This window comes from Somniosus microcephalus, chromosome 7, assembly GCF_052327205.1.
Source record: "Somniosus microcephalus isolate GS21.2 chromosome 7, FLI_Smic_1.0, whole genome shotgun sequence".
In the NCBI taxonomy this organism is placed as follows: domain Eukaryota; kingdom Metazoa; phylum Chordata; class Chondrichthyes; order Squaliformes; family Somniosidae; genus Somniosus; species Somniosus microcephalus.
In genome coordinates this window covers 151238035-151382213 of record NC_140993.1, presented here as the reverse complement: position 1 = coordinate 151382213, position 144179 = coordinate 151238035, and the positions used below count along the sequence as shown (strand labels likewise).

General features: G+C 44.3%; 2 protein-coding genes across 6 annotated transcripts in view; one reads left to right on the top strand and one right to left on the bottom strand.

Annotated features, from left to right (window-relative positions):
* Nucleotides 1-69227, bottom strand: part of cspp1a (centrosome and spindle pole associated protein 1a) — a 284247-nt gene extending 215020 nt beyond the window's left edge. For 3 of the 5 annotated variants that reach the window (XM_085993101.1, XM_085993102.1, XM_085993105.1), the window contains exons 1-12: nt 68952-69227; nt 56867-56979; nt 48821-48938; nt 48120-48223; nt 47058-47138; nt 43870-43968; nt 40367-40572; nt 38905-39000; nt 16815-16916; nt 12283-12374; nt 3498-3594; nt 1253-1310 (exon numbers count right to left, since the gene is read on the bottom strand). In XM_085993101.1, the coding sequence (XP_085849227.1) occupies nt 1253-1310; nt 3498-3594; nt 12283-12374; nt 16815-16916; nt 38905-39000; nt 40367-40572; nt 43870-43968; nt 47058-47138; nt 48120-48223; nt 48821-48938; nt 56867-56965 (1152 nt within the window). In that variant the 5' untranslated portion in view covers nt 56966-56979; nt 68952-69227. The remainder of the gene's footprint in view (nt 1-1252; nt 1311-3497; nt 3595-12282; nt 12375-16814; nt 16917-38904; nt 39001-40366; nt 40573-43869; nt 43969-47057; nt 47139-48119; nt 48224-48820; nt 48939-56866; nt 56980-68951) is intronic. The other 2 variants (XM_085993103.1, XM_085993104.1) reach the window with 2 other exon arrangements.
* Nucleotides 69228-77550: 8323 nt separating this feature from the next.
* cops5 (COP9 signalosome subunit 5) lies at nt 77551-142008 on the top strand. The gene is made up of 8 exons (XM_085993100.1): nt 77551-77846; nt 86046-86280; nt 94393-94521; nt 96430-96495; nt 103725-103810; nt 110236-110347; nt 136804-136952; nt 141534-142008. Exons 1-8 carry the CDS (start codon nt 77704-77706, stop codon nt 141622-141624), a joined length of 1011 nt encoding a protein of 336 aa, XP_085849226.1. The 5' UTR covers nt 77551-77703; the 3' UTR covers nt 141625-142008.
* The last annotated feature ends 2171 nt before the right edge of the window (nt 142009-144179 follow it).

Below are 144179 nucleotides of genomic sequence, written 5' to 3'. Positions count from 1 at the left end.
CCTTGCACAGGCTGCATCTGGAGTACTGCATTCAGGTTTGGGCTCAGAAAAGAGATACTGGCCTTGGAGGGTGTGCAACACAGATTCACAAGAATGATACCGGGGCTTAGTGTGTTAAATTATAAGGACAGGCTGCATAAACTTGGATTTCATTCCTTTAAAGTATAGAAAATTGAGGGATGATCTGATCGAGGTGTTTAAAATGTTAAAAGGATTAGATAGGGTAGATACAAAGAAATTATTTCCTCTGATGGGGGAATCAAGAACGAGGGGACATAATCTTAAAGTTAGAGCTAGGCCATTTAAGAATGAAATCAGGAAGCACTTTTTCACAAAAAGGGTAGTAGAAATCTGAAATTCTCTGACCCAAAAGGATGCTGGGACAACTGGAACTTTCAAGACTGAGATAGATAGAGTTTTGTTAGGTAAGGGCATCAAGGGATATGGAACTACGGCAAGTAAATGGAGTTGAGGTACAGATCATCCATGATCTAACTGAATGGCGGAGCAGGCTCGAGGGTCTGAATGTCCTACCCTTGTTCCTATTATAAATTATGTCCGTATGGAAACTGCATATGTAAACTTTTAAACTTGGCATACTCTAATTGCACCCTCCCAACAGTGGTGGCACCGCAGCACCTCGTTTTGCATCTCGCAGTTCCACTGCCTGATCTGCAAAGAAACTCCTCTGCTCCAACCAACTCTACTTCTCTGCTTCCTGAATTGCCATGTTTTCTACTCAAAGAATGATACAGCACAGGAGACCATTCAGCCCATCATGTCTGTGTCAGCTCTTGAAAGAACGATCCAATTCGTCCCACACCCTTGCTCTTTCCCCATAGCTCTGCATTCTTTTCCTTTACAAGTATATATCCAATTCCCTTTTGTAATTTACTATTTAAAACTCTTACTCTTCCAAATGTAATCCCCAACTGCTATGCAGTATGAATCTACTGTACAGCACGCTTACAATTAGGAGCTGATAAGAGATTAATTGCTGTGCAACCAGAGACAGGATTAATTCTGATTACCTCTCCTGTCTGAAAGATAAGAAGATTAATGGGGCATCGCTAATAGAATAAAATGACTTCAAATTTCCATTGCAAGTGACAAACAGGCCTGTGTTCACAGATCACAATGTATAGCTCGACCCCAAGCAATGGCAAAAGAAGTCATACCCATACTAAAGGTGCAGAAGGATTAAAAAGTGAAGCTCAATGTAACAATGCATACAAAAAGGTTACGTTCTTACTTCCTTCTCTGGGTCTGCAGCTCCTGAAGCAGCAACTCCGAGTTCAAGCTCCTTTTCCCTATGGCAGAACCATAAAAATCAATAGTTTTTCCTCAGATTTTCTACACTTACCCTCCTTCTCCAGAAAGAGCATCCCATGTGGGAGTATAATTCCATGAGTAGCAGTAGCCCTGAGCCAGACACTGAAAATCATCAAGTTACTTAACCATGGTATCCAACATAATGACATTTAACTTGATTCTCACCAACATTTGTACACATACTACTAGCAGAGGTCACTGGATAGCAATCTGAAGTGTGAACCCTAGCCAAGTTTCCATCAACCTAGTCCAGAGATATTGAGCCCAGTTCTAATGCCGCAGTGTCATTCTGGCTGAGATCATATAACTCCGTAAAGACATTCAAGCTAGTATATATGGCTCAGTTTCACACTGCACAGTACATATATCCACGAGTTATATAGAAAAATAAAGACATTTTTATTTGAAAAACACCCTTCAAAAGTAGGGCGGCTTGTCTTTATTTTCAAACAATCTATAATACTTTTCTTCGCCCAATAGTTTACAGCAAACGTGTTTTCTTTAAAGTATATCTCAACCTTCAAAGGTATGATTTTATTTACACACCAAGATCCAAGTCAGCTTCCATCACTAATGGTTAACTACGCCAGCCTTTATCTATATATATATAAAGCGGCTCTTCTGTCTGTCCCGATGTCTGTCCATTCTCTATACATTTGAAAGTTACAGAGCGTACCGACGCGCGCGTCGCCTCAAAAGAAAGCTTGCGATTCCGGACCGGTCATAGGCGTATTTACGTTTCGGCCGGACAAAAATCCCGCCCGCGGTATCCCAAAAACGTTCAGCGTTCCGCTCATTAGCATCTCATTAGCGACCGTGTGACGTCGAGGTCCACCAATCGGACGGCGGGTTCCTTCCTACAGTTGAGTGTCGAGTGACTCGACGATTGACCAATCCTACGCTTCGGTGACCTGACCGGTCGACCAATCGGTGCGTGTGTGGGCGGGCCTTATCCTTCTGAACCGAGGTGAGTGGCCGCCATCTTGATTTTTCACAATTTTTTCCCCCCACACTTTCTGTGTGTTAGGGAACTAAGGTAAGTATTTTAATGATGTGTTAGGGAATTAAATAACAATTTAATGGGGGGGGGGGGGGGAGGGCCTCGGGAAATCGCGCGGGGTGTGGGGGGGGGGGAAAAAGAGCCTCGGGAAATCGGGGGGGGCGCGAGCCTCGGGAAATCGCGGGGCGCATGCGCCGCCCGCACTGACCGCGCATGCGCCACCCGCACTGACGGCACATGCGCCGCCCGCCCGCCCACAGCGGCCGTCCATCAGCCGCGCCATACGCGGGGGACCTCAGCTCCGGACCTCAGGCGCTAGGCAGGGGGAGGGGCCGGAGAGAGGGACAGAGGGGAGTGGGGGTGGGGGTGGGCGAGGGGAGGGAGGGAGGGAGACAGGGGAGGGGAGGGGAGGGAGGGATAGGACAGGGAGAGGACATGACAGGGAGAGGGGGGACACACAGGGGCAGGGAGACCAAGCGCCCCAAAATTGCCCTCGCGCCCCAAAATTTCCCTCGCAACGCGGGGCTCCCCAGCTAGTATATAATAAATAACCAAGCTTTTTGATAAGCAGTAATACTTTATATTGAAAGTATTTGCCCTTTAGAGAATAATTTTCTGCTTCAAATGCTAGAATTTTTGATTGTAACGTTCCTTCATAATAAATCGGTAAACATCTATTTTGAGTAGGAGTCGACTTGCTGGAGTAATGCCAGTTAGGGAATTAAAAATAATTTATTTTAGCATACTTGCTCACTCCTTTCTTTAAAAATTAGAATTCAAGAAAAAAAAAAGAAAAATCAGAAAGCCTAGCTATATACTTTCAATTTTAGTTACCAATCAGTTAGGTCCCTAATAATACATTTGCAGTTATACAAAATACAAAACAAAGTGGAAATTATAAAGTACGGTTCATCAGCATTTCTTCCTCAATATTGAACAGCATCTTAACTTGTTAGTTATGCTGTTCATAATGTATCAGCCCATGTCTGTAAACTAAAGACAACTGAGATTAATTAGTTTATAAGGGAATCAGAAAATCGCAAGTGAATTAAGTATTTAATTACAATTTTAGTTCCAGTACTAATAACTTTTAAGTATTGGTATTGTAGTCTTTGATTGTAAGTTTTAAACATTTATAAAGCAATTTAATTCAACTATGAATTACCGTTTCTTGTTTTTCTGTTTTTCTGATATTTGTTCCAACAATTCCTGTCTGTGCCTTTCCCTTCTTCTCCTTTGTGCACTCTCTCGCTCACTGTTACCTAAAGATTATGATTAATATCAATAAAGTTGCACCACTCATCTTTTTCCAAATTTTACTGAAAAACAAAGATTCTCCAAACATCTCATTACATAACTATGAGCAACCCACTAATTTACAATCATTTCACAACTAACAAGAAACAAAAGAGTGGCCCATTTTGTAGAGAGTGACTTCTATTCAGCAGTGTTTTGTTTGACTTTGGCTTTTGAACCAAATAGTGAACAAAAGGGGGTTAGACTGGTATCTGTGCAATGCAAGCAGAGGTGAGAGGCTCAGTCGTTGAGTCTATTCAAGACAGAGATCGATAGATTTTTGGATATTAAGGGAATCAAGGGATATGGGGATAGTGCAGTTGAGGTAGAAGATCAGCCATGATCTTATTGAATGGCAGAGCAGGCTCGAGGGGCTAAATGGCCTACTCCTGCTTCTAGTTCTTATGTTCTTATGAGAGAACTAAGCTATGTTGCAGTTAGCATCTAGGAGCTCTGCATGCATGTTGCATATATATCATCATTCCTTCATGGTCACTAGATCAAAAATCTTGAACTCCCTATCTAATAGCATTTTGAGATTACCTTAATCACATGGACTACAGCGGTTCACGTGACAGGAGAAAACAAGGTGCGCAGAGAACTGGGAGAGACAAATAGCACTAGTTCAAAAACAGGAGGGATCAGACAGGTGGCAAATGCAAGGCAGTCTAAGATATGCTTGGAGCTCATGTGCATAAATGTACGTAGCATGGTAAATAAGGTTGATGAGCTGCAGGCACAAGACACCACATGGGACTATGACATAGTGGCAATAACAATTTCTAAGCAATTTTTATGCCACAAGAACATGCCCATTAGAATGTCATTTCACGTCATAAAGCCAGAGGGAAGAGATTTGCAACTCATATTTTTAGACTTTAAACCTAGATTCCAGGATATGAACATAGGAACAGGAGTAGGCCATTGAGCCCCTCGAGCCTGTTCCACCATTCAATGAGATCATGGCTGATCTGCGACCTAGCTCCATATACCCGCCGCCTTTGGCCCATAACCCTTAATAGCTTTTAGTTAACAAAAAGTTATCAATCTCCGATTTAAAATTAACAATTGATCTCGCATCAATTGCCGTTTGTGGAACAGTTTTCCAAACTTTTACCACCCTGTGTGTGTAGAAGTGTTTCCTAATTTCACTCCAGAAAGGGCTGGCTCTAATTTTTAGACGATGCCCCCTAGTCCTAGAATCCCCAACCAGCAGAAATAGTTTCTCTCTATCTACCCTATCGGTTCCCCTTAATATCTTGAAAGCTTCAATCAGATCACCCCTTTACCTTCCAAATTAGAGGGAATTACAAACCTAATTTGTTTAATCTCTCCTCGTAACTTAACCCTTGAAGTCCAGGATAAAAGGAAAATGTGCTAACCTAATGAACCACCCAGCCCCCAGGAAAATTTAACAAATCAAAATACTAAGTATTTATTTGCAATTTCCAAGGTATATAATTGCATAATTATAAAACATGAAGAATACAAACAACAATTGTGAGGTATATAACTTTTAGGTGTGGAAGACCTGTACATCAAAGCTCATAGATCTGGCCATATTTCTCAATACAAATATGCATGTTCCTAATTTCAAGAAAGATCCTTTTCTGAATATTAATCTTTATCTGGTTCACTGTTTCACAAAAGACAACTGGAAAATTAAACTTAATAAAAGTAGGCACCTTTCTCCAACAGAACAAGTCCATCCAATCTAGAGCCTTTGTTTTTAATGCATTTACCCTGCATAAATTTGCAATGTGAAAATCATAACATAGGGAAACCAAATCCTCATTTAATCTAGTTGTACTGACTATCTACCAACACGAAGAGCAGTAATCCAATGGTGCAGTAAACTGGGGCAATTTTAAGCCACCCCGTCAGGTGGGAACGGGGCAGTCATGCTGTTAAAATCACCTCCAAAACTGTCCCATCCCCGCATGGTTCCTGCCTGCTGCCGCTTTAACAGCACAATATTTAAAGGGGCACTCGGGTGCAGGCACCAAGATCATAGGGATCTGTGCGCTATTGTTCTTTTGAGCTTAAGAGATTGCTTGCTTCTGATTTTTTTGGCTTTATTCACTCTTGATTCATTGTTTTGGATGGAACAAGAGGAAGGAAAGCAGCAACACCAGCAGCAATAGCCTCAACCAGGAGCAGCAGCAGGTGGGTCTACTAGAAGACAGCAGGTGAGCAAGGCTGCTCGTAGAAGACTGTCCCTGGCCCACAGGGTCTACAGACTAAAAACGAGTTTCCTAGACATCTCTGAGGAACAGCGCATGAGAATGCAGTGCTTCACCAGCCAGGCTGTCGCTGATTTTTTCTTTTTCATTCTCGGGATGTGGGCATCACTGGCATACCAGCATTTTTTGCTCATCCCTAGTTGCCCTGAGGTGGTGGTGGTAGGCTTTCTTGAATCGCTGCAGTCCATGCAGTTAAGATGGTAATGCTGTTATTATTCTTTGTAACGGTTTAATACAACGGAGTGGCTTGCTAGGCCACTTTGGAGGGCAATTAAGGTATGGTATGGGAATCACATATAGGCCAGAGAGGGTAAAGACAGCAGGTTTGTTTATAGAACCAGTTGGGTTTTCATGACAATCTGACAGCTTCATATTTCCTGATATCAGCTTTTTCCAGATTTTTTAAAACTGGAATTTTTGGATCATTAGCCTGGGCCGCTGGATTACTAGTCCAGTAACAACCACTGTTCTGATCTCTGTAGCCTCCTGCAAAAAGCCCTGCTACCTGCTGGTTTAGGTGGCCATGCTTGGCCTTACAGAAAGTCACTGATCTGCACCAAAAGTGTTCTCCACCACAGTGGTAGGAGTGAAATGTGACTGAGCTATGAGAGGGATACTTTGCCAGTTCTGTGAAAGTCACCGCCACCCTTAATTTTTTTTGCCTCAAGCTCCTTCCAGGTTGCTTCAGGGGACATCACCTGCATCCCCCAGGCTGCAGTGCACAATTGCATCAAGCAGATCCCCAGTACCCTATTTGCCAGGGCCAACCAATACATCATCTTTGCCATGAATGCCAACACTCAAAATGAGCGTGTTTTGAAATTTGCAGTAGTGGCTGGCTTCCCTCATATCAAAGGGGTTCTAGACTGCACTCGTGTAGCCATCAAGGCACCAGAAGACCAGCCAGCAGTTTGTGTCAACAGCAAGGGCTTTCACTCCATTGATGCCAAGCTGGTCTGTGCTCAGTGCAAAAGGATCATGCATGTCTGTCCCAGTTTTACAAGCAGCTGTAACAGTAAATCATCTCCCCACTATTCCACCCTATGAGGAGAGATTGAGCAGCACCTTGAAAGCCCCAATCCATGTGGTCCACCAAACTCTCCAAAGTGGAGCACTAATTGGAGCCTGGAGTACAAATGGCAGTCATTTGAGCTTCCAAAGCTACAAAGGCTGGCAACACAGACTCCTGGTGCAGTGTCCCATGAAATGGCCACACGCTCCACGGTGGAGTGCTAATACCCTGTGACAGAATACCGAGACACCACACAAGATGAAACCGATTCATATGCCTTGGTTTCTTTTCCTGCCAAAAGAAAGAAAAATAATTGGGTCCAGAGATGTATGGGCATCACATCCAAGGCCTAGCATCGCACATACAGCATGTAGCTGTGGACCTGATTTTTGTTAAGAAAACAATGAGAAATTTGGTGATTTTTTTCCTCAAAAGTCAGGAGGAAAAATTCACAATCCAAAAAAAATCCAGGAATTTACTGGCAGAAATCGGTAAAAATTGATTTAAAAAAATCTCTAGTTAGACTCCTCTTACTAGATACACTGATTATAACAAACTTACAGTCAGGTTATAGAAGATGAGCACCTCAGCTTCCCCAAATCTCAAAGAACCACTGTGCAAACAATTTTGTGTTGTGCTTTGTATACCTGCACATGCAATGATGTTTTGAGTTCCAAAGGAAGCTAGAGCACCCAGTATCCAAGGTCCATACAACCTCATCAGCATGTGGGATGTAGTTGTATTTGACACTTTGCACTCAATGGCCAGTTTAGCATTATAATGGATAATGACAATACAGTTGAATAACAATTGTCACAAAAATTAGCAGCATAGGACCAATGTGAAGTCATATTTCAAATGCTCCATTTTGTCATCATTTATATAGGTTGACAATTCCAGGCATTGATCCCTTGCAGGGTCCCAAAGACAGAATGTAATTTTAGTATATTTTTGTATGGAAGATATGGAAGTTCTATGCTACTGTATGAAGATCAGCGTCCGGTTAGCATTATAGTGGAGAGGTATCTCCATTTTTACCAGCAGCAGATCAAATTCATCTTGGATTTCAATAGGTTAATTAATGCTGGTGAATTGGACTCTCAGGAAAACCAAATTATCAGTTGACCACTGAAATTCTATTCTCACTCAAGCTCCTCCTAAAGTTTTACATCTTAGCAAGGTTATTTGGAGTTCGAAAGCAAAATGTATTAATAAAAGATTATCAGCATAAACTACCCAGCATGTAAAATGATGGCCCTGGTGGCTAGCAGTATTGAGAGTGCCAAATTCTAACTACATTATAAAAAATGACTCCTGCTGCCACTAGCAATGCTGCAATTCAAACAAAATAGCTTATTTAGCATTCTTTTCTTTCAATTGTAGATATATGGCACATTTAACATATGAACAATGACAGACAGGTAAAGACCCTCTAGTTTATCGAGCCTGTCCCACACAATTGTGATATCTTGTCTATCACAATACTGTATATACTCCACCCCACCCGAAGCCATGTGATCTCCTGGGAGAGGCAAAAAAACCAGAAAAACAGCCCAGGCCAATTTGGGGACAAAATCTGGGAAATTCCTTTCCGACCCATCTAAGCGATCAAAACTAGTAATCCACAACTATACTGTATATATATTATTTTTAAACTCAGACTAAATTGACCTACACTCTTTTTTTGATGAACTAGCTTTGTGAAATGTTACGTATATCCTGTGTGTCTATTTAGTATAGTAAAACTTGCACCTCCACAAACTTTGCCATTTTTTCCTATTTCCTATGTAATTTTGTGATGTTGTAATTAAACTCTACCAGTGGAGCCACTGCAGCATCACAATTGGCAGAAGGGTTCAGTGACAGCATGACTAAGTTACACAGTCAGTTTTCATTATAAATGTGGACATGAAAACTTATACCTGTAATGGAAAAAAGTGAGACAGAATGCAAGACTTCAAAATGTGGACTGAATTATATTTGCACACCCTAATCCAATTAACCCCTCCTTAAATTCCTTTTAGTATTTGTGTGTAGTTTTCATTGCAAATCAAATTTAGGACAGAGGAACAGATGCCACAAATATTTCACATAAGATTAGTGATTTGACAATTAATATTTAAAGTACAACAAATACAGGAATTGTGGGGAGTTAATTTCCAATCTATACATTCCATACAATGAAGTGAATCATGTCTTGGGAGCATACTCAATTAACAGAGTCAGTTTACGTTTCTTTTAAGAATAGTGGCCACTAAAGCCCGTTCTCCTAGAACACACATTCAATTCAATTCAATTCAATTCAAATCGCTTTATTGGCATGACAAGCTACATCTTATGTTGCCAAAGCATCGAAAAAACATTTATGGTTGAACACAAACGCAGATCTATCCATACAGTGTATAAACAGATATATCCCTGAGTGTATAAATATACATTCATATAATTTGTATATACTCTATTCTTAGATTTAATGTTTGCGTGGGTTTCCTCCGGGTGCTCCGGTTTCCTCCCACAGTCCAAAGATGTGCAGGTTAGGTTGATTGGCTATGATAAAAATTGACCCTTAGTGTTAGGGGATTAAATACGTGGGGTTACGGGGATCGGGTGGGATAAGTGTCGGTGCAGGCTCGATGGGCTGAAATGGCCTCTATCTGCACTGTGGGGTTTCTGTGTGATTCTGTGTGTGTGATTCCCTCTGTTTATGGCAAGCTGTAACATAGTGTGCCGCTAAGGTTACACAATTTCTCTGTTCCCCTAATAGGTATGGGAGTTTTTGGTCGTCATTCAAATTTTTGAATTCAGGGCATATTTTTGTGAATTTTGGGTAGAAATTCCCCCTTATGCCCTGATATTTTCCACAAGCTGTGAGGAAGTGCATCTTTGGCTCCACCACACCCTGACTGCAGTGAGAGCATATCCTGTCCTCTCTTGTCAGCCAGGTTTGTCTGTGTCTGCCTTTTTCGATAGACAGGCTATGCTCACTAAGTCTGTACATAGTCAAGGTTTTTCTCAATTTGCTATCTTTTACCGTGGTCAGGTATTCAGCCATGTTGTATTGTCTGTTTAGGGCCAAGTAGCAATTGAGTTTGTTTTGGGTTTTTGTTGTTTCTGCCCAATATGACAGGTATTTTTCCTTTTGCTCAGTGACAATTGTGTTGGGTCGAATTCTCTGTGCTACGATGTCACTGTCCTGGGGCTGGTTATTGTTAGTAGTGTTAGTAGTTACTTCACTGAGTCCCAGGACTAGTTGACTGAGGGTATTCTTCTTTATGATCCTCTCTTGGCATTTCAGGGCTTTGTAATGATAGCAGTGGGGGTTGCTCATTTTTAGGTGTTTCCAAAATTTGGTGGCTCTTTTTTGGATAGTAATTAATAGTGGATATTGGCCTAGTTCTGCCCTGCATGCATTGTTTGTGGTTTTCCTTTGAGTCCGGAGTACATTTTGTGATGTTATAGGCGATCATTCGAGCAGAGTTCATGGGACTGACGTTGAGAAGGGGGTTGGAAGAAAGAGATTAATTTTGGAGAGAAGAATCTGGCACAAAGTAAAATATTTCCAGAATGTGTAGTTTAGAAAACTCAAAGCATTCCACATAGAATTTAATGATAATTGTGAAACAATAGCAAGTTTACAGATTTTACAACATTTGGAAGGTATGAGAAAAATATGAATAAAGGCAACACTCATTTCACCCTGAAGGTTTGTTTGAACAAAACAGCCAATATTTTGATGTAGGCCTGCAAAATTGCAGGTGTGAATATCAGGTGAGGGCAGGATTAGGCTCGACTCTGATGCTCCCGTAGTCAAAGGGGGGAATTTTGCCAGCCCTGGGGAGGCAGGTATGGAGGCGGGACTGGCGGGAAAATGGCAGAAACTGGGAGCGGGTACCGAATCCGCTCACAACCCGCCTCCGTGCCATCGTCCCGGGAGGCGGGTCCCCGACTCGCACAGGGACCCATCTCCTCGAGGTGGGAAGGGGATTAGAGCCAATTAACTGCCTGTTAAACAGGCAGTTTTGAGGCTTATCCCCATTTTACCCCTGCAAGTGTGGGCTTCCCGATGGCTGTGAACCTCGCCAGGGTCAGTGAGGCGAGCAGTGGGTCTGCGGAGGCGAGGGGGATCGAAAACCACTGTAGAGGTGAGTGATGGGTGCAAGTGTGGAGAGGTAAGTATAAATTGTTAGAAAAAGTTTACTTACTTTTGCTTCTTCCTGCAGGCTTCAACCCTTGGGGATCCGGAGGTGCCTCATCTCAACGGCAGAGATGACAGAATGGCTGCTGCATTCTCAGATGCAACAGCCATCCGATTTCTGCTGAGGAAAGAGGTTTGGTGAGCCTTCAGTACAAGGGTTCACCTTAGAACAGAGATTGTCAGTATTTGACAGCTTCTCAAAGCTGTCGAACGCTGACACTTCATCTGTCAAATTTTTGACAGATGAAATGTCATACGCTGACGTCCTCTGTCACCGGCTTTCCCTTAATTGGCCGGCTAAGCCCGCAGGGCGGGCTTAACAAGGTCAATCAAGGGAAAATAGCACGGGTTGGCTGAACGACGTTGGGGGCGGGACTGAAACCCGACAACCAGCAGTGCCACCCACCAACGCGCCCCCACTGACAAAATCTAGCCCAAACAGTCTGCCAATACTTTCCGTCAAAGTGCATAGATAAATAATAGCCTGCTGGATGAAGCATCCATAGAATAATATCCTAGTAACAAATCACAGCCTTTAGGAGAGAAAAGGAGAAGAAAAATTTGATTAAAAAACTATTCAGATTTAATGCTTCCCTTTCCCCCAGCATCGCTGGGGTAAATTATAAATAGTACTGAGCCATTAATATCAGGTTCAGGTTTGATCCCTGATCTTTGCCAAATTATCGTGGTATTACAATTGGCTTCAATAGTCCTGTGCTAAAGAAATACAAAAGAATAAAAAAGTCAGCCAAGGTTCCATCCTGAGAAAAAGTGTGCATGTGTGGAAGACAGGGGATGACAAGACCGATCAAATATCCTGCTAAATTCCACTGTCCAGTTTAACATAATGATGAAGGATGACCATTTGGGTAAGGTACTGGAGAGCTGCCAATACCCAAAGAACGAGACCCCAACATGAGTCAGAAGTTTTGGGAAAGACAAAAGTGGAGAAAATTGGGAAAGGGAGGACCAAAAAAAGAAATTTCAAATTTATTTTTTGTATTTTTCATGCAAATATGTTTTGAAGAGTTATTCCCCCTTACTGGGGAAGAGTGTGATTGTCAGTCAAAAGGATTGACTAAGAACTTGAATGCTCATGCCGAATGTATGTTCAGATCTTGGTTCACGGGAATCTACTTCACTTTCTGGTTGCAAGTAATATACTAATTCATAACATTTAACAAAAGTTGTAGCTTTGACTTACCCAACAACAATCCTGTACCAAACGTATCATCTTTCACTGAAGCAGACTTGGAGCGTTCTCTCTGAGAGTCATGTACTTCATTTATCAAATATCTATTGGTACAGTAAAAGCACAAGACTATGACAGTCAACATATCATTACTATGCAGCAAGACATAACCAAAGATAATAATGGCTTTATAACAACTCCACAGATAAATGCATTAACTTACACTTTCTGGGATGACATGTACATGTGGGGTAGAGAATTTCAAAGATTCACAACCCTTTGAGTGAAGAAATTTCTCCTCATCTCAGTCCTAAATTGCCTACCCCTTATTCTGTGACTGTGACCCCATGTTCTGGATTCCCCAACCAGGGGAAACATTTTCCCAGCATTAACCCTGTCAAGCCCCTTACAAATTTTATATGTTTCAATTCTTCTAAACTCTAAGGAATATAGGCCTAGTCTACTCAATCTCTCCTCATAGGGCAATCCCCTCATCCCAGGAACCAGTCTAGCGAACCTTCGCTGCACTCCCTCTAAGGCAAGTATGTCGTTCCTTAGGCAAGCAGCTCAGAACTGTACACAGTACTCTAAGTGTGCTCTCACCAATGCCCTGTATAATTGTAGCAAGACTTCTTTACTCTTATACTCTAATCCCTTTGTAACAAAAGCTAACATACCATTTGCTTTCCTAATTGTTTTCTGTACCTGCATGTTAACTTTCTGTGATTCATGTATAAGGACACCCAGGTCCCTGAGTGCAAACATTTCCCAGTCTCTCACCATTCAAAAAATATTCTGTGGTTTTGTTTTTCCTACCAAAGTGCATAACTTCACACTTCCCCACATTGTATTCCATTTGCCATGTTCTTGCCCACTCAGTCAACCTGTCTATATCACTCTGCAGCCTCTTTGCATCCTGCTCACAGCTTACTCTCCCACCTAACTTTAGACATATAAATTGGCCAAAAAAAGCAGCAAACCTGAGGATTGGGAGCAGTTTAGGATTCAGCAAAGGAGGACAAAGGGATTAATTAAGAGGGGGAAAATACATTATGAAAGTAAGTTTGCAGGGAACATAAAAACCTGACTGTAAAAGCTTTTATAGATACGTGAAGAGAAAAAGATTGGTGAAGTCAAGCGTAGGTCCCTTACAGTCAGAATCAGGGGAATTTATAATGGGGAACAAAGAAATGGCAGACCAATTAAATACATATTTTGGCTCTATCTTCACAAAGGAGGACACAAATAACCTCCCAAAGATGTCAGGGAGCATAGGGACTAATGAGAGGGAGGAACTGAAAGAAATCAGTATTTGTAGGGAAATGGTGTTGGGGAAGTTGACGGGATTGAAGGCCGATAAATCCCCAGGGCCTGATAATCTACATCCTAGGGTACTTAAGGAAGTGGCCCTGGAGATAGTAGATGCATTGCTGGTCATCTTCCAGAACTCAATAGACTCTGGAACAGTACCCATGGATTGGAGGGTAGCTAATGTTACCCCACTATTCAAAAAAGGTGGTAGAGAGAAAACGGGGAATTATAGACCGGTAAGCCTGACATCGGTAGTGGGGAAATGCTAGAGTCCATTATAAATGATGTAATAGAAGAGCACTTGGAAAGCAGTGACAGGATCGGACAAAGTCAACATGGATTTACAAAAGGTAAATCGTGCTCAACTAATCTACTGGAATTTTTTGAGGATGTAACTGGTAAAATAGATAAGGGAGAACCAGTGGATGTGGTGTATTTGGACTTTCAGAAGGCTTTCGATAAGGTCCCGCATAAGAGATTAGCGTGCAAAATTAAGGCACATGGGATTGGGGGCAAGGTATTGACTTGGATAGAGAACTGGTTGGCAGATAGAAAGCAAAGAGTTGGAATAAACGGGTCGTTTTCCCGAGTGGTAGGCAGTGACTAGTGGGGTACCGCAAGGATCGGTCCTTGGACCCCAGCTGTTCACAATATATATTCATGATCTGGACAAGGGAATTGGATGTAATATCTCCAAATTTGCAGACGACACAAAGCTGGGTGGGAGGGTATGCTGTGAGGAGGATGTCGTGAAACTCCAGTACGATTTGGACAGGTTGGGTGATTGGGCAGAAACATGGCAAATGCACTATAATGTGGATAAATGTGAGGTTGTCCATTTTGGTGGCAAAAACAGGAAGGCAGATTATTATTTGAATGGCAATAGATTGGGAGAAGGGGAAGTGCAAAGAGACCTGGGTGTTCTTGTGCACCAGTCGCTGAAGGTAAGCATGCAGGTGCAGCAGGCGGTTAAAGAAGGCAAATGGTATGTTGGCCTTCGTAGCGAGAGGGTTCGAGTACAGGAACAAGGATGTCTTGCTGCAGTTGTACAGGGCCTTAGTGAGACCACACCTTGAGTATTGTGTGCAGTTTTGGTCGCCTTATCTGAGGAAGGATGTTCTTGCCATGGAAGGAGTGCAGCGAAGATTCACCAGGCTGATACCTGGGATGGCAGGAATGACGTATGAGGAGAGATTGTGTCGATTAAGCTTATACTCACTGGAATTTAGAAGATTGAGAGGAGATCTCATCGAAACCTATAAAATTCTGTCAGGCCTGGACAAACTAGATGCAGGAAGGATGTTCACGATGGCCGGGGAGTCCAGAACCAGGGGTCATAGTCTAAGGATAAGGGGTAAGCCATTTAGGACTGAGGTGAGGAGGAATTTCTTCACCCAGAGAGTGGTGAACCTGTGGAATTCTCTGCCAGAGGGCGGTGGAGGCCAGTTCATTAAATATATTCAAGAAGGAGTTGGATATATTTCTTAAGGCTAAAGGGATCAAGGGATATGGGGAGAAGGCAGGGACAGGGTACTGAATTTGGATGATCAGCCATGATCTCATCGAATGGCGGAGCAGGCTCGAGGGGCCGAATGGCCTACTCCTGCTCCTATCTTCTATGTATCAACAACAAACTTGGATACGTTACATTCAGTCCCTTCATCCAAGTCATTAATATAGATTGTAAATAGCTGAGGCCCAAGCACTGATCCTTGCGGTACCCCGCGGGTTACAGCCTGCCAACCTGAAAAAGTCCCATTTATTCCTACTCTCTGTTTTCTGTCCATTAACCAATCCTCAATCCATGCTAATATATTACCCCCCAATACCATGAGTCCTAATTTTGTGTAATAACCTTGTGTGGCACCTTATCGAAAGCTTTTTGAAAATCCAAATACACTACATCCACTGGTTCCCCCTTATCCATCCTACCAGTTACATCTTCAAAAAACTCCAATAAATTTGTCAAACATGATTTCCCTTTCATAAAACCATGCTGACTCTGCCTAATCATATTATGATTTTCTAAGTGCCCTGTTACCACGTCCCTAATACTAGATTCTAGCATTTTGCCTACTACTGATGTCAGGCTAACTGGCCTATAGTTCCCCATTTTTTTTTCTTCCACCTTTCTTAAATAGCGGGGATATGTTTGCTACCTTCCAATCCTTGGGGACTGTTCTAGAATCTAGGGAATTCTGGAAGATTACTACCAGTGCATCTACTATCTGTGCAGCTACCTCTTTTAAAACCCTAGGATGCAGGTCATCAGGTCCAGGGGATTTGTCGCCACTTAGTCCTATTACACATTGCTTTGTGTGCACCTCACATTAACTCTGCCATGTACCTGAACTGAAAGGGATTCCATTCCCTCAACGTGTAACTGGTGTGTGACCGTAGGCAACGCATTATGCAGGTCAATGCTCAGTTTCCTGGCAGCAGTCACGATGCATTCATTCTACAGCAGTCCGCTGTGCCAGCTGTATTTCAGCCAACATGGCAAACCAAAGGGTAGCTACTGGGAGACAAGGGCAATCCACTGAGGACATGGCTCATGACTCCGGTTCGCAACCGTGCGCAGCATGCATACAATGAGAGCCACGCTGCCACACAAAATCTGATAGAGCAGACCATTGGCGTGCCGACGCAACGATTCCGCTGCCTGGACCGCTCTGCAGTACTCGGCTGAGCGGGTCTCAAGATTTTTTTTTTTTTTTAATTCGTTGCCGGGGTGTGGGCATCGCTGGCAAAGCCTGCATTTATTGCCTATCCCTAATTGCCCTCGAGAAGGTGGTTGTGAGCCGCCTTCTTGAACCGCTGCAGTCCATGTGGTGAAGGTACTCCCACAGTGCTGTTAGGGAGGGAGTTCCAGGATTTTGACCCAGCGACTATGAAGGAACGTAATTTTAAAAATAACTTTTTTTGCTTGTTGTGTGCCATCGAATAGAGATGTCAAACCTTTGTTCTCATGGACTGTATAAGTGCATTCTATGGAGTCTTGAGGACCACCTATGTGAAGTTTAAATCCATGTTCCCATTAATTTGAATAGATCTAAACTTGCTGATACTAACATATCTTTGTGTCCTGATTTACAATGCACATTAAATTCAAACAGGACAAACCGGCAAAGTTGAAACCTAAGTACAAATAGGGCCGGATTGTCTGGGCTCAGGAGCTGTATGCTGGATACTTTTGCCATGGAATATGAAAATGCAAGATTATGGACATTTACCTAGATTTTCCCGCCGCTGAAACAGGTCGTCTTCTGTATTCTTCCTTGTGGTCCTCTTCAATGTATGCTGGTGGTTCTTGATCTCTCCTCTCTTTAGGTAGCCTGTGGTAGAAGGATTAGTCAATTTTATGTCAACAAAATTATAAGTATTTAATGTTTTTTCCACAGTTCTGGTTGAATACACGTTTCAATATAGGAGAAAAATTATTCAGCACCCACATGTGGTGAAATTAACACGAAGAATCGAAAGAGTAGCAACTGAATACCAGCACCAGAGCTGCCAAGCAAGCAGTTTCAGCAGTGCAAATGTTCAGTCATTAGAACTCATCACTGAGTGAATCAAACCAAGTTCAGATTTTCAAGTCAGTTCAACTCCAGTACACATATCTGAACTGGTGAAATTATTTTAGTACACCAGGAGTTCAAGGCACAATCTAGGCAGACACTCCAATGTAGTGCTGAGGAAGTACTGCATGTACCATCATTCAGATGAGACGTTAAACTGAGTTAAACAGGTTGTCTGTCTGTTCCAGTTTTTCAGGTGGCGTTGAAGACCCCACGGCGCTGCTCAAAAAAGGAGTTCTTCCTGACATCCTGTCCAACATTCATCCCTCAACCAGTACCATTACAAAATAGAATAACTGGTCATTTATCTCACTGTCATTTGTGGGACATTACTGATGCAGATTGGTTGCCACTATTGCCTGCATAATAGTCAATGCACTTCGAAAAATAATTCATTTTGTAAATAGCTTTGAAATGTTTCAATGTGTTAAGGCACAATATAAATGCATATACTTATTAATACAAGGGAAAACTTCACTGTAATTTAATGTTTTTGAATACACTGAACACAAAGGATTGCATACTTGCTCTATTGTAGTAATCTGTTTACTTGTCATGAATTGAACTGGTATCAGTAGTTACTCTCTATGCTCAAATACTGTGGAGGGTTAAAATTACCAGACCACTACAGGTATTACACATTTTTTTTGATTCACTCAATTTTTTCTCAACAGAAAAAGAAAGCAGCATATGCAGTATAGGGTTAAACCCACTGTACAGGCAGGCAACAAACAACTTATAGCGCCTTTAACGTAGTAAAACGTCCCATAGCGCTTCACAAGAGTGTTAAAAAAAGCAGGATTTTTTTTCTGGTTTGGAGCTGCCCTGCAGCAGAAGTAATGCACTTACATGAAAACTGACAGCAGGCTCCCCTGATAAATGCCCTACCCAATGCATACTGAGCCATACAAATCAGGAAAGCTTCAGGTTCAATCCCTGGTCTGTGCTGAGTTAGTTGATCTCAGCGAAGGCGCGGTTAGGGTGCTAGAATTGGCCTTAGTGTCCCCTACAGAGGAATTAAAAAAAAAAAAATTAGCTAGGATTCTCTGATATCTAGTGATCCCAGGTGGAAAGAGCCTTTGTTTGGATGTTGAGTGAGGACAGGATTAGGCTTGACTGTGACACATTCCGCAATAGCCTGTCAACCACACCTTCCCCCCCCCCCCCCCCACCGACCCTGAACACGGGGGCCCCCACAAGGTTGTGTGCTGAGCCCCCTCCTCTACTCCCTCTTCACCCACGATTGTGTGGCTGTTCATGGTTCCAACACCATCATCAAGTTTGCGGATGATACCACGGTGGTAAGCCAGATCACCAACAACGATGAGTCAGCCTACAGGGAGGAGGTCCAGCATCTCGTGAAGTGGTGCGCCGATAACAACCTGGCCCTTAGCATCAAGAAAACCAAGGAAATCATTGTGGACTTCAGGAAGTCTAAAGGCGGAAGTCACACCCCCATCCACATCCATGGGGCTGTGGTGGAAAGGGTGGACAGCTTTAAGTTCCTTGGAGTCCACATCACGGAAGACCTCTCCTGGTCCCTCAATACCTCCTCTCTGGTGAAGAAGGCCCAGCAGCACCTATATTTCCTAAGGAGGCTGAAGGGATGTAACCTGTCACCCCTGATCCTCTCTAACTTTTACCGCTGCACAATAGAGAGCATCCTGACGAACTGTATCACAGTATGGTATGGCAGCTGTAGCTCCTATGATCGGAAAGCCCTGCAGCGGGTAGTCAAAACTGCCCAACGCATTACCGGCACCCAGCTACCGACCATAGAGAACATCTACTAGAAACGCTGTTTACGGAGGTCACTGACCATCATCAAAGACCCTACCCACCCCAGCCACAGTCTGTTCGCCCCCCTGCCATCTGGGAGATGCTACAGATGCATTCGCACCCAAACGACCAGATTTAGGAACAGCTTCTTTCCCAGGGCTGTCATCCTACTGAACTCCACAAATAAACTCTTAAAGCCTGCACATCTGCCAATGCACTTTATTATGGTTATGTTTATGTATTACAAGCCAAATGAATGTTGAATGTTAAATGTCTTAATCTAAATGTACACTCTCGGGAGCCGCAAGCCTACATTTCGTTGTACTGCACTTGTGCACTAACAATGACAATAAAGTTGATTATTATTACATTCAATCACACATGAAAATGGTCACTTGTGCAAGTTGATGGAGATCCATGGAATCATAATCCAGCATGGGTCTATACCTTCAAGAGAGGATGGAGGAAAAGCAGAGGTGTAAAAAAAAATACCTACAGTGGGTAACCTAACATTCATAAGAACATAAGAAATAGGAGCAGGAGTAGGCCATTTGGCCCTTCAAGCCTGCTCCGCCATTCAATATGATCATGGCCAATCTTCTACCTCAACTCCACCTTACCACACTATCCCCATATCCCTTGATTCCCTGAGTATCCAAGAATCTATCAATCTCTGTCTTGAATATACTCAACAATTGAGCATCCACAGCTCTCTGGGGCAGAGAATTCCAAAGATTCACAACCCTTCGAGTGAAGAAATGTCTCCTCATCTCAGTCCTAAATGGCTGACCCCTTATTCTGAGACTGTGACCGCTAGTTCTGGACTCCCCAGCCAGGGGAAACAACCACCCAGCATCTACCTGGTCAGGCCCTTTGAGAATTTTATATGTTTCAATGAGATCACCTCTCATTCTTCTAAACTTTAGGGAATATAAGGCTAGTCTACTCAATCTCTCCTCATAGGACAATTCCCTCATCCCAGGAATCAGTCTGGTGAACCTTTGTTGCACTCCTTCTAAGGCAAGTATATCCTTCCTTAGGTAAGGAGACCAAAACTGTACACAATACTCCAGGTGCGGTCTCAGCAAGGTCCTCCTATATAGTTGTAAGTAAGAATTCTTTACTCTTATACTCCAATCCCTTTGTAATAAAGGCCAACATACCATTTGCTTTTCCGAATTGCTTGCTGTACCTCCATGTCATCTTTCTGTGAGTTGTGTACAAGGACACCCAGGTCCCTCTGAATACCAACATTTCCCAGGAGCTTACCATTTAAAAAATATTCTGCGTTTCTATTTTTCCTACCAAAGTGGATAACTTCACATTTCCTAACATTGGCCCAGAAATTCGGGTCTCCACGGGTGAGTACGCACGGGGTACTCACCCGTAAGCCCAATGGAAGTGCCGGTTTCCTGCATGCACTGCACATGCGCGGAAAACCGGCACTTCCGTTCCCCTGAATGAAGAGGTTCAGAGGTCGAACGCGTGCACAGGAGAGGCTGCGCGTGCGCATTGAACTTTGTTTTTTTTTTTTTTTTGCAGGTTTTCCCAGGAGGGTAAGTCTCCAGGAGTTAGACATGTAAAAAGCAGGCGTAAGGTAAGTGGTGAATTAATTAAAATTAAAAAAAAAATTTCCACAGGTTTATTATTTTTAAATACTTTAAAAGCAAGGTAAGTTTATTTTTAGCCCCATTAGAAAATAAAATTATTTTTTTCAAAAATTTAAATTATTGTTTATATAAGTTATTTCATTTAATTTATAGTTTATTTTAAAAATGTGATTTAAAAAAAATTTATTTGAAGATTTAGTGCTGTTTTGGGGCCGTAGTATTTATAACTTTTGACAGGTCTTCCTGTCAATCTTATGAATGGAGCATTCCCTGCTCCGATTGGCTCCCCATGGCCCACGTGATCCCAGGGGACGCATCGAACTAACTGCACCCCGGGATACGCAAGCACTGCGCGCCAGCAGCTGGACCAGGCCCCAGATCAGAATTCCACAGGGGCCCACAGCTCAACGGCCGGCGCGCAAGGTAAGTGCAGGTTGGGGGCTTACACCCGCGGGAAGCCCCCGACCCGAATTTATGGGCCATTATACAGGAAACTTTCGATTTACCGGCACCTAAATAACCGGAAATCTCGGTTAACCGGCAAAATTCAGGAGTAGGTTCAGCTAAGTTTTACTTCATATTACTTGCCTTCCTCGATCTGTTGCTGCGCAATTGGGTGTGGCTGCAGCTGTTGCTAAGCTACAGAGACGCTTGGAACTTGTGGCCATTGTTCTGCACCTGTTGCTAAGCAACAGGGTTTGTTGCTTTATACGGAGCTCTCAGCTCTCCGTATCTTTTACTATAGCTCTCGGTCATCTGGAATTTTTGATGAACCGGCACCACGTCGGTCCCGTCGGTGCCGGATAAAAAAAAGTTTCCTGTATTCTGTTTGCCATGTTATTGCCCACTCACTTAATCTGTCCCTTTGCAGCCTCTTTGCATCCTCCTCACAGCTTACTTTCCCACCTAACTTTGTATCGTCAACAAACTTGGATACATTACACTCAGTCCCTTCATCTAAAGTCATTGATATAGATTGTAAATAGCTGAGGCCCAAGCACTGATCCTTGCGGTACTCCTTTAGTTACAGCCTGCCAACTCAAAAATTAACCATTTATTCCTACTCTCTGCTCTGTCCGCTAACCAATCCTTAATCCATGCCAATATATTACCCCAATTCCATGAGCCATAATTTTGTGCAATAATCTCGTGTGGCACCTTATTGAATGCTTTTTGAAAATCCAAATACACTACATCCACTGGCTCGCCCTTATCTACCCTGCCACTCTTCCCCCCCCCCCCCGCCAAGCTGCATGCGTGCGCAGCCATGCAGCACTCGATTAGGCCACGCAGTTAAATAAGCGGGCCACGCACTCGCGCTCCCACGGCACACTGAAGCTTCGCGCCGGGGATGCTGACTCGAGGCAGACAGCTGCGCGGTAACCACACCTCACAGGCAGCCGTATGATTGGCAGGCCTGTCCAGTCACTGATGTGCGTTTGCAGGCTCTCTCAATCAGGGTTCCCCGGTCAATCAGTGGAAAGAGAAGGTGGGACGTTCCTGACGCACGTCAATGGCTGGTCTGGCCTGCCAATCACACTGGCTTGCCAATCAGACAGCTGTCAGGGCGGGGCGGTAACTGCGCAAATGCCGCCTCCAGTCAGCGTCGCCAGTGCGAAGCTTCAGTGTGCCACGGGAGTGAGAGTGCGGCCCGAGTGGGTTATTAGACAGTCAAAAGAAAGGCAAGTCAGTAAGTACCTCTGCACGCAATCCTGGCCAGTAACAAGCGTAGTGTTAAGTTAAAGAAGCATCATCTGCAGGGCTATTGGCCACACTGGTAAGTCCCCTGGAAGTCCTTTGGAGGCGCCAAAAATTATATCAGGACATGGATCCAACAGGTCTCAGCCCATGTTGGTAGTTTCTGTGGGGACTTGTTTGAGACAGCGCTTCCATCTGCCCCAAAAATGGCCCCTGATGTCCGGAGTTACCTCATTCTCAGCCTGGTTTATGCAAAGCAGCCAGTATGGCTGCATTAACCAGCCAAACAAGCCATTAGTCAGAGGGTCCAGGCATGGGATCTAAGATCCAAAAATCTATCTCAGCCTTGAATATACCCAACAACTGATCATCCACAGCCCTCTGAGGTAGTGAATTCCAAAGATTCACAACCCTCTTAAGTGAAGAAATTCCTCATCTCTGTACTAAATGGCCGACCCCTTATCCTGAGATTATACCCCCTAGTTCTAGACTCTCCAGCCAAGGGAAACAACCTCTCAACATCTACCCGGTCAATCCCCCTCAGAATCTTGTATGTTTTAATAAGATCACCTCATTCTTCTAAACTCCAGAGAGTATAGGCCCAATCTACTCAATCTCTCCTCATAGGACAACCCTCTCATCCCAGGGATCAATCTAGTGAACCTTTGTTGTAATGCCTTTGAGGCAAGTATATCCTTCCTCAGATAAGGAGACCAAAACTGTGCACAGTACTCCAGATGTGGTCTCACCAAAGCCTATACAATCGTAGCAAGACTTCCTTACTTTTAAGAGCAGGGATTAATATTGTGAAGAATGTTTGAGGGCAAAACATCAGAAGTGAAATTTGTAAATTAACATCTTTACATCACCATACTAGTAAACATTTCTGTAGTGTATGTACCCGTCTACCTTTAAGAGAACTATTGTATGTAACCGTCCACCTTTAAGAGAACTACTTTAGGTGTTGCACTACTTTGTTGGCTTCTGTATACTGTAATACCGACAGTGACCACACCGGTATATAAGTGCTGTGTCAGGAAGTATTGGGCAGATTCGCCCTGACCTTCGAATAGTAAAGTCCTGTTTTAAGTTACTCTCGGAGTCTGTGTATTAATTAACTAAACAACCCACAGACTTTACAGTGGCGACGAGTCCGATCGTATCCTGCGGCAACAATAATTCCGAAGCAGTTAACGAGCGTCGAGAAGAGGCAACCGCCCTCATCATTCTGCTGGGAGAAAACTCGAGTCTGCAGAGCTGGAAAGGAGGAAGAATTCAGAGACAAAGACTTCCATCAACAACAGGCACTGACTGTCCCTTCTGCCACGGTGAGGAGTGAGCCGATCAGCACGAGAAGCAAGGCGGCCACGGTGACTGTGAGTAAGGGAAAAGTAAAAAGAATAACCGGAGGATAAGGGCGGTGCACTCAACCACGGTCGAGGGGGAAAGGAGCCGGACAGAAGTCGGGCCCAGAGGCGCTGAGACTGGGGCAGCGTGGAGCAAGGAAGCCGCGGTACAGACAGGCTGGGGACGCAACGGCGTCGTGAGACAGCTAGGCCGCGAGCGGCGAAAAAGGCCGGGCAGCGACCGAAGCCACGAAGCGCTGCGACCGGGAGCGTAGGCGCGGGAAGATATAAAAACTCAGCCGCAGCCGGGGAGGGAAGCACCGGACTGCGAGGGCTGGGAGGCGCGATTGAGAGCCGAGCGAGCGGGAGAGAGACAGAGCCCGAGCAAGGGGAACTGAGCGAGAGCCAGCCCAGCGGCTGAAACTGTTCGCCGTCAACGGGGTGTACCCAGCGCCGGTAGAGCCGAGCGAGCAGGAGAGAGACAGAGCCCGAGCAAGGGAGACTGCGCGAGAGCCAGCCCAGCGGCTGAAACTGTTCGCCGTCAACGGGGTGTACCCAGCGCCGGTTGCCCTGCCGAGAAAAGGGAAAGCACTGAAGCCGACGCGCAGGCTGTGAACCTGAAAGCCAGCGGCCGTCGCCCGTGGGGAAAGTGTACCCCTCCCGCCAGGGGAAGAAACGCGGGAAGCCGCCATTAGGCGGAGAAGAAGACAGAAGCGGGGAACTGCCATTGAAGTGGGCGGGGAGAGAAGATAAGCGCGGGAAACCGCCATTTTCGCGGGAACCGCCATCTTGGAAAAAAAAAAAAATTTAAAGAAATAATTCGTGGTGTTATCAGGAAGAGAGGAAGATGCCCAAGCGTGGTAACATCAACGATTTTAATTCCGAGGTAGAAGACTGGGCCACGTATGTGGAACGCATTGAGATCTATTGTGAGGCCAATAAAATAGAAGAAGATGACAAAGCTATAACCTTGCTAAACTCGATGGGCGCGAAGACATACGAGCTCTTGAAGCATCTACTAGCACCAGCTAAACCGGCGGATCAGACTTTCGATGATATTGTGACTGTTCTGAAGGATCACTTGAACCCCACACCGTTGATGTTGGCGGAACGATTCAAATTCTATGCGAGAACGCAAAGGAAAGACGAAAGCAACGCAGAATACTTGGTCGAACTGCGTAGACTAGCGAAACACTGCCAGTTTGGAGGGAATCTGACAGAGGCGTTGCGAGACAAATTCGTGTGCGGAATGTCGAAGGAAGAAACACAAAAACGACTGCTCGAAGAGAACGATCTTACACTTGAGAAGGCTGTCCTTATTGCTGCATCGAACGAAGCCGCAGCGAAAGGAACGGCGGAAATGCAGCTAAAGGCAGCGGCACTCAGGGTGCAGCAAATTACTTCGGGTACAACGAAATGCTATCGTTGTGGGAAGACAACACACGACCAGAACCAATGCTGGTTTAAAAACCAGGAATGTAGGAAATGTGGCAAGCTCGGTCACATAGCTAAGGTATGCCGGTCAGGAAAGAAGACCAACAATAATGAGTCACCACAAAAGAGGTACAGAAAGGTACATGAGGTGACTAGGAAGAGTCCGGAAGAACAGAATTCGGACTCACTCCAACTGCAAGGAACTGGATAGTCTGAGAATTCACAATGTGAGTAATGAAGCTGACCGACAAGCTATCTGGATCACACTACAGATTGCAAAAGTCCAAGTGAAAATGGAAGTGGACACCGGATCGGCGTTGACGGTCATGAATAAGCATGATTATAAAAAGTTATTCAAGCATATTCCCCTACGGGATACGGAACTAGTATTGAAGACATACACGGGGCACAAAGTATACCCCATCGGAAAGATAGAAGTCAAGGTGAGATACAAGGACAAAGAGCACCAAAGGATGGACCTGTATGTGTTGCCTGAGGGAGGTCCACCACTTCTGGGACGGGAGTGGATCAGGAAAATAAAGATAGACTGGCATTCACTAAACACCATGACGGTAGATTCCGGAAAGGAAGATGTCAAACCTGAACGGTTGTCCAGAATATTAGACGAAGCTAAAGAGGTATTCCAGCAAGGACTGGGAACACTGCGAGGAATTAAAGCAAAGGTTAAGATTGCAGAACATGCAAGCCCAAAATTTTTCAAAGCCAGATCGGTACCTTACGCGATACGACCTGCTGTGGAGGCAGAACTGGAAGAACTTGAACGATCAGGGGCACTGTCAAAAGTGGACTGGAGTGAGTGGGCCACGCCCATTGTTCCCGTCATGAAGTCTTCACCAAGTAACAAGCCAGGGGGACCGGGGAAGGTCCGCATCTGCGGAGACTTCAAGATCACAGTGAATCCGGTGCTTCACACGGTACAATACCCGCTTCCGCGGATTGAAGATATCTTTGCTTCGTTGGCTGGAGGGAAACACTTCACCAAGATAGACCCGGCACAGGCATACTTACAAATGGAAGTCGAGGAAGAGTCGCGTCAGTACCTCACCATCAACACACACAGAGGCTTGTATCGTTATAATAGACTGGTTTTTGGGGTAGCTTCGGCTCCAGCAATTTGGCAGAGGGCCATGGAGCAGGTATTACAAGGAATTCCAAGCACGCAGTGTTACTTAGACGATATCCTGATTACGGGAGAAGACGAGGAAGAACACCTCACAAATTTGAAACTGGTGCTCACTAGGTTGAAGGAATATGGCCTTCGAGTTAATCGCAAGAAATGTGAGTTCTTCCAAAAACGGATCTCGTACTGCGGTCATGTCATTGACCGAGAGGGGCTGCACAAGTCACCTGACAAGATAGAAGCTGTCGTGAAGGCCCCCGCTCCGGAAAACGTATCACAGTTAAGATCATTCTTGGGGTTGATTAATTATTATCACAAGTTTCTGCCGAATCTATCCACGGTGCTGCATCCGCTGAATGCGCTGTTGCGGAAAGAAGTACCATGGAAGTGGAGTGAGGAATGTAAAAAAGGCCTTTCGCAGAAGCAAGGCGTTGATTACCTCTGAAGAAGTGTTGGCTCATTTCAACCCAACGTTACCTCTTCGTCTAGCTTGTGATGCTTCCCCCTATGGAATTGGAGCAGTACTTTCACACAAGTTACCAAATGGCTCGGAAAGGTCAGTGGCATTCGCGTCCCGATCATTGACCTCCGCGGAGCGAAATTATGCTCAAATAGATAGGGAGGCCCTCAGCCTTGTGTGGGGCGTAAGGAAATTCAATCATTATCTGCAGGGCAAGAAGTTCACATTACTGACAGACCACCAGCCGTTGGTGTCCATATTCAACCCTAACAAGGCCGTTTCCACCATGACAGCGCAAAGGTTACAGAGGTGGTCCGTGTTACTTGGGGCACACCAATATGACATCGAATACAAAAGGTCCAAACAGCATGGAAATGCTGATGGGTTATCGCGCTTGCCATTGCCGATAGTAGAAGAAGCGACTACAGTGGACCCGGTAGAGATGTTCCACTCATCCATAGTGGAATGTCTACCAGTAACAAATTCGATGATCGAAAACGAAACAAGAAATGACCTGACTCTCTCACGAGTCTATGATTTAACGGTGGAGGGATGGCCAGCACAGGGCGAACCAACGCTGCCAGCATTTTCGCAGAGAAAAGAACAGCTGTCAGTGTGTCGAGGAACCCTGATGTGTGGATCTAGAGTGGTGATTCCACCCAAACTTCAACAGAAGGTGTTAAAGGAGCTGCACGAGGGACATCTGGGTGGAGTGAAAATGAAGAACCTAGCAAGAGCGTTTGTGTGGTGGCCAGGCATTGATGGGGACATCGAAGAAATCACTAAGAGCTGTCTAGGATGCCAGAAGGTCCAAAACGCGCCACCACAGGCTCCTCTGCATCCATGGGAGTGGCCCTCATCTCCTTGGCAAAGGGTACACATCGACTTTGCTGGTCCATTTATGGACTCAATGTTTCTAATAGCGGTGGATGCACACTCCAAGTGGCCGGAGGTAATAAAGATGTCCACCACCACCACGGAAAAAACCATCACAGTGTTAAGGACCATGTTTGCTAGGAATGGGCTGCCGGAACAGATCTGTTCTGATAATGGACTGCAATTTGTGTCCGAAGAATTCAAGAAATTCTTAAAGAGCAATGGGGTTAAGCACTACACGTCAGCCCCATACCATCCCGCCTCCAATGGATTGGCTGAAAGGTTTGTCCAGACCTTCAAGAAGGCCATAAAGGCCATGGGTAATGAAGCCATTAACTTACAACAGAAGGTGGATAGCTTCTCGTTGGCGTACAGGAATGCAACACATGCGGTCACAAATCAAACTCCCGCCATGATGTTTTTTAATAGACGACTAAGATGCCGGCTGGATTTGCTTAAGCCAAACGTCAGAAGGGACGTAGAGCACCGGCAATTCCAGGGCATGAATGAAAGGCCAACTAGATCTTTTCAGATAGGTCAACAAGTTTTGGCCCGGGACTACCGTACCGAGAAATGGCAGCCTGGAACTATCTGAAAAAGGCTAGGGCCGTTGATGTATACGGTGGACATTGGGGACAGTATAATAAGGCGCCATGTTGACCAGATCATAGGGTCAGCCACAAATGGCCAACCTACTCCACCACCTTACACGGTTAATGTTGAGACAGAGATACCCAGAACACCTACCTCCGATCTGGTAATACTGGAATCAGATGAACCTGACACTGTCCTTCAAGCCGAATCGACCTTGCCAGAAGCACCTACTACCCCGCCGGAAGTTACGTCACCACCGAGGTGTTATCCGGACAGAGTCCGGAAACCTCCAGAGAGACTGAATCTGTGAACTGTCTTGCATAAAGTTGTATATATGTTATAATGTATGTTTAATGGGGAATCAGTATGTTGTAAGCTAAAAAGGGAGGATTGTAGTGTATGTACCCGTCTACCTTTAAGAGAACTATTGTATGTAACCGTCCACCTTTAAGAGAACTACTTTAGGTGTTGCACTACTTTGTTGGCTTCTGTATACTGTAATACCGACGGTGACCACACCGGTATATAAGTGCTGTGTCAGGAAGTATTGGGCAGATTCGCCCTGACCTTCGAATAGTAAAGTCCTGTTTTAAGTTACTCTCGGAGTCTGTGTATTAATTAACTAAACAACCCACAGACTTTACAATTTCCAAGTCAGTCTGATTGGTTCCTTCCTGGACAGAAGAACCAATGTTTATTTCTGTTAAATCATAGCTTTTCCCGCTTGTTGTTTTTAATTCGGTGACACAAATTGTGTATGCATTTTTCTGCACTCGTGAATAAGTGCTGCATTTCTAACATGTTACGTATGGGGGGGGGGGGGGGGGTGCTGGTTCAAGAAGACAACGTTTATTAATGGAAGTGATTGAAGTTGAACATACCCGTTTTTGTTCAATTCTTTTTAATACTGTAAATGAAAGAACTACAGCACTTTATTTGTTGAGTGTCTGGTTGCATTGTGAATAATATTCTAATTACTTATGTGGTCATCCAGCCGTCAGCGCTATAGGAAAGCCGCTGCTCCTGCTGCTTGTGCAGCCATTGCTAGTGACATGAGGGATGAGCTAATACGTTGAAAACTTTAAAATGAATACAAATTGGATGGATATGCCTCTTTCAGCTCACCTTGTGCTTTTGGATTGTTCATCGATGCACAACTGTGTAACTGAGTGGCGTTTCTGAAGTGTTAGTGCATTATTATGCAGTTATTTTATATCCTAGTCATTTCTGACAAGTAATTTTTTTTTTTTTTTATAAATAGAGTTTGTACAAGTTTGTAAAAGCTTTTAATTAATTCTACTGTAAACAAGCTTGCAGAATGAGCATGTAAATAACAAATGAATTTCAATATAGATGTGAGGTGGTGTATTTTGGTAGGAGGAATAAGGAGGCTACCTACTACTTCGAAAATAAGAGTCTAAATGGAGTAGAGGTGCAAAGGGATCTAGGGGTATAGATTCACAAATCATTAAAAGTAGCCATGCAGGTTCAAAAAGCCATAAAAGTGCAAATAAAGCACTGAGGTTCTAGAGGAATGGAATTCAAAAGCAGGGAAGTTGTGTTAAACTTGTATAAAACCTTGTCTGATTGTCTCATGATTTGAGACTGTGGGGTGGCAATATGGCATTACTGTATATATGCTTTTAAGTGGTTTCTGTTGCTGCCGTTGTTGTAAAAGTTGTTATTGTTGTAGTAAAATTTGCCCACAGAAAAAAAGGAGTTAGTGGCCCGCTCAGTACAAAAAAAATTAGAGGGAACATTGTACCCTGCTAGTTACAACCTCAAAAATTTCCACTGTCATTATTTGCACGGTCTTCTGCGTCCTTCTGTGCATGTGTCCGTATGGGGGGTGGGGCCTAAACAATGTCCCGCCCCCACTAAAATGGCACATGCAAAGGAGGACTCGGAAGCCCAGACATCACCAAAGCCCGGGATCAGACCACACCAGTTCGGAAAGGTGGCAGAGCAAGCAGGGCCCCAAGCCCAGACACCACCAAACCTCTGCAAGCGTCCAGGAGCCGCATGTGAACCCCGCACCAAGCCAGAGAATGCAAGAGGCAGTAGAGCGAGCGGCGTCCTGAGCCCAGACACCACCAAACCCTGGGATCCTCACACACACTGTAAGCACCCAGGAGCCGCGCATGAACGTCCCCACCCCTGGGTTTGGTGGTGTCTGGGATCGGGGCACTGCTTGCTCTGCCGCCTCTTGCGCTCTCCGGCCCAGCGCGGGCCTATTCAGGGTTTGGTGATGTCGGGGCCCTGCTCGCTCTGCCACCTCTTGCACTCTCCGGCCCAGCGCGGGCCTATTCGGGGTTTGGTGGTGTCGGGGCCCTGCTCGCTCTGCCACCTCTTGCGCTCACGGCCGAGGGTTCACGTGCGGCTCCTGGGCGCCGCTATTACCAACTACATGTTCGCGAGTGCACCCGCTCAGTGCTCCAGCTGCACCAAACTCCGTTCCCACACAAGGTTGCGGCCTGAATCTGCAGTCCAATCTGCAACAATCCAGAGCTACAAACTCCGGGGAAACCTGAGGAACAGCACTTATGAGCAAAACACCCGCACATCACACACACGGACCCCACACATGTTCCAGTCATGCAGAATTAAAGAATCGTTATCACTCCAGAAGGAAAAAAAAAACTCCAAAGAATTAACAGACCCACTAATTAGAGTATATAGGCCTAGAAATTCGGTGGGCTGCGCCACCAGTTAGCACCTAAAGAGGGCACTCAGTGGTTTTAGCGCCACTGTCCACGCATTCCGCAAAATTTAGCGGGCGCTAATGGCGGCATTAGCCTGTAGCGCTGCGCCGCCACCAATGACATCATCAGTGTGCGCAGCGCCCCGCTACCGCCCCGAACGTGATATTGGGTCACGCCCCCCCCGTAGCGCCGGTCACAATTCGCGACCGGTTCAGGGGGGCCTACCTGTGGCGGTAGTGGCGCTAATTAAAGGGGAGGTGCGGGGCGGGCATTTTTTTCACTGGCTGCCTGCCAGCACCTCCTCGCGCCGCCGTCCCCGGCCTCCTGATCCGCCCCCCCCCGGGCAGTGCCAGCTGTGTCCCAAGAGCCTGGCACTTCTCCTCGGTGCCGGGCTCTTTTGCCGGCACTCGCGATCAGAGATCGCGCTGGTGCAGGCCCCTCCCCTTTAAGAAGGGGAGGAAGGCCTGCAGTACTGCAGTGCGTCGTGCCGCAGTGCTGCGATATTCAGTTTCAGCGCCTCGAGCAGCACCCCGCTTCCATTTGGGGCGCTGAAACTGAATATCGCGCTGGCGCAAGTGGCTCCGACTGGAGCGGAAATTCCGGCGCCCAGGCGAGCTTGGCGCCCCGAATTTCTAGGCCATAGTCTTTTATTTTACCAGCCAAGGACAACTATATAGGATATACAGCACAGAAACAGGCCATTCGGCCCACCTAGTCCGTGCCAGTGTTTATGCTCCACTCGAGCCTCCTCCCGTCTTTCCTCATCTAACCCTATCAGCATATCCCTCCATTCCCTTCTCCCTCATGTGCTTATCTAGCCTCCCGTTAAATGCATCTATACTATTCGCTACAACCACTCCCTGTGGTAGCGAGTTCCACATTCTCACCACTCTCTGGGTAAAGAAGCTTCTTCTGAATTCCCTATTGGATTTCTTGGTGACTATCTTAGATTGCTGGTCTCTAGTTTTGCTCTTCCCCACAAGTGGAAACACTCTGTCTACATAATTTTAAAGACCTCTATTAGGTCACCCACTCAGCCTTCTCTTTTCAAGAGGAAAGAGACCCAGCCTGTTCATCCTTTCCTGATAAGTATACCCTCGCATTTCTGGTATCATCCTTGTAAATCTTCTCTGCACCCTCTCCGGTGCCTCTATATCCTTTTTATAATATGTTGACCAGAACTGTACACAGTACTCCAAGTATGGTCTAACCAAGGTTCGATACAAGTTTAGCATAACTTCTCTATTTTTTAATTCTATCCCTCTAGAAATAAACCCTAGTGCTTGGTTTGCTGCTTTTTTTTTTAAAGTCCTTATTAACCTGCGTCACTACTTTTAGTGATTTGTGTATTTGTACTCAGAGATCCCTTTGCTCTTCTATCCCATTTAGATTCTTAATTTCCAAGTAATATGTGACCCCCTTGTATGTAACAATTCCTTGAAAATGTAATAATTAACATTTACAGGAAACTTTCGATTAACCGGCCCCTAAATAACCGGAACGCTCTATCCACCGGCAAAATTCAGGAGTCGGTTCAGGTAACTTTTTTTTACTTTTAGTTACTTTTTTTACTCCATTTGTTGCTGTGCAAGGGTATAGCTGAAGCTGTTGCTAAGCTACAGAGACGCTTGCAACTTGTGCCGATTGTTTTGAAGCTGTGGGTTTGTTGCTTTATACGGAGCTCTGAGCTCCGTATCTTTTACTATAGCGTTCGGTTATCCGGAATTGTTGATGAACCGGCAACACATCGGTCCCGTCCGTGACGGATACCAGAAAGTTTCCTGTATTTGTGTTGAAATTCATTTGCCAATTATATGCCCGTTCAGCAAGTTTATTAATGTCTTCTTGCAATTTGTTGCAGTCCTCCTCAGAATTGACTATCCCCCCAACCCCGCAAATTAGGTGTCATCTGCAAATTTAGAAATTGTGTTTTTGATTGCAAAATCTTTCCAGATAGTTATAACCGCTCAGTTCTGGAATCATCCTTGTAAATCTTTTCCAGTGCCTCTATATCCTTTTTATAACATGTGGACCAGAACTGTACACAGTATTCCAAGAGTGGTCTATGAAGGTTATATACAAGTTTAACATAATTTCCCTGCTTTTCAATTCTATTCCTCTAGAAATGAACCCCAGTGCTTTGTTTGCATTATTTATGGTCTTGTTAACTTGTGTTGCTACTTGTGAATGTGTATCAATTTGTGAATGCGTATCAATTAAACAACCTTGGTCAACAAGGGAAGTGAGATATAGTATAAAACTAAAAAGGGCTTATATAAAGGCAAAGAAAAGTACAGATCCAGCGGACTGGGAGAGATATAAAGAATGTGGTAAGAGCCGCAAAAAGGGATTACAAGAAAAAGCTTGTGAGAGATATCAAGGGCAACACTAAGGGGCGAAATTGGGTTCCTTTGTGCCTCCAGTTAGCGCCCCTGGGTGGTGCAAATGGCTTTGTGATCAGGCGCGGCACTGACATCGACTCCCGCCATATTCGGCAGGAGTTTTGCAGCAGCGCCACAGCAATGCGCCCCAATCGTCTTTGCCCAGAGATTGTGACGTCATCGCCGTGTGCATCGCCCCGGGCCCGAAACTGATTTCTGCTCCCTGCAGCAGCGCCAGTCGAAAACACATACAGCTGCACGAGGCGTGCATCAGGGGCGATGATTAAAGGCGAGGTGGTTGAGGTAAGTAAAAAAATAACTTACTTTTCTTGTTCCCGTTTTTTTCCGCGGGTTCCTGCCCGCGATCAATCAGCCCAGCACTCTGCATGAGTGCCGGGCTGATCGCACAAGATCGTGGCTGCCTTGGTGGTCCAGATAGGTACTTTTTATTCTTCTTCTTAGGCAGTCCCTCGGAACCGAGGATGACTTGCTTCCACGCTAAAAATGAGTTCTCAGGTGACTGATGAGTCCAATGCAGGACCTACAGTCTCGGTCACAGGTAGGGCAGACGGTGGTTGAAGGGGCGGGTGGGTGGAGTGCTTGGGTTGACGTGCGCTCCTTCCGCTGTTTGCGCTTGGCTTCCACTTGCCCCCGGCGAAGAGACTCGAGGTGTTCGGCGCCTTCCCGGATGCTTCTCCTCCACTTTGAGCGGTCTTGGGTCAAGGATGCCCAGGTGTCGGTGGCGATGTTGCACTTTTTCCAAGGAGGCTTTGAGGGTGTCCTTGAAGCGTTTCCTCTGCCCACCTGGGCCTCTCTTGCCTTGTTGAAGCACCGAGTACAGCGCTTGTTTTGGGAGTCTCGTATCGGACATACGAACGATGTGGCCCGTCCATCGGAGCTAGATCGAGCATGGTCAAAGCTTCGATGCTGGGGATGTTGGCCTGAGCGAGAACACAGACGGTGGTGCGCCTATCCTGCCAATGGATTTGCAGGATCTTGTGGAGGCAGCGTTGGTGGTACCTGCTGTACATGGTCCATGTCTCTGAAGCATACAGGAGGGCGGGAATCACTACTGCTCTGTAGACCATGAGCTTGGTGCCGGGTTTGAGGTCCTGGTCTTCAAACACTCTCTTCCTCAGGTGACTGAAGGCTGCACTGGCACACTGAAGGCGGTATTGGACTTAGTCATCGACGTCTGCCCTTGTTGACAGGAGGCTCCCGAGGTATAGAAAGTGGTCCACGTTGTCCAAGGCCTCGTCATGGACTTTTAAAAATTAGCACCCCAAACGGGGCGATCGTGAATTTCTCCCCCTAAAGGTTTTTATGAATATATTAAGAGAAAGAGTGTAGCTAAAAGTAATGTGGGTTTCTTAATGACAGACGCAGGTGATATTGTAATTGGATATCAGGAAATGGCAGACTTACTAAATAGCTACTTTGTATTGGTCTTCACAGTAGAGGATGAAGATAAAATACCAGAGGTACAAGGAAAACTAAAAATAAATCAAGGAGAGGAACTAACTTGATTCAATATAAGTAAAAACATGGAGATGAAGAAACTAATGTTATTAAAGATAGACAAATCTCCAGGACGCAATGGTTTCCACCCCAGTGTATTAAAATCAGTAGGTGAGGAAATTGTTGATATGTTAGTCTTGATCTTGGATTGGAAAATTGACAATGTCACTCCACTATTTAAGAAAGTTATTAGAGATAAACTAGGAAATTATATGCCTATAATTCTAAAGTCAGTTGTGGGGAATTTACTAGAATCTGTTATTAGGGACAGGGTGAGTGAGCATTTGGACAAAAACGAGCTGATCAGAGAGAACACAAGAACATAAGATGTAGGAGTAGGTCATTTGGCCCCTCGAGCCTGCTCCGCCATTCAATAAGATCATGGCTGATCTGATCTTGGCCTCAACTCCACTTCCCTGTCCGTTCCCCATAACCCTTGACTCCCTTACCATTCAAAAATCTGTCTATCTCCACCTTAAATATATTCAATGACCCAGCCGTCACAGCTCGCTGGGGAAGAGAATTCCAAAGATTCACGACCCTCAGAGAAGAAATTCCTCCTCATTTCCGTTTTAAATGGGTGCCCCCTTATTCTGAAATTATGCCCCCCGAGTTCTAGATTCCCCAAGGGGAAACATCCTCTCTGCATCCACTCTGTCAAGCCCCTTCAGAATCTTACATATTTCAGTAAGATCCCCACTTATTCTTCTAAACTCCAATGAGTGTAGGCCCAACCTGCTCAACCTTTCTTCATAAGACAACCCCTTCATCTTCGGAATCAACCCAGTGAACCTTCTCTGAACTGCCTCCAATGCAAGTATATCCTTCCTTAAATAAGGAGACCAAAACTACGCAGTACTCCAGGTGTGGTCTCACTAACGCCCTATACAGTTGTAACAGGACTTCCCTACTTTTATACTCCATTCCCTTTGCAATAAAGGCCAACATTCCATTAGCCTTCCTAATTACTTGCTGTACCTGCATGCTAACTTATTGTGATTCATGTACAAGGACCCCCAGATCCCTCTGTACCTCAGCATATTGTAATCTCTCCCCATTTAAATAATAATTTGCTTTTTTATCCTTCCTACCAAAAAGTGGATAACCTCGCATTTTCCCACATTATACTGCATCTGCCAGATTTTTGTCCACTCACTTAGCCTATCTATATCCCTTTGGAGATTCTTTGCATCCTCCACACAATTTGCTTTCCCACCTATCTTTATATCATCAGCAATTTGGCTACATTACGCTCGGTCCCTCCATCCATGTCATTAATATAGATTGTAAATAGTTGAGGCCCCAGCACTGATCCCTGCGGCACCCCACTAGTTACAGTTTGCCAACCTGAAAATGACCCATTTATCCTGACTCTCTGTTTTCTGTTAGTTAACCAATCCTCTATCCATGCTAATATATTACCCCCAAACCCGTGAGCTCTTATCTTGTGCAGTAACCTTTTATGTGGCACCTTATCAAATGCCTTCTGGAAATCCAAATACACGATATCTACTGGTTTCCCTTTATCCACCCTGCTCGTTACATCCTTAAAGAACTCTAGCAAATTTGTCAAACATGATTTCCCTTTCATAAAACCTTGCTGACTCTGCTTGACTATATTATGATTTTCTAAATGTCCTGCTACCACTTCCTTTATGATGGACTCCAGCATTTTCCCAGCATGGATTTGTAAAGGGTAAGTCATGTCTAACAAACCTAGTTGAATTTTTTGAGGTCTAACATGGTAGACCTCAAACATGGGGTAGACCTCAAACATGTATAACATGGGGTGTCTATGCATGTTATTTACATGGACTTCCAGAAGGCATTCCATAAGGTGCCATACAAGAGACTGTTAACAAAAATGAGAGTGCATGGAATTGGAGGCAACTTATTGGTCTGGATAGGGAATTGGTTAGGAGGTACGAGACAGAGTAGGGATAATGGGTTTGTACAGGATGTGACTAGTGGTGTCCCCCAGGGATCTGTTCTGGGGCCACAGCTTTTCACTATATTTATAAAATGACTTGGATTAAAGGGATATAGAGCCGTATATCTAAGTTTGCTGACAACACCAAGTTAGGTGGCACAGTAAATAGTGTAGATCGGAGCATAAAGTTGCAACGGGACATTGATAGATTAAATGAGTGGGCAAAACTGTGGCAGATGGAGTTCAACATGCGAAAGTGTGAGGTCATCCACTTTGGACCCAAGATAGATAGATTCAAGTATTTACTAAATGGCAAGAAGCTAGGAACTATGGATGAGCAGAGCATTGACAGGTACAAAAAATAATTTAAAAGGCTAATGGAATGTTAGACTTGATCTCAAGGGGACTGGAATACAGAGAGGTGGAAGTTATGTTATGGCTCTACAGGGTTCTGGTTAGACCACAACTGGAGTACTGCATGCAGTTCTGGGCACCGCACCTCAGGAAGAATATATTGGCCTTGGAAGGGGTGCAGCATAGATTCACCAGAATGATATTGGAGCTAAAAGGGTTCAATTACGTGGACAGGTTGTATACTCTAGGCTTGGATTTCCTTGAATATAGAATATTAAGGGGTGATCTAATTGAAGTGTTTAAGATGATTAAAGGATTTGAGAGGGTAAATAGAGAGAATCTATTTCCTCTAGTGGGAGAGTCCAGAACAAGGGAGTACAACCTTAAAATTAAAGCTAGGCTGTTATGGGGTGATGCCAGAAAGCACACAATGGGTCGTGTAAATCTGGAAATCTCTCCCCAAAATGTTGTTGAGCCTAGGTCAATTGTAAATCTCAAAACTGAGATTGCTAGATTTTTGATAGCTAAGGGTTACAAAACCAAGGCAGGTAGATGGAGTTAAGATACAGATCAGCCATGATCTTGGCAGAACAGGCATGAGGGGCTGAATGACCTACTCCTGTTCCTATATTCCCATGTCCCTCAGGAATGTCTGTGCAAACAGATACTTTTTTTTACAACAAAGGAAAGTTGAGGTTAGGATAAACTTTGAGCAACATCAGTTCCTGAAACAAGTAGCACTCAAACAAAAAAGAAAGATGCAAATTAACTGCTCTATCCACATGCTAAACAGAGGAAAACAAAAAAGAGAACATGCTGGAAATATACAGCAAGTGTGTCACCGTTTATAGAAAGAAAAGAAAGGTTGGTGTTGCAGGCTGAACCCCTCTTCAGATGGGCCTGCTGTATTCATGCTCCAAGATTACGCAGTTTAAAACCAAATACAAGTCTCACAAAAGGATAGCCTGAGAAACAACAATATAGTACTCACTTTCCACACACACTTCATGAACTAAGACAAAAAGTGCTGTTTCTGCACCACAATACCTCTGGGAAATGAAACAGGCAGAAAGCAACAACATGGACTATCGGTGAGCTAGGAAAGTGCGCCTCATCTAACAATATTTTAATTTACAATAAAATTGATCATCTTCTAAATTTATGATGATTAAAAACCACCAGAAAACCAAGTGTTTCTACTTACCCTTGTGAGCTTTCCCTGGAGACCAGCAGTATTGTTACAACTAACTGCTGGAATCCGAGCTCCTCCAAGCCAGCCCCTTCAAGAGCCATGATGTCAAATGAAAATTCTAAAAGGTCACTGTGCCTGATAACTGGGTACGGTCTTCCCTGTACAGGATCTTGATGGGCCAGTCTTTGCTGAATCAGGAAATCCAAAAACCAGATTATTTCAGCCCTTACCGCTCATAAAAAGGATGGACATTTCCACTTCATACAACATAAATGATCTGTGCCATGAGGGAAAACAGGATAAGCCTGCAAGACCCAGAACATGCAGGGCCACTGCACTGACTGCTAAAAGTTACCTCTGAATTGAGGATTCCATTTGTCTGGCAGAAACTTGAACTATATAACAAAGCCAAGCCATTCATTATGCACCAGTAAAATATCTATCTATGGCATCAAGGAAGGTAGCTGGTGGAGCCAAGAACCACGTCTAGTGGTCATTCCCCAGGCTTCTCCAGAGGCAAGGGGCAGACAGCCACCATTGGCAGAGTTGATCACCATTTTTCTGACTGCAATTTTGAGGAAAGTCCATGACTTCCTGAAAACCTTCCACCCCACAATGTAATTGGAAACTTTGGCACATTGCAGGATCACTTCTACTAGAAGCAGTTCTGCAATATTAACAGGGTGTGTGAATCTCAATATGGTAACAATAGCTCTGAACAGTTATTCACCTGTATTCATTTCTCGATCCCTGGAAGTAGTTGCCGGAATCTGGAAAGTTACTTTCATAACACCCTGACCTTCTGTCTGTTTGTGTCTGAACATTTCTGGAAAGGAATAATCCACAGTTCAAATACTTTGCAATACCCTTTAATTGCAGAGACCAATGGCATGTGTACTATTAAAAAGTTAGAAACTGTTTTGTTCCTGTACATTTATATTTGATGTGTGCAACTAACAGTAACAATGAAGTTAGTGACAAACTGAACTATATAACAAAGCAACATTTGCAGCACTGTAGGCAGCATGTATCACCAAAGAAGGTGATTTCATCCCATGCCACAGACAGCACTGCCGCCTCAAGAGCAGCATAGAAAACATACAAAAATAGGAGGAGTAGGCCATTCGGTCCGTCAAGCTTGCTCCGCCATTCAATATGATCATGGCTGATCCTCTATCTCAATACCATATTCCTGCTCTCTCCCCATACCTCTTGGTGCCTTTTTTGACTAGAAATCTACCTATCTCCTTTTTAAATATATTCAGTGACTTAGCCACCACAGCCTTTTTATGGTAGAGAATTCCACAGGTTCACCACCCTCTGAGTGAAGAAATTTCTCCTCATCTCAGTCCTAGATGTCCTACCCCGTATCCTGAGACTGTGACCACTCATTCTAGATGCCCCCCTCCAGCCAAGGAAACATCCTCCCTGCGTCCAGCCCTGTCAGAATTTTATACGTTTCAATGAGATCCCCTCTCATTCTTCTAAACTCTGGTGAATACAGGCCTAGTCGACCCACTCTCTCCTCATACGACAGTCCTGCCATCCCAGGAATCAGTCTGGTGAACCTTCGCTGCACTCCCTCTATGGCAAGTATATCCTTTCTTAGGTAAGGTGACCAAAACTGCACACAGTACTCCAGGTGTGGTCTGAGCAACTGTGGCACTCCTTCCACGTAGGCCAGCAAAACCATTTGGGAATAGTTGTTTGCAACTTTAAATCCATGCGTACCCAAGTGCAGTGGCTTTACGATGCATCATGGCTGCTGTCGATTGGCCAGTTTCTACAGAGTTTTATGAAATGGTTCTACAATAAGAATGTGGGTTTAGAGAGGATTTGAATGACAGAACTGCTCAATAAGCTTGGATAATTTCCTGTGAACCAGTTAGTTGTATCACAGTACTAACCAAGTGAATCCAGCAGTGGGCAATCACAATGCAGGAATAGAATTAACAGATTTTATAAATGTGGTTTAGATAGCAGTGTTCCATCAGCAATTGAGATAGCCTCAAGAGAATATATTTACAAAGCATATCACTGTGAATCAAAATAATTTAAATAGAACTAGTTAAATGGACATTTCATTAGAATATGGTCATGAAAACTAGCTACTGTACATTAAAATCATGCACTTCCCATCAACTTTTTCCATTTTTGCCTAGTTTACAACAATGCTTCATCAATATTATTACCTTCTCTGACCAATCTCAGGATCATCAGATCTGCGATATCTCTCCTCTTCTTGACGCTTTTTATTCAACAATTCCTCGTAAGCCTCCATTGATGTATATGCATCGTTCCTGTAAGAGGCTGGCTCACGTAGTGGTGGATCAGATCTTATGTGAGCTGCACCCTGAAATCTGGTGTCATCTGAAGGATCAATATTCTCCTTATAATACTGGTTACAATTTTGAAAGAAATCAGTTAGTACTCATAACTTGTAAAAATTCAAAAGCATATTACGAACATTTAAAATATTAGCATTAAGTATGTATTTTTCTACACTAGAATATAAATAATAGTAATACATAGGAAATCATTTCATAAAATTTTACAAATGTTAATTTTAAAACAATCCAAACGGCCAGTAATAGAAATTGTCAGACAGCACATGAAGGAGAAAGGAATAGGATATGTTGATAGGGTAAGATGAAGCAAGGTGGGAGGAGGCTTGTGTGGAGCATCAACTCTGACATAGACCTGTTGGGCCAAATGGCCTGTTTCTGTGCTGTAAATACTAAGTGATTAAAAGTTCATTGCCCAAATATGGCAGACAGTAGTAGTGAACGGTTGTTTTTACAGACTGAGGGAAGCATACAGTGGTAAACCCAGGGGTCAGTATTACGACCACTGCTCCTTTTGATATATATTAATAACCTGGAATGGGGTATACAGGGCATAATTTCAACGTTTGCAGATGACACGGAAGTCAGAAATGTAGTAAAACAGTGAGGAAGATAGCAGCAGACTTCAGGAGAACAAACAGACATATTGGTGAACTGGGCAGATAAAATTTAATGCAGAGAAGTGTGAAGTGATGCATTTTGGAAGGACGAATGAGGAGAGGCAATATAAACTAAATGGTACAATTTTAAAGAGAGTGCAGGAACCTGGGGGTTTACATGCACAAATCTTTGAAGCTGGCAGGACAAGTTGAAAAAGCTATTAAAAAAGCATATGGGATCTTTGGCTTTATAAATAGAGGCCTAGAGTACAAAAACAAGGAAGTTATGCTAAACCTTTATAAATCACTGGTTAGGCCTGTTTCTTTTTAAAAATTCGTTCATGGGGTGTGGGCATCACTGGCAAAGCCTTTATTGCCTATCCCTAATTGCCCTCGGTGGTAGAGGTCACGTGTTTGGGAAGTGCTGACAAAGAAGCCTTGGCGAGTTGCTGCAGTGCATCTTGTAGATGGTACACACTGCAGCCACAGTGCGCCGGTGATGCCGGGGGTGAATGTTTAAGGTGGTGGGTGCAGGCTGCTTTGTCCTGGATGGTGTAGATCTTCTTGAGTGTTGTTGGTGCTGCACTCATACAGGCAAGTGGAGAATATTCCATCACACTCCTGACTTGTGCCTTATAGGTGGTGGAAAGGCTTTGGGGAATCAGGAGGTGAGACACTCGCCGCAGAATACCAGCCTCTGAGCTGCTCTTGTAGCCACAGTGTTTATGTGGTTGGTCCAGTTAAGTTTCTAGTCAATGGTGACCCCTCAGGATGTTAATGGTGGGGGGTTGGGCGATGGTAATCCCATTGAATATCAAGGGGAGGTGGCTAGACTCTCTCTTGTTGGAGATGGTCATTGCCTGGCACTTGTGTGGTATGAATGTTAGTTGCCAGTTAGCCCAAGCTTGAATGTTGTGCAGATCTTGCTGCATGCAGGTATGGACTGCTTCATTATCTGAAGTGTTGCAAATGCAACTGAACACTGTGCAATCAGCAAACATCCCCACTTATGTTGGAGGGAAGGTCATCGATGAAGCAGCTGAAGATGGTTGGGCCTAAGACACTGCCCTGAAGAACTCTTGCAGCAATGTCCTGGGGCTGAGATGATTGGCCTCCAACAACCACAACCATCTTCCTTTGTACTAGATATGACTCCAGGCAGTGGAGAGATCCCCCCCCCCTGATTCCCATTGACTTCAATTTTACTAGGGCTCCTTGATGCCACACTCGTTCAAATGCTGCCTTGATGTCAAGGACAGTCACTCTCACCTCACCTCTGGAATCCAGCTCTTTTGTCCATGTTTAGACCAAGGCTGTAATGAGGTCTGGAGTAGAGTGGACCTGGCGGAACCTATACTGAGCATCGGTGAGCAGGTTATTGATAAGTGCCGCTTGATAGCACGGTCAATGGCATCTTTCATCACACTGCTGTATTGTGTTCAATTCTGGGTACCACACTTTAGGAAGGATGTCAAGGCCTTGGAGAAGGTGCAATTGAGATTTACTAGAATGGTAACAGAATTTAGGAACTTCAATTATGTGGAGAGATTAGAGAAGCTAGGATTGTTCTCTTTTGGGGCAGAGACAGTCATGGGGAGATTTAAGAAGGGGTTTTGATAGAGTACATTGGGAGAAACGGTTTCCACTGGCAGGAGAGTCAGTAACCAGAGGACACAGATTTATGGTAATTGGCAAAACAGCCAGAGGGGGGAGGAGGACAATTTTTTTTATGCAGCAAGTTGTAATGATCTGGAATGCATTGCCTGAAAGGGTCGTGCAAGTAGATTCAATAGTACCTTTCAAAGGGAATTAGATAAATATTTGAAGAGTAAAAATTTGCAGGGCTATGGGAAAGAGTAGGGTAGTGGGACTAATTGGATAGCTCTTTCAAAGAGCCGGCACAGGCACGATGGGCCGAATGGTCCCTTTCTATGCTGTATGATTCTACATATTTTTAATTAGGTACCATGAACCATATTTTTTGATTTGATGTTACTGGGCCAGAATTTGCAGTGGCTAATAATGGCAAACCGACAGCGTTTGCCGTTATTACCCCTCTGAAACCGAATGCAGCTTCAGGATGTAGCACATGCCCATCTAAACGCGGAAATCCTGAAGTTGCAGTCAGTCATTCACTGATCCAACACTGGCTGCACTATGCCCCCCCGCCCCACCTACAACAGCCGGCAATCAGTGAAACTGACAAAAACTTGGGCTTTTCCACAGTAATATCACTGTTAAATACCCCATTAAATATGTTAAGCCTTGTTGGGTTAGGTGTAACTAGGGTTTTAACAGCGAATTGACTGCTAAACAAAAGTTATGGCCCTGAAAATCTAATTTTAATTTTGTGGAGTGTCAAATTTCTCCATTCTGATAAAAATTACAATAAAGTTTGTTCATGGTGTTTCAGGTTCTACCTTATCCCCATGTGAAAGCCCCAATCTTTGTTTTGTTCTCTAACATTTTTAAAAAGTCCGGATAAAAGCAGCTTCTCATTTCCTGGTACTCTGAGAATTCTGTAACATGATTGGCTGCTTAGACAGCTTGTTGACATCACAGCAAGTCGCACAAGGGAATTCCCACTACACTGCACTGAAATCAGTTGCATCTTGAAAAAGACAAACTTCTTGTCAGAGATCGCGAAATCTCTGTGGGCAGCTTTCTTTGGGCAAATTCCAGGCCAATGTTAATTCCTGCTAGATTATCATGATTATTTTCTGATCACTCCAGAAAAAAACAAACAGTCACCTTAGGTATCCACCTGCCATTTCTTCTTAATTGCTCATATTTGTCTTGCTCCCTAAGAAACTGATTGTACTCCTGGTTTCTTTCATTTCTCAGTCTGTCCTGAAATAACATTCAAACCATGTATTACTGCATCAGCTAATTCAGAGAGATGAATGACAAGCAGCAGAGCTTGCAAAACACTGCAGATCCACAATCAGCATTTCAAGGTCAATGGGAAAGTATTAGGGTGTATAGCTAGGACAGTTCAATATAATTGTGGAAATCAGGATACTTATAAAAGGCTTTGGTATGGCTGCATTTAGAATATGGTATCCAGTTTTAGTCCTCTGGCATGGCCGGAGATATTGAGGCCCATGATAAGGTCAAAAGTGAGGCAACCAGAATGATACCTAGTCTTAGGGCTCTTAGCTATCAGAATAGGCTCAAGGAACTGGAGCTTTTTCTATTGGAGAAGTGTAAACTTTGAGGAGATATGTTTGACTTTATTAAAATGTTGAAATTAGTAGATTCTGTTTGGTTGAATAGATTATTTGAGATAGATAGGGATGGGAAAACTGAAGAATATCAGTATAAAACACAAAACAAGAGAAAAAAAAGTTAGATTAGACAACAGGAAGTATTTGTTGTCATAGAGTCATCAACCTCTAGAATGTATTAACAAAAAAGCAGTTTACTGGCCTACAGTTTTTCTCTGGTTGTTTTGTTGTTCCCAGGAGATTGCATGACTGAGGTAGGGGTGGAGAGGATTTGATGGTGCAGGTAGGCTGTACCATGTCTGGATGGGCTAGGGTTGATAGACCAATTTATATTTTACTTTTTTGTAAGTTTGTACCTTAGAAATTAAATGCGTTTCCCCCGAGGTGTATGAAATCGGCACTAAAAAAAGAATTTCTGCTATCTGGTGGAGCCTCTTTATAGGATAGTTGACAAAGCAATAGTTGTGGGAAGCTTAATGAACACTGGCCCTGGGCATTTGAAAAAGAGCGGAAGGTCTCGGGAGGGAAATATTATTGGATAGATTTCAAATACAAAATTCATCTGATTGGCAAGCTGATGCTCCATAAGAAAATTTATTTTTTAGTACTATATGCCCTGAGGTTACTAACAAAACAAGGTGAAGCCGAGAAGATTTTCAAAAAAAAAAGCATTTTGTAATTTAATTTCTTTCTTGATAATCATTTTATTGGCAGCTATTTGCTGATGGGTAGTTTTCATACCTCATTGGTATTTGCTTCTTGGTTGGTGTTCAGTTTTGGTTTGATTCAACACTCTGCTCACAGCAAAAAGGCATATTCCATAAACATACTAAATGTTCTATGACCCTAAACCTTATATGTGCTGTCTCTCAGACCCTATGCCCAGGATTAACAATTATCCTATAATTGTTCTATTAACCACTGGAAATCCCACCACATTCCCTGAGCTTTGTTATGCCATCAGACCAAAGCATTCAGGGTAAAATCATGTCAGATTTATTTAAAGGTTGAATAATGCATAGAAGCACTCAGATGCAACAAGGTATCGAGAGTACAATACTCAAACAATAAATATAGAATCAACGCACAAGAAGTTAAAGTGCTCTTTTTAGACTATATTTCTTGCACAGCTTAAACAACAACAGGATTTTTTAATTTAAAAAAGTATTTTGTACACCTTTACACCACAATATCCATGGTTGGCAAAAATTTCCAGACTACCAGTTTGCCAATCCCTGGACAGAACTGAAGCATATGCAGTATTAAACAGACAAACCATGCAAAAGCCTCAGAAGTCAGAGCTGTCAATTATCCTTTATCAATTACACAATGCAAGGAGATATTGCATGTCATGCGAATAAGCAAGTATTCATAAACAGTCCCAGTTTCTCATCTCTGCTAATGTTTTGGGCATCTGTAACAATTAGCATTTAGAACGAAGACCCTGTAGCTTGACTAATTTCAATGTCAACTAACTTGGCCTGGCCCTATAGAGACCTAATTTCCTGTCCTCCATTTTGAAACTTGGGCAAGGGAAGACAGCTTCCATGTTATCTCTGGCTACTTCAAAATAGCATATGAAATAAAAACAGAAATGTCCCATTTGTCACAGGAGAACAACTCTGCTGCTGCTGCCACCACAATAAATTCAGTTGTGATTTGCTACTGAGTGAGAGATTTAAGCCAAACAGATGCAAGTGTGCATGTGTGACAAAAGGGAGATTCCAAAGTGTGACTTTCAGATGCAACATACTCGCAGCAGCCACAAGACATATTAAATATATAAATCTATTTGCACTAGCAGATCTCCATAGTAGCTCTCATAATAAGTCACAACATATACTCTCCCTGATAAGTGTATCATGTAACGTACAATACAGGCAAACTGTTAAAAACCACCCAGGATAAAGATGGATGTTAGTACATTAATATCCTATGAACCATTTGAAGTCTGGGAAGAGTGAGGTTAAGTAAACATATACTACATAAATAGTTAAAGTTTCATTGTTTAATCATAACTTTTTGAAGTTTAAAAAGCATTTATTAGTGTTAATTTTGTTCAAAACTTAGTCTCAGTTGGTATTGTTCAATTCATCAGGGATTTAAACACAAGGATGAGAACTTCAAATTCGAGGCATGGGGGACTGGGAGCCAAGGTGCATCAGCAAGGACAAGGTGCAGAATAGGGTACGGGCAGCAGTTTTGGATGAGTTGAAGTTTGCAGAGGGTTGGTTACAGTCCATGATGCAACACACATTTACATGGTCTGTGCTCAGAAGGAGTGACTGACTGAACAACTGTTCCTCAATATAAACGCGACGTTGTATGCCAATCTCCACTAATGTCATCGGCACTTACAGTTTATCTATTTACAGGAAACTCTCGATTTACCGGCACCTAAATAACCGGAAATCTCTGTTAACCGGCAAAATTCAGGAGTAGGTTCAGGTTAAGTTTTACTTCATATTAGTGGCCGTTCCTGGATCTGTGGCTGTGTAACCGGGGTTGCTGCACCTGTTGCTAAGCAACAGGGAAGCCTGGATTTGTTGCTGTGTACGGAGCTCTCGTACCTTTTACAATACCTCTCTGTAATCCGGACTTTTTGATAAACCGGCACCACGCCGGACAAAAAAAAAAAGTGTTTCCTGTATTCAGTTACTAAGTTAAGCAAGTTTACATTGCATTAAGTACTACCTTGCTTTATGTACTTACCTTTGCTGATTTTCTGTCAGAGATGGGAAGCGAAAGCTTTTCAGTTGTTCGCTCCAGCTCCCTTACAGTCCTGGAATTTTTCTGGAAGAAGAAAGAGGCTTGAAATAATTTTAAAAATACAATTCCTTTCTTTGATTACCCGATTAGGCTAATGACTTTCAAACTTTTTGGAATCCCACCAAAAGTCACAGACTTGTGCACTTAATCAGCTATGGATATTAGCACCAAGTCTAAATAAAAAATGGAAAACTCAAATAGATGGCATTGCCACTCTCCTGCACTTTTGTTTCCAACTTGCTTCACACTCTCTCTAACACTCTCTCACTACTGCCTCTGTCCCTTGCTTTTCCTCCATCTTCACCACCACGTCGCTCCCTCTCAGCTATCCTTTTTCAATCAATCAGTGTCTCTTTTCCTTCTTCACGGTTATGTCTGTCTATCTCTGTGGTCCTTCACCGCACTTCCTAGCAGGTCAAAGTGGCACCCATGAAGGCCTGGAAGCTCTCTCAGGTTTCTTTGCCATAGGATACTGGTGGCAGAGAAGAAGAAACAAAGAATAAAAGGTAAATAACTTCTAGCATTGAATGCTATAGCTTTAAAGAGAGTATAGAAGCTCGCCCAATAGTTCAGTAGAGTAATGGCAGCTGAAGGTTTGAGGGTCTGTGCTTTTAACTGATCTCGTTCTGGGGAAGGGGATGTTGAAAGGGAGAGGGAAAAATAGGAATTTCTGCTCCTGAATTCCAGTAGTCGCTGTTGAAAGTATACACATGGGGATAGGTAAGTAGAGATCAAGCTCAGCTGTGACTATCTTCTTTCTTCCCCACACCCACCCCAATTCTCCCCCCAGTTAGTTAGCCTATCAACACTCAGCATCTAGTTTCTAGAATGGGCAAGAGAAAGATGGGAGTATTAAAATTGCCCATAGGTTTTTTTTTTAAAAACACCAGGAGTTATCAGGTGTTCAAAAGAGGGGAGAAAATGACAAACAGAACCTTATGCCTTTACAGCGTTTTTTTTTTGTTTACATTGGGACTAGCACAACACATCATTGCAACACTCTACCTCTGCCATGTAGCGTCTGTAGTCTTGTCGAAGTTCCTCCTTCAATTTCTGTTTCTTTTGATCATATTCTAATCCAAGTGGCAAGCTCAACCCATAGTTTTCTTCTAAAAATAAGAGTTGTTTTTAAAACATTTATAATTTCAGTGTCTTTTTGTTCCCTACTCATGCTTTTGAGAAAATTTACGTGTATACAACAAGATTTAAAATATTTGTTTAAATCATGCAGAACACACTTCAGGATTGGATTTTGACAAATTCAAATAAAATAAAGCAAAGTAAAAAATTAAAATTTCTATCAAAGCACTTAACATGTTAAAAAAGTGATAACCCCAAAATGTAACAAGGATATTAAATCTAGATGTTCTGTAAAATTAGTGATCTAGAGCGGAATTTTAGTACTATTCACATATGCAGGATAAACACCAGCGTGGAGCTAAACATTACGTTTCCATGTTGTAATTTCAATGCAATGCTATGTAATCATGTACCCAAATTTAACCAGCTGGCATTGAAATAGCCAATCTATGTAGTTTATGTATATAAGGAACAGAAGGATCTCAACAAAGACCAGTGATTCTGCATGGGATCTTCCTGTTTAGAACAGCTCAGTCCAACACCAGAAGCTACATTTACCCACTAAGCCATGGTGGGGAGTTATTTGTATAATGCCAACATGTTGGATGCTACTAACTGCACTGTACCTTTAGATCTGCCAGTTTGTAGATTTTCTTTCATAGACTGAATGCCTGGGAGGATATTTCCTTTAGCTATTGAGTCAGCTGCTTGATAGGTCTTACTAAATGGTTCTGAAGACGTTGTCTGGAAAAAAAGTCAAGTTAAAAAAAATATCAACCGGAATTCTCTCAAAACTATTTATATCAAGACAAGTCACATTCACCTCAACACAGTGGAACCTGCTTAAGGTTTGTATGGCTGTTAATACTTAGCCTAAAAAAAATCTCCCATTGCATTGCACACGATAAGGCAGAGAATATGGTCTCCATCTTACCCATGTTGCTGTTTCTCTGTCTCTTTCTCCAAATATTTTTCATTCTCTCTGCCTTTTTCTTCTTTCCTTTCAGGTGGGAGGTAGCGAGTGGTATGATGTGATGTGGCAGGGAAAAAAGCTACATACAACACAGGTTGCATTCCGAGTGAGGTGGGGGGAAAATATAACTATTAGCAGCTCCCTTCTCTTTCTCTTCCTCCAATCACTCCTCTGCTTCCAAACATTCCCTCATAATATAATGTCCCCGACCCCTTCACTTTTCCAATCCCCCTCCCCCCCCCAGTCACATCACTACCCATTTATACTATCCAAGGTACAGGAACCCTTGTATCCTCCTCCCCTTGCTGTAACTCATCTCACCCTTACGCTGCCAACTACATCCTCTCAATCCCACTCACTTCTTGACGATAGACCAGAGTCCTCCTATACCTTCCTTTTCAATCTGTTCCCCTCAAAAAGGCTTTTTCAACTTTGAAAATTCAGCTTTCTTTTACAAAAAATAAACCTGTGCCTGCCTCGGTGTTTCATAGATGTTAACATATATAATTTCTCACAGGTGTAAGCAATTAGAACATTTACCTATTAACGGTCAACAAAACACAGGTGAAATAATTAGTTGGCCTCGAAGTCCAATTTTTTTTGGCAATTTAAGTAACATTAGCATGAGCAGACACACTCATCTTAATCATCTTAATAACACTTGACGTTTATAGAAGAGGCTGAGGTCTTCAAGTAATTACGATAATGAAGATAATAAAACACACAAGATTCAACTCAATGGATAAATTTAATTTATGTTACTGTGAATTATATATTTTTATTTGGTTTGTTTATACCCAAGTTTTAGACATAGTAATTTCAGCTAGTGATAAAAACTGATGGACAAACTATTTCCCAGAAAGCATTCTGAATGATTTATGGGGAAGCACTATTACAGCATCATATGGTGGTGCTACAGGGAGCTGTGACAGGCCACTGTTCAGATTAACACTAGAAATTATATTAGATGCCACTTAAGAGACATGATAGAGAATTTTGACAGATAAATGTAGACATTTTTACATTGGAATTTCCATAGGAAATGTTTACATAGTTTTCAATGGAGCTTGCACCTCATGTAAGAATTTAAAAATTTTACACCTGGGCTTATCTATAATCACATTTGTCACACTTAGTCAACTTTTTCCATTGTAAATTCCAAGCGCACAACAGTAATTGCAATATCTGGCCACAAGGTGGTGGTGTATTGTTCAAAATACACTGGACAAGGGCAGAGCTGAGCCAGTTTTCACTGGAGAATAGAAGGTTGATAAGGGATGACATCCACATTTATAGGATTGCTGAAACACATGAATATTCCCTCGTGAGATTAGGAAAAGTTCCTACGGCAATAACCTCCATCCTCCAATTCTCTACCCTTCAAATAGCTTCTGGATTTCACTCGCCTGCTACAACTGTCTCCGAACTTGGACAACAGATCGTCGATGCTCCATGCCAACTCCATTCTACCTGCGTCAATTTTTTCCCCCTCCACGGGACCTCTGACTAACTCTGGTCTCCCTACTATTGTCTCCAACCTATTCCCTGCTACTACCAGGAAATATGTATCCCATTAATTGCTACATAACCAGGCCCATGTAACCTGAGTTTTTCCGTGTCCATTCAAGAGCGCATTTTGGCTGCCGCTCCAGACCTGAATCGTTCACTTCTATTTACATTTTTTATCCCCACTTTTCTTTTTGTCTGTATCCCTCCCTGACCGCACTCTCCTGTCATCATGCCTCCTTTCATCTCTCCTCTCTCTGATACACTGCCCTCCCAACTCCCTACCCCAATCCTTCATACGCTTCGACCTTCCTACTCTCCTGCCGCCATCCCAAGCTTGACTCCCTCGTAGATACACCTACAGCTTCCCTCTGTGCCTCTCCTGGCATCCTCCGAAAGGCCCACCGTAACACTCGTCGCAGCCTCCTCACGAGCAGCAACCCCATCCTACTCTTTCTCGCCGACCTTCCCGCCCAGCACATCCGCTGGAGGCTAATCTTGCCAATCTCCTCCTTGTCCAACTCACCCCTGCCAGCGCTAACCCCGTGGATGCTGACAATGGGTCAGTCATCACCGACCTTCTCCACATCTCCCTCCAGAACATCCGTTCACTTGCAAATATCCATGAGCTTATTGTGGATGATTGCATCGACATCATGGCCCTGACGGAAACTTGGCTGAGGTTTAACGACACCTTACCCTTAAATGAAACCTCCCCACCTGGCTATACCTTCCACCACTTGCCCCGTCCAGACCGCCATGGTGGCAGTGTGGCTCTCATCACCCAATCACACCTTGGTCTGTCCCCCTACTCCACTGGCACTTTCTCCTCCTTTGAGCATCTCATCTTATTCCACCCCTCTCACCTCTCATTTAAAATTCTCATTCTCTGCCGCCCACCCAAGTACCATAAAAATTTTATCACTGAGATATCTTCACTGCTTTCCTCCCTCAGCATCTGCAGCGAATGACTTCTTATTCTCGGTGATTTCAACCTCCATCTTAATTTATTATGCTCTCTCTCCTCTGAGTTCACTACCCTTCTATCCTCCCTTAATCTCTTCCTCCATGTAAACTCCCCAACCCATATTCACAGCCAACCCTCGACCTTGCCATCTCTTGTGGCCTCGCTACTCCCATCATGTCAATCGCAGATAAGGCCATCACTTCCTTTTATCGCTCTCCACCCACATCCCCCAACTCTCCCCCAAACCTACTTATTCTGTGTCCGTCCCTGGAAAAAACTCTCTCCCAACTCTCTCATAACTGCACTTGCGAAATCCCAACTGTCTGGCCTTTGGCCCTCCATTCACCACGACATTTCTGCAGCTACCGATCTGCTCAACCACGCCCTCACCACCACCTTTGATGCCCTAATCACTATTAAAACAATTACTCTCTCTCACCCTGGCCGTTCCCCCTGGTACGGCCCTCATCTTTGCTCCATTAAGTCCAAGGGACGCAGATTTGAACGGATATGGTGGACAACTGGTTTAGCAATTCACTGCCAGATCTGGCTGGATCACATAAAGCATCATCGGGTCCTGCTCTCGTCTGCCAAAACTGCTCACTATTCCAGAATCATTCTAGAATGCAAAGATAACCCCCGGCATCTATTCTCTACTGCTAACCGTCTACTTAAACCCTTCTCCCCTGTCTCCTCCAGTTGAGGTCGATGATCCGCCATGACCTTACTGAATGGCGGAGCAGGCTCGAGGGGCCGTATGGCCTACTCCTACTCTTATTTCTTATGTTCACCTCGAACAAGTGCAAGGAGCTCATGCACATCTTTGTCTCTAAGACTGAGACCATCCAATCAGCTGCCTCTGCCACTTCCCTTCCTTCGCCATGCCCCCTGCCCTCGCATCTTTCTCCAGTTTCTCTCCGATCTCGCCTCATGACCTCTCCGCGCTCATCTTGTCCATTAGACTCACTTCCTGCTCCCTTGACCCTATTCTCACTAAATTGCTGACCACCCAACTTTCTTTTCTGGCTCCCATGTTAGCTGACATGTTAGCTGACATTGTTAACGGTTCTCTCTCCTCAGGTACTGTCCCCCTCTCCTTCAAATCTGCCGTCATCACCCCCTCCTCAAAAAAAAACCCTTGATTCCCTTCGTACTTGCAAACTACCACCCCATCTCCAACCTCCCTTTCCTCTCCAAAGTCCTTGAGCGTATTGTCGACTCCAAAATCCGTGCCCATCTTTCCCGGAACTCCATGTTTGAATCCCTCCAATCAGGTTTCAGCCCCGCCACAGTACCGAAACAGCTCTCATCAAAGTCACAAATGACAGCCTTTATGACTGCGACAAAGGTAAACTATCCCTCCTCGTCCTTCTCGACTTGTCTGTAACCTTTGACACAGGTGACCACTCCATCTTCCTCCAACGCCTCTCCACCGTCGTCTAGCTGGGTGGGACTGCACTCACCTGGTTCCATTCTTATCTATCTAATCGTAGCCAGAGAATCACCTGTAATGGCTTCTCTTCATGCTCCCGCATCTTTACCTCTGGTGTCCTCCAAGAATCTATCCTTGGCGTCCTCCTATTTCTCATATACATGCTGCCCCTTGGCGACATCATCCGAAAACACAGCGTCACTTTCCACATGTATGCTGATGACACCCAGCTCTACTTCAGCACCACTTCTCTCAACCCCTCCACAGTCTCTAAATTTTCAGACTACTTGTCCGATACTGGATGAGCAGAAATTTTCTCCAACTAAATATTGGGAAGGCCGAAGCCATGATTTTCAGTCCCCGCCACAAACTCCGTTCCCTAGCCACTGACTCCATCCCTCTCCCTAACATCTGTCTGAGGCTGATCCACACTGTTCGCAACCTTGGTGTCATATCTGACCCTGAAATGAGCTTACGACCCACATCCGCAGCATAACTAAGACCGCCTATTTCTACTTCCGTAACATCGCCCGTCTCCACCACTGCCTCAGCTCATCCGCTGCTGAAACCCTCATCCATGCCTTTGTTACCTCTAGACTTGACAATTCCAACGCACTCCTGGCTGGCCTCCCACATTCTACCCTACGTAAACTTGAGGTCATTCAAAACTCAGCTACCCATGTCCTAACTCTCACCAACTCTGCGTTCCTCCAACTCTGGCCTCTTTCTTCCTTCTCCCCACCATTGGCAAGTGTGCCTTCAGCCGTCTAATCCATAAGCTCTGGAATTCCCTCCCTAAAATTCTTCACCTCTCCACCTCTCTCTCTTGCTTTAAGACACTGCTTAAAATTTACCTCTTTGACCAAGCATTTGGTCACCTGTCCTAATGTCTCAATGTCAATTTTTGTCTGATTATGCACTCGAAGCACCTTGGGATGTTTTGCTACGTTAAAAGCAAGTTGTTGTTGCATTTACATCTGGTGGGGCAGTCAGGATTTTTTTTTAAACTTATGTTAATTGACCTGCCTCGGGATTTAAATAAATATCTTGCATTTATATAGCACCTTATGTCTTCAGGATGCCTCAAAGCACTTTACAACCAATGGATTACTTTTACAGTGAGTCACTGCTGTAGACAAATGCAGCAGCCATTTTAGACAGCATGGTCCCTCAAACAGCAAATGTATGAATGGCCACATAATGTTTTTGGTGCTGTTGGTTTGGGGAGGAATATTGACCAGGACAACAAAAGAACTTTGTGCTCCTCTTCAAATAGTGCCATCAGATCTATTATACTCACATGGCAGCAGATAGGACCTTGAAGTACAACACCTCCAACAATACTGAACTAAAATGTCAGCCTAAATTACGTGCTCAAGTCCATAGTGGGTCTGGAATTCACAGCCTTGACTGACACTCACCTATTAGTAAGGCTTCGAAGCGAAGTTATGCTAGTGGCTGCACGTTATTCTTCCTAGCAGAGCTATGTTTTTCGGCCAGCTGTATTTTAGGGTCGATTCACACTATAATTGCAGTGTCAGTGCAAAGCAGCTTTGCTTCACACCAACGTCTAGTTACAGTGCAAACAGCCTGAACCTGGACTGAGACATACTTGACATTGAAGGAAAGCAGAATGAGACTCCCTGTAGGAAGCAGCATCACTCCACTTTGCTTTGAAGTTAGCTTGAACCTTATCACCCGATTTATACACCAGAATTTTCACATCAGTGTAAAGCTGAAACCACTTTGCACGATGCTACACTTGTGCAAATGCACTGCTACTGTTAAGAGTAAAGAATTGAGCTCATGTACTCTACCAACAACAAAACCATTCAAAATTAAGTTCCACACGATCCAATGAACTTTCTGGATGAAGGCTAGCTTGGTTTTGCTCAGGTCTGAAGTTAATCTGCACTTCATCAGTGTTCTTTTGGTTTTAGTGCAGTCAGATGTCAGGCCTGACTCTCAAATTTCACAGCTATTTTTGCATTAAAGTATATTTGAAATCACATTTCATCAATGCAAAAGTTGTGTTATAACCAACGTTACCATTAAGCTGCACAGCAGTATGGAGGAGCCGCGTAGGCCACTCACAAGCTTTTACATGAGAGAAACTACATATGCGCGCAAATTTGAATGGCTTGCACAGCCAATTATAGGGGGCGCAGGCGAAAAAAAATTACAGGGAACATTGTTTTATAACTCCCCCATAACTGAATTTGGATTTTGTTCATAATGTGCAGTTGTACATGATCCTGCTTTTTAAGTTTATAAAGAATAAAATTAATATAATTTAGAAAAGATAAATGTAATACAGCAGAATTCAGTACAGCAGAATTCAGTAAACATGAGTTTTTTTTTTAAATTGCCTTCACAAATTGATGCATTTACACCAATGTTCCAATGTAAAACTTGTAACAATATTGTTTCTACTTCAGCATGTAAAATTTAAAAGTAGGCTTGAAATTAACACTATCTATGTAGGTAATAGTAGGAAAATGCTTCTAAATTATATGCCTTGGATAATTCTTCTTAAATGTACATTTGTTCTAAATGGAAAGTAAATTCAACATGAATTCTAGGATCAAGTACTTCTGGAGAAATTCATAAACCTATTATTTTCCCCCAACTCAAGTAAACAATTGATTAGTATGTTACACACATCAGCTGCCCATCTAACTTATTAAATACTAGCTGAAGTGCCCGGCGGTGCCGAGGCTTTTTCGAGGGCATGTTGTTGTTGGAAGAGTGAGAGAGCGAGAGCGACTGGGGGGGGGGGGGGGGGGGGGGGGAGAAAGGGAGGGCGGGGGGAAAAAGGGGGGGGGAAGGGAGTGGGGGAAAGGGAGGGCGGGGGGGGGGGAAGGGAGGCGGGGGAAGGCTGGGGACCCCCCCTGAGGGTCGCGGCCCCCCCCCCCCCAACCGAGGGTCGCGCCCCCCCCCCCCGAGGTGAAGACCGCCGATTGCGGCTGTGCGAGACGGCCAGGGTAACCGTTGACGCTCAGCAAGCCCCGCCCCCCGGCCGAGCCAGAGAGAGACGCCGCGTCTCAGCTCCTGCTGCGCGCGCACCCTTTAGTAAGGTAGCGGCGCTGGGCTGAGGCCCGCCCCTGCAGCCTTCGAGTGGGGCCAGGAGGTGCCTAGCTCGGGCATGGGTGCGGAGGAGAAGCCGAGGCTTCGAGGCCTACCTGGAAAAAACGGGGAAAGGTAGGAAAATTAATGAGATTAGATAAGTTAATTCGTTTCTAAATCATTTAAAAAAAAAAAACAGTATGTGTTTTAAAAGCAACGTTTTTTTTAAAGACGCAGAAAGCGGGAAAAAGAAAGGAAAAGTTTGGAATCAAGATGGCGGCGACTCACCTCGGTTCAGAACGATAAGGCCCGGCCACACACGCCAGCAACCCGGCGTACGATTGGTCGAGCTCGAGGTCACTCTGTCGCTAATGAGCGGATAATGAGATGCTAATGAGCGGAATGTTGAAGGTTTTTGGGATACCACGGGCGCGATTTTAGCCCAGCCGAAACGTAAATACGCTTAAAAGCGTCTCGGAAGCGTAAGCTTTCTTTGGAGGTAACGCGCGCGTAGGTACGCCCTGTAACTTTCGAGCCGACAGAACGACAGATTTATATATATATATATACACACACACACACAGATGCTAGATTGTAATCATTACATTTGCTACATTTGAACCTCAATACATACTATAAAGAATCTCCACCTAACTTCACTTTCATTCAAGTAATTTTTCAAATTAATTTGCTGCTTTTAATATAAAGCATTAAAATTATCGACTTACTCTCATCTCCATGTATGGTGGATCTTGGTCCAGCTCGATTTTATCTTGTGCTAACTTGGCCCTCTGTTCTTCAAGGAACCTTTCCAACTCATCTGCCATTGTCAGCAAAGTACCTTTAATAACATTTAAATTTATAAATTAAAATGTTGGCTCTGTGACTAAGCACAGTTCAGCTGAATGGAAACAAAGGGCGCAAAATTCAGATCATAGTGCCCATTTTTTGGGTGCTACGAGTGCCCTTAGAGCTCAAAAATGGCACACGCGGCACGCTCGCACACTTGCGAGGTGAATCGTGTGAGGGAACAGTAGCATAGTGGTAATGTCACTGGGCTAGTAATCCAGAGGCCTGGTCTAATGATCCAGAGATGAGAGTTCAAATCCCACCACGGCAGCTGGAGAATTTAAATTCAGTTCATAAAAAAAAAGGTTGTACCAGTAATGGTAACCATGAAACTATCGGATTGTCGTAAAAACCCATCTGGTTCACTAATGTCCTTTAGGAAATCTGCCATCTTTACCTGGTCTGGCCTATATGTGACTCCAGACCCACAGCAATGTGGTTGACTCTTAACTTCCCTCTGAAATGACCTAGCCAGTTGTAACAAACCGCTACGAAACACAATAATAAGAATGAAACTGGATGGACCACTCGGCACAGACTACGGCAACGACACACCCAGCCCAGTCAACCCTGCAAAGTCCTCCTCACCAATATCTGGGGACTTGTACCAACATTGGGAGAACGGTCACACAGACTAGTCAAGCAACAGCCTGACATTCATACTCACAGAATCATACCTTTCAGCCAATGTCCCAAACTCCTCCATCACCATCCTGTCCGGCAGGACAAATCCACTAGAGGTGGCGGCACTGTGGTATACATTCAGGCAGGAGTGGCCCTTGGAGTCCCCAACATCGACTCCGGACCCCATGAAGTCTCATGGCTTCAAGTCAAGCATGGGCATGGAAACCTCCTGCTGATTACCACCTATCGCTGACCCTCAGCTGATGAATCAGTACTCCTCCATGTTGAACACCACTTGGAAGAAGCACAGAGTAGCAAGGGCACAGAATGTACTCTGGGTGGGGGACTTCAATGTCCATCACCAAGAGTGGCTCGGTAGCACCACTACTGACCGAGCTGGCTGACTCCTGAAGGATATAGCTGCCAGTCTGGGCCTGCAACAGGTGGTGAGAGAATCAACACGAGGGAAAAACCTACTCGGCCTCATCTTCACCAATCTACCGGTCGCAGATGCATCTGTCCATGACAGTATTGGTAGCAGTGACCACCGCACAGTCATTGTGGAGACGAAGTCCCGTCTTCACACCGAGGACACCCTCCATCATTGTGCTATGTGGCACTACCACCGTGCTAAATGGGATAGATTCAGAACAGATCTAGCAGCTCAAAACTCGGCATTCATGAGGCGTTGTGGGCCATCAGCAGCAGTAGAATTGTATTCCACCACAATCTGTAACCTCATGGCCCAGCATATCCCTCACTCTACCATTACCATCAAGCCAGGGACCAACCCTGATTCAATAAGGAGTGAAGAGCATGCCAGGAGCAGCACCAGGCGTACCTAAAAAAGAGGTGCCAACCTAGGGAAGCTGCAAAACAGGACTACATGCATGCAAAAAAGCAGAAACAACATGCTATAGACAGGGCTAAGCGATCACACAATCAACAGATCAGATCAAAGTACTGCAGTCCTGCCACATCCAGTCGTGAATGGTGGTGGACCATTAAACAACTAACGGGAGGAGGAGGCGCCATGAATAGCCCCATTCTCAATGATGGTGGAGTCCAGCAGGTGAGTGCAAAAGACAAGGCTGAAGCATTTGCAACCATATTCAGCCAGAAGAACCAAATGGATGATCCAGATCGGCCTACTCCCCGAGATCCTCACCATCACAGAAGCCAGTCTTCAGCCAATTTGATTCACTCCACGTGATATCAAGAAACGGCTGAGTGCACTGGATGCAGCAAAGGCTATGGGCCCCGACAACATCCCGGATATCATGCTGAAGACTTGTGCTCCAGAACTAGCCAAGCCTCCAGCCAAGCTGTTCCAGTACAGCGACAACACTGGCATCTATCCAACAATGTGGAAAACTGCACAGGTATGTCCTGTCCACAAAAAGCAGGACAAATTCAATCCGGTCAATTACTGCCCCATCAGTCTATTCTCAATCATCAGCAAAGTGATGGAAGGTGTCATCGACAGAGCCATCAAGCGGCACTGACTCAACAATAACCTGCTCACTGATGCCCAGTTTGGGTTCCACCAAGACCACTCGGCTCCCGACCTCATTACAGCCTTGGTCCAAACATGGACAAAGGAGCGGAATTCCACAGGTGAGGAGAGAGTGACTGCCCTTGACATCAAGGCAGCAGTTGACCGAGTGTGGCATCAAGGAGCCCTAGTAAAACTGAAGTCAATGGGAAATCTCTTCACTGGCTGGAGTCATACCTAGCACAAAGGAAGATGGTCAAAGGTCAATCATCACAGCCCCAGGACATCGCTGCAGAAGTTCCTCAGGGCAGTGTCCTAGGCCCAACCATCTTCAGCTACTTCATCAATAACCTTCCCTCCATAAGGTCAAAAATGGGGATATACTGCACAGCGTTCAGTACCATTCACAACTCCTCACATAATGAAGCAGTCCATGCCCGCAAGCAAAAAGACCTGGACGACGTTCAGGCTTGGGCTTATAAGTGGCAGGTAACATTCACACCACAGAAGTGCCAGGCAATGACTATCTCCAACAAGCGAGAGTCTAACCACTGCCCCTTCTCGTTCAACGGCATTACCATCGCCGAATCCCCCACTATCAACATCCTGGGAGTCACCACTGACCAGAAACTTAACTGGACCAGCCACATAAATACTGTGGCAACAAGAGCAGGTCAGAGGCTAGGTATTCTGCAGCGAGTGACTCACCTCCCAACTCCCCAAAGCCTTTCCACCATTTACAAAGCACAAGTAAGGAGTGTGATGGAATACTCTCCACTTGCCTGGATAGGTGCAGTTCCAACAACACTCAAGAAGCTCGACACCATCCATGACAAAGCAACCCACTTGACTGGCACCCCATCCACCACCTTAAACATTCACTCCCTCCACCAGCGGCGTACCATGGCTGCAGTGTGTACCATCTACAAGATGCACTGCAGCAATTCACCAAGGCTTCTTCGGCAGCAGCTCCCAAACCCGCAACCTCTTCCACCTAGAAGGACAAGGGCAGCAGGCATATGGGAACACCACCACCTCCAAGTTCCCCTCAAAGTCACACACCATCCTGGCTTAGAAGTATATCGCCGATCCTTCATCGTCGCTGGGTCAAAATCCTGGAACTCCCTATCTATGATGGGAATACCTTCACCACACGGACTGCAGCGGTTCAAGGCGGCGTCTCACCACCACCTTCTCAAGGGCAATTAGGGATGGGCGATAAATGCTGGCCTTGCCAGCGACGCCCATATCCCATTAAAAAAAAATTGAATAAAAAAGATGCCATGTTCCTGAGTGCGTTAGCGTGCGCAGAGTGAATGCCCGCCAGAAGTAAGCAGAGCAGGCAGATCATGACGTCAATCAGCGTGCAATGCTGATTTGACGCCAACGCTGCCATTTTGGAGCTCAATGCTTTAGCTAAAGCCCTCTCTTAACCTCCCACAACTGAGCAGACGTTCAGCAGCAGGAAGGAGCCCCACCAGCAGTATTTAAAGGGATCATCAACTACTTACTTACAGGTTAATAGCTACAGTTCTACAAGTATTTGGTGCTTTCTATTGTTTAAAGTTTCCAAAAAGTCTACAGGGAGGTGTAGCAGGTGAAGGACTGTTTCCTGCATTCAAGGCTTCTGCACAAACCACTTGCTGCCAGACATGGGTGCACGAGTAGGAATTCACCTTTGAATACAGCAGGACTTGAGAATGAACAGAGGGCACGCAGAGCAGGACAAGGGGTGAGAAAGGCTCTCATCAGGAGGCCATATCCGCCCAGGGTGTTCAGGAAGCAATTCTCCTACCTAAACCTCAGCGAGGAACAATGGCCCAGAAATTCGGGTCGGGGGCTACCCGCGGGTGCAAGCCCCCGACCTGCACTTACCTAGCGCGCCGGCCGTTGAGCTGTGGGCCCGCATGGTATTCCGATCCTAGGCCTGCTCAAACTGCTGGCGTGCAGTGCTTGCGTATCCCAGGGGCGCAGTTAGTTTGATGCGTCCCCTGGGATCACATGGGCCATGGGGAGCCAATCGGAGCTGGGAATGCTTCATTCATAAGTTTGACAGGAAGTGCTGTCAAACTTAGAAATACTACGAGCCCCAAAACATCACTAAATCTTCAAATAATTTTTTTTTTTTTTTTAAATCACATTTTTTAAATAAACTATAAATTACATGAAATAACTATTTTAAACAATAATTTACATTTTTGTAAAAAATAATTTTATTTTCTAATGGGGCTAAAAATAAACTTACCTTTCTTTAAAGTATTTAAAAATAATAAACCTGTGGAAAAAATGTTTTAATTTTAATTAATTCACCACTTACCTTGTAAAAAGCAGGCCTTGCGACTGCTTTTTAAATGTCTAACTTCTGGAGACTTACCTTCCCGGGAAAACCTGCAAAAAAAGCGTAAGTTCGATGCGCACGCGCTGCCTCTCCTGCGCACGCGTTCGACCTCTTAACCCCTGCTTTCAGGGGAACGGAAGTGCCGGTTTCCCGCGCATGCGCAGTGCATGCAGGAAACCGGCACTTCCATTGGGCTTACGGGCGAGTACCCCGTACGTACTCACCCATGGAGACCCGAAGTTCTGGGCCAATGTGTGAGACGTCTGCGCTTCAGTAAGGATGTCCTCACTGAAATCTGCTACCTGCTGCAGCCACAACTGTAACCTCAGGGCAGGGCAAGGACCGCATTGTCAGTGACTGTGAAGGTGACCCTGGTGATGAACTTTTATGCATCGGGCTCCTTCCAGGCTGGAGCTGAAGATATTTGCAACATCTCGCAGTTTGCCATCCACTGTTGCGTAAGGGGAGGTCACTGAGGCTCTCTATTTAAAGAGGTCATTCTCTCTTGCCAGACAGTATCAGGCGGAGCAAGCTCACGGCTTTGCTAGGATTGCAGGCTTCCCCATGGTGCAGGGTGCTATTGACTGCACGTACATCACTTTGCAGGCGCCGCAAGTCAACTCTGCGATGTACTGGAACTGAAAGGTATTCCACTCCCTCAACATCCAGCTGTTGTGCGGCCATAGGCAGTGAATTATGCAGGTCAATGCCCGGCATCCTGGCAGCTGTCATGATGCCTTCATTCTGCAGCAGTCTGCTGTGCTATCTGCATTTGAACTACCACAACATTTTCTAATGTTAAATTTCGCACATGCGCGAAACTGTGAAGGGGCTGCACATCCAAAAAAATTAGGGGAACATTGCTGGTAACCACAACCCCAATTCCCCATTCACCAACCATACCACACCTTACCTTCCCTCAGTCATTGGTCACAATGCAAAAATAAAAGCCAACACAAATAAACATTCCAAACCATACCATATTGCATACAAACGTCAACTAATCATCCTTGTGCATTCCCTTAGTGCCTGCCTTTTGTGTGCCTTTGCCAGGCCAAGTGCTCTTACGCGGTGCTACCCCAGTGGCTGCAGCATGGCTGGTGGAAGGCTGCTGACTTTCAGTGGAGGAGACTGCAGATGGCCTTGGAGGACAACCTCAAGCAGCTTTGGGCCGGACTGCACCATCTTGACATGGACGGCAGCAGTCTGGACTGGCTGGCTGACAGGATGACAGTGCCCTTGCTGTTGCCTGAGAGGACAGCAAGTTCGTGCTCCATGGACCCACTGCCACTCCCCCGGGGCGGCACCTCAGCAATCCTAGTAATCTATTGGAGGAAAGATTGTTGAACTGCTGCGACACCCTGCAAGTTTCTTTAACACTAGAGTCCAGAGCCATGATGGCAGCACTCTGAGCTTCCACCGCAGCACTCAGATGTTGGGTGGCTGCTGCTTGTGCTGCAATGGAAGCTGAGACATCGGTCATCAGGCGCTGCATCATGGTTGGATCCACAAGTGTGCTAATGGAGTTAGCCAGCACTTCCATGCTGGAAAAGGATAGGCTCCAAGCTCTGCGCCAATTTGGTGCCGGACTACTCCATGCTTCTTGACATTGAACACAGGCTTTCTGGCAGGCTATCCAATACATCAAGCATTTCATTGTGCATACCCATCAGCCTTCTTTTGTAGCCTGCCCCATTGAAGTGCTCATCTGATTTTTCTGCAGCAGAACTCGTGTGCAAGCTCCCCCTCCGGGAGGATGGAATCAGTAGCGAGGGTATGGAGCTTGTGGCGGCCTTCCCAGTGTTTAATTGGAGGAAATAGCAGCTAATCCAAGACTGGATATCGGTCAAGCAGTCTGACAATACAGAGGTAGTGGAGAGGTAGATAGCACTGAAGGAATTTTCCCCTTTAAAAATCCCATATCAATTACATGCGATCCCTCACAAGCTTCCCTATGTCAGCATATTAAATATTAGATTTTTAAATTAGGCAAGATTCTTAAGAAAGCATAGTCAAAATCCCGCCACCACCTACAAGGCACAAGTCAGGAGTGCGATGGAATACTCTCCACTTGCCTGGAAGGGTGAAACTGCAACAATACTCAACACCATCCAGGACAAAGCAGTTCGCTTGATCATCACACCATCCACCAGCTTAAACATTCATTCCCTCCACCACCAGCATACTGCAGTGTGTACTATTTACAGGATGCACTGCAGCAACTCGCCAAGGCTTCTTTGGCAGCACCTCCCAAACCTGTGACCTCCATCACCTAGAAGGACAAGGGCAGCAAATGCATAGGAACACCACCACCTCCAAGTCCCCCTCCAAGTCACACACCATGCCAACTTAGATATATTGTTCATTCATCGTCACTAGGTCAAAATCCTGGAACTCCCTCCCTAACAGTGTTCTGGGAGTACCTTCACCACGTGGACTGAAGCAATTCAAAAAGGCCCACCACCTTCTCAAGGGCAACTCGCAATAAATTTTGGCCTTGCCAGCGACGTCGATATCCCAAGAATGAATTTTAAAAATGGCCTGAATTTTGCGGTGGGTAGGATGGCGTACTCTTGAGTACGCCATAATACCACCTTTGAAATCAACCGCAAGTTCAGAATTTCTGCATGCATGCGCTAAATCCCGAACTTGCGGTCTATTAACGTACGCATTGACAGGCCATCCACTCCACCACCAAAAACCTAATTGTTGGTGCAGAGTTGGCTATTTGCCCACCAACTGCCCAGCAATTACATACGGAAATTTTACAGAAACGGGGAAGTTTTCATCAGTTCGAGTGATTTCAGTGATTGCCTGCTCTGGGGAGTTCCACAGCGCAGTCTGTGCCAAAGCAGGGAATGACTGACCGTAACTTCAGGATTTCCATGTTTATCTGTGCATGCACTAGATCCTGAAGTTACGGCCAGTTTCAGAGGGGTAATGACGGCAAACGCTGGCAGTTTCACTGTCATTACCACTGCAAAAATCAGGCCATTGTTTCATTCGAAAGACATCACCCCCCCCCTCCAACAGTGCTGTACGCCCTCAAGTACTGCTTCAGTCTAGATTATGTGCTTAAGTCTCTGGAGTGGAGCTTAAATCCATGACCTTCTGATACAGAGGCAAGAATATCAACACCGAGCCAAACTGATAACTGTACCCAAAACATTGACTATCCTTCTCACTTTACAGTACTGTCCGACCGGTGTACAGGAAACTCTCGTTTAAACGGCACCTAAATATCCGGAATTCTCTATTAACCAGCAAAATTCTCGCGCCAAAAACACCTCAATAACCGGCAATGTTGCCGAATCTGAGTCCGAGTCTCCCGCGGTGGCCGATTTAGTCAGTGGGGGTAGTTCTCCAAACTGCCACTACTCGGCTTCTTGGCGCTGTCGGAAGTCGGAGCACCTCAAAAACCCTGTATCAGGAGTCTGACTCTCCCGCGTTGCCGGTAGTCTCTTCCAATCCGCCATTTTACAGGGGGACTGTGTATCTCCCACGCTGCTGGTAGTCATTGCATCGCATTATGGAAATCCCAAAAGTTGGTCCAAGCAAAAGAGAGTGGTGTTAACTTTAAAACAGAAAATCGACATATGCCAATTACTAGAAAGGGGAGAGAAGCGTATCAACATTATGAATGAATTCAAAATCGGTTCGTCAACAATCTACGACATCAAATCGCAGAAGGATAAGCTGCTCAAGTTTTATTCAAGCTCGGAGACATCTAAGAGTGTAGAGAAACGGCGTATGCTTCGTAAGCCTAAGCTTGAAGAGCTGGATACCGTGATTTATGAGTGGTTTTCTCTTAAGCGTTCGGAGGGTGTTCCGATTTCTGGACCTATGCTAATCGAAAAAGCGAAGGATTTCTACGCAAAGATGGAGCTCACTGACAAGTGTGCTTTCTCCGAGGGATGGCTAACGTGCTTCAAGGTACGGCACGGGATATGACGACTCGATATTTCCGGGGAGAAGAAATCAGCTGATCATGACGCCGCAGAAGAATACTGCGATTATTTCAACTGGATTGTGCAACATGATTTGTCGCCAGCACAGCTATACAATGCCAATGAAACTGGCTTATTTTGGAGGTTTTTGCCAGAATCAACGCTTGCTGGGGTTACTGAGTCTAATGCTTCAGGTTACAAGAAAAATAAAGATCGTGTAACCGTGCTAACATGTGCGAACACTGCTGGATCACACTGGGTTAAACTTCTCATCATTGGGAAGTATAAAAATCCCCATGCATTTAAAAATGTGAGGCACTTACCTGTTGAGTACAAAGCTCAAAGAAATGCTTGGATGGATAAGGAAATCTTTTCGAATTGGTTGCATTGTGGCGGTACCACCGGTTGTCCCTTACATTGGGATATACAGAATTCCCTTTAACTTACCTTTAAATGTATCTGTTACTGCACTCAGGCTTCATTCCTGTACTCTGCGTTATGACATCAGAGCTCGGAACCTTCCAACAGTAGAGCTCGGAACCTGCTGGCAGTTGAGCTGGGAAACTTCTAGTCAGTCCTCGTGGCGTCCCCGCTGGGGAAAGACCTACACCATGGTGCTCCTACAGTCAGCCATCTTACCTGCTACCTTACCTATTGTATTTAACCTGTTCCTGTAAATAAACAACTTATTTAGAGTTCGTCGAAGTCGAACTCGATTATTTAGTGGCGATGCACACAAATCGCTACACTATCATATTTTTGTTCCATCTGTGAGGGAACATTTCCGTAGAATAGGGAAACCTGAAGATAGCAAATGCATTTTATTGCTTGATAATTGTAGAGCCCATCCGCATGAATCCGAGTTGGTTTCAGGAAATATTTTCACCATTTATTTGCCACCAAATGTAACTTCTCTCATACAACCCATGGACCAGGGCGTTATCCAAAATCTCAAGTGTCATTACAAGAAAGACTTCCTACGTAAACTGATAAGCTAAGATGACAATATTCACGCATTTCAGAAGGAATACAATCTTAAAGATGCCATCTTTAATGCTGCATGTTCCTGGAACTTGGTGAACGGTCACACTTTGAGACAAGCCTGGTGCAAATTGTGGCCTTCTGTAATGTTTGCTGAAGGTTCTTCTTCAGGAGGAATTTCATGGGTTCAATGCTCATCCCAAGAGGAGTACAGTAATGGAAATGGCTGGCATAATGAAAAATGTAGGCCCAGCAAACCCTCTATGTAACCTCAGTGAAAGTGATATTGAGCAGTGGGTTGATGCAGATAGAGAAGTTGCTGTTGTGCATATGCTAAGTGATGATGAAATAATGGAGAATGTTTTGAATCCAAAGAAAGAAAAGGAAAGTGAGATGGAAAGTGAAGAGGATGAGATTTCTGAAGAGAACAAGATTCCTTGGGCTAAAGCTGCAGAAGGATTTGCTTCATTCCTCAAATTTGCTGAAAGGCAGCCTTGCTATTCTGCCCAAGAAGTTATGCAACACCATATTCTGCATTCCACCTTTCTACAAAAAAGGCAAGAGTCCACTAAGCAAGCAGACATCCGGGACATGTTTAGGAAAGCTTCCAAAAGAGTTGAAGCAGTGGAAGTGCCTGAAGAATCTGTTGAAGTGCATGATCCTGATGACCCAGCTGGCATGGATATTCCTGATGAACCAGCTGACTTGGAATAAGTGTACAGTCAACTACAGTACTGTATACAGTCGTTTACTGTATAAGTTTTGTTTTACGGTTAAGTAATTAAAGAGTTATGGATTACCTTCAACTGGCAGTACTGTACTTAAGCATCTTCCACCATCCATTTAACCCAACATTCTGCAGGTGAGTACCCAATTACTGTATACTGCACATTTCTTGATTTTTTTATTTTTCTTTGTTAAAAATAGCCTCGATAGATAACCCTCTCCATCATCCGGAAATTTTGATAAACCGGCAACACGCCGGTCCCGGATAAAAAAATGTTTCCTGTATTTGCAGCATTTTCTGCTTTTTGTTACAATAGATCAATCACATGGCTGATAGAAAATAAAAATATGACACTTCAATACCTGTTTAAGATGCAAGTAACTCCCTCCCCCAAAATCTTATTTCTAGTTTTAACAACATTATTAGAGCAAAAAGAGTCTTCCACAGCAGATTTGCAGACAGCATAATCCATATAGATGACATGTATTGATATCCACACTAAAGATCAACTGTTTGTTAATCATTAGATTTATAAGCCAATAAGCAAATGCTGATTACTAGGAAATAAGTTAGTATAAGTAATAAGGCTGGAAAAATGTGAGACTTGACAAACAGGAACAATTCTGTATATTATATATTTTCTATATCTTATCCATCACCAATCACCCCACATTCTATCCATCACCAAGACTGTTTTCTTCCACCGATTGCCCACCTATGCCCTACCTCAGCCCCACTGACACCGAAACCCTTATCCATGCTTTTGTCACCTCAAGTCAATTTCTCCAACATCCTCCTTGCTAACTTCCCATTCTCCAAAAACTCAGCCATCTGTATAAGCTGCCCGACACCAAGTCCAGCTTGCGCATCAATTCCTGTCCTTGCTGACCTGCATTGGCTCTCTGGCATCTGGAATTCTCTCCCCAAATAAGCTGTGGATGCTGGGACAATTGGCGCTTTCAAAACTAATTTGTTAGGAAAGGGTATCAAAGGATATGGAGCGAAGGCGGGTAATTAGAATTGACGTACAGATCAGCCATGATCTAACTGATAGCAGAACAGGCTCAAGGAGCTGAGTGGCCTACTCCTGTTCCAATGTTCCTACAGCCCCCAATCCTTCCATGGTCTTGCCTCACTTCATCTCATCTCTGTAACCTCCTCCAGCAATTATATCCCTTCTCTTCATTCTCTAACTGTGACCTTTTTGTGCATCTCACCCTCATTTCACCACCTTGACCCCAAAGAAGTCCCTTCTTCAACCCCTCTACTCTCCCTGCACCTTTAGAAACTTTTTTCAACCAAGCTTTCAATCATCTCTCCTAACACTCACTCCATGGAACACACTTTCCTTTATCTCATTTAATAATTCTTTATTATTTTGTTCCGCCCCACACCACCGCCACCTCCCTCTCCAACTTGCAAAACACTTAGTAACATTTTTTACATCAAAGCACTATATAAAGGCAAATACATCTCTATATCAAGATCTAAAAATAGATAGGTTATTTTCCATCAGGAAAGGGCAAGAGATGGAAAAATAACCTGGCTCCACAGAATGGCGCACTCGTTGTCAGGCAACTTTAGTACACAAACCTCATCGGCACTGAAACCAATCCCCGGACGACTTGCAGTCAGTCAGCGGGATGGTACTACAAAATGTAATTAACGCTGAAGGAAATTATTTTTTAAGCAGCCGTTCACCAACGAAGCGAAATATAAACATGCAGCACGACAGCTGTCAAGACGATGAAACGCGTATCGAAGGGACTCGCCGCTCCGGGCTGAAGCCGAGCAGTCAAGCAAAGCGGCTCGGCGCCACCTCTCCACAACACCGACAGACAGCGGCGCTCACCTTCCAAACGGCCTGCCCGTCAACACGGGGCCGTGAACAAAGTCACCACCCGGAGAGAAACGGTGAAAATGGGGAAAGCGTGGAGCAGAAACGGACAGGACAACGGGCTCACGTCCTGCTCATTTTGGCAAAGCTCTTGAGCAGAATATCAGCTTGAAAAGCAGAGGCGGGTTTGCCGCCGCCGCCCGCCCCTCGCGCTCTTCACTGAGGATTTAAATCAGGCTGCTCGAGAGCACTGCCACCAACATTCCATCCACATCGCTCACTCCTCCTACCCTCACTCTCCAGGCCCATCATGCATCGCAACCGTTCGGAACCAAGGAGCCTTTATTTTTTTGGTACAATAACAGCGGCTTTGGCAAAGGGAGAGCCAAGAGTGAACTGTGGAGCTGACTTGCCTCCGTGTCTGCGGGTGCTTCCCTGCTGGGCTGGATGATTAATGCTGAAGAAGCTTCCCATTGAAGAGCTCGATCTCTCGTCATTTATTTTTATTCAGTCATTTCTCATTCATTTTTATACTTAGCCATTTTTCTTTATTTTCCGCAGCAATGTTATGTTTATTTTGTTCGAGTTTATTGTTTATTTTCCCCAGTCACGTTTTGTTTATTTTTAATGTTTCCAATTGTTTACTTTTATTTAGTTTATTTCCCCCCAGCGATCTTTTGAAAGTGACAGCACTCAACGATCTTTAGATTCCAAGACTTGAGCACATAACCTAGGCTGGCTTAAGTGCAGTATTGAGGGAGTGCTGCACTGTTCGATGTGTATCATTCGGATGAAACGTTAAACTGAGGCCCAATCCACTACTTCTCAGATATAAGTAAAAGATCCCATAGCTTTAGTCGAAGAACAGTGCAGTTTTCTCAGTATCCTATCCAACATTTATTCCTCAACCAATACCATATAAAACACATTATCTGGTCATTTATCTCATTGCTCTTTGTGGCACTTTGCTGTGTGCAAATTTGATGCACATTTGCCTATATTGCAACAGTACTTTGTTGGTTGTGAAGCACGATGGGACATATTGTGGATGTGAAAGGTGCAGTATAAATTCAAGTTCTTTCTGTATTTTGAGGCAGACCACACTGTAAATCACAATATCACCAAAAAATATTCCAAATGATACTAAATTCTGTTCCATTTCATACTTGAATGTGCATTCTTATGTTATAACTTTGTATACTACACAGAGGTGTTAGAAGAAGAAATGTTTGAAATAAATAATTTATTGCATTAAAAAGAACCTTTTTTATATTTTAGAAAAAAAACTTCATTGCCTATACGTGAGAAATTAGAAGATCCTATTTTTAATGAACACAGCAAGGTCCCACAAACAACCAGATAATCTGTTTTGGATGTTGTTTGGGGGCTAAATGTTGGTCAGGACACCTGGACCCCAAGAGAACAGGCTCAAGGGGTTAAATGTCCTACTCCTGTTCCTATATTCCTAGACCTCTGCTGCTCTTCCGTGGGATCTTTTACATCCACCTGAGAGGGAAGATGCTGTCTCAGTTTAACATCTCATCCGACGCAGAGATTGTCAGTCAAAGGCTAACTCAGGTCATGCATTATGAGGGGGTTTGCTAGAGCAAGTGGGAGAAACTGTTTCCTCTGGCAAGTTGGTCGATAACCAGGGGTCATAGTTTTAAAATAATTGGCAGAAGAAGTAGCGGGGAAATGAGGAGAACTTATTTTCACACAGAGGGTTGTTGCGATCTGGAATGCACTACCTGAAAGAGTGGTGAAAGCAGATTCCATAGGAAATTTCAAAAGGCAATTGGGCATGTACTTGAAGAGGACTAATTGACAGGGTTATAAGGAAAAGGCTGGGTTGTGGGACTAAATTGGACAGTTCTTTCAAAGAGGCACGATGGGCCAAATGACCTTCTCCCAACCCCACTTCCTTCTGTGTCCTCCCCTTGAAAAAACTCTCCTCAAGTCACTTACAACTGCACTTTGAAATTCCCAACTGTCTAGCCTTTGGCCTTCCATTCACCATGACATTTCTGCAGCTATCGATCTGTTCAATCACACCCTCACCTCGACCTTTAATGCCCTAGTCCCCATTAAAACATTACTAACTCTCACCTTGGTCATTTCCCCGGTATGGCTCTCAAATCCATTCCCTTAAGTCCAAGGGACGCAGACTTGAATGTTTATGGCAGACAACTGGGTTAGCCATTCATCGTCAGATCTGGCTGAACCACATAAAGCACTATCGGGCCCTGCTCTCCTCTGCCAAAACTGCTCACTATTCCAGGATCATCCTGGAATGCAAAGTTAACCCCCGGCTTCTCTTCACTACAAACCGTCTTCTTAAACCCCTCTCACCTGTCTCCTCCACCCTCACCTCCAACAACAAGTACGTGGAGCTCATGGATTTCTTTGTCACTAAGATTGAGACTATACGTTCAGCTGCCTCTGCTGCTTCCTTGCCTCCTCCTAGTCCATCGGGCCAATGGTACCCCCGTGCCCTAGCCCTGAACTCGCATTTTTCTCTAGTTTCTCTCCTATCTCCCCTCATGCCCTCTCCTAGCTCATCTTGTCCATGAGACCCACCTCCTGCTCCCTGACCCTATTCCCATTAAACTACTTCCCTTCCTGCCCCCATGGTAGCTGATATTGTTAACGGTTCTCTCTCCTCAGGTACTGCCCCCCTCGCCTTCAAATCTGCTGTCCTCACCCCCTTTCTCAAAAAACCCACCCTTGACCCCTCTGTCCTTGCAAACTACCGCCCCATCGCCAACCTCCCTTTCCTCTCCAAAGTTATTGAATTTGGTGTCACCTCCCAAATGCCTATCTTTCCCGAATTTGTGAGTTTGAATCCCTCCAATCAGTTTTCCGCCCTTCCACTGTACTAAAACAGTCATTATCAAATGACATCCTATGTGACTGTGACCATGGTAAACTATCCCTCTTCGTCCTTCTCTACCCATCTGCAGCATTTGTCACGCCATCGTCCTCCAACGCCTCTCCTCCATTGTCCAGCTGGGTGAGACTGTACTTGCCTTGTTCCATTCTTATCTATTATATATGTATATATAAAAATTCATTAGAATAGGAATAGTGCCAGAGGACTGGTGGACAGCTAATGTAAAAAAAGGAGATAGAACAATCCCAGGAAACTATAGACCAATTAGCTTAATGTTAGTGGTAGGAAAGGTAATGGAATCCTTAATCAAAGAGGTAATAGAAAAACATCTAGAAACTGAAAATATAATAAAGTGTAGTCAGCTCAGATTCCAAAAGGTCATGCTTAACCAACCTTATTGAATTCTTTGAAGAAGTAACAGAAAGGGTAGATAAGGGTAATGCAGCTGATGTAATATATTTGGATTTCCAAAAAGCCTTTGATAAGATACTGCATGGTAAACTCACGACTAAGGTCAGAACAGGTGGAGTTAGGGGACAAGTAGCAGAATGGATAGCAAGCTGGCTACAAAACAGAAAACAGAGATGGGGTTAAAGGTAATTACTCAGATTGGCAAATGGTAAGAAGTGGTGTTTCACAAGGATTGGTGCTGGAACCACTGTTGTTCACTATTTACATAAACTATTTGGACATGGGAATCAGAAGTACAATTTCAAAATTTGCGGAAGACACCAAAATTGATGATGTAGTTATTACAGAGGAGGACAACGACGAATACAAGACATTAATAAACTTGTAGAATGGGCGTGTAATTGGCAAATGAACTTCAAGATAGATAAGTGCGAGGTAATACATTTTGGTAGGTAGAATAAGTAGGCAACATACACCTTGGAAAATAAGTGTCTAACTGGGGTAGAGGAACAGAGGGATCATGGGGTAAAGATACACAGATCACTAAAAGTAGCGATGCAGGTTAATAAGGCCATAAAAAAAGCAAACAAAGCACTCAGATTTATTTCTAGAGGGATAGAATTGAAAAGCAGAGAAGTTAAGTTAAACTTGTATGGAACTTTGGTTAGACCACTCTTGGAGTACTGTGAACAGTTCTGGTCTCCATATTATAAAAAGGACATCGAGGCACCGGAGAAGGTGCAAAACAGATTGACTAGAATGATACTAGAACTGAGAGGTTATACCTATCAGGAAAGATTGAACAGGTTGGGTCTCTTTTCTCTTGAAAAGAGAAGGTGGAGGGGTGACCTAATAGAGGTCTTTAAAATAATGAAAGTTTTTGATAGAGTGGATACAGAGAGAGTGTTTCCACTTGTGGGGAAGAGCAAAACTAGGAGCCATCAATATAAGATAGTCAACAAGAAATCCAATAGGTAATTCAGAAGAAATTTCTTTACCCAGAGAGTGTTTAGAATGTGGAACTCGCTACCACAGGGAGTAGTTGAGGGGAATAGCATAGATGCATTCAAGGGGAAGCTAGATAAGCACATGAGGGAGAAAGGAATAGAAGGATATGTTAATGGGGTTAGATGAAGAGGGGTGGAAGGAGGCTCGTGTGGATCATAAACATCGGCATGGACCTGTCGGGTCGAATGGCCTATTTCTGTGCTGTAAATACTTGTAATACTTTGTAATCTATCCAGTCGTAGCCAGAGAATCATCTGCCATGGCTTCTTTCCCACTCCCGCACCGTTATCTCTGTGTCCCCTCTTATTTCTCATCTACATGTTGCCCCTCGGCAACAGCATCGAAAACATGTCAGATTCCACATGTACACTGACGACACCCAGCTCTACCTCACCGCCACCTCTCTCAACCCCTCTACTGGCTCTAATTTGTCATACTGCTTGTCCGACATCCAGTGCTGGATGACAGAAATTGACTCCAACTAAATATTGGGAAGACCAAAGCCATTGTCTTCGGTCCCCACCACAAACTCCGTTCCCTAGCCACCGACTCCATCCCCCTCCCTGGCAAATGTCTGAGGCGGAATCAACTGTTCGCAACCTTGGTGTTGTATTTGACCCCGAGATGAGCTTCCGACCACATAGCTGCTCCATCACCAAGATCGCCGACTTCCACCTCCATAACATCGCCCGTCTCCGCCCTTGCCTCAGCTCATCTGCTGCTGAAACCCTCATTCGTCCCTTTGTTACCTCTAGACTTGACTCTTCCAACACTCTCCTGGCCAGCCTCCCATATTCCACCCTCCATAAACTTGAGCTCATCCAAAACTTGCACCAAGTCCTGTTCACCTATCACCCCTGTGCTCGCTGACCTACATTGGCTCTCAGTCCAGCAACACCTCAATTTTAAAGTTCCCATCCTTGTTTTCAAATCCCTCCATAGCCGTGCCCGTACCTATCTTTGTAACCTCCTCCAGCCCTACAACCCTCCAAAATCTCTGCGTTCTTCCAAACTGGCCTCTTGCGCATCCACGATCTTAATCGCTCCACCATTGGCAGCCGTGCCTTCAGCTGTCTCGGCCCTAAGCTCTGGAATTCCCTCCCTAAATCTCTCCGCCTCTCTTTCCTCCTTTAAGACACTCCTTAAAACCTATCATCTGTCCGAATATCTTCTTATGTGGCTCGGTGTCAAATTTTGTTTGCTAACGCTCCTGTTAAGCACCTTGGGATGTTTTACTATGTTAAAGGTGGTATATAAATGTAAGTTGTTGTTCTGTGCTGTAAGATTCTATGATTGTTTTATAAAAGCAAGATCACAATTGTTGCCCTGTGCATAACCTGCAACAATTTTTATTATCCTATCATTATAATGGAGCCACAACAATAAACATAGGCAGGCTGAAATTCTTGGATAGTTTGTGACATTACACTTCTATTACTAAACAGGAAATCTAGCCACTCACTATGAGCAATGTTACTGGAGATTTGCTGCTTCTTGATTACATTTAATAGAGACAATAGGGGCAAGTTATTTTTCTATTGATTGGTCGAGCAGGGTGACCCACCAGTCACCAATGAAAATCAAATGAAACAATAAAATCCAAATTATAAATAAAACCAAAGGAAACCTTAACAAATTCGAGTTACTTTTTCTGCTTCCCTAAATTCTTTGTGTTCTTTATTGTGTAAATTAATGGTCACAGTCACATTTACTCTTGGAGCAACACGACGATTTGGCCATTCAAAATGGGGACACATGGGTAAACCACTTTGAAAAATTATACCAGAAAAACACACTAAGACCAGAGCAACACCAAATATGCAAAAAACTGGAAAAGCTAGAAATGGCCATAAAAGATAACCAAAACCCGCTGGACGCCATAATAACAGAAAAAGAACTTCTTGAAAAACTCAAGGACCTGCGACCAGGAAAAGCCTGCGGGACAGACGGCATACTAAACGAGATGATTAAACACACAGACAACAAAATGAAACTGGCTATCCTAAAACTCTTCAACTTGGTTCTGAGTGTCGGTTATTTCCCTGATATCTGGAACAAAGGACTCATAACGCCCATATACAAAAGTGGGGACAAAATCGACCCAAACAACTATCGAGGCATCTGTGTAAACAGTAACCTGGGGAAGGTATTCTGTAGCATCATAAACAAAAGTCTTATAAACTTCCTTGAGGAGCACAATGTCTTGAGTAAAAGCCAAATTGGATTCCTGCCAAACTATAGAACATCCGATCATATCTTCACCCTACAGACCCTAATTGACAAACACGTTCACCATAACAAAAGCAAAATCTACGCATGCTTTGTAGATTTCCAGAAGGCTTTCGACTCCATCTGGCATGACGGTTTATTCCTGAAACTTATCGAAAGCGGGGTAGGAGGGAAAACATATGATGTAATTAAATCAATGTATACAAACAACAAATGTGCAGTTAAAATTGGAGACAAACAAACAAAATACTTCCCACAGGGGCGGGGGGTGACGCAGGGCTCGCCAATCTCACCGACACTCTTTAATATTTACATAAATGGATTGGCAAAACTACTTGAACAATCTACAGCACCCGGCCTCACCCTATATGAATCCAAGGTTAAATTCCTCCTCTATGCAGACGACCTGGTTCTGCTGTCACCTACTAAAGAGGGGCTACAGCAAAACCTGGACCTGCTGGAGTCGTACTGCCAGACATGGGCCCTGACAATAAATCCCCAAAAAACCAAAGTCCTTGTGTTCCAGCAAAGATCCAAACATCAGGGACCCAAAATAAATTTCACAGTAGGAACAACCAAAATTGAACAAACCACTAACTACACATACTTGGGCTTAAAAATCAGTTCTACGGGAAACTTCAAACTGGCTGTGAATGAACTGAAAGAGAAAGCAAGAAGGGCTTTCTATGCCATCAAAAAATCAATCCAAATTAGCATTTGGCTCAAAATTTTCAAATCAGTAATTGAACCAATTGCACTCTATGGCAGTGAGGTATGGGGACCGCTAACTCAACAAGAATTTGCAAAATGGGACAAACACCCAATTGAGATCCTACAATCAGAATTCTGTAAAAGTATCCTCCGGACTCAAAGGAAAACAGTAAACAATGCATGCAGGGCGGAACTAGGCCAATATCCATTAATAATCACTATCCAAAAAAGAGCCACCAAATTTTGGAATCACCTACAAATGAGCAATCCCCAATGCTATCACTACGACGCCCTGAAATGCCAAGAGCTGACCATAAAGAAGAATACCCTCAGTCAACTAGTCCTGGGACTCAGCGAAGTAACTACTAACAATACTAACAATAACCAGCCCCAGGACAGTGACAGGGTAACACAAAGAATTCGACCCAACACAATCGTCGCTAAGCAAAAGGAAAAATATCTGACATATTGGGCAGAAACAACAAAAACCCAAAGCAAACTCAATTGCTATTTGGCCCTAAACAGACAATACAACATAGCTGATTACCTGACCATGGTAAAGGATAACAAACTGAGAAGAACCTAGACAAGGTACAGACTTAGCGAACGAAAAAGGCAGACACAGGCAGACCAGGCTACCAAGAGAAGACAGGATATGCTCTCACTGCAGTCAGGGAGTAGTGGAGATAGAGATGCACTTCCTCACAGCCTGCGGAAAATATCAGGGCATCAGGGAGAATTTCTACCAAAAATTCTCACAAATATGCCCTGATTTCAGAAATCTGAATGACAACCAAAAACTCCCATTCCTACTGGGAGAGGAGAGAAGCTGTATAACACTGGCGGCACACTATGTTACAGCTTGCCACGAACAGAGGGACAACCAGTAAACTAAGAAAAGAATATATATAAACAATGCGAATGTATATTTATACACTCAGGGATATACCTGTTTATACGCTGTATGAATAGAACTGCGTTTATGTGCTAAACCATAAATGTATTTTGATGCTTTGGCAACATAAGATGTAACTTATCATGCCAATAAAGCGATTTGAATTGAATTGAATTGAGTAATGGGCTCCAACTATGGTGAAGGCCCCCTAGCTCCGGCTGCCCGGTTACTCCACTCGCTTCCTCTAGAGGGCGCCGTCACTCCTCGAGATTAATCGTTAACGGCCCCAAAGGCCTCACAATAAGACTTTTCCATTATATTCCGTTGTGTTAAATTAAATAAACACAAATAAAAGAGAACACAATACTTTGAGAATCTATTGTTAATGGGAATTATAATTTACCTCGAATGATATGGTCAGTGTTTGTTTATATCTTGTGTGTGAATGATTCTGCTTCCCCCGGCCGCCCCCGCGCGGTGGAGTGGGCGGTTCCAGTCCGCTGTCCTCGGGGTGTTTTTGACGGCTGGGCCGTGCTCGCATTGTTTTATTTTAATATTAATACTGGTGAGGAGGTGGGAAGAAGACGGCGTGGTGTGGGGGTGAAGGTGATAATTGGGAGAAGATGGCTGGTGCGAGTAGTAACGTCGCCCAGAAGACCTGGGAGCTGGCGAACAACATGCAGGAAGTTCAGAGCATCGATGAAATTTACAAATACGACAAGAAGCAGCAGCAAGAGATCCTCGCGGCCAAACCCTGGACTAAAGAGTAAGTGGGAAAGTTTGAATTGTCGCCGTCACTCCTGGTAGGATTAATATTTCAAGAGGAGCCGTTATCGAGACCTTTAGTAGGCCAGACCTTTGTTACATGATTATTAAAGACTTGCATACGGGGGTACGGTGGCATAGTGGTTATGTTACTGGACCAGTAATCCAGAGGCCTGGACTAATGATCTGGAGGCGTGAGTGCAAATCTCACCACGGCAGCTGGGGAATTTATATTCAGTTAATTAAATAAATTTGGAATATGGTCAGTAATCATAGGAATTTACAGCACAGAAGGAGGCCATTCGACCCAATGTGTCTGTGCTGGCCGAAAAAAGAACTAATCCCCACTTTCCAGCTCTTGGTCCGTAGCCCTGTAGCTTACGGCACTTCAGGTGCATCTCCATGTACTTTTTAAACATGATGAGGGTTTCTGCCTCTACCACCCTTTCAGGCAGTGAGTTCCAGACCCCTGCCACCCTCTGCGTGAAAAAAGTTGTTCTCAACTCAAGAACAGCAACTTGTATTTATATAGCGCCTTTAACATAGTAAAACGTCCCAAGGCGCTTCACAGGAGTATTATAAGACAACAAATTTGACACTGAGCCACATAAGGAGAAATTAGGGCAGGTGACCAAAAGCTTGGTCAAAGAGGTAGATTTTAAGGAGTGTCTTAAAAGAGGAAAGAGAGGTAGTGAGGCGGAGAGGTTTAGGCAGGGAATTCCAGAGCTTAGGGCCTAGGCAACAAGGAATAGCCACCAATGGTTGAGCGATTATAATCGGGGATGCTCGAGGGCAGAATTAGAGGAGCTCCCTTCTAATCCTTCTACCAATTACTTTAAATCTATGCCCCCTGGTTATTGACCTCTCTGCTAGGGTGAATAGGTCCTTCCTATCCACTCTGTCTAGGCCCCTCATAATTTTATACACCTCAATCAAGTCTTCCAAAGAAAACAACCCTAGCCTATCCAATCTTCCCTCATAGCTAAAATTCTCCAGCCCAGGCAACATCCTTGTAAATCTCTGTACCCTCTCTAGTGCAATCACATGTTCCCTGTAATATGGTGACCAGAACTGTATGCAGTACTCTAGCTGTGGCCTAACTAGTGTTTTATACAGTTAAAGCATAACTTCCCTGCTCTTATATCCCTCGGCTAATAAAGGAAAGTATTGCGTATGCCACCTTAATTACCTTATCTACCTGTCCTGCTACCTACAGGGATCTATGGATATGCACTCCAAGGTCCCTCTGTTCCTCTATATTTCTCGGTATCCTACCATTTATTGTGCATTCTCTTGCCTTGTTAGTCCTCCCCAAATGCATTTACCTCACACTTCTCTGGATTGAATTCCATTTGCTGCTTTTCTGCCCACCTGACCAGTCCATTGATATCTTCCTTCAGTCCACAGCTTTCTTCCTCACTATCAACCACATGGCCAATTTTTATATCATCTGCAAACTCCTTTAATCATGTCCCCTACATTGAAGTCTAAAGCATTGATGTATGCCACAAAAAGCAAGGGACCTATTACTGAGCCCTATTAGTCAGACACGACCTTCCCTTTACAAATCCATACTGACTCTCCTTGATTTATCCGCGCCTTTCTAAATGACGATTAATACTGTCCCTCAGAATTTTTTCCAACAATTTGCCCACCACTGAGGTTCGGCTGACTGGCCTGTAATTATTCGGTCTATATCTTTCTCCCTTTTTAAGCAACGGTACAATGTTAGCAGTCCTCTGGCACCACACCTGTAGCCAGAGAGGATTGAAAAATGATGGTCAGAGCCTCTGCTGTTTCCTCCCTTCTCTTAACAGCCTGGGATACATTTCATCCGGGCCTGGGGATTTATCTACTTTCAAAGAAGCTAAACTATCTCCCACTATGTTTATCTCATCTAATATTTCACACTCCTCCTACTTAACTACAATGTCTGCACCATCTCTCACTTTGTGAAGACAGGCACAAAGTATTCGTTAAGAACCATGCCCGCATCTTCTGCCTCCACACACAACGCTTCCTTTTTGGTCTCTAATAGGCCCCACTCTTTCTTTAGTTATCCTCTTGCTCTTTATGTATTTATAAAACATCTTTGGGTTTTCGTTGATTTTTACTTGCCAATGTATTTTCATGCCCTCTTTGCTTTCCCAATTTCCTTTTTTAATTTCACCCCTACACTTTCTATACTCCTCTAGGCTTTTTTGCCTTATCCTACCCTGTATGCCCCTTGACATCCAGGGGGCTCTAGATTTGGGAGTCCCACCCTTTTCCTTTGTGCAAACGTATTTGCACTGAACCCTCACTCTCTCCTCCTTGAATGCCTCCCACTGCTCTGACACTGATTTACCTTCAACTACCTGTTTCCAGTCCACTTTTGCGAAATCACATCTTGGCTTATTAAAATTGGCCTTTCCCCAATCGAGAACTTTTACTCCTGATCTCTTTGTCCTTTTCCATAACTACACTCAATCTAACTGATTTATGATCGCTACCACCAAAATGCTCTCCCACTTTTGCCCCTTCCACCTGCCCAGCTTCATTCCCTTAAAAAGTCCAGAATCGCCCCCTCTCTTGGGCTTGCTACGTACTGGCTAAAAAAGTTCTCCTGAATGCAGTTTAAGAATTCTGCACCCTCCATACCTTTTACACTGGTTCTATCCCAGTTAATGTTAGGTTTGTTGAAATCCCCTACTATTACTGCCCTATTGTTTTTGCACTTCTCAGAAATTTGTGCACATATTTGCTCTTCTATCTCCCTCTAACTATTTGGGGGTCTATTGTACACTCCAGTGTAATTGTCCCTTTTTTGTTCTTCACTTCAACCCATATGGCCTCATTTGTTGATCCTTCTAAGATATCATCCCTCCTCACAGCTGTAATTGTTTCTTTAACCAATATTGCGACCCCACCTCCTTTTTTTTATCCCCCTCTCTATCTCATCTGAAAACCCTGTACCCAGGAATGTTGAGCTGCCATTCCTGCCCTTCTTTCAGCCATGTTTCAGTAATAGCTATGATCTCATACTTCCACATGTCTATCTGTGCCCTCAGCTCATCTGTCTTATTCACTAGACTCCTTGCATTGAAGTACATACGGTTAAGCACTGCCAAACCCCTTTGTTGTCTATTTTCTAGCCTTTGTTTCCTCTGCCTTCTAAACTCACTTACTAATTTACTTCCTTCCATTTCCAGCTTTGCTTCTCTTCCTTCTGAATCTATGCTCCGGTTCCCATCCCCCCTGCCAAGCTAATTTAAACCCTCCCTAACAGCACTAGCAAACCCCACCCTCCCTAACAGCACTAGCAAACCCCACCCTCCCTAACAGCACTAGCAAACCCCACCCTCCCTAACAGCACTAGCAAACCCCACCCTCCCTAACAGCACTAGCAAACCCCGCCCAACGAGAATATTGGTTCTGGTCCTGTTGAGGTGTAACCCATCTGGCTTATACAGCTCCCCCAGAACCGGTCCCAATGCCTTAGGAATCTAAAGCCCTCCCTCTTGCACCATCTCTCCAGCCACTCATTCATCTGCTCTATCCTCCTATTTCTGTACTCACTAGCGTGTGGCACCAGGAGGAATCTGGAGATTACTACCTTTTGAAGTCCTGCTTATTAATCTCTTTCCTAGCCCCCTAATGGTGACCATGAAACTACTGGATTCTTGTAAAGACCCATCTGGTTCACGAGGGAAGTGCTTTAGGGAAGGAAATCTGCTGTCCTTGTCTGGTCTGGCCTATGTGACTCCAGATCCACAGCAATGTGGTTGACTCTTAATTTAGCAAGTCACTCAATTATACCAAACCACTACAAAGAAGTATACCAAGAATAAAACCGGACGGACCATCTGGCGTCGACCTAGGCACTAAACATGACAAAGGCAAACCCTGCAAAGTCCTCCTCACTATCATCTGGGGACTTGTGCCAAAATTCAGAGCTGTCCCGCAGACTAGTCAAGCAACAACCTGACATAGTCATACTCTCAGAATCATACCTTTCAGCCAATGGCCCAGACTCCTCCATCACCATCCCTGGGTATGTCCTGTCCCACCGACAGAATAGACCCACCAGAGATGATGGCACAGTGGTATACAGTCAGGAGGGAGTGGCCCTGTCCTACCTATGTTGTTGGTTCCTACATGGACCACAATAACTGGATCCTCCTACCTCCTTCTCCAAGTTCTTCTCCAGCTGTGAAGAGATGTCCTTAACCCTGGGACCGGCAGGGACTCCCAGTCGTGGCTGCAGAGAACAGTATCCCCCTGACCTCTACTATCCCCTACCACTACCACATTCCTCCTTGCTCCCCTGACTTGAGTGGCCTCCTGTACCACGGCGCTGAGGACCATTTGTTCTCCTGCACACCAGTAGCATGTAATGTTCCTCCTAATTTTACATTTGGGTGTGCGGTCCCTTTAACGGGGTGCGCGACCATTCAAATTTTTGCGCATGTGTGAAATTTCACATTGGAAAAGCCGGTCCTGCGCAGCTTGGAGGGAACGTTGGTAGCAAGTACCTTGTACCTGTTGGACAATGGCAAAGGCTGAGGCTCCTCCACCACTGCCTCTGCGGTCCCCTTACCTGCCTGAGTTGCAGTCACATCTTCCTGCCTCTGACCACTAACCAAATCTAAACCACTACCTATCCTGCCTCCTGCGTCAAAATGTCCAGGTGTCCCTTCCACCACCACCCCACCACCCCCCCCCCCCCCAACCACCACATGCATGGCAATATCTGCACCTCAGACTCCAGCTCAGTAACTCTGAGCCGAAGTTCCTCGAGTTGCTGACATTTACTACAATGTGGTTGCCCGAGATCAAGCTGCTCTCCACAAATTCCCACATGCAGCAGATGCGACACACCTCCTGCATGGCCAGCTCGGTCTAACCTTGTTTTATATGTTTAATCAATTAAAGTTTTATGTCATTAATTCACTTGGATTATTTTTAGTTTTTTTAAACTAATTTAACTAGTTTAAATAATCAGGTTTACTAAAGTGTTAGCTATAGGTTCCTAGTTTTAATTACTTATTGCCTCAAACTTATACAAACCACAAGTTTTAAAAGGCAAAAAGGAGCACCTCCTGCCCTCCTCTGCACCAAATTCCCACTCTCTCCAATTTCTCAACTTCCCACTCTGTTTACGATGCACTCAGTTAATGTTGCCATTTGTGGTTACACTCTGTGCCTATTTGAAACTTTTCCACAATATGTGAATGAACGTAGAAGGTAGAAGCCTAACAAGAAAATAGGTTTGCCTTTTAGTAACTTACTGATGGTTAAGCGTGAAAATTTACATATATTTGTATGGGAAAGATCTATAGTAGGTGTGTCCAAGGCCCGACAATCTGGCACACACAAATCAGTCCTCTTTGTACTTCTTCTTTAGCTTGTTTTTGAATGTTGCAGTTTAGAAAGGACAGTTCTTAGCATTTTTGCCTCCTTGGACAAATCCTAAATCAGTACACCAACATTTGCGTTAGTATCAGCAACTTTAGATATATGCAGAATAAGTTAGTGTTATATGTGGCTCCATGATGTGTACCTAAGTGTCCCACAAAGACAAGAAGCTTGGACACACTTAATCCAGATACAAAGCAGATAGTGTTTTCTTACCGTTTATTTGAAGACAACTGAATTCGCAAATTGCAACAGTGACCCAGTACAATAGTATTCCTTTTTCACAAACTTTGGCTGTCTATTTTCCACAGTAAGACATAGGCTGCAAATTTAATTCTGGAGGCGGGATGGGGGTGGGTCAGCTGGATTCTTTAAAGGGACCATGCACAATTTTATTTTGACAGTTGCTCTGTCAATGTTTGACAGCATTGAGGTGCTGCAAACACTGACGATCACTGCACAAATGTGAACACTTGCACCCAGGTTTTCCAATGACTCCCTCCATATGCTTATGAAGGGAGTCACAGCACGCAGGGAGGTTCTCTTCCCTTCCAAGGGCTGAAGAGATCTCCCAGGACACCAACTTACCTTGCACCTCCGCCCAACTCTCTCTCTACTTTATCACTACCCATCTCACTAGCCACCCTTCACACTCGCCCTCATCCTACTGCAAGTATACCAACTAACAACACACAAGGGTAGACACTTCTGCGGTTTAGCTTTCTGTTGCACATCGTTTCCCAGCCAAGGAAATTACACTGTTCTAGCCATGTGGACTAATTTTAGTAGAAAATGTCTTGCATGCACTCAATACAGGTAAATGTGCTTAACGTGTATATTTACACAACAAATATTAACCACCATTCAGTAACCAAGTAAGTAAATCACTCAACAATCATAGAAGACTTGCATACGCTGCTTTTCGTCTTGACAGTTTACTAATAAAAGTACAGAGGTTAAAGTACACATATAAACGCTGTATGAATTTGAGCATTGAAATCATGTGCCTGATTGCATTTCTGATTTTATAAATTTAAAAAAATTAAAAGGAAAGAACTTGCATTCATTTGGTGTCTGTCATTACCTCAGGACATCCCAACATACTTTACCACCAATGAAGTACTTTTGAAGTGTCGTTACTGTTGTAATGCAGGAAATGCGGCAGCCAATTTGTGCATATCAAGGTCACACAAACAGCAATGTGATAAATGACCAGATAATGGGCCGGATATTCTGATTCCTACGGGTGGGTACGCACTGTGTAGGGACATCGGAAATGCCGGTTTCAGGCATGCACTGTGCATGCGCTGGAAAGCTCTTGACAGATCCTCCGGCTGCCCAGGAGAAGATCCTCTGCGGGGGGAGAGTTCTGCTTTTTGGAGAATCTCTGCCCACAGAAAACCCTTACAATTCTTGCGCCTAGTAAAAGCAGGCGTAAGACTTGCTTTTACCAGGCTAAGAGTTTGAAAAAAGTAAAAAAAAAAAAAAAAAAAATTCCACTGATTTATCCTTTAAATATACTTTTTTTTTAAAAAGGTAAGTTTATTTTTAGCCCCGTAAAAAAACTTTAATTTTTTTCAAAAATTTAAAGTTTTGTTTAAAATAGTTAATTTATGGGACTTTCAAGTTATTTTAAAAATGTGATTTTTTTTTTTTTAAATTTATTTAATTTTACTGTTTTGGGAGTGAACTCCATTCATATATTTGACAGGCCTTCCTGTCAAATGTATGAAGGGCGATTCCCTTCTTTGATTGATTGGCTCCCCATGGCCCACGTGATCCCAGGGACGCTGCGAACTACCTGCGCCTCTAGGATACGTGCACCGACAGTTTGGAGAGGCCCAGCGTTGGAATTGTGCGCGTCCCGGGAGCCCTCGGGTGAGGGCGCAGATTTTTCCAGATCGCAGGCTTGCGATCAGAATATCTGGGCCAGTCTGTTTTCATGTTGGTTGAGGGATAAATATTAGGAGAATTTCCATGCTCTTCAAATACATCCACTTGAGAGGGCAGACGGGCCTCAGTTTAACGTCTCATCTGAAAGACCGTGTCTCCAACAACGTGGCACTCCCTTAGTGCTGCACTGAAGTGTCCGCCTGGATTATGTGCTCAAGTATTTGGAGTGGGACTTGAACCCACAACCTTCTGACTGAGTTGGCAAAAGTGCTACTGCTGAGCCACGGCTGACGCATCTGGATTCCTAATTAGCCACTATTGGCTAACATATTGGATAACACTGTTGTAGGCGCACGCCCCCATATAGACTTGAGCACAGAATCTCAGCTGATACTACGGTGCAGCAGGGAGTGATGCATTTTTAGAGTTGGTATCTTTCGGATGAGAAGTTAACTGCTACCCTATCTGTTGCTTAGGTGGATGTAAAAGATCTCAAAGAACTATGAAGGAAGAGCAGTGAGTTCTCCTAATTTGTGGTTCACATTCTTCCCTCAACCAGCACCACAAAAACTGACTTGGTCATTTGCTGTTTGTGGGATCTTGCTGTGTGCAAATTGGTTGCCATGTTTACCTACATAATGAGTGGATGCAGTTTGTCATTTCCGCTCTGGTGTTTAACTTTTATTTTGGCATTGATCTTTATAAATTTAATACACTGAGTAATATTGATAACCATTGTATATATTTGTGTGATCAAGATTTAGTGGTTATTTTCTATTCGTAGACATTTGCGTTTTTGTAACTAGTACTAAGCACTATTTTGTAAGATTTTAGTAAGAAATGTAGTCGTGTATCTTTGTCAGCAAAATGAAACACTGCCTTCTAATTGTTGTAATTGTATTTCTTACAGTCATCATTACTTCAAGTATTGTAAAATCTCAGCTCTTGCCCTTTTGAAGATGGTGATGCATGCCAGGTCAGGTGGAAACCTGGAAGTGATGGGCTTAATGCTAGGTAAAGTGGATGGAGAAACAATGATCATAATGGACAGTTTTGCTCTCCCAGTGGAAGGGACAGAGACCAGAGTCAATGCTCAAGCTGCTGCTTATGAATACATGGCTGCTTACATAGAGAATGCTAAACAGGTATGGTTAATATAATTTTACAGATTTTTCCACTTTCTGAAATTTATGCAGTTTAATAAAAAGTACTGGTACTCAAATGTTAAATTTCTGATTTGTAAATGCAGTTTAAAGCTTTGAATAGTATACAAGTTTTATTTCCAGGTCTTTGTAAACTACTTTTTATAACACAAATATCTATCTGTCTTAGTATAAATCTTACACCTGTCTGCGCAACTTTCTATTGTCACATCTTTGTCACAATATTTATCTCAACTTTTTCCCATTCTAAATTCTTCTGTCCACATTTCCTTTGTCTACATTTATAATGGGATTTCCCCCTTATTCATTCAAAGGATGTGGGTGTCGCTGGCAAGGCCAGCATTTATTGCCCTTGAGAAAGTGGTGGTGAGCTGCCTTCCTGCAGTCCATGTGGTGAAAGTACGCCCATAGTGCAGCTAGGGAGGGAGTTGCAGGATTTTGACCCAGCGACTATGAAGGAACGGTGATATACTTCCAAGTCAGGATGGTGTGTGACTTGGAGGTGGTGGTGGTCCCATGCTCCTGCTGCCCTTGTCCTCCTAGATGGTAGAGGTCACGGGTTTGGGAGGTGCTGTCGAAGAAGCCTTGGCGAGTTGTTCCATTGCATCTTGTAGATGGTACACACTGCAGCCACAATGTGCCGGTGGTGGAGGGAGTGAATATTTAAGGTGGTGGATGGGGTGCCAATCAAGCGGGCTGCTTTGTCCTGGATGGTGTCGAGCTTCTTGCGTTGTTGGAGCTGCACTCATCCAGGCAAGTGGAGAATATTCCATCACACTCCTGACTTGTGCCTTGTAGATGGTGGAAAGGCTTTGGAGAGTCAGGAGGTGAGTCACTCGTCGCTCCCTTTCCACCATCTACAAGGCACAAGTCAGGAGTGTGATGGAATACTCTCCACTTGCCTGGATGAGTGCAGCTCCAACAACGCAAGAAGCTCGACACCATCCAGGACAAAGCAGCTCGCTTGATTGGCACCCCATCCGCCACCTTAAATATTCACTCCCTCCACCACTGGCGCATCGTGGCTGCAGTGTGTACCATCTACAAGATGCACTGCAGCAACTCGCCAAGGCTTCTTCGACAACACCTCCCAAACCCGTGACCTCTCCCACCTAGAAGGACAAGGGCAGCAGGCTCATGGGAACACCACCACCTCCAAGTCACACACCATCCTGACTTGGAAACCCTTCAGTTTCAACCTGAAACGTTGACTCTATTTCTCTCTCCACGGATGTTGCCTGGCCTGCTGAGTTTTTCCAGCATTTTCTGTTGTTGTTTTGGATTTCCAGCATCCGCAGTATTTTGCTATCAGAATAGATAGCAACCTGGCTACAAAACAGAAAACGGAGTAGAGGTTAAGGGCAGCTACTCAGACTGGCAAAGGGTGGGAAGTGGTGTTCTACAGGGATTGGTGCTGGGACCACTGTTGTTCACAATTTACATCAATGATTTGGACTCTGGAATTGGAATTACAATTTCTAAATTTGCAGACAACACTAAATTGGGGGTGTAGTTAAAAGAAAGGACGATTATGACAAAATACACAGTTCTGATCACCATATTCTAAAAAGGATATAGAGGCACTGGAAAAGGTGCAAAAAAGATTTATAAGGATGAAAAAAGAAAAGGCTGAGGGATGTGATAGAGGTCTTTAAAATGATGAAGGGTTCGATAGGGTAGACATAGAGAAGTTGTTTCCATGTGTAGGGGATTCAAAAACTAGGGTCACAAATATAAGGTAGTCACTAATAAATCCAATAGGGAATTCAGGAGAGACTTCTTTACCCAAAGTGGTAAGAGTGTGGAACGTGCTGCCACAAGGAGCAGTTGAGGCAAATCGCGTAGATGCATTTCAGGGGAAGCTAGATAATCGCTTGAGGGAGAAATGAATAGACAGTTATGCTCATAGGGTTAGATGGGGATGTGAGGAGACTCGTGTGGAGCATAAATGCCGGCTTAGACCAGTTGAGCTGAATGGCCTGTTTCTGTGCTGTAGACTTGATCTATAAATGCCATCTATCCCTGGGAATTTTTGATTTGACCCCTTTAACCATTCTCTGACTTAATTCTCCGTTATATTGAAATCATTAATTTTGCTTAGGTTTTCTCTGTTTTAGGAGGGGATGTTGCTTATATCTTCCTGAGTGAATAGTTGGAGGAAGTAATCATTCAGAATATTTACTGTATTGTGTTCATTCTCCGTTTCAAGCCTGTTTCCATCCTTTATGGTACTTGCCTCTTCTATGACTGTCCTTATTATTATCGTACATTCCCCACACTTCTAGTGGGTGGATTGGTGATAATGCAGTTTACACGCTATACGAAGTGAAGGTAAAACTAAAAAGGTAAGTAACAAACATTTTTTTTTAAATTGAAAATCTCAATTAGCACCTGCCTGTCCTAATTGTATGCAGTTGCATCCAGAATCTCATCACTAAGGTAATCCCATTTTAACAAGGTATGAACAGCTGATTGAAACTGCTTGAGGACCCAACTTTACCTAATATCAGGATAACCTTTTAAATTGGGAAGTACAGGGTAAGTACTTATTGAACTGCCCAAAATAGTCAGTGTGCTTAATGCATTATAAGCGGCGCCTTTGTAATTACACCTGTGATAATGTCATGGTTAGCACCATTTGCCCGATATAGGCGGCTGCTTGTGCTAAACATGGAAGATGTAAATGGTGGGGACTGTACTGAAAAATGTTTCTACTGTTACAGCTATACTTTTTCTGATTACCCTTTTAACTTGATTCTGCATATTTGTCCCAAATGAGTCCTTCCTCCTTTCTCCTTGCAGGATTTGTAGAGGGAATTTTGCATCTTTATTTCACTTTTAAGTTGTTCCTTAATCCAATTAGGGCCACACTTGTTTAGTCTAAGCTTGCTGATTCTAGGTATGTATTTATCTTGCATTATTCCTGTAAAGGCATTCCACTTGTCTTCTGCTGAAGAGTTGTTAAACATCCTCCGCTTCATTCATTTGCTGTAGTTCCTTCATTTCATTGAATTTGACCCTTTTAAGCCCTGGTCTTTGATATATCTTAATCTCAGATCATTATTCTGTGGTTGCTGTCTCCCACGAGTGCTACAACTTCCATTTCCTGTATGTAGTCAGAGTCACATACTAGTCAAGATGAGCACTCTCTCTTGTGTCTTTCTTGAGACACGGGGTCATGAAGCAGTCATGCATTGCATTTACCAACTTTGATTTTTAAACATTTATTTTGCGATTTCCTAGTTTAAATATGATTGGTTGAAGTCTCTCATTTAAAATAACTTTCCTACTCCTTTGTTCCTGTTTCAACTAAATGGAAATGTATTTTACATGATGGCTCCAGAAATGTATCGATGGTCAGCAGAGGCAGAAGGAAAAGTAAATTGAGTAAATAGACAGAAAATAGTTATATCTAATAGAAAAATACAGGTGAGAAAGTAGGTAAGGAAGAAAATACAGGTAATATTGATTTATAAAATTACAAATCTTATGTACGCGTGCACTTCCTGTCCAGCATTATGATTTTTGGTCATGCTTTTATGCCAACATTAACACTGTCCATGTAAGTAAACATTTAGAATGGAAATCCTGAAGTTGCCTGTCACAATGTAGTTGCAGCCTCTGGCCAGTAGATGTGGTGCTGTAGAGTAAGTTTCTGAAGTCTCACAACTCTGTTGCCATCTTTAATAACGTGTTTTTTTTAAATACATCAATCAACTAACAATGGGCAATGCCATAGGCAATTTATTAGTAAGTAATGGCCTGGCTTTTGCGGTAAAAATAACAGTGAGGCTAGCAGCGTGCTCCACTATTAAAGTGTAAATCGGACAGTAACTTCCAGCGACCGCACATGCGCAGTTAAACGTGGCAATCGGGAAGATGCTGTCCGAGGTGCCCTGCTCCTCCAGAAGTTTCACTATACCGGTTTCTTGTCCAGAGACTGGGCATTCAAATACATGAAACGCATGAAGTTGCGGTACTTACCCACTGAACACGCCAAAAAAAATGGGGCTGTCCATTCAAGTGTAAGTGGAGTTTTAGTGGCGTGATAAGTTTTAATTACTGCCAAACAAGCTCTCTGGTAATGAAAATTTACTTTTACAAGTATGGAGTCTTATTCTTTCAGATTTTAATTATTATTGGTGATTTTTTAAAAATATATTTTTCTTTGTCTCTCTCATCTCTCTTTCTATTAATCTCTTATCTCTTTCTTTCTGTTAATCTCATCTTTCCCTCCTTATTTTGCTTTCTGTACATGATTTGGCATTGAATTAAATATTCTAACTTGCACTTCCTGGTTCAATCTCTTCCTGACTCAGTAAGAATTCTTCAATCTGATTGGTTAAGGAGATACAGTTGATTGCCCTGTTCACACAGGTCCTAAATCCCCTGTAGAGGGCGCTGTCCTAAAATGGATTTCTAATCCCACAACTCCCAGTGCAAAAGCCCATAGAAAATCTGGCAAGTGTAATGAATGGCTGGCGCCGTTCATTTGCTGCTGATAGTAACATCCGGGCCATGATCTTTATAATCAAATGTAATGTCTCTATAGTGAACATTTAGTCTGTCACTTTCTCATTGATTTTTCTCTGATTTTCTCCTAATTGGTTATTTTCTGCTTTACTTATGCACCAACCATATTATGCAAAACCTTTCTCAATTTCAATTTTCTACCCAGCGTAAATCGTTTTGGGGGGTGAAAATGATCCAATGCTTGTGGAAATCCCTTTAATCAAGGTTAAAATTAGGCAGAATGGTTATCTAGGTATAGAATCGGAGAAATGAGAGAGGTATACGCGACAGTCCAGATTCTCTCACTTCTCCCCAGCCCTTCTAACACGTGATGGTGATATTCCTAAGTACTGAGGTGCTGGTCATACATATGATGTAAGAATAGATATTCATCCATCAGTTAGACATGATCAGATTTGGATTTTAATAGCTAGATCAGTTTTTACTTCAATATAGGTTTTATTTTGTCTCAAGCCAGAAACAAAAAATGCTATAGTAAGCCAGCAGGTGGTGCTGTTTAGTTCTGCTAATAGCTGATGTGCTAAAGTGACTTTGTTTTAAGGCATGTTTTGTCAACTTGTGAAGTCTCATTGGGACCAACTTTTAAAATAAATTACAAAGAATTATGACTAATAACACTTAGTTTTTCCTTGTCTATTTTTTTAATCAATGTGTGCTGTTATATCATTTAGGGTTAATAACAACTGAAAATGCTGGAAAAACTCAGCAGGCCAGGCAACATCCGTGGAGAGAGAAATAGAGTCAACATTTCGGGTTGAAACCCTTCTTCAGAACTGAGAGAAAAGGCAGGAAATGAAACAAAAGGCAGTTTGGGGGCTGGGAAATGGGGGAGGGGATGAAAGCAGAGACATTAAGAGATATTCAAGGTGAGACGAGATAGTAATAGGACAGGTAAAGAAACAGACAATGGCTCTAAATGAAGTGTGAAATGTGCTGGCAGAGTGAAAGACAGCTGCCGTGTGGGAGAGAAAAAAAAAGAAAAGTCACAAACCAAAAGTGTGGATAAAAAATATAATAAGGGCCGAGGTTATGATCTGAAATTGTTGAACTCGATATTGAGTCCGGAAGGCTGTAAAGTGCCTAATCGGAAGATGAGGCGCGGTTCCTCGAGTTTACAGTGAGCTTCTGTGGAACAGTGCAAGAGGCCGCAGACGGTGAGGTCTGAGTGGGAATGGAATGGTGAATTGAAATGACAGGCGACCGGAAGCTCGGGGTCACCCTTACAGACTGAACAGAGGTGTTCCGCAAAGCGGTCACCCAATCTGCGTTTGGTCTCCTCAATGTAGAGGAGACCACATCGTGAGCAGCGAATACAGTATACTAGATTGCAAGAAGTACAAGTAAATCGGTGTTTCACCTGGAAGGGGTGTTTGGGGCCCTGGACAGTGGGCAAGGGGGGAGGTATATGGGCAGGTGTTGCATCTCCTGCACTTGCACGGGAAGGTGCCGGGCGAAGGGGAGGGGGTGCTGGGGGTGATAGAGGAGTGGACTAGGGTGTCGCAGAGGGAGCAGTCCCTACGGAATGCTGAAAGGGGAGGGGAATATGCGTTTGGTGGTGGGATCACGTTGGAGGTGGCGGAAATGGCGGAGGATGATCCGTTGAATGTGGAGGCTGGTGGGGTGAAAGGTGAGGACAAGGGGAACCCTATCGTGGTTCCGGGAGGGAGGGGCAGGGGTGAGGGCTGAAGTCCGGGAGATAGAACGGACCCGGTCGAGGACCGTGTCAACCACGGTAGAGGGGAATCCTCGGTTGTGGAAAAAGGAAGCACTGGTGTGGAAGGTGGCATCGTCGGAGCAGATGTCTTCCTTTTTCCTCAACCGAGGATTCCCCTCTACCGTGGTTAACACGGCCCTCAACCGGGTCCATTCTATCTCCCGCACTTCAGCCCTCACCCCTGCCCTTCCCTCCCGGAACCACGATAGGGTTCCCCTTGTCCTCACCTTGCACCCCACCAGCCTCCACAGTCAACGGATCAGCCTCCGCCATTTCCGCCACCTCCAACGTGATCCCACCACCAAACGCATCTTCCCCTCCCCTCCCCTTTCAACATTCCGTAGGGACCGCTCCCTCTGAGACACCCTAGTTCACTCCTCTATCACCCCCAGCACCCCTTCCCCTTCGCCCGGCACCTTCCTGTGCAAGGGCAGGAGATGCAACACCTGCCCATATACCTCCCCCCTTCCCACTGTTCAGGGCCCCAAACACCCCTTCCAAGTGAAACAGCGATTTACTTGTACTTCTTGCAATCTAGTATACTGTATTCACTGCTCACGATGCGGTCTCCTCTACATTGGGGAGACCAAACGCAGATTGGGTGACCGCTTTGCGGGACACCTCCGTTCAGTCCGTAAGGGTGACCCCGAGCTTCCGGTCGCCTGTCATTTCAATTCACCGCTCCATTCCCACTCAGACCTCACCGTCCTCGGCCTCTTGTATTGTTCCACGGAAGCTCATCGTAAACTCGAGGAACAGCACCTCCTCTTCCGATTAGGCACTTTGCAGTCTTCTGAACTCAATATCTAGTTCAACAACTTCAGATCATAACCTTGGCCCCCATTATATTTTTATATTTTTTTTTATCCACACTTTTTTGGTTTGTGACTTTTCCTCTTTCTCTCTTCCACATGACAGCTGTCTCTCACTCTGCCAGCGCATTTCACACTTCATCTAGAGCCATTGTCTGTTTCTTTACCTGTCCTATTACTATCTCGTCTCACCTTGAATATCTCTTAATGTCTCTTCTTTCATCCCCTCCCCCATTTCCCAGCCCCCAAACTGCCTTTTGTTTCATTTCCTGCCTCTTTTCTCAGTTCTGTGGAAGGGTTTTGACCCGAAACGTTGACTCTATTTTTCTCTTCACGGATGTTGCCTGGCCTGAGTTTTTCCAGTATTTTCTGTTGTTATTTCGGATTTCCAGCATCCGCAGTATTTTGCTATCATTTAGGGTTACTGGTTTGAAGCAATTGCTGAACCTGACTATCGGGAAGTTGAGCGAACCCAAGTAGAGAAACGGTCAGAAATCCAAGAATAATTTGGCATCCACTGTACATGTTAATTAAGCTCGATCACTCAATTAGACTCGATACCTGCTTCAAGCCTGCTGTCAACAGCATTTACTGTTTAAAATATTGAAAAAGACAGAAATGGATCGAACAGAAGCATTTTATGTCACATTAGAGCTTAGTTTGATATTTAAGAAGTTAGTCAGCATCTGTGGAGAGAATTGATGAGTTCACATTTCAGCTGTACACCATCAGTTCGAATGAAGGTCTACACCTGAAATGTTAACGCATCTTTTCTCACCGCTGATGCCGACTGACCTGAAGTGTTTCCAGCATTTTCTGTTTTTGTTCCAAATTTCCGGCATCTGCAGTTTTTGGGTTTTGAATGATAGCTAGCTTCTCTACAAGTCCTCACAGCAGTTTTGCTTACACTGTCATGAGGCATATTTGATTTAAAACAAAACCTATGGTGGGGTTTTTTTGTGGTTGAAGAATGCAATTTAAACTTATTTCTCTTTTCATATGTCTGTATCTAACTTTATTTTCCAATTACCCTAGGTTGGACGTCTTGAAAATGCAATTGGCTGGTATCACAGTCATCCAGGTTATGGATGCTGGCTTTCAGGAATAGATGTTAGTACTCAGATGCTGAATCAACAGTTCCAGGAACCATTTGTAGCAGTTGTGGTATGTACCCCATTATATTTGTATCTGATCTGACATATATTAATTAATATATTAAAAATATTACATCTGTATGCACTTCCTGTTAACTTTTCCCATTATAAATTCCTGTGAGCATTTAAAATGGAAACTACCAATGTGAAGCATGTCCTCGAAGATGTTGCAGTTTCCATTATAAATATTCACACAGGATTTGTTTTTAAAGGATCAAAATGTATGATTTCAAAGTGAGGACGGAATTATACATCACACTCACTCTGTCTCCAGGTTGAATCAGCTTTAATGATCTATAGTTCACATTCATCAGTTACAAAACTGTAACTAGATTTTTGCATGTTCAGTTTAACTTATTAGCTTTGCATTATCCAAAATGTTATTTGTCTTTAACTATTTAAAATTGTAAAATTTTCAGCACAGATGGAGGTTGTTTAGCCCATTGCGCCTGCTCTCAGAGCTATCTACTTGGTCCTATCCCCTGTCCTTTCCTCATCCCCTTTAAATTTTCCTTTTTCAAATTTTTTTTTCCTCCCTACTCTATCCCTCCTGAATATTTTGTAACCAGGAATATTTAGTTCTCAGCCGCTGCTCTAACCTAAACCATGCCTCTGTTAACTATACTGCACCAAAGCAATTTATGCCTCTGGCTAACCAATTTTATTCATAATACTTTGCTAGTAGTCTCACTCATTTTAATTCCTTCTTCCTCTGCTGTTTTTCTTTTTCCTTATCCTGTTTACTTTCTTTCTGCTTCTTCATTGTTTTCCCCCTTCCTCTACCATATTACTGTAGTTTTAAATAAGTTGAACCTTTCTCCACAACACTATTTACTCTGGCAGTGAAGACACTGGTTCCACCCTTTGCTCAGGTGAGGCTTATCCATCCAGGACAGTTCTGCCCCAGATCTAATCCCAATGACTCAGGAATCTCAAACTCTCCCTCCTGCACTTTCATTCTAACTATGCATTTAGCTATCTTCTTTCACTGTTCCTATATTGACCAGCACATGGCACTAGGAATAATCCTGAGATTGCTACCCTTGATGTTTGGCTCATTAATCTACCTCTTAATTGCTGAAACTCCCTTTACAAAACCCCAATTCTATTTCTTCTTGTCATTGATTCCAACATGAACCACAGCTTATGGCTTTCCAATTCCTTCTCCAAAATCTTTTGCACCACTCTGTATATTCCTTACCCTGGCATCTGCGTGGGAGGCAACATATCATTTGGTGCCTGCAGTTGGAACTGTTTTATTGCCTTGGCAATGGAATCTCCAATTACTACTGAGTTTCTGCATTTCACTTCCACCTTCTTTGGCAAATTTGTTAAATGCGTGTCCTTTAAATCTTCAAATCAAAAGAGGAAATGGGAAGTAAAGTAGAAAAATATTGAATAGTTGAAACTCGCCCGTGTTGCTCAATTTTTTAAAAAAAATATATGCTTTTAAGTTACTTAAATTCCCAAACTACACAAGCATTCTCGTTTTCAGATAAAGACAGGAATTTCAGTATATCCTGCTGTAATTTTTCTGAAAATCTACTTTTGCTGGGTTTTCACAACACATAATTTGTCATGTTATGATCTTTATAAATCCTTGTATCTTTTTATATAGTATGTCATATTACCAAATTAGTTTTCAGTGTACTACTTTTGAACTCTCTTCAATTCAGTCTTTCAGAATTAGCATAACTGCATTTATTTCAATTGTCAAAAAGTAGCTTCATTTAATGAGTATGCTGATGGAGTAAATTGAAAGGTTTACAATGTAGTGTACCAAAACTATCTTCACACATGAACTATTTATATGTTAACATTTCAGTTGCCTTTTTTTTTTAAAAAGGTAATTGCTGTTGATTTTTAGTGCCATATTAAGAATTTAGAAACAGTTGTTGATCAAAGCTTAATTTTTCAGATTGACCCTACAAGAACTATATCTGCTGGGAAAGTAAACCTTGGGGCTTTCAGAACATATCCAAAGGTAAATTTTACTTCATCTCTTTTTTTTCTGCTAATTTTCCTTCCTTGCTTCCTTTCCTGAAGGCATAGGCTCCAACCAGTACCTTATGCATAAGAATTAGGAGCTGGAGTAGGCCATACAGCCCCTCGAGTCTGCTCTGCCATTCAATAAAATCATGGCTGATCTTTGACCTCAACTCCACTTTCTTACTCGATCCCCATATCCCTTGATTCCCCTAGAGTCCAAAAATCTATCTACCTCAGCCTTGAATATACTCAGCATCCACAGCCCTTTGGGGTAGAGAATTCCAAAGATTCACAACCCTCTAAGTGAAGAAATTCCTCCTCATCTCAGTCTTAAATGGCTGACCCCTTATTCTGCGACTGTGACCCCTGGTTCTAGACTCCCCAACCAAGGGAAATATCCTCCCTGCATCTACCCTGTCGAGCCCTGTAAGAATTTTGTATGTTTCAATGAGATCACACCTCATTCTTCTAAACCCTAGAGAATGTAGGCCTAGTCTACTCAATCTCTCCTCATAGGACAATCCCCCCATCCCAGGAACCAGTCTGGTGAACCTTCGTTGCACTCCCTCTATGGCAAGTATATCCTTCCTTTGGTAAGGAGACCAAAACTGTGCACAATACTCCAGGTGTGGTCTCACCAGGGCCCTATATAATTGCAGCAAGACATCTTTACTCTTATACTCAAATCCTCTTGTAATAAAGGCCAACATACCATTTGCTTTCTTAATTGCTTGCTGTACCTGCATGTTAACCTTCAGTGATTCGTGTACAAGGACCCCCAGGTCCCTCTGAACACCGACATTTCCCAATCTCTCACCATTTAAAAAATACCCTGCTTTTCTATTTTTCCTACCAAAGTGGATAACTTCACATTTCTCCACATTATATTCCATTTGCCATGTTCTTGCCCACTCACTTAACCTGTCTATATCCCCTTGAAGCCTCCTTGCATCCTCCTCACAACTTCCATTCCCACCCAGCTTTGTATCAACAGCAAACTTGCATATATTACATTTGGTCCCCTCATCCAAATCATTGATGTAGATTGTGAATAGCTGAGGTACGCCACTAGTTACAGCCTGCCAACCTGAAAATGACCCGTTCATTCCAACTCTCTCTTTTCTGTCTGTTAACCAATTCTCAATCCATTATAGTATTTTACCCCCAATCCCGTGAGCCCTAATTTTGCTCAATAACCTCTTGTGTGGCACCTTATCGAACGCCTTCTGAAAATCCAAATACACTACATCCACTGGTTCCCCCTTATCTATTCCGCTAGTTAGAACCTCAAAAAAAAAAAAAAAAAAAAAAAAAAAATTCCCAACAGATTTGTCAAATATTATTTCCTTTTCATAAATCCGTGTTGACTCTGCCCAATCCTATTATTATTTTCTAAGTGCCCTGTTACCACGTCCTTAATAATAGATTCTAGCATTTTCCCTACTACTGATGTCAGGCTATAACTGGTCTGTAGTTCCCCGTTTTCTCGCTCCCTCCGTTCTCAAATAGTGGGGTCACATTTGCTACCTTCCAATCCGCAGGAACCGTTTCGGAATCTATGGAATTTTGGAAAATGACAACCAATGCATCCACTATCTCTGTAGCCACCTCTTTCAAAATCCTAGGATGTAGGCCATCCGGTCCAGGGGATTTATTGGTTTTCAGTCTCATTAATTTCTCCAGTACTATTTGTTTTTACTAATACTAATTTCTTTCAGTTCCTCATTCTCGCTGGAGCCTTGGTTCTCCACTATTTCCAGGAAGTTTTGTGTCTTCTGCGAAGACAGACACAAAGTGTTTGTTTAATTTATCTGCCATTTCCTTATTCCCCATTATAATTTCTCCTGTCTCAGCCTGTAAGGGACCCACATTTACTTTCGCGAATCTTTCTTTTTACATACCTATAGAAGCTTTTACAGTCTATTTTTATGTCTCTTGCTAGTTTTACTCTCATTCTATTTTCCCTTTCTTTATCGATTATTTGGCCCTCCTTTGCTGAATTCTAAACTCCTCCCAATCCTCAGGCTTACTACTCTGTTTGGCAACATTATAAGCCTCTTTGATCTAATACTATCTTTATCTTCTCTTGTTAGCCACGGTTGGGCCACTTTTCCTATGGGGGTTTTTGTGCCTTAAAGGAATGTATATTTGTTGTAAATTATGTATTAATTCTTTAAATGCTAGCCATTGCTTGTCTACCGTCGTACCTTTTTAATGTAGTTTCCCAATCTAGCTTGACCAACTCGCCCCTCATACCTATGTAGTTTGCTTTGTTCAGATTTAAGACCCCAGTTTCGGATTTAACTAAATCACTTTCAAACTCAATATAAAATTCTGTCATATTATGGTCACTCTTCCCTAAAAGCCCCTTTACTACAAGGTTATTAATGAACCTTTTCTCATTGCACAATACTAGATCTACTAAAATAGCCTGTTCCCTAGTTGGTTCCTTATGTGGCACCTTATCGAATGCCTTTTGGAAATCCAAATATACTACATTCACTGGTTCCCCTTTATCTACCCTGCTATCTACATCCTCAAAAAACTCTAAAGTTTGTCAAACACGATTTCCCTTTCATAAAATCGTGTTGACTCTGGCTAATCATATTCTGATTTTGTAAGTAACCTGTTAGGGAAATTCTAATAATGGATTCCAGCATTTTCCTGACGACTGATGTCAGGCTAACAGGTCTGTAGTTCCTTGTTTTCTGTTTTCCCTCCTTTTGGATAGCAGAGTTACATTTGCTACCTTCCAATCTGTTGGGACTGTTCCAGAATCTTGGAAATTTTGGAAGATCACAAACTCTGCAGCCACTTCTTTTAGAACCCTAGGATGTAGGCCATCAGTTCCAGGGAATTTGTTGGCTTTTAGTCCCATTAGTTTCTCAAGTACTTTTTCTCTACTGAGATTAATTACTTTAAGTTCATTAATTACTTTTAAGTTCCTCACTCTCAATAGCCCCTTGGTTCCCCACTCTTTGTTATGCTTTTTGTGTCTTCTATTGTGAAAACAGATACAAAACATTTGCCTAAAGTCTCTGCCATTTCCTTGTTCCCCAATATAATTTCTCCTGTCTCAGTCTTTAAGGGACCAACGCTTACTTTTGGTACTCTCTTCCTTTGTACATACCTGTAGAAGCTCTTACAATCTGTTTTTATATTTCTTGCTAGTTTACTCTCATTCTATTTTCTTCCTTTTTTATCAATTTTTTTGGTCATCCTTTGCTGGTTTCTAAAGCTCTTCCAATCCTCAGGCTTACTACTATTCAATATTATAAGCCTCTTTTAATCTAATACTATTCTTAACTTCTTTAGTTAGTCACAGATGAATCAGTTTTAAGAACATAACATAAGAAATAGGAGCAGGAGTAGGCCAATCGGCCCCTCGAGCCTGCTCCGCCATTCAATAAGATCATGGCTGATTTGATCCTAACCGCCAATCCACTATCACAGAACCATCTCCTGAATCTAACAGAATTAGACACACGAAATAGGAGCAGGATCAGGCTACACAGCCCCTGGGCCCGCTCCGCTACCCACAGGGCCATGTCCGATCCGAACCTAGACTCATGTCCAAATTCCTGCCCGCTCCCCGTAACCCTTAATTCCCTTTACTTCTAGGAAACTGTCTATTTCTGTTTTAAATTTATGTAATGATGTAGCTTCTACAGCTTTTTGGGGCAGCATATTCCATGGACCTACCACCCTCTGAGTGAAGTAGTTCCTCCTCATCTCAGTTTTGAAAGAGCAGCCCCTTATTCTAAGACTATGCCCCCTAGTTCTAGTTTCACCCATCATCGGGAACATCTTCCCCGCATCCACCCGATCCAACCCCTTCACAATCTTATATGTTTCAATAAGATCGCCTCTCATTCTTCTGAACTCCAATGAGTAGAGTTCCAATCTACTCAACCTCTCCTCATATGCTCATCCCCGGGATTAACCGAGTGAACCTTCTTTGTACTGACTCGAGAGCAAGTATGTCCTTTCTTAAGTATGGACACCAAAACTGTACGCAGTATTCCAGGTGCGGTCTCACCAATACCTTGTACAACTGAAGCAATACCTCCTTATTTTTATATTCTATCCCCCTAGCAATGAAAGCCAACATTCCATTGGCCTTCTTAATCTCTTGCTGCACCTGCATACTAACCTTTTGAGTTTCGTGCACCAGGACCCCCAGATCCCTTTGTCCTTCAGTACTTTCCAGTTTCTTGCCATTAAGATAATAACTTGCTCTACGATTTTTCCTGCCAAAGTGCATAACCTCACACTTTCCAGTATTGTATTCCATCTGCCAAATCTCTGCCCACTTACTTAGCCTGTCTATGTCCCTTTGCAGGTTTTTTATGTCCTCCTCACTCACTACTTTCCCTCCCATCTTAGTATCATCTGCAAACTTTGATATGTTACACTCGGTCCCCTCCTCCAAATCGTTAATATAGATTGTAAAGAGTTGGGGACCCAGCACTGACCCCTGCGGAACACCACTACTTACTGATTGCCAGTCTGAGAATGAACCATTTATCCCAACTCTCTGCCTTCTGTTAGATGGCCAATCCTCTATCCATGCCAGAATATTACCCCCAATCCTGTGATTTTTTATCTTAAGCAATAATCTTTTGTGTGGCACCTTGTCAAATGCCTTTTGGAAGTCTAAATACACTACGTCCACTGGTTTCCCCTTTATCCACCCTATATGTTACTTCCTCAAAGAACTCCAGCAAATTTGTCAAACATGACTTCCCCTTCATAAAACCATGCTGACTTTGTCCTATTAAATTATGATTATCCAAATGTCCTGTTACTGTCTCCTTTAATAATGGACTCCAATATTTTACCTACCACAGATGTTAGGCTAACCGGTCTATAGTTTCCAGCCTTCTGCCTACTGGTCTATAGTTTTCCCGTGGATTTTTTATTTCTCAATGGAATGTATGTTCGTTTAGAATTTTGGAGTATTTCTTTAAATATTTGCCACTGCTTATCTACTGTCGTACCTTTTAATCTAATTTACCAATTACTTTAGCTAACTCGCCCTTCGTACCTATGCAATTAGCTTTGTTTAAGTTTAAGACTCTTGTTTCGGACTTCGAATTTCACATCGAGTTTGAGAGTGATATTCTTATTATATTATGATGATCACTGTTCAGCAGAGGATCCTTTACTATAAGATTACTAATTAACCCTGTCTCATTACACAATACAAGATCTAAAATTGCTTGTTCCCTGGTTGGTTCCATGACACTGTTCTAGGAAACTGACTCGAATGCATTCCATGAACTCGTCCTCCAGACTACCTTTGCCAATTTGATTTCCCCGTATATATGAAGATTAAAGTCCCCCACGATTGTTGCATCATCTATCCTATCTGGCTGTGTTTCATAAAGGAACCTAACCAATGAGTAGGCCGATGGGAGGGGGGACCCTTCTTTCCCCACCGCCCCCCCCCCCCCCCCCCCCCCCCGGCCTTGTTGACAATGAGACAAATTGTAGTGCCTTTACTGCCATTCTGCCTGTGATTAGGAAATTCTGCACAAAGATTAAATGTCGGACCTTCCTAATGCATATGGCTCAACTACTCGCCACTTCAAACATTGGGAGAGAACCTAAGATAAATGTAACTTGGATAGTTGGAATCTTCTGCTTAGTGGCTTTTTTTTAATCTTGTATTGGAAGCACACGTTCAGTCCACAAACATTTCCCATTAAATTTTGCTATGCCAACTATCACAATGCAATTGTAGCCCTCCCACTACTAGTGGCACTGTAGTTTCTGCTACTACCAATGCACAGATATACTAACCATATAGCCATACCTCTGAACTTGTGATCATCTGCAGCTTTTACTTCTGCAATTCGCTTTTAAGTATCTTTAATTTTAATTTTTGCTTACCTTCTTGCTGCCTTCTGAATTGCTTGCTTCGACTTTGGCGCTCCCTCCTACCTCGCTGTTTGAGCCCTTCTCTCTGTGCTTCGACTGCCCACTTGGACTTTAGCCCTCCACTGGCCTTAGCCACATCAGCACTTTTGGTGGCTTCTCCTGGCTGCCCTACTGATATTTGCAGTCTCTGCTAGCTGGCCTGCTGCTCTTGGTCTCTCAACAATGACAACAACACTTGCATTTATGTAGCATCTTTTAATGTAGTAAAATGTCCCACGGTGCTTCACATAAGTGTTATCAAACAACATTTGACACTGAGCCACATTAGATATTGGGACAGATGACTAAAAAACTTAGCCAAAGAGGTACGTTTTAATGAGCATCTTAATGGAGGAGAGAGATATGCCGCGGTTTCTGGAGGTAATTTTCAGAGCTTGGGTCCTAGGAAGCTGCAGGCATGGCTGCCAGTGGTGGAGCGACTATAATAGGGGATGCGCAAGAGGCCAGAATTAGAGGAGTGCAGAGTTCTCAGAGCTGGAGGAGGTTACACAGATAGGGAGGGGCGAGGCCATGGAGGGATTTCACAACAAGGATGAGGATTTTAAAATTGAGGCCTTGCCGGACCGGGATCTATGGGGTGATGGGTGAATGGGACTTAGTGCGAGTTAGGATATGGGCAGCAGAGTTTTGGATGAGCTCAGTTTATGGGGGGTGGAAGCTGGTAGGCTGGCCAGGAGAGCGTTGGATTAGTCGAGTCTAGAGTTAACCAAGGCATGGATGAGCTGCCTTGGCATCCTCTGCTGTCCGTCCTGCTGCTCTTTTTGGCTCTTCTGCGCTTCTCTTTAACTGGCAAAAAAAAATTTTTGCAGGTGACTGGCTCCATGTTAATTTCACTGATTGTGACTGACCGACACAGATTGTACCAATGGAGAGATCTAGGGTGTGAGACAGACATCGGGAACTTCCGAGAGAAGGAAAATAGAGAGAGAGGGAGAAAGAATTGGGATGGACATGGGGCAGCAGCTCCAATGACAAAGATTGTTAGCAGAGACAAATAGTTAAAGGAGATATGGGAGTCAGGTCAGAAAGATGGAATGAAAGATAAGAATCAGGGAGGCAGAGAAATCACTGAGCAACTTCTCAAAAGATTTACTGGTAGATGTGTGTTAATTATTATAGTTGCTAGATTTTAATTAAATGAAACAGTAAATTTGTGTTCAATTTCTTTTGTATAAAAAGATGAAAAAAACATTGATCAGAAAATAGGTAAAACTGACAAATTTAAGACCACTTTCCTTTTAAAATATTTCAAAAATTCTATTACATACTTTATTTTCTTAGGGTTATAAACCACCTGATGAAGGTCCTTCAGAATACCAGACTATTCCACTTAATAAAATAGAAGATTTTGGGGTACACTGCAAACAGTAAGTAACCACCTAGGAAGTTTTTGTCACACCCCCTTCAATAATATATTAACCTTGTATCATGTGCATTTCCTGTAAAAGTTGCACTTCAGAGTATTCTCTGACTCTCCGTGATCAACTTCATGCAGAATATATTGTATAATATATATTGGCAGATCTTCTGTGGCAATGCTCATGATGTCAGAGGATACACTGATGAAATAGAGGTGCTTATGTCATACAGGGGATGGCATTAGGGCACCGATTTACAGGAGCAGAATAAGTCACATACCATTTTTATTAAAAGATATTCTAGAATTTTTACTGATGCTTTGGATTGAATTCAGTAACTGTGATAATTTTGTGAAAATTGTAAATATGTAATCTTTCTGTGGTATCTTGAGGTGGCCATAGATGGAGACAGGCACAGGTTAACTCCGTAACATGGTTTAATCAACACTTGCACATAAAAGCTTCTGCCATGAGGCAGCAAAAACAGAGAGTACAACCAGTACAGATCACACTTAACTCAGGAGACCAATTGCCACAGCACCACCTGGTGGATCAGGTTACTACACTCCTCCCCCCTTAAGATTGCCGTATGCAATTCTTAAACAATAACCCTTACTAGGTACAGGTACTGTGTTTTAATTAACCAGTATGCTCTAACCATGGTTAACCCCTGACTAATTTAACAGGTTTGTATAAGTCTGGTTGCTTGCGAATCCTTTGTGAACGTCTTAATTCCACTTGTGGTGGATTCTCAGATTCATTCGCACTTGAGATTGGAGTAGTCTCTGTTGGTTTTACTCTGTCCCGCTGTGGCCTGGCAGTACCAGTGTCCACTGGCACCTTATAAGCTGTGCTGGGTCCTGGAACAGCCTCCTCTACTGCCCTTTGTTCCATCTGAGGCAGTTCCCCCTGCTGCCGGCTGAAAAGCTGATCCACATGCCGACAAACCCCTCGACCATCCCCTAGTAACACGGAGTATGACACAGGTCCTGGATTAGTCCTGGTATCCATTTAGGTCCATAACCGAAGTTCCGGGTGTACACAGAGTCCCCTGTGGCGAAATGGCGAGCTTTAGTATGTTTGTCATGGTATGCTTTTTGGTTTGTTTGTTTTGTCTCAACCTTGCTTTTGAGATCTGGGTGTATCAGGTCTAACGTGCACCGCAACTTTCTCCCCATCATCAACTCAGCCAGAGAAAGCCCCATGGTAGCTTGGGGTGTTATACGATAACTAAACAAGGCTCTATTGAGCTTGGTCTCCAGGGTATCACCTGAGCTCTTCCTCATGAGCTCCTTAAAAGTCTGCATGGCTCGCTCGGCTAACCCATTTGAGGCTGGGTGATATGGAGCCGAGGTGACGTGATTCCATTCCTTACCATGAATTCTTTGCTCCCTTCACTAACAAAACGCTGTGCATTGTCGGATACAATCATTTCTGGAATACCATGCGTGCTGAAGCTGTTCCTGAGACAATTCAGTGTGGCATCAGTCGTTGCAGAGCTCACTGGATAAACGTCGATCCACTTTGAGTGAGCGTCAACCAGCACCAAAAACATTTTGCCCATAAAAGGTCCCGCATAGTCTATGTGAATTCTCCTCCAGGGTTTGCTGGGCCACGCCCAGGGATGGAGTGGTGACCCGGCAGGTGCTTTCCTCTGTTCCTGACATATAGTGCATGACTTTACCTTTGACTTAATTTCAGCATCCAAGTTAGGCCACCACAGGTAGCTCCTAGCCAGTCCTTTCACTCTAGTCATTCCTGGGTGCGATTGATGCAACTGTTCCATCAAAGTAGAGCATCCCCGCTCTGGGACTATGATGCGTGCTCCCCATAGCACACATCCATCTTGGATACTGAGCTCGTGCTGTCTCTGTCTGTACGGCGCGAACTCCGGTCCCTCACGGTGATCTGGCCAGCCTTTCAACACATACTCACGGACCCTTGACAGAACGGGGTCCTTGGCTGTCCAGCCCTAGATTTGCGCTGAAGTCATCAGGGGACTGATCTCCTGATCCAGCATCAGGACGTGCTCCTCAGGGGAAGTACTGCGAGGAGATTTTGAGAGGGGCAGGCGGCTGAGAGCATCCGCGTTCCCGTTTTCCTTGCCGGCTCTGTACGTGATCACATATTCATAGGCTCTCAGTATTACTGCCCATCTCATTATTCTCTGTGATGCCATTTGAGGCACCGCTTTCATCTCATTCAGTAAGCTAATAAGAGGCTTGTGGTCAGTACTGATTACAAACTTCCTCCCATATATGTACTTATGGAATTTCTATACTCCAAATATAATGGCCAACCCCTCTTTATCAAGCTGTGAATAGTTCTTTTCCGCAGCTGTGAGCGTGCGTGAAACAAACCCGATGGGCCTTTCCGCTCCATCTGGCATGCGGTGGGCCAACACTGCCCCCACTCCATAGGGTGATGCGTCGCAGGACATTATCAGCTCCTCCTTCTCGTCGTAATGCACTAACACCCTGCTGGACTGAAGTAGCTCCTTTGACTGCTGAAACGCTTTCGCTTGCTCTGGCCCCCAACGCCATGGCTCCTCCTTTCTCAGCAGTTTGTGCAGGGGTGCCAGCAGCATCGATAAGTTTGGAAGAAACCGGTTATAATAATTCAGGAGCCCTAGATAGGCTTTCAGTTCAGTCACTGAGGTGGGTGCTGGTGCATCTTTCACTGCCCGCACTTTCCCTGGTAATGGATGGAGGCCTGTGGCATCCACCCGATGTCCCAGGAATGTAACTTCCTTCTCCATGAAACTACACTTACTCCGTTTTGGGTGTAGCTCCGCCTCTTCCAGCCGCTGTAGCACTTTGTCCAGTGTTTTTAAGTGATCCTGATCGTCACTTCCTGTTAGCAGAATATCATCTAAGTACACGGCCACCTTTGGCATGCCCTGCAGAATGCCCTCCATAGTCTGTTGGAATATTGCTGGGCTAGAACTGACACCAAATGGTAACCTGGCATACGTGAACAGCCCCTTGTGCGTGTTCACCGTGACAAACTTTTTTGATTCTTCATCTAGCAATATCTGCTGATACACATGACTCATGTCCTGTTTGCTGAATCTTTCTCCCCCAGTGAGTGATGTTAACATGTCCTCCATTCTTGGAATGGGGTACTGTTCCAGTGATGATACTCTGTTCACTGTTAACTTATAGTCACCACACACCCTTACGTTACCGTCGGGCTTCAATACTGGGACTATTGGTGCCGCCCAGTCTGAAAATTTCACTGGTTCTATTACTTTGTCCTTTAGCAGGCGATCTAGTTCCGCCTCAACCTTGGTTTTCATTGCAAAAGGTACCGACCTTGGTTTAAAGAAACGAGGCGTGGCATCACTGGCTACATGAGTCTTGGCTGTGGCTCCCCTTAAGGTGCCCAGTTCGTCCTTGAACACTAACTCATGCTTCATCAGCACTTCTTGCAGTGCCTCTGTACTGTCCTCCATTTTATTCATTGCCTGCCAGTCCACACTCAACTCACTGATCCAGCCTCGCCCTAACAGGTTTGGCCCTGACCCTGCTACCACTACCACCGTAAGCTCTTTGGTGACTCCTTTGTGTTCCACTTGTACTTCGGCCGCCCCCAAAATGTCCACCTTCTGTCCTGTGTAGGTTTTGAGACTAATGGGGCATGTACCTAGCTCTGGTACTTTTGCTTCCCCCCATAGCTTGGCGTACTCAGTCTGCGACATTATGGTTACACTACATCCGGTGTCAATCTCAAACTTTACTTGACCTCCGTTCACTATCAAATACTGAGTGAGAGGGGGTACGTTGGGCCTTGAAGTGTCTATACTGTATACAGTGAAAACCTCCTCACTAGACTCTTCCTCCTCTTGTATGTAATTTGCCCGCTTTGTGTACTTCTCCCTCCCCCCTTTTGCATGCTTTGCCCCTTTAGCACTGCTTCTCTCACTCACTGCCCTTTTACAGACTTTCTTTAAGTGCCCTATTTTCCACAATTGTGGCACTTTGCCTTTGCAAACCTGCAGTCCTTTGCATAATGGCTCGTCCCGCCACATCGGTAGCAATCCCCAACCTCGACTGGTGGACTTTTCGCGCCAGCTTCCATCTTGAAAACAGCTCCTCCCACTGGTTTACTCCATTTCTCCTTGCTCATACTGTTTAAGTCCTTAATGTCCTTGTTAGCCGTCTCCATGGCTTGTGCTTTTTTAAGTGCCGTCTCAAACGTTAATCCTTCTTCTCACAGCAACCTTTGCTGTATACTGTCGTCGTTAACTCCGCATACTAGTCTGTCCCTTAACATGACTGTGAGCGCATTTCCAAAATTACAGTCCTGTGCGAGCTTCCGAAGCTCCTCCACATACTCAGTAACGCTTTCTCCCGGCCTCCTAATCCTCGAATTGAATTTCCATCTCTGTACTATTTCACTAGGTTTCGGATTGAAATGTCTTTAGTAGACTCACCAACTCGTCAAAAGATTATTCTCCTGGCCACTCCGGGCTCAGCAGATTCCTCATCTGTGTATAGGTTTGCGCTCCCACACCACTCCGTAAAATGGCCCTTTTCTTTTCAGCACTGTCCACCTCGTTTGCCATAAAGAAATGGCTCAGTATTTCACAATACTCCTCCCAAGACTGCGACTTGCTGTCAAAAGGTGCCACGGAGCCTACCGTTCCTGCCATCCTTGGAGTCCGGTCACTTCAGCCAAAAAATCAAACTCCGTTTCGACTCCCGCGGCCTAGCCTCATGCTTTTCCGACTAGTTTGCTAACCAACCCGAGCACCTCTTCCGAATACTCCCAAAACTCTTCCGTCCTTTATTCTCGTCACCATATGTGGTATCTTGAGGTGGCCATAGATGGAGACAGACACCGGTTAACTCCTTAACATGGTTTAATCAACACTTGCACATAAAAGCTTCTGCCATGAGGCAGCAAAAACAAAGAGTACCACCAGTACAGATCAGACTTAACTCAGGAGACCAATCGCCACAGCACCACCTGGTGGATCAGGTTACTCATAACCTCCCAGGTTACTACACTTTCTCTGGTGGGATTGCACATGGAGATGATTGAACCAGGGCACAGAGATGTAATCTAATTTAATCCTATCTGTCCCTCATTAAAACATTTTTTTAAAACTTTGCTCTTTAACGAGCGTTATGATGTCAACAAAAGTAAACTTAGCAGCCATTGGCCCAGAAATTCCGTTCGCAGCCCTCCCGCGATTCAGAAAAATCTGTGCCTGGACCGGAGGGCTCCCGGGAGGCGCAGAATCCGTTGCTGTGCCTCTTCAAACTGCCGGTGTGCAGGGCCTGCGTATCCCAGGGGCGCAGGTAGTTCGCAGCGTCCCTGGGATCACGTGGGCCATGGGGAGCCAATCAAAGCAGAGAATCTCCATTCATAGATTTGACAGGAAGACCTGTCAAATCTATGAATAGAGATCAGCCCCAAAACATAAGTAAAACTTCAAATAAATGTTTAAAAAAAAAGTCATTTTAAAAATGTGATTATCAAATTACATAAATTAACTATTAAACAAAAATTTAAATTAAAAAAAATTAAAGTTTTTAACTGGGCTAAAAATAAACTTGCCTTCCTTTTTAAAGTATTTTAAAATGATAAATCAGTGGAAAAAAATATATTTTTTTTTACTTCAACTGTTAGCTTGGTAAAAGCAGGCCTTGCGCCTGCTTTTCTAGGCGCAGCAGTTTCTGACTTACCTGGACTGCAGCAACTATGGAAAAAACGGAAGTTCCAGCCGGACGCGCTGCCTATCCGGCGCAGGCGTCTGAGCTGTGACGTCCTTTGTTCAGAGAACGGAAGTTCCGGTTTCCAGCAGTTAAAACCGGCACTTCCGTTGGCCCTACAGGTGAGTACACAGTGCGTACACACCCGGAGGGAATGGAATTTACAGGCCATTATGCGGCAGAAGTATTCCACAGCAATAAGAATGGTTAATCTGTTTTTTGGTTGAGGGAGAAATGTTTTGCAGGACACTAAAAAGTCTCCCCTGTTCATCAAAAAGATCTTTGACACACACCTACCTGAACCATTCAAACAGCAACAGATGAGGCCTTCATTTAATGTCTTATCGAAGAATGGCATCTCTGATGCATTGGTGTGTTGCCTATATTATGAGCTCAAATCCTGGTGTAGGTCTTTGCTGGACCAAGATGAAGTGATTTTCTTTGCAGAAGGGGGTTCTGCTAAATGTTCACCGGTATATTTTACCTTACAATCGTGTCCAATACAAAGCCGTTTTGATGGAGGTTGCAGCAAAGTCAATTGCCTAGCTGCTTCTAGCTAAAGGAGGGCATTGTGAATGCTAATAGACAACAGAAGAAGATTGAATTATAATGAACAGTATTTCAAATCCTAGTGAGCACAATATTACAAATAATATACAATCAGAAAATGTTTTGGTTAGATGTTGTGTTCTGAAGGATTTTTTTTTTCTTTAGGTATTATGCTCTTGAGGTTACTTATTTTAAATCATCTCTGGATCGTAAACTACTTGAACTTCTGTGGAACAAATATTGGGTGAACACACTCAGTTCTTCAAGCCTGCTCACGGTGAGTTATCTACACTTCTGAATTGATTGAATTTGAGGTGGTGATGAAGGTAATGAGAAAAAGTTATTCTGCTTCTTTGCCAGTACAACATTTCCTGTCTTGTTCACCATTTGCAGGAATTTTTTTCACTGAGTGCTTGCAGCCCACATGCAAATCAAAAACTGTACACTTGGGCAGCACGGTGGCATAGTGGTTAGCACTGTTGCCTCACAGCGCCAGGGACCCGGGTTCAAATCCGGCCTCGGGTGACTGTGCAAACTCCACACAGACATTCTCCCCGTGTTTGCGTGGGTTTTCTCCGGGTGCTCCGGTTTCCTCCCACAGTCCAAAGATGTGCGGGTTAGGTTGATTGGCCATGATAAAAATTGGCCCTTAGTGTTAGGGGGGATTAAATACGTGGGGTTACGGGGATAGGGTTTGGGTGGGATGGCTGTCGATGTAGGGACCGGGTGCTAGGGTTTGGATGATCAACCATGATCTCGTTGAATGGCGGAGCAGGCTCGAATGGCCTACTCCTGCTCCTATCTTCTATGTTTCTATATTTGGTGTGCATTTACATTACAACTGCATTGTGGCAATGTGGTTTTGCTTTGTGCTGAGACTGCTGACGCTAAGATTATAATATAAATGCTGCCAAAAAAATAAGAGTCCGGTTCCAACCTAACGTTCGAGTGAAGTAGAGTGAGACTGCTTGGAGTCTTGCTCCTCTGCTCCAATTAGATCAGTCCTAACGCATAGAACAGTTGTCATACCTACAGACTGGGTCTAGCTGATGGTCATAAATTGGGCGGGGGGGGGTGGCGGTGAGGAAAGGAGGGGGGAAACCCCTACGAACACTTGTAACTATGCATTTCCTTTTACCTTTTGAGGTATGAATAATCTTTTATAGGAAAATAAATTAGCTTGAATTAGTAAAATAACTTGATTAACAGTAGAAAAATAAATAGGGGGAATACCTCCTCCATAAAATATTATTCATTCTCTCCCCACACAATCACCTCAAAAAGGGTGGGGGGGGGGGTAGGTAGAACTTCATAACTGGCAGTTAGTAATAGTCTTCCCTTTTTTTCCTCTTACCACCCCCCCAGTTCAATCTTCAGGCTGTTTCAAATGGTCAGCTGATTAAAATTGATGTTGCAGTTTGTGGATGTGACCTCCCTTCAACACAAGATTAAGCATATCCTCTGAAAATAAAGATATTTAGTAAACAATAAATATATATCTAATGTTATATTTTTCTCAGTAAGAGGGAGAAATTGTAGTGGGGGGTGAGGGGAAACTACTTTGTACAGCAAAGATTTCCCCAACCCACATCTAAAAGCTCTCTAGAAGTCTGGCCTCCTCTTTCCTCAGTGTCCATGCTTCAGCACCATACTCCATATCAAACTCTTCACAAATCTTTTTTTCAGTTCTCTGTTCAGTTGTCCAGCCAATATCCTTTTATTAAAACACAACTTTTCCCATTGTAATCCTAACCCTCAACCCCTTGAAGATTGCAGGTATGTGAGTCATTATACTTCCCAGAGATTTAAATTGTCTAAGTTGATCCAACCGTTCCATGTTTATTAAAATGCTCACTCATTCACCTGCATTTTTAGAAACCTTCATAACTTTGGTCTTACCCACATTGATGATCTTGCCATAATCCATTACTGCCAGCATTCAGGCTATCTGTAGTCCATTCATGGTACTTGCTACTTGGACTTTGTCATCAGCAAATCTGACAGCTTTCTGTAGTTAACTCCAAGTTTCACTCTTTCCTCTACCCGATTAAGCATTTTTCTTACCATTGCTTCTGGAAACGCGTTGAACAACACAGGTGACCAGCAGTATCCTCTTCCAATCACTCCTGGTTCTGGCTCTCTATCTGCTACCCTAACACATGCAGTTTGTCCCATATACAAAGCCTTTACTGGGTGCCTATCTCTCTAATCTGTGCCAATATTCTTTAGTACCTCATTTAGTTCATTCTTGATATACCTATCAATTCATCCAATGAAAAGCGACGAGTTAAGAAAGTAACTATAGGTTTTTATTGGCTAAATAACAGAGCCCACCCTCGTGGGTGATCGGATCCAACAAGGAGGAATACCAGCCAGTCGACCACCTTTATACCTGGGCAGGTAGGTGGAGCCATGGGCGGAGTTAGCAGTGGTCAGCCCAGGTATAACAGCGTGACAAGAGGCGACCTCGTATAGTGATACAACAGTGTGAACAGTGATAACGATATAACAGTGATAACTATAGTGTAACGATAGTGAACGATAAAAGTGGTTTACCACATTCACCCCTTGTTTAGATTTGAGTCCGGCGGGGTGAAGTGTACTACCAGTTCTGGTAAGTCAGTCTGTCCGGAGGCCTCGTAAGCCTTTCTGATCGTCGCAGCGGCGGTGTTGCATTCTCCGGTGTTGATGCTGGTGTCTGCGTGGTCGGCGAAGGCTCGTGGGGTTCCGGCATGCCGTCTACCTGAGCTGGAATTGGGGGGTGGGGGGTGGTAAAGGTGGTGTCTCCGGAATGCCCGAGGGTGCGAGGTAGGAGACTGTGTCCTCCCGCCCGTCCGGGTAAGCCACATAGGCGTACTGGGGGTTGGCGTGCAGGAGGTTCACCTTCTCGACCAGGGGGTCCGTTTTATGGGTCCTCACGTGCTTTTGCAGCAGGACGGGCCCCGGGGAGGTCAGCCAGGTTGGTAGTGTGGTTCCCGTAGTCGACTTCCTGGGGAAAACAAACATTCGTTCATGGGGGTGGCGTTAATGGCAGTGCAAAGTAGTGACCGGATGGAGTGCAGGGCTGCCGGGAGGACTTCCTGCCAGCGGGAGGCCCTTAGACTTTAAGGCTAAGAGGACGGCCTTCCATACCATCGCGTTCTCTCTTTCTACCTGGCCGTTCCCTCGGGGGTTGTAGCTGGTGGTCCTGCTTGCAGCAATACCTCTCGCTAGTAGGAACTGACGGAGTTCCTCGCTCATGAAGGAGGAGCCCCGGTCACTATGTATATAGTTTGGGAACCCGAACAAGGCGAAGAGGTCGTTCAGGCATTTGATGACCGTGGTACTGGTCATGTCTGGGCAGGGGAAGGCAAAGGGGAAAAGGGAGTGCTCATCAACAATGTTGAGGAAGTACACATTACGGTCAGAGGACGGGAGGGGCCCCTTAAAGTCGATGCTCCGGCGCTCGAAGGGGCGGGTGGCCTTGATCAGGCTTGCTCTGTCCGGCCTAAAGAAGTGCGGTTTGCACTCGGCACAGGTCTGGCAGTTCCTGGTCATGGTCCTGACCTCCTCGATGGAGTATGGCAGGTTGCGGGCCTTAATGAAGTGGTAAAGTCTGGTGACCCCGGGGTGGCAGAGGTCGTTGTGGAGGGTCTGAAGTCTATCACTTTGCGCGCTGGCGCATGTAATTCGTGACAGAGCATCAGGAGGATCGTTCAGCTTACCTGGCCGGTACAAGATATCATAATCATAGGTGGATAGTTCGATTCTCCACCTCAATATCTTGTCATTCTTGATTTTGCCCCTCAGCTTGTTATTAAACATAAAAGCGACCGAACGCTGGTCGGTGAGGAGGGTAAATCGTTTGCCTGCCAGGTAATGCCTCCAGCGTCGTACCGCCTCCACAATCGCTTGGGCCTCCTTCTCGACCGACGAGTGTCGGATCTCAGGGCCCTGTCGGGTCCTTGAGAAGAAGGCCACTGGTCTCCCCTCCTGGTTAAGGGTAGCGGCTAGGGCGAAGTCGGATGCATCGCTCTCCACTTGGAAGGGGATGGACTCGTCCACTGCGTGCATTGTGGCCTTGGCTATGTCTCCCTTAATGAGGGAGAAGGCTGCACACGCTTCCTCCGTAAGGGGGAAGGATGTGGACTTCATGAGGGGTCTGGCTTTGTCCGCATAATTGGGTACCCATTGGGCATAGTAGGCGAAGAGCCCCAGGGTTCTCTTCAGAGCCTTTGGACAGTGGGGGAGGGGTAGCTCCATGAGGGGACGCATTCTTTCGGGGTCGGGGCCGATGACTCCGTTCTCTACTACACAGTCGAGGATGGCAAGGCGCGAGGTGTTAAACACACATTTCTCCTTATTGTAGGTGAGGTTCAGCCGTTGGGCCGTACGGAGGAATCTCTCCAGATTAACGTCATGGTCCTGCCGGTCGCGGCCGCAGATGGTGACGTTATCTAGGTAGGGGAACGTGGCATGCAGCCCGTTCTGGTCAACCATCCGGTCCATCTCCCTTTGGAAGACCGAAACCCCGTTGGTGACGCCGAAGGGAACCCTAAGGAAGTGGTAGAGGCGGCCGTTCGCCTCGAAGGCTGTATACTGGCGGTCCTCGGGGCGGATGGGGAGTTGGCGATAGGCCGACTTAAGGTCGATGGTGGAGAATACCCGGTACTGCGCAATCTGATTGACCATATCAGATATGCGGGGAAGGGGGTATGCGTCCAGCTGGGTGTACCTGTTTATGGTCTGGCTGTAGTCGATGACCAGGCGGTTTTTATTGCCGGTCTTAACGACCACGACCTGGGCACGCCAGGGGCTGGTGCTCCCCTCGATGATGCCCTCCTTCAGGAGACGCTGCACCTCAGAGCTAATGAAAGCTCTGTCCCCGGCGCTGTACCGCCTGCTCTTGGTCGCGACGGGTTTGCAGTCGGGGGTGAGGTTGGCGAACAGGGAAGGTGGCGGGACCTTGAGGGTGGATAGGCCGCAGGTGTTACGCGGTGGGCGGTTTAAAATCTGTTGGTTGTCGACTGCCTGTATCAAAGATGGCCGCCCCCATGAGTCACATGTGGGGATGCTGGCCTCTGTTGCCTTGAAGGAAGATGGCCGCCCCCACAGCTCGCATGAGGCACTGCTGGCCTCTGATGATCCACCTCTGCAGGCCTTAGCGAAGTGGCCTTTCTTCATACAGTTTGAGCAGGTAGAGTTCCTGGCTGGGCAGCGCGACCTCGGGTGTTTCGCCTGGCCACAGAAGAAGCAGCCGGCGGCCCGATCGCGGGGGTCCGATGTCGGAGCCGGTACCGGGGGTGGCGGTCTCGATCGGGTCCGGGACGCCGACGCTGAGGTAGGTCCCAGGGGGGGTGCTGCGGGGGGTATCGCGGTCGGGGTCGGTCCCAAGTCCCAGGGTCGCGAGTTACAGTACCTTGAGTAGGCCTCGAGGTCCCAATGGGCCACTTCTAGAGAGAGAGCGAGGGCTGCAGCTTTGTCCAGGTCGAGGTCCCTTGCTTCCAGTAGTCTTTGCCGTGAGTAGTCAGACCGCAGGCCTTTCACGAAGGCATCGCGGACATTGTCTTCAGTATTTTCTGCCGTCGTTACCGCTTTAAAGTTACAGTCTCTGCCGAGTACTTGTAGCACCCGTAAAAATTCCTCCACGGGCTCTCCTGGCTGTTGCGGGCGGGATCTTAGGAGGTGTCTGGCATACATGGAATTTACCGGGGTTTGGTACTGTCTTTTCAGCCGGTTGATGGCGTCCTCGTATGTTTTGAGGTCCCGGATGAGTGCGAATACTTTAGGGTTCACTTGGGCGTTCAGAACTCTTAGCATGGATTTCTGAGGCACGCCGGATTCTCCCAGGTAGGCTTTGAAGCAGCTCAGCCAGTGTTCAAAGTCGAGGGCTGAGTTTGCTGCCTGTGGATTTAGATCCAGGTACGGTGGTCTGAGGGCTCGCAGCCAGGCAGGCTGCTGTGGCTGTTGTAGCTGGTCGCATGGCTGGTCGTTTGACTGTCCAGGTGTCGACATTTTAAAATTTAGCCAATAAAATTGATATACCTATCAATTCATCCAATGAAAAGCGACGAGTTAAGAAAGTAACTATAGGTTTTTATTGTCTAAATAACAGAGCCCACCCTCGTGGGTGATCGGATCCAACAAGGAGGAATACCAGCCAGTCGACCACCTTTATACCTGGGCAGGTAGGTGGAGCCATGGGCGGAGTCAGCAGTGGTCAGCCCAGGTATAACAGCGTGACAAGAGGCGACCTCGTATAGTGATACAACAGTGTGAACAGTGATAACGATATAACAGTGATAACTATAGTGTAACGATAGTGAACGATAAAAGTGGTTTACCACAATTCTGTTGAAGGCTTTTTTATAAATCCACGAAACAAATGTACACCTCTTGATTATGTATTGTACTCTTGCACAGAACTCTTGTTCCACATCCTCTGCGAAACTCAAATTAATCTTTGCCAAACTATTGCTTCACTTTTCCTCTTAACCTTCTTGTAACTAATCTGAGCATAATCTTTGAGGCATGTGGAATCAAATTGATGAAATGAAACTTGTTATTTGCTAGTATTTAGCTTTTTCTTCGAGGTACAATGATTATTTTCATTAAATCTTCTGGCCATTCCCCTTTTAACTACATGATTTTACAGAAATCAACAAGTTCATTTGTTGCAAAAGCAAAATACCGCTGACGCTGGAAATCGGAATTCATTTGTTGCCTCCTCTCCATGTTTTTAATTAATTCTGCTGGAATCTCACCAACGTCTGCGGCCTTTTCATTCTTGAGCTAATTTTTTGCAACCCTCACTTCACACTCGGACTTCAGGACCCAATCAATTTCCACCTCCTTCCTTCCATATTTCAATGTCAATTGGCTTTTCCTCTTTGGCATACAGTTCTTCAGCATATTCTTGCCGCCTCTTTCTTCAATTGGGTCAGTGAATAGTTGACCATATTTATTTTTAATTGCTTTCACTCTCATTCCTTGTCTATTTTTAAATAGGTATCTTATTACAAATATTAAGTCTGCAAAGACAGACAATTTGATTTCATGTCAGATTTTTGTCACTCTTCCAATATCCACACTTAGAATGAGTTTTGCTTATGTAAATTTTATGTAAATTTGTCACTCTGCGATGCTTCCAAACTCCAGCAACCCCACTGCATTAGTGTAAAACTCCAGGAGAGTATGCCTGGTTCTGTCCAAGCCCAGAACTGCTCCCATTTCTACTAAAGTGCAGGACTTCTCCAAGTACAACTAATCCCAGTTTCCCCTGTCCACTACTGCTAAATACCATGTTTTGGTGCAACTTGCATACCACCTTACTATGTGTTTCAGCTTTGAAATGAAAAGTGTTAAAATTGAAATACACAGATAAAGGAAAATTATATATAGTGAGTCCTCAAAGCACCAGTAAAAATCCAGATTTTTTTTTTTTTAATGGAATTTGACCTATTCAGTCACTGTATAGCCAGAGGCCTTTACATGACACAAACACCGCTATTGCAAAACAGTGAATTCTCTGACTCACTGAGAATTGCCACGGGAGATCTACTAGTAATATATTCAAAATCTAGTGTCTGTATGCCTTTTTTGTCATACTTGCCCATGTCTGCATTGAAATTGGGCAGAAATTCCGATCCCTACAGGTGTGTACGCACTGCGTACTCACCCTTAGGGACATCGGAAATGCCGGTTTCAGGCATGTGCATGCGCTGGAAACCGGCATTTCCGATCTGTCAAGAAAGCTCTTGGCAGATCCTCTGGCTGCCCGGGAGAAGGGCCTCTGCGGGCAGAGAGTTCCGCTTTTTGGAGACCCTCTGCCCGCACAAACACTTACACCTGCTTTTACCTGGCGCAAGAATGGTAAGGCCTGCTTTTACCAGGATAAGAGTTGAAAAAAGTAAAAGAAAAAAATCTCCCACTGATTTATTTAAAAATACTTTAAAGAAAGGTGAGTTTATTTTTAGCCCGTTAAAAACATTAATTTTTTTTCAGAAATTTAAATTTTTGTTTAAAATAGTTAATTTATATAATTTCAAGTCATTTTAAAAATGTGATAGTTTTTTAAAATTTATTTGAAGTTTTACTATGTTTTTGGGGGTGATCGCCATTCATATATTTGACAGGTCTTCCTGTCAAATGTATGAAGAGAGATTCCCTTCTCTGATTGGCTCCCCATGGCCCACGTGATCCCAGGGACACTGCGAACTACCTGCGCCTCTGGGATACGTGGGCCCTGCGCACCGGCAGTTTGGAGAGGCCCAGCAGCGGAACTCTGCGCCTCCTCAGGTAAGGGTGCAGATTTTTCCAGATCGTAGCCCTCCGCCCGCAGGAGGCCTGCGATCGGAAAATCTGGGCCATTGGGAACTGCCAATGTAAACTGGTCATGCTGTAATGATGTCCTTCTGCCAGTGGAGCTGCTACAGCACCACTTCTGGAGAAGGGGTGTATTTACAGTTATGTAGGCAGTTTTCATTATTACAATTTCCTATGTCCATAGTTATAATGTAAATATAAAACTGAGGACAGAATCTATGACTTTAAAATGGGGACTAAATTAAGTCTGCATGCCCTGGGACAATTATCCCCTGCCTTCTAGCCCCACTTCATCTGAAAACTACACTTGGTCTTGACTCTCCATGTACAATGCAACAGGATATCAACATGTATTAATAAAACTACAAAAATATTAGGAGTATCTTTATTGCTCATTAATCTACATAAATAAACAAAAACATTGCCCTTCCCCATTCTTCTATGCACGGTGGCATAGTGGTTAGCACTGTTGCCTCACAGCGCCAGGGACCCGGGTTCGAATCCAGCCTCGGGTGACTGTCTGTGTGGAGTTTGCACATTCTCCCCGTGTTTGCGTGGGTTTCCTCCCACAAGTCCAAAGATGTGCGGGTTAGGTTGATTGGCAATGATAAATTGACCCTTAGTGTTAGGGGGATTAAATACGTGGGGTTACGGGGATAGGGTGGGATATGTGTTGGTGCAGGCTCGATGGGCCGAAATGGCCTCTCTGCACTGTGGGGTTTCTGGGTTTCTGTGTGATTCCCTTCTAACTTTTTTATTATTTTAGTTTTACTTTTATTTCTATAAAAAGGAGCTTATTTAAATCCTATCCAATGTTCTTTAAAGTAATACTTGTATAATTACCCAGTGTCTTCTGGGTCCCATTAGCCTTAGGGTTGTGCAACCATGTTTTTAAAAATAAATTATAATTTTGGTGATTTGGTGAAAACTATTTCCAAATTCAAAGACCGGTCAATCCTTGTGATTTTTCTAGTGTAATTAAAGCACAACTGCTGAACATGTTCTCTCATCTGCTACAGTAGCAGCCCAGTTGGGCACAAACAAGGTCCGTGCACAATTAAAAAAATTATATATAAAACTGGTAAAGCAAAAAGGCTTGCAATCCGATCATAGCAGGTCTAGGTTACCTTTGTAATAATCTAGATACATTTGACTCCCAAACCATTCAAATTGTAAGACTCTGTTCAGACTTAATAGATTACTATGCAATAGCTCTTAATTAGCATTACTGTTTTTTTAACAAAAAAAGTATCTCCCATAATCTTATTCATAGGCTCAAACGAGCTGCCAATTGATCTTTCATCTACAACCCCTGTGTTTGGCAGAAAAAGTGACATGGACCAAGATTATCAGAGACAAAAAAGTACCTCAATTTCACAGCAAATCTTTGATCCATGACAAACCTAGATAGTATTACAATGATATTTCAGACCATCTATAGAAAGGCTTGAAAGCCTAAATAAACCTTTATTGTTGGAATGCACCTGGCAGTCTGCTATTTTGCAGAGGCTTGTTTAATACCTAAAGACAAAACAAATAATGTCATTGCTGATTAAATAAAGACAGATTATCTGTTTATACATGGTCTACAGCAGGCAGTGGGATTTAAAGGTGGCCATCTTTAAATGAGATGATGCCAGTGTCAATAAGTAGTTTAGAACAATAACTTGAGGTTGGAGTGAATTTCTTGTTTCATTGTGATTGTTCTTGAGCTGGAATGATATACTCCTGCTGCTTATTAGCTGGTATGATATTGAAAGAAACAGAAATCATTTCATGTCTTTATCACACTACCATATGAATTCTCTTAGAAATTATGTGTTGAATTAGAAAAATAGATATTTTTGAGTGTAAACGATGCTTTTTCCATCTTATCAACAAATTTGCCAGTTAAGTTCCCTCTCCAGATTTCTCCCAGAAAACTGAAAAAAAATAAGTTTTGCGGCACATTATTTGTAGAGGCATTGCACAAAGTATATAAGCATAATTATGGACATCTATATCACCTGAGATTGTTAGACACTGAATATATGTAATGACTTTGTATAATTTACGTGATTTAATCAGATATAGAGACTGGGACAGAGCCTGTTTTCCAATACTGTACTTGGCCCCTGCAATTATCTGAGTCATTTCTCTGGACAAAACGCGTGTATTGATCCAGCAATTTTTTGGCGATTTAGTCCAAATTCTTATCTGACACAAACATTGTAAACCTTTTTACATTTTAAAAACTGCCAGTTAGAGAAGGAATGCTCTTGTACATTGTTATGTTCCTATGAAGTGCAGCTCTTACTGTGGTTAACGGTAAGAACTACCTGACATTTTTCTAATTTTGCAAAAATAGTCTGATCTCGAATCTGTGACCGTTGTTACATGATCATTATTGATGAGTAAGAGTGGATCCCAGTGAGGACAGCCCAAAGTGCTTCCCGTCCAAATAATTTTTGAAGTGCAGTATTTACTTGAGTAAATACGACAAGTCAGTTTGCACACAGCAAGGTTGCACAAACCAATGACGAGAATAACTATTAATCTGTTGTTGGTTGAAAGAGGAAATATCACCAAAAAGAAGAGAGCTTCATGCTCCTTTTTGAATAGTGTTCTGGATCTTTTATATTTACCCAAACTAACTGAACAAGCAGAATGGGGCCTCAATTGAACATGGAATCAAAAATAATACTGCACAGAAACAGGTCATTTGGTCCATCACGTTTGCACTGGTGTTTTCCCCACATAAGCCACCGAGTCTAATTTAATTCTCTTGCTTATTCCCCAACCACCCCCCAAATTTTCTTCTTTTCATAGAGCTCTCTAATACCCTTTTAAAAGTACATAGATTCTGCATCAACAATGTTTTGTGGCATAGAATGCCATATTAAAACAGTCTAAGTTTTTTTCTAACCTCCACTTTAATTCTTTTTCTGATGTATCTTAAATTTGTGCACACTTGTTACCATCTCATTGACCAATGAAAGCAATGCATTTACCCTGTCATAACCTTTCAGGATCTTGAACTTTTATCAGGTCACCATTAACCTTCTTGGTCCTTTCCTTTGTGCAGGTTTTTGAAAATTATGGTCTGAGTCGACACTATTTCTTTTCTAGCTTCCCTCAGGATCTTCAGATGTTAATCACGAGGTCTCTGTGATCTGTCTACCTTAAGTTTGATTTAACAGTTTGAGCACCATTTCTCTTAATAATAACCTTCCATTGTTCTTCACTCGCATTCAGTATTTCTACAATCCCAATATCCATCTACTTCATGAAAACTTAGGCAAAGCACTTACTGGTATCTCTGCAATTGCCTCTCTCTTAGTCATATCCCTACCTTCACTATCCTTATTTTATGTTTTTTGTTGTTTTTCTGTCTAGTAGTGCAAGATTCCCTTAGTACTGGTCTTAGCCTAAATTATGTTCAAAAGTCCTGGAGTGGCCAACCTTCTGACTCAGATGCAGAAGTCATGGCTGTGGTACTAAATAAGTCATTTGCATCTACTTTTTAAAGAAGAGGATGCTGCCAATGTCGCAGCAAAGGAGTAGGTATTAGAGAAATGGGATAGGATAAAATAAATAGAGGAAGTACTTGGCAGCAATCAAAGTACAAAAGTCACCCGGTCCAGATGGGATGCATCCTAGGTTGGCGGAGGGAAAGAAGGGTGGAAAATGTGGCTCTGGCCACAATCTTCCAATCCTCCTCAGATATTGGAGTAGTGCCAGAGGACTGGAAGATTGCAAATGTTACACCCCTATTCAAAAAAGGAGAGCGGGATAAACCCGGCAACTACAGGCCAATCGGGAAACTTTTTTTAGAGAAATTAATCCGGGACAAAATTAATTGGCACTTGAAAAACTATGGATTAATAAATGAAAGCCATTGTTGGGACCATTACTGTTTCTCATTTAACATAACATAAGAAATAGGAGCAGGAGTAGGCCATACGGCCCCTTGGACCTGCGCCGCCATTCAATAGGATCATGGCTGATCCGAACTTAGACTCATGTCCACTTCCCTGCCCTCTCCCCGTAACCCCTTATTCCCTGATCAGCTAGGAAACTGTCTATCTCCGTTTTAAATTTATTTAATGTCGCAGCTTCCACAGCTCTCTGAGGTAGAAAATTCCATAGATTTACTACCCTCCGAGTGAAGAAGTTTCTCCTCATCTCAGTTTTGAAAGGGCAGCCCCTTATTCTAAGATTATGCCCCCTAGTTCTAGTCTCACCCATCAGTGGAAACATCCCTCACCACATCCACCCGATCAAGCCCCCTCACAATCTTATGTTTCGATAAGATCGCCTCTCATTCTTCTGAATTCCAATGAGTAGAGGTCCAACCTACTCAACCTTTCCTCATAAGTCAACCCCCTCGTCTCCGGAATCAACCGAGTGAACCTTCTCTGAACTGCCTCGAGAGCAAGTACATCTTTTCTTAAATATGGAAACCAAAACTGTACACAGTATTCCAGGTGTGGCCTCACCAGTACCCTGTATAACTGCAGCAAGACTTCCCTGCTTTTATACTCCATCCCCCTTGCAATAAAAGCCAAGATTCCATTGGCCTTCCTGATCACCTGCTGTACCTGCATACTAACCTTCTGTGTTTCATGCACCAGGACCCCCAGATCCCTTTGTACTGTAGCACTTTGCAGTTTCTCTCCATTTAAATAATAACTTGCTCTTTGATTTTTTCTGCCAAAGTGCATAACCTCACACTTTCCAACATTATATTCCATCTGCCAAATTTTTGCCCACTCACTTAGCCTGTTATGTCCTTTTGCAGGTTTTTTATGTCCTCCTCACTCACTGCTTTCCCTCCCATCTTTGTATCGTTGGCAAACTTGGATACGTTGCACTCGGTCCCTTCCTCCAAATCGTTAATAGATCGTAAAGAGTTGGGGTCCCAGCACTGACCCCTGCGGAACACCACTAGTTACTGATTGCCAACCCGAGAATGAACCATTTATCCCAACTCTATGTTTTCTGTTAGATAGCCAATCTTCCACCCATGCCAGTATATTGCCCCCAATCCTGTGATTTTTTATCTTGTGCAGTAATCTTTTGTGTGGCACGTTGTCAAATGCCTTTTGGAAGTCCAAATACACCACATCCACTGGTTCCCCTTTATCCACCCTGTTTGTTACGTCCTCAAAGAATTCGAGCAAATTTGTCAAACATGACTTCCCCTTCGTAAAACCATGCTGACTTTGTCCGATTAAATTATGCCTATCCAAATGTCCTGTTACTGCTTCCTTAATAATGGACTCCAACATTTTACCAACCACAGATGTTAGGCTAACTGGTCTATAGTTTCCAGCCTTTTGTCTGCCTCCCTTTTTAAATAAGGGCGTTACATTAGCAGTTTTCCAATCTGCTGGGACCTTTCCTGAATCCAGGGAGTTTTGGAAAATTACCACCAATGCATCCACAATCCCTACCGCTACTTCTCTCAAGACCCTAGGATGCAAGCCATCAGGTCCAGGGGATTTATCCGCCTTTAGTCCCATTATCTTACCGAGTACCACGTCCTTAGTAATTTAAATCATGTTTAGCTCCTCCTCCCCCCCCCCCCCCCCCGCCCCCCCATAGCCCCCTGTTTGTCCAGTGTTGGGATATTTTTAGTGTCCTCTACTGTAAAGACTGATACAAAATATTTGTTCAGCGTTTTTGCCATCTCCATGTTCCCCACCACTAGTTTCCCGGTCTCGTCCTCTAAGGGACCAACGTTCACTTTAGCCACCCTTTTTCTTTTTATATAACTGTAGAAACTCTTGCTATCTGTTTTTATATTTTTTGCTAGTTTACTTTCATAATCTATCTTCCCTTTCTTAATTAATCTTTTAGTTATTCTTTGCTGGCTTTTAAATGCTTCCCAATCTTCTATCCTCCCACTAGATTTGGCTACTTTATATGCCCTTGTTTTTAGTCAGATACTATCCTTTATTACTTTACTTAGCCATGGATGGCTGTCTTTTGTTTTACGCCCCTTTTTCCTCACTGGAATATATTTTTCTTAAGTTGTGAAATATCTCCTTGAATGTACACCACTGCTCATGTACCGTCTTACACTTTAATCTATTTTCCCAGTCCACTTTAGTCAACTCTGCTCTCATACCTTCATAGTCTCCTTTATTTAAGCTTAGTACGCTGGTTTGAGATCCAACTCTCTCACCCTCCAAATGAATTTGGAATTCAACCATGTTATGGTCACTCATTCCAAGTGGATCCTTTACTAGGACATTTTTTATTAATCCTATCTCATTACACAGGACCAGATCTAAGATTTCCTGCCCCCTGGTTGGTTCAGTTACATACTGCTCAAGGAATCCGTCCCTAATACACTCTATGAACTCTTCCTCAAGGCTGCCCTGCCCAATTTGATTTGTCCAGTCAATATGAAAGTTAAAATCCCCCATGATTATAGCTGTTCCCTTATTACAAGCCCCAACTATTTCCTGATTTATATTCCGACCAACAGAGTTGCAACTGTTAAGAGGCCTATAGACTACGCCCACTAGTGACTTTTTTCCCCTTTTATTATTCCTTATCTCCACCCAAACTGTTTCACTATCCTGATCCTTTGAACCAATATCATTTCTCACTATTGCAGTGATTCCATCCTTTATTAACATAGCCACCCCACCTCCCTTTCCTTCCTGTCTGTCCTTCCTAATTGTCAAATACCCCTGGATGTTTAGTTCCTAGTCATGGTCACCTTGCAGCCATGTTTCTGTAATGGCCACCAGATCATACTCGTGTAGTTATTTGTACCGTCAACTCGTCTATTTTGTTACGAATGCTGCGTGCATTCAGATAAAGAACTTTTAAATATGTTTTGTGACAATTTATTCCTGCTTTTACCCCCTTTACTACTCTACCTTTATCTTTATACATTCTGTCCCTTCCTGACACACTCTGGTTTTTAATTCCCCCACTGCTACCTTGCTCTATTGCCTTCTCCGCTGACATTTTTATTTTTCGTTCTCTTGAAAACTCCCCCCCACTAATTAGTTTAAAGCCCTCTCTACAGCCCTAGTCATTCAATTCGCCAGGATTCTAGTCCCAGCACTGGCCAAGTGAAGTCCGTCCCAACGGAACAGCTCTCTCCCGTCCCAGTGCTGGTGCCAGTGTCCCAAGAAGCAAAACCCATTTCTCCCACACCAGTCTTTGAGCCACTCATTTAACTCTGATTTTATTTACCCTAGCCAAATTTGCTCGTGGCTCAGGTAGTAATCCAGAGATTATTACCCTTGTGTTTCGGCTTTTTAATTTGGCCCCTAGCTGCTCATACTCCCTCAACAGAACCTCTTTCCTTGTCCTATCTATGTCGTTGGTACCAACATGGACCATGACAACTGGATCCTCCCCCTCCCACTCCAAGTTTCTCTCCAGCCCAGAGGAGATGTCCTTAACCCTGGCACCGGGCAGGCAACACAGCCTTCGGTACTCTCGCTCTCGTCTGCAAAGAACCCTATCTATCCCCCTAATGATACTATCCCCTACCACTACAACATTTCTTTTTACTCCCCCCCCCACTTGAATGGCGCCTCGTTCCACAGTGCTGTGGCCAGGTTGCTTATCCTCCCTGCAGTCCCTGTTCCTGTCCTCACAGGGAGTAAGAGCCTCGAACCTGTTGGGCAAGAGCAAGGGCTGCGGCTCCTCCAACACTACCTCCTGGATCCCCGTACCTGCGTCACTCATAGTCACACCCTCCTGTCCCTGACCACGGAATACATCTGAATTAGTTAATCTAATTGCTGTGACTACTTCCCGGAACACAGAGTCCAGGTAACTCTTCCCCCCTCCCTGGTGAGAGAGTTGGATCTCAAACCAGTGTACTGAGCTTAAATAAAGGAGACTATGAAGGTACGAGAGTAGAATTGACTAAAGTGGACTGGGAAAACAGATTAAAGTGTAAGATGGTACAAGAGCAGTGGTCTACATTCAAGGAGAAATTTCACATCTTTCAAGATAAATATATTCCACTGAGGAAAAAGGGGAGTAAAAGAAAAGACAGCCATCCGTGGCTTAGTAAAGTAATAAAGGATAGTATCCGACTGAAAACAAGGGCATATAAAGTAGCCAAATCTAGTGGGAGGATAGAAGATTGGGAAGCATTTAAAAGCCAGCAAACAATAACTACAAGATTAATTAAGAAAGGGAAGATAGATTATGAAAGTAAACTAGCAAAAAATATAAAAACAGATAGCAAGAGTTTCTACAGCTATATAAAAAGAAAAAGGGTGGCTAAAGTGAACGTTGGTCCCTTAGAGGACGAGACCGGGAAACTAGTGGTGGGGAACATGGAGATGGCAAAGACGCTGAACAAATATTTTGTATCAGTCTTTACAGTAGAGGACACTAAAAATATCCCAACACTGGACAAACAGGGGGCAATGGGGGGAGGAGCTAAACATGATTAAAATCACTAAGGAGATGGTACTCGATAAAATAATGGGACTTAAGGCGGATAAATCCCCCGGACCTGATGGCCTACATCCTAGGGTTTTGAGAGAAGTGGCGGTAGGGATTGTGGATGCATTGGTGATTACTTTCCAAAACTCCCTGGACTCAGGAAATGTCCCGGCAGATTGGAAAACTGCTAATGTAACACCCTTATTTAAGAAGGGAAGTAGACAAAAAGCTGGAAACTATAGACCAGTTAGCCTAACATCTGTGGTTGGCAAAATGTTGGAGTCCATTATTAAGGAAACCGTAACAGAGCATTTGGATAAACATAATTTAATAGGACAGAGTCAGCATGGTTTTATGAAGGGGGAAGTCATGTTTGACAAATTTGCTCGAATTCTTTGAGGACGTAACATACAGGGTGGATAAAGGGGAACCAGTGGATGTGGTGTATTTGGACTTCCAAAAGGCATTTGACAAGGTTCCACACGCAAGATTACTGATCAAGATAAAAAAATCATGGGATTGGGGGTAATATACTGGCATGGGTGGAAGATTGGCTATCTAACAGAAAACGAAGAATTGGGATAAATGGTTCATTCTCAGGATGGCAATCAGTAACTAGTGGTGTTCCGCAGGGGTCAGTGCTGGGACCCCAACTCTTTACAATCTATATTAACGATTTGGAGGAAGGGACCGAGTGCATCGTATCCAAGTTTGCCAACGATACAAAGATGGGAGGGAAAGCAGTGAGTGAGGAGGACATAAAAAACCTGCAAAAGGACATAGACAGGCTAAGTGAGTGGGCAGAGATTTGGCAGATGGAATATAACGTTGGAAAGTGTGAGGTTATGCACTTTGGCAGAAAAAATCAAAGAGCAAGTTATTATCTAAATGGAGAGAAATTGCAAAGTGCTACATTACAAAGGGATCTGGGGGTCCTGGTGCATGAAACACAAAAAGTTAGTATGCAGGTGCAGCAGGTGATCAGGAAGGCCAATGGAATCTTGGCTTTTATTGCAAGGGGGGTGGAGTATAAAAACAGGGAGGTCTTGCTGCAGTTATACAGGGTATTGGTGAAGCCACACCTGGAATACTGCGTACAGTTTTGGTTTCCATATTTAAGGAAAGATATACTTGCTCGCGAGGCGGTTCAGAGAAGGTTCACTTGGTTGATTCTGGAGATGAGGGTGTTGACTTATGAGGAAAGGTTGAGTAGGTTGGACCTCTACTCATTGGAATTCAGAAGAATGAGAGGCGATCTTATCAAAACATATAAGATTGTGAGGGGGCTTGATCGGGTGGATGCAGTGAGGATGTTTCCACTGATGGGTGAGACTAGAACTAGGGGGCATAATCTTAGAATAAGGGGCTGCCCTTTCAAAACTGAGATGAGGAGAAACTTCTTCACTCGGAGGGTGGTGAATCTATGGAATTTTCTACCTCAGAGAGCTGTGGAAGCTGCGACATTAAATAAATTTAAAACAGAGATAGACAGTTTCCTAGCAGACAAGGGAATTAGGGGTTATGGGGAGAGGGCAGGGAAGTGGACATGAGTCTAGATTCGGATCAGCCATGATCCTATTGAATGGCGGAGCAGGCCCGAGGGGCTGTATGACCTACTCCTACTACTTATGTTCTTATGTGTCGCAGTGTTTGAAGCTCGGACTCCAGCTCATCAACATGGAGCCGGAGTTCCTCGAGCAGCCAACACTTACTGCAAATGTGATCACTGTGAGCATCAATGGTGTCCACCAGCTCCCACATATTGCAGCAGTAACACATCACCTGCTCTCCCATTCTATGTAATTAATTAAATTTATTATTATTATTTTTAAATACCCTCTGCCCCAATTCTAGATGATGAATATCACCCCTCTATTTAATTGAACTTACCAACTTATAAAGGTTTAAAAGGGAAGGAAAAGTACTCACCAACCAGCCAATCACCTACCAGCTTGGCTGTGATGTCACTTTTGAATTCTGGCCTCCCTTTGGAATGTTGTCTGTGGAGCCTGTTTAGGCTGCCTCGCCTCGCTGCTCCGACTCGACACCCGCTGCTGCTCCCGGCTGCCTCGACTGGGCCTCACCTCGCTGCTCCGCCTCCACGATGTCTGCTAATCCTGAGACCAAACTCTCAAAAGGCACTCTCTGCTGCTAGCACTTATGAATGAATTTACATGAATGACGTACTCAAACTCAGTGCAAAGTGATGAAATCCAATACTAAACTGGGAGGATTAGTGAACCAGAAGAAGCAGCTCAACTTGGAATGAGTTAGACATAATAACTACATGGGTAGAACAATGGCAAATTAAATTTAATGCAAACGAGCAAAGTATTGTACGTAGGAAAGAAAAATGTGCAACACACATACTTCATGAATTGTGTTAAATTAGCCAAGAAACATAGAAGCCCCAGTAGACTTAATACTAAACATGCCCAAACAATGTGGAATTGCAATCAATAAAGCCAATAAAATGTTGAACTCCATTGCCAACACAGTAGAATAAGTCAGAGGGAACAGCAAAGGAGGACCAAGAAATTGATAAAGAAAGGGAAAATAGAATGAGAGTAATCTAGCAAGAGACATAAAAAGAGACTGTAAAAGCTTCTATAGGTATGTAAAAAGGAAAAGATTATAAATGTGGGTCCCTTACAGGCTGACGGAGGAGAAATTATAATGGGGATGAAGGAAATGGCAGAGAAATTAAACAAATACTTTGTGTCTGTCTTCACGGAAAAAGATGCAAAAAACTTCCTGGAAATAGTGGAGAACCCAGAGTCTAGCGAGAATGAGGAACTGAAAAAAATTAGTATTAGTAAAAAAAAAAAAGCCGATAAATCCCCTGGACCTGATGGCCTACATCCTAGGGTTTTGAAAGAGGTGGTTATAGAGATAGTGGATGCATTGGTTGTCATTTTCCAAAATTCTACAGATTCTGGAACGGTTCCCATGGATTGGAAGGTAGCAAATGTAACCCCACTATTTAAGAAAGGAGGGAGAGAGAACAGTGGGAACTACAGACCAGTTAGCCCGACATCAGTCATAGGGAAAATGCTAGAATCTATTATTAAGGACGTGGTAACGGGGCACTTAAAAAAAAAAAAATTAAAAAAAAATAAAAAAAAAAATTAAAAAAAAATAAAAAATAAATAGGATTGGGCAGAGTCAACACAGATTAATGGAAGGGAAATCGTGCTTGACGAATCTGTTGGAGTTTTTTGAGGTTCTAACTAGCAGAATAGATAAGGGGGAACCAGTGGATGTAGTGTATTTGGATTTTCAGAAGGGATTCGATAAGGTGCCACACAAGAGGTTATTGAACAAAATTAGGGCTCATGGGATTGGGGGTAAAATACTAGCATGGATTGAGAATTGGTTAATGGACAGAAAAGAGAAAGTAGGAATAAACGGGTCATTTTCGGGTTGGCAGGCTGTAACTAGTGGCGTACCGCAAGGATCAGTGCTTGGGCCTCAGTTATTCACAATCTACATCAATGATTTGGATGAGGGGACCAAATGTAATATATGCAAGTTTGCTGTTGATACAAAGCTGGGTGGGAATGCAAGTTGTGAGGAGGCTGCAAGGAGGCTTCAAGGGGATATAGACAGGCTAAGTGAGTGGGCAAGAATATGGCAAATGGAATATAATGTGGAGGAATGTGAAGTTATCCACTTTGGTAGGAAAAATAGAAAAGCAGAGTATGTTTTAATTGGTGAATGATTGGGAAATGTTGGTGTTCAGAGGGACCTGGGTGTCCTTGTATACGAATCACTGAAAGTTAACATGCAGGTACAGCAAGCAATTAGGAAAGCAAATGGTATTTTGGCCTTTATTACAAGAGGATTTGAGTATAGAGTAAGGACATATTACTGCAATTATATAGGGCCCTGGTGAGACCACACCTGGAGTATTGTGTACAGTTTTGGTCTCCTTACCTAAGGAAGGATATACTTGCCATAGAGGGAGTGCAACGAAGGTTCACCAGACTGGTTCCTGGGATGAGTGGGATTGTCCTCTGCTTCCTGGGATTTGGGGATTGTCCTATGAGGAGAGATTGAGTAGACTAGACCTATATGCTCTGGAGTTTAGAAGAATGGTTGATAATGAAGAAGAAAGCTGCAGACTGCAGGAAGATATCGATGGACTGGTCAGGTGGGCAGAACAGTGGCAAATGGAATTCAATCTGGAGAAGTGTGAGGTAATGCATTTGGGGAGGGCTAACAAGGCAAGGGAATACACAATAAATGGTAGGATACTGAGAAGTGCAGAAGATCAGAGGGACCTTTGAGTACATGTCCACAGATCCCTGAAGGTAGCAGCACAGGTAGATAAAGTAGTTAAGAAGGCATATGGGATACTTGCCTTTATTAGCCAAGGCATAGAATAGAAGAGCAGGGAGGTTATGCTTGACTGTATAAAACACTAGTTAGGCCGCAGCTAGAATACTGCGTGCAGTTCTGGTCACCACATTACAGGAAGGATGTGATTGCACTCGAGTGGGTGCAGAGGAGATTTACGAGGATGTTGCCTGGGCTGGGGAATTTTAGCTATGAGGAAAGATTGGATAGGCTGGGGTTATTTTCTTTGGAACAGAGGAGGCTAAGGGGAGACCTAATTGAGGTGTATAAAATTATGAGGGGCCTACATAGAGTGGATAGGAAGGACCTATTTCCATTAGCAGAAGGGTCAATAGCCAGGGGGCATAGATTTAAAGTAATTGGTCAGAGGTTTAGAGGGGATTTGAGGAGAAATGTTTTCACCCAGAGGGTGGAGGGGGTCTGGAACACTGCCTGAAAGGGTGGTAGAGGCAGAGACCCTCATCACATATTTTAAAAGTACTTGGATATGCACTTGATGTGCCATAACCTCCAAGGCTACGGACCAAGTGCTAGAAAGTGGGATTAGGGTGGATAGCTCTTTGTCGGCCGGCTCTGTGTCGTAAATTTCTATGATTCTATGAATGAGAGGTGATCTCATTGAAACGTACAAAATTCTTACAGGGCTTGACAGGGTAGATGCAGGGAGGATGTTTCCCCTGCCTGGGGAGTCTAGAACCAGGGGTCACAGTCTCCGAATAAGGGGTTGGCCATTTGGGACTGAGATGAGGAGAAATTTCTTCACTCAGAGGGTGGTGAATCTTTGGAATTCTCTACCCCAGAGGGCTGTGGAGGCTCAGTCGTTGAGTATATTCAAGACAGAGATCGATAGATTTTTGGATATTAAGGGAATCAAGGGATATGGGGACGAGGTAGAAGATCAGCCATGATATTGAATAGCGGAGCAGGCTCAACGGGCCAAATGGCCTACTCCTGCTCCTATTTTCTATGTTCTCATGAACTTCTTATCAAACTACACAGTGGACTGGTCAGACTTTGGTACTACATCCAGTTCTGATCACTGAGACACAAGGGTGATAATTGACCACAAGGGAGATCTTCCCTTCCTCCTTAGGCAGTCCCTCGGAACCGAGGATGACTTGCTTCCACATTAAAAATGAGTTCGCAGGTGACTGATGAGTCCAATGCGGGACCTACAGTCTCTGTCACAGGTGGGGCAGACGGTGGTTGAAGGGGCGGGTGGGTGGGGTGCCTGGGTTGACGTGCGCTGCCTGTGCTTGGCTGCCTGCGCTTGGCTTCCGCTTGCTCCCGGCGAAGAGACTCGGTGTTCGGCGCCTTCCCGGATGCTTCTCCTCCACTTTGTGCGGTCTTGGGCCAGGGATTCCCAGGTGTCAGTGGGGATGTTACACTTTTTCAAGGAGGCTTTGAGGGTGTTTTGAAGTGCTTCCTCTGCCCACCTGGGGCTCTCTTGCTGTGCCAGAGCTCCTGGTAGAGCGCTTGTTTTTGGAGTCTCTTATCGGGCATGCGGACAATGTGACCCATCGATCGGAGCTGATCTAGTGTGCTCAAAGTTTCGATGCTGGGGATGTTGGCCTGAGCAAGAACACTGACGTTGGTGCGCCTATCCTGCCAATGGATTTGCAGGATCTTGCGGAGGCAGCATTGGTGGTACCTCTCCAGTGCTTTGAGGTGCCTGCGGTACATGGTCCATGTCTCTGAGGCATACAGCAGGCCGGGGATCACTGCTGCTCTGTAGACCATGAGCTTAGTGCCGGGTTTGAGGTCCTGGTCTTCAAATACACTCTTCCTCAGGCGACCGAAGGCTACACTGGCACACTGAAGGCGGTGTTGGACTTCGTTGTCGACGTCTGCCCTTGTTGACAGTAGGCTCCGAGGTATGGAAAGCGGTCCACGTTGTCCAAGGCCTTGTCGTGGATTTTGATAATCGGGGGGCAGTACTGTGTGGTGGGGGCAGGTTGGTAGAGGACCTTTGTCTTACGGATGTTTAGTGTAAGGCCCATGCTCTCGTACGCTTCGGTGAAGGTGTTGACGATGGTTTGGAGTTCGACCTCCGAGTGAGCGCAGACGCAAGCGTCGTCTGCATACTGTAATTCGACAACGGAGGATGGGACGACTTTGGATCTGGACTGGAGGCGACTAAGGTTGAGCAGTTTCCCGTTTGTTCTGTAAATTAGCTCCACTCCAGTGGGGAGCTTACTGAGGGTGAGATGGAGCATTGCAGCAAGGAAGATCGAGAAGAGAGTTGGTGCGATGACACAGCCTTGCTTGACCCCGGTTCGTACGTTAATTGGGTCTGTGCTGGAACCGTTGGTCAGGATCACGGCTTGCATGTCGTCGTGAAGCAGGCAGAAGATGGTGACAAACTTTTGAGGGCAGCCAAATTTGAGGAGGACACCCCATAATCCCTCACGGTTGATAGTGCCGAAGGCATTTGTGAGATCAAATAAGGCCATGTACAGCAATTGGTGCTGTTCCCTGCATTTCTCTTGTAATTGACGTGTGGTGAAGATCATGTCCATTGTGCCCCTTAGTGGGCGGAATCCGCATTGTGACTCTGGGAGGAGCTCTTCGGCCACTGGGAGAAGGCGATTGAGGAGGATTCTTGCGATGACTTTCCCTGTGGCAGACAGCAGGGAAACTCCTCTAATTACCGCAGTCGGACTTGTCACCTTTTTTGAAGATGGTCACAATTACGGTGTCTCTGAGATCCCCTGGCATGCTCTCCTCCTTCCAGATAAGAGAAATGAGTTCATGAATACGCGCCAGTAGTGCTTCTCCACCGTGCTTTAGTGCCTCAGCGGGGATTCCATCTGCTCCTGAGGCCTTGTTGTTCTTCAGTTGTCGGATGGCCTTTTCAACCTCATGCCGGGCTGGGGTTGTGCTGAGATGGTGGCGGGTAGCTGCTGCGGGATGGAGTTGAGGACACTTGCGTCGAAGACAGAGTTGCGGTTAAGGAGATCTTCGAAGTGCTCCTTCCAGCGGGCACTGGCTGCCTCTCTGTCCTTGATGAGTACCTCTCCGTTCTTGGCCCGCAGAGTGCTGATAATTGAGTGCTGATGGTCGTGCAGCGAAAAAACACAAGATCCCTAGTGTTAGAAGTTTGAATAATGAGGAAAAACTGAAGCAGCTTGGGCATTTCAACCTGCAACGGAGTTACCCGAGTGGTGATCTAATAGAGGTATACAAAATGATTAAGAGAATGGAAAAGAAAGTAATAAATTATGAAAGTAGGACAAGTTTAAATTGTAAAAGTCACATTTATGATTGATGACAGGAAATTCTTCTTTACAAAGAGTAATCAATGCATGGAACAGACTCCCAGATAATAATGGAGGTGAAATCCATGTAATCATTCAGGAAACAATTGGATCCTGCAGTGGGTGAAATGTAGAGTGCTTTGGAATGGATGAATCAAATTTGGTCGAATGGTCTTCCTCATCTATAATCTTGAACTTCAGAAACATACTTAACAAAGGGACACACGCACACACAGTATCTTTCCCATCCTAATTCAATTTTATTTGTCATATATGCAGCAAACGTGTGTACTGCACAATGAAATGTTGATTTTTTACAAGTCCTCCCAACATTGGAATAAATATGGCATAGCAATGATAAAAATACTAATAGAAATACAGTAATAATAAATAAAACAACAGTAATAAATAATAAATTATTCGTTCATGAGTCTTATGGCGTGGGGGTAGAAGCTGTTTCAAAACCTGCTGGTACGAGACCGTATGCTTTGATATCTCTTACCGGACGGGAGCAGGGCGAAGAGGTTGTGGCTGGGGTGGCTCGCGTCTTTGATTCTCAGGGCCTTCCCCCGGCACCTCTCTGGATAGATATCCTGCACAGCACACCTAATTGAAGTTCCTGTTTTAACCAAATAAAGCCTCTAATGAAATAAAAACAGAAAATACTGGAAATACTCAGCAGGTCAGGCAGCATCTGTAGAGAGAGAAACAGTTACCGTTTCAGGTCGATGACCCTTCGTCAGAACTGGAAAAAGTTGGAGATGTAACAGAGTTTTAAGCAAGTGTAGGGGCAGGGAAAGGGGGAGGGGGAGGAAAGAACAAAGGGGGAAGGTCTGTGATAGGATGTAAGGCAGGAGAGATTAAAAGACAAAAAGGATGATGGTGCAAGGCAAAAGGAGATGGTAATGAGACAAGTTGATAAACAAATGATGACTCTAAAAGCCTCTAATGACCTGTTTTGTTATTTAGAAAGAAAGACTTGCATTTATATAGTGTCTTTCACGACCTCAGGATATCCCAAAGTGCTTTACAGCCAATGAAGTACTTTTGAAGTGTAGTTGCTGTTGTAATGTAGGAAATGCGGCAGTCTATTTGCGCACAACAAGCTCCCACAAACAACAATGTAATAATGACCAGATAATCTGTTTTTATTGATGTTGATTGAGGGATAAATATTGGCTAGGACACTGGGGATTACTCCCCTGCTCCTCTTCGAAATAGTGCCGTGGGATTTTTTGTGTCCACCTGAGGCAGCAGACAGGATCTTGGTTTTAACGTTTCATCCAAAAGACGGCACCTCCAACAGTGCAGCACTCAGTACTGCACTGGAGTGTCAGCCTAGATTTTTGTGCTGGAGTCGGACTTGAACCCACAGCCTACTGATTCAGAGGTGGGAGTGCTACCAACTGAGCCATGGCTGACTCTAATTAATGGCACCTGAGAGTCCGAGAAGGAGACACTGATACAGAAAGAACTACACAGCAAGAAAGAGGCACAGGCAGAGAAACAGACATCAATGCTATTCAATAAAACAGTCACAGAACATCAAATTTAATGTTTGCAGGGATTGCTTAAACTACAAACCAGTGCTGCCAGACTTGGGAACTCCTCCATCAGTGCCTTCCATCTCCCCCTCCTCTCACTACTGACAGACACCATGAATCTACCAGTGAGCCAAACCCCACATTTGGTTGACAATTCTGCCAAATCACCGGTTACCCCCTCCACAATAATGCTAGAATCCCCCAATGCTACCAAACTCCAGCAACCCCTCTGCAGTGCTGCAAATTTCAGGGCCCCCACCTCGGAGCTGCCAAAGACCAGGACTATCTCCTAGTCCTACCTAAATACAGGACCATCCTTAGTGAAGCCAAAACTCACTCCTCCACCCAGTACTGATAAATACTAGATAAATATCCCCATATTACATATACATATCATATGATATCACCTTGCTGTGTATTCTCAACTTTAAAACTGGCAAGTTAAATTAAATACATAGGTAAATTAATATATATAATAAAACAGAAAAACTTGACCGGGTAAATACAGATGTAAGATGTTTTATATATTGAATGACCTCATTTAATGTTGCATACAGAAATTTAAGGTCAAATGTAGACTTCAGGTGAAACGGGGTGAGATGATGGGGTGTATGTTTGGACCAGGCTGCACGGATGATATGGCCCTCATTTTGAAGTCATACATGCTTTTATTACCGCTATACGTTTCCATTATAAATTCTCTTGTTCACATTTATAATAGAAACTGCCTATATAAAATTGCCACATTGTTATTACACTCTCCCATCAGTGGAGACACTGTAGCAGATAATTTGAGTCTCCCATCCCCCCAGCTTTATTGTAGAGAAATATCTTTTTGCCTGCATTTTTCATTGCAGAATGCTGATTACACAACAGGGCAAGTCTTTGACTTGTCTGAAAAGTTGGAACAGTCAGAAGCCCAGCTTGGTCGAGGCAGTTTTATGCTTGGTTTGGACACCCATGACAGAAAATCTGAGGACAAATTGGCCAAAGCTACACGAGACAGGTAAGGGTGTACACATCTTAAAATCTCACATCTGAACCCATTAAACTATTTTTTTTATATTGTACATGTACCCAAGAGTTAGTTCAAAAGTTACTGTGATTAAAGCTGCAGTGTTCCACAGCTCAATTTCTCTGTTTTTAGAATTAAAGTTTACTATCTATTGGACAAAGTGGAACAATAGGTGCTAGTAGGTGAGCACTTTGGTGACAGTGACCATAATATGGTAAGATTTAAGGTGGTCATGGAAAAGGACAGGGATGGGCCGGAAATAAAGGTTCTAAATTGGGGGAAGGCTGATTTTAATAGGATAAGACAGGATCTGGCCAAAATGGACTGGGATCAGCTACTTGTAGGAAAATCCGCATCAGAGCAATGGGAGGTTTTCAGAAGGGAGATTGAGATCATACAATGGCAACATGTTCCCGTAAAGGTCAAGGGTGGTTCCAAAAACCACAGGGAACCTTGGATGTCAGGGGATATATGAGAATGGATTAGGAAAAAAAGGAGGGCTTTTGGCAGATACAAAAGGCTAAAGACGGAGGAAGCCCTAGAGGAGTACAAAAAGTGCAGGGGGATACTTAAAAAAAGAAATTAGGAGATCAAGGAGGGGCCATGAAATAACACTGGCGAGCAAAATAAAGGAAAATCCTAAGATGTTTTATAAGTATACTAGCTGGGGAGCCCCGCGTTGGGAGGGCAATTTTGGGGCGCTTGGTCTCCCTGCCCCTGTGTCCCCCCCCCTCTCCCTGTCATGTCCTATCCCTCCCTCCCCTCCCCTGTCTCCCTCCCTCCCCTCGCCCACCCCCACCCCTCCCCTCCCCCACTCCCCTCTGTCCCTCTCTCCGGCCCCTGCCTAGCGCCTGAGGTCCGGAGCTGAGGTCCCCCGCGTATCGCGTGGCTGATGGACGGCCGCTGCGGGCGGGCGGCGCGAGGCGGCCCGCGGGGAGCAGCAAGACCGCCGGCGTGCCCCGTTGCCGGGGTAACGGGGGCCGTGCGAATGCGTGCCGTCGTCAAGGCGGCCGTGCAACTGGCGGCCTCTTTTTTTAAACTCATCAGCTCCCCCCCCCCACCCCCCCGCGATTTCCCGAGGCTCTTCCCCCCCCCCCACCCTATTAAATTGTTATTTAATTCCCTAACACATCATTAAAATATTTACCTTACTTCCCTAACACACAAAGTGTGGGGAAAAAATAGTGAAAAATCAAGATGGCGGCCACTCACCTCGGTTCAGAAGGATAAGGCCCGCCCACACACGCACCGATTGGTCGACCGGTCAGGTCACCGAAGCGTAGGATTGGTCAATCGTCGAGTCACTCGACACTCAACTGTAGGAAGGAACCCGCCGTCCGATTGGTCGACCTCGACGTCACACGGTCGCTAATGAGATGCTAATGAGCGGAAGGCTGAACGTTTTTCGGATACCGCGGGTGCGGTTTTTGTCCGGCCGAAACGTAAATACGCCTATGACCGGTCCGGAATCGCAAGCTTTCTTTTGAGGCGACGCGCGCATCGGTACGCTCTGTAACTTTCAAACGTATAGAGAACGGACAGACATCGGGACAGACAGAAGAGCCGCTTTATATATATAGATTAAGGGTAAGAGGATAACTAGGGAAAAAATAGGGCCCATTAGGGACAAAAGTGGCAATCTGTGTGTGGAGCCGGAAGATGTAGGAGGGGTTCTAAATGAATTTTTTGCATCTGTTTTCACTATGGAGAAGGACGATGTAGACATAGAAATAGGGCGGGGGGACTGTGATATGCTTGAACATATTCACATCGAGAGGGAGGAGGTATTGGCGGTTTTAGCTGGCCTAAAAATGGATAAATCCCCAGGCCCGGATGAAATGTATCCCAGGCTGCTGTGTGAGGCAAAGGAAGAGATTGCGGGGGCTCTAACACATATATTCAGGACCTCTCTGGCCACAGGGGATGTGCCAGAGGACTGGAGAACCGCTAATGTAGTACCATTATTCAAGAAGGGAAGTAGGGAAAAACCGGGGAACTACAGGCCAGTGAGCCTAACATCAGTGGTAGGAAAATTATTGGAAAAAATTCTGAGGGACAAAATTTGTCTCCACTTGGAGAGGCAAGGATTAATCAGGGATAGTCAACATGGCTTTGTCAAGGGAAGATCATGTCTGACTAATTTGATTGAATTTTTTGAGGGGGTGACTAGGTGTGTGGATGAGGGTAACGCAGTGGATGTGGTATATATGGATTTCAGTAAGGCCTTCGATAAAGTCCCGCACAGGAGACTGGTCAAGAAGGTAAGAGCCCATGGAATCCAGGGTGCCTTGGCACATTGGATACAAAACTGGCTTAGTGACAGAAGGCAGAGGGTGATGGTCGAAGGTTGTTTTTGTGACTGGAAGCCTGTGGCCAGTGGGGTACCACAGGGATCGGTGCTGGGTCCCTTGCTGTTTGTGGTCTACATTAATGACTTGGATATGAATGTAAAAGGTATGATCAGTAAGTTCGCGGATGATACAAAAATTGGTTGGGTGGTAAATAGCGAGGAGGGTAGCCTCAGTCTGCAGGACGATATAGATGGGTTGGTCAGATGGGCGGAACAGTGGCAAATGGAATTTAACCCGGAAAAGTGCGAGGTGATGCACTTTGGGGGGACTAACAAGGCAAGGGAATACACAATGAATGGTAAGACCCTAGGCAAGACGGAGGGTCGGAGGGATCTGGGTGTGCAAGTACACAGATCCCTGAAGGCGGCGGAACAGGTGGATAAGGTGGTAAAAAAGGCATATGGGATACTTGCCTTCATTAGCCGAGGCATTGAATATAAGAGCAAGGAGGTTATGATGGAGCTGTATAAAACACTGGTTAGGCCACAGCTGGAATACTGTGTGCAGTTCTGGTTGCCACACTACAGGAAGGATGTGATCGCGTTGGAGAGGGTGCAGAGGAGGTTCACCAGGATGTTACCAGGGCTGGAGCGCTTCAGCTATGAAGAGAGACTGGGCAGATTGGGTTTGTTTTCCTTGGAGCAGAGGAGGCTGAGGGGGGACATGATTGAGGTGTACAAAATTATGAGGGGCATAGATAGGATGGATGCTGAGGAGCTTTTTCCCTTAGTAGAGGGGTCAATAACTAGGGGGCATAGATTCAAGGTAAAGGGCGGGAGGTTTAGAGGGGATTTGAGAGAGAACTTTTTCACCCAGAGGGTGGTTGGAGTCTGGAACTCACTGCCTGAAAGGGTTGTGGAGGCAGGAACCCTCACAACATTTAAGAAGCATTTGGATGAGCACTTGAAATGCCATAGCATACAAGGCTACGGACCAAATGCTGGAATATGGGATTAGATCAGACAGGGCTTGATGGCCGGCGCGGACACGATGGGCCGAAGGGCCTCTATCCGTGCTGTATAACTCTGACTCCAATATAAATTTAAACACATTGGCCTAGAAATTCAGTTGTTTGCGCCAGCCGCTAGCGCCTTAGGAGGAGGAGATGTTGGGCGGTTAGCGGCCGGGCGCAGCGCGATCTGCGCCTCTCCCCAACTTCAGTAAAGATTTAGCGGCGGCGCAAAGCCGCTGCGCGCGCAGATCCTGACGTCATTTCATCATGCAATGCCCTTTGTTCGCCCCAAACCGGAAATTCAGTGGCGCCGCCCTATTGTGCGCCTGGCGCCCCTAGCGACTGGTAGAGGGGAGCAGTTCTCAGTCGATGCGGGGCGTGGGGGGCGCAAATTAAAGGGCACTCCTCCTGCAGTAGAAAAGGCAGCCTTTTTGCAACACTCCTTCTTTGTGAGAGACGGATCTTTGCAGAGAGACAAAGGTAGAGAGCTTTCTGCTTTGGCTCAACACTCGCACAGGTACTTGTGGCTTCAGGCCACAGCTTTGCACTTGTCTTTAACTTCAGAGCCATAGCATTGATTGGAAACATATAATGGGGGCTGCAATGGGTGAAAACGTTGGCCTTCTCCATAGTCCTGGGCGTTGTACAGATGAAGCAGCAGTGGTCAGGCCTTGCTTCAGGGCTGCAGTGTGCAGGGCGTGGCAGGCAAACAAATCCACCCTCCCCCTTTAAGAGCTCACCGGCGCCAGAGTGTCTGCCGTCAATCAGCAACTCGCCGCACCTGCGCTGCGCCCGCCCTCGGGGGTATCGCCCCGGGCCGCCGGCTTAGCGCCTAATGATAGTCGTGCATCGCCTGTTTTAGCGCAGCAGCAACCTCTTGGGGTGATGCGACTGAATATCGGCGAAGGTGGCGCGAACTTGCGCCGGGCACAAACTTTAGCGGCCGCCCGACTGTAGCGCCCCAAATGTGGCTATACTGAATTTCTAGGCCATTATTTTGCAAATGTAAACTTTTTGATTTTTGTCAGGGCTGTTGGAGGAAGGAGAAGGAAGAGATAATAATGGAGAAGGCATATTGCTATGTGTAGTGATTTTTCAAAAGCAAGTCCTCTCTGGCACTGTAGCATGGGATTACTTTGTCTTTTCGCTCCTCCAGAAAGCACCTGGCCTACACTTGGTGCCTACCCTGAGATCATTCACTGGTGAAAACAAACTAGATTTTAGCAGACTCTGATTTAGTCATTTTTATTTGTACTGTTTGTTTTCCAGCTGCAAGACTACCATAGAAGCAATACATGGTTTGATGTCTCAAGTTATTAAGGATAAACTGTTCAACCAGATCAATATACCTTCTGCTTAATGTACGGCGTCTCAGCAAAGGAAACTCCTTGTAGAATATGCTTGTTATGCATGAAGAGACTCCTTACAATTTCAACTTCTTTAAACAGACAGCATCTGTAGTTATTTCTCCAGGATGCTGGTGACCCATCTATTATCAGAACTATTGGCTGTTTTTCTTAGTTTTCATTATCTTGACTATTAATTTTAGACAATATTGCCAAAAATTTATAAAATGGCAATTGTCGGACCATCTCCCTTTTATTATGGGTAAACCCTTTCCTTTACTGGGGCATCAGGAGTCCAGAATAACACAAATTCCACTATGGAGCTTCTTAAAAAAAAATAGAAAAGTGTGAACAGTGTGTGCTTCAGTGTGTTATTAAAACAAGTTAATATACCAGAAGTTGTACTTCATTACTACTTTGTACCAAAGACACACAGTGATGACATCTTCCAAATATAGTTTATTTATGTGATAAATCCGTGTAGGGAAACAAGGAACTCGAAGAGGCGAAATATTAGAATTAGTCCGTGTACTTTATTAAACAACTGCGTAACAAACATACAGGCCTGCATCCTCTCATTCCACCTCCGCAGACCTTAATCAGTAGCAGCACTGGCTACAGCACCACCTGGTGGATAACCTTAATCATAACATCCCAGATTACTATATTCTTCCACCCTTAAGATTTCAGTATGAATTTCTTAACAAACAACTATTCCTAAGGGTCACATAAGAAGTCTCCATTCACTATGTTCAATACTTGACGAATCTAACAGGTCAGTACCAATCTCTTTGGTAGCTTGCGAGCCCTTTGTGAACATCTAACAGTAAAGTCCCTGCTTGTTTGTGGTGAAGCCACCAGCTGCTCCTGAGCAGTGCTCAGAGTATCTGACTCTGCAACGATGGTTTCCTCTTGACGAATGGGTTCCTGTGGAATTGTCTCTCTCCATGGTGGTGGCACCACAAATGCACTTGGATAACTGGGGGCAAACCTGTCCTCAGCCATTGCATCTGGAACCTCAATTTCAATTTCCCCTTGTCTGGTAAGTGTGGTAAACCACTGTTATTGTATATTGTTACCTCTGGGTGGTGCTGTGTACCAAGGCATGCCTCAGCTGACTCCGCCCACATGACCAGGTATAAAGGTGGGGGTTTCGCCGACTCACTTCCTTCTTGGAACCAGCCACCCACGAGAGGCATGTTCTGTTCTCTAGTTAATAAAAGCCTTTTCATCACCTTCCTGATTCATCGTCTTTTATGGAGTAATTGATAAGCGTATCAATTTTATTAACTAGAAGTAAAATGGCGACACCTGAACAGCAACAACAGGCGTTGCTGCGAGCCCTCAGACCGGCATGCCTGGACCTCGACCCTCAAGCAGCGGGTTCATCAACCAATTTCGAACACTGGCTGAGCTGCTTTGAATCCTTCCTAGGAGCCTCCGCCGTGACATCGGAGGAGAACAAACTAAAAGTTTTGACCGCCCAGGTGAGCCCTCAAGTATATACGCTCATCCGGGACGCTACTACGTACACGGCGGCCCTCGAACTACTAAAAGGGCAATACACGCGCCGAGTGAACACGATTTACGCCAGACACCTCTTGGGATCCCGCAGGCAGCAACCGGGGGAATCGGTAGAGGCATTTTTACGGGCGTTACAGACACTCTGCAGAGACTGCGACTGTAAGGAGGTAACGGCTGCGGGGCACGCGGAGGGACTTGTGATGCCTTCGTCAGGGGCCTCCAGTCCGACTACTCCCGGCAGAGACTGCTCGAAAGCAAGGAGCTCGACCTGAAGACGGCCGTAGCCCTTGCGCTCTCGCTAGATGCGGCCCACCGAAACCTCGAAGCATACTCACGTAACGGCGCCGCGGCATGGCCATCGCGACCGTGGGACATGGGACCGCCGCCCCCGGCACCAACTGCTGCAGCGATGTCCCGAAATCAAATGGGACAGCCGCCCCCGGTAAGAACCGCAGCGATGCCCCGTAACCAGGCCCAAAAATGCTATTTCTGTGGCCAGTTAAAACACCCTAGAGCGCACTGCCCGGCTAAGACCGCTACCTGCTCAGGCTGCGGGAAGAAAGGCCATTACGCCAATGCCTGCAGGGGGAAACCAGCGAACGCCAGCAGCGCCGCGTGCGAACCATGGGGGCAGCCATCTTATCCGCCATTTTGTGCACCTCCGGCCGCATGGCCGCCGCCATTTTATCCGCCGCACTCAACCGCCACTTCGTCTCCGGACTCGACCACCGTCTCGTCGGACGACCATACCGACTCACTAAGCCATACACTGGCCTCCGTTACGCTGGATCAAGCCCTCCCTCATCATCTATCCAGCTCCATGATGGATATCACGGTAAACGGCCGCGCCACCACTTACCTAATCGACAGCGGGAGCACAGAGTTTTATTCACCCAGACACGGTACGTAGCCACTCCCTCACGGTCCTGCCGACGTGCCATCGGATTTCTATGGCGTCCAAGTCCCAGTCAATGGACGTCGGCGGCTACTCTGTGGTGACCCTCTCGGTTGGGGGCACAGAATATAAAAATTTTAAACTTCTAGT

Bases quoted from the DNA above. Each gene is read 5' to 3' on its own strand.
- cops5 (XM_085993100.1), top strand. From the start codon at position 77,704: ATGGCTGGTGCGAGTAGTAACGTCGCCCAGAAGACCTGGGAGCTGGCG. The intron at 86,281-94,392 runs GTATGGTTAATA...CAATTACCCTAG, and splicing joins ACATAGAGAATGCTAAACAG to GTTGGACGTCTTGAAAATGC. The intron at 110,348-136,803 runs GTGAGTTATCTA...TTTTCATTGCAG, and splicing joins GTTCTTCAAGCCTGCTCACG to AATGCTGATTACACAACAGG.